Genomic DNA, 144,179 nt, shown 5'->3' with positions numbered 1-144,179 from the left:
TTTGAATGCCCACATTGCTAGACTAATCTCGTTAGAGATGATGCCCTACCGGTTAGTTGAAAGCGAAGCTTTCAGAGCCCTGATGGCCTACGCTGAACCACGCTATGACCTACCCAGTCGACAGTTCTTTGCGAGAAAAGCCATCCCAGCCCTCCACCAGCATGTAAAAGACCGCATTTTCCATGCACTCTGGCAATCTGTCAGTAGAAAGGTGCACCTCACAACAGATGCATGGACCAGTAGGCATGGCCAGGGACGTTACGTGTCCATCACGGCACACTGGGTTAATGTGGTGGATGCAGGGTCCATAGGGGACAGCCAGATTGGAACAGTTCTGCCTAGCCCACGGTGTAGGAAACAGTTGGCTGTAGGCGTTCGCCACCCCTCCTCCTCCTCGTCCTCCAGCAGAAGCGAGAGCTCATCCACAGACCGCAGTCACACGACATCTCCACCTGCAGCTGCCACTGTTGCCCCTGAGGTTTCCCATTATGGAACAGCTAGTGGCAAGTGTCAGAAGGCTGTGTTGGAAATGAAGTGTTTGGGCGACAACATACACACCGCGGAAGTTCTGTCCGAGTTCTTGCAGCAAGAAACTCAGTCATGGCTGGGCAGTGTACATCTTGAGGCAGGCAAGGTAGTCCGTGATAAAGGAAGGAATTTTATGGCTGCCATAGCCCTTTCACAACTGAAGCACATTCCTTGCCTGTCTCACACCTTGAACCTGGTGGTGCAGTGCTTCCTGAAAAGTTATCTGGGGTTACCCGACCTACTCCTGAAGGTGCGCAGACTTTGCTTGCACATCCGCCTTTCACCCGTACACTCCAGCCGTATGCAGAACCATCAGTGATCTTTGAAGCTTCCCCAGCACCGCCTAGTCATCGACGTTGCAACAAGGTGGAACTCCACACTGCACATGCTTCAGAGGCTGTGTGAACAGAGGCATGCAGTTATTTATTTGTGGGAGGATACACATACACGGGCAGGCAGTTGGATGGCAGATATGGAGTTGTCAGGTGTGCAGTGGTCGAAGCTACAAGACCTGTGTCAAGTCCTTCAGTGTTTTGAGGAATGCACACGCCTGGTTAGTGCAGACGACGCCATCATAAGCATGAGCATCCCCCTAGTGCGTCTGCTGATGCAAAGTTTGACGCACATAAAGGAGCAGGCGTCTGCAGCCGTGGACGAAGGAAGCCTTGATCACAATCAGCTATTGTCTGGTCAGGGAAGTCTACTGGACGAGGTGGCGTGCGAAGAGGAGGAGGACGAGGAGGATGATGGGGATGAATACTTTTTTGATGAGGAAGCTTCTCAGGGGGCAATAGAAACTGGTGGCGTTGCAAGGACAGGTTCAGGGTTTTTGAGGGAGACAAGTGACGTTGATTTGCCAGAACGTGCTCCTCAACCCAGCACAAGCAGTGAATTGACAACTGGAACATTGGCCCACATGGTGGATTATGCCTTGCGTATCCTAAAAAGGGACCCCCGCATTATAAAAATGATGACCGATTACTGGCTGGCCTGCCTCCTGGATCGACGCTATAAAGGGAAATTGCAAAATATCATGCCACATGAGAACCTTGAACAAATATTGGCAACCAAACAAGCAACTCTTGTAGACCGTTTGGTTCAGACATTCTCAGCACACAGTGGCGGTGATGGTTCTCACATGAGCTGCAGGGGGCAACATGGCAGAGGTGTTAGAGGTGCACAAATCAGAAGTGGCGTTGGACAGAGGGGTTTTCTGACCAGGTTGTGGAGTGATTTCGCAATGACCGCACACAGGACAGGTACTGCAGCATCAATTCAAAGTGACAGGAGACAACATTGTCCAGTATGGTTACAAACTATTTTTCCTCTCTTATCGATGTTCTCCCTCACCCATCATTCCCATTTGATTACTGGGCATCCAAAATAGATACCTGGCCTGAATTGGCAGAATATGCATTGCAGAAGCTTGCGTGCCCAGCAGCTAGTGTGCTATCAGAAAAAGTATTCAATAGGGTTGACCGACCTTGACTTTTTTAGAGTCGAGTCGGGTTTCGCGAAACCCGACTATCTCAAAAGTCGAGTCGAGTGGAATCGGCCGATTATCGCGAAAAGTCGGGGGTCGATCGAAACACGAAACCCAATGCAAGTCAATGGGGGAGCATAGTCGGCAGTGAGTGGAGGCCAGGAAAACATGTACAGAGCCCATTTTAATGGCAAAAACATCCATTCTTGTTACTGAAGCTTGTCAATCTTAATTTAGCTTATAATAATAGTAAGGCATTTGAAATTGGGGGTCATTTGGCTAAAGTTGTCGGGGGTAGGGCTGGTTCAAGTAATTAGTGGGCCCAGTAAATCTGGACCACGTCACGGCAGTGGAGCAGGGAGAGGTAAGTATTTCAACTTTGCAAGTGCTGTGATCCTGAGCAAGCAGGGGGGGCCCACTCGTTGGCATTGGCACTGGCACAGGGCCCCTCAAAGTACAGAGGTGTGTTTGCACGGCGGGGGCGCCTCCCACTGGCAGCAACACTTTTGCGTACTATGAGGGGCCCTGTGCCAGTGACGTCGCCAACGAGTATTCCTCCCCCCACCTGATGAAGGAACCTGCACCTTCATCTGCACCTTCCTCTTTGTCCCCGTGTAAGGTGGTATGGTATGCGGGAAGGGGAACCTGACTTTCAGCAGGGTCACAATCTTGCAGTGTAGCGTGCACGGGGAATGTTGCGTTATGGGTCAATGTACCAGCAGACTCATCTATCACTGGCTGGGCAATGGGCAGGATGAGGGGGAAACAGATATAGGCCCAAAGAATAAAGTGGGCTAAATGCAGTTCAAAATTGGTAACAGGACAAACCAGGGGTCATTGTTTTGTTCAGTGGAAGACAACTGGAATGAGAGGCTGACACAGAGAGTAGGCCCAAATCAGTAAGTAGTCTAAATGCAGTTCAAAATTGGCAAGAGTAGTAAACAGGCGGCACAGCTTTGTTCACTGTAGGAGAACAGCAAGGAGCGGCAGACACAGATAGAAGGCCCCAACCCAACTAGTAGGCCCACTGCAGTTTTAAAATTCCGATAGGCTGAAAACCAGATAATTGTAGGTAATTTTTTGTAAAGAGGACAGCTGTATTGAGTGGCGCAGCCAGACATTACAAGTAGACATTAAACCACAAAGTTGGCTCAACGCTGGTTTAAAAAAGGTTACATGGGTACACGGTCTGCATTGTTGTGCTCAGTGGAGGACAATTGGAAGGAGGGACTGCAGAAAGACTTTGTAGGCGTCAAATTACAAAATAGGCTCTATGCAGCTTCGATTATGTGGCAACCTGGAGAACACCTTGGAGTAGAAGACACCGTCTCTACACCCCAGACCCAACTTGTAGGCCGAATGCAGTGTTGTTTTCAACAACTACTAAACGAGAGCCAGAAGATCGAAGCAATGGAGAGGCAACCTGGAGAACACCTTGGAGCGGCAGACACCGTCTCTACACCCCAGACCCAACTTGTAGGCCTAATGCAGTGTTGTTTTCAACAACTACTAAACGAGAGCCAGAAGATCGAAGCAATGGAGAGGAAACCTGGGGAACACCTTGGAGTGGAAGACACCGTCTCTACACCCCAGACCCAACTTGTAGGCCTAATGCAGTGTTGTTTTCAACAACTACTAAACGAGAGCCAGAAGATCGAAGCAATGGAGAGGAAACCTGGGGAACACCTTGGAGTGGAAGACACCGTCTCTACAACCCAGACCCAACTTGTAGGCCTAATGCAGTGTTGTTTTCAACAATTACTAAACAAGAGCTTTAAGATTGAAGCTATGGAGAGGAAACCTGGAGTGGAAGACACCGTTAGTAGGCCCTAGCGAAGTAGTAGCCCCAATGCAGTTTTCAAATTCCTACAGGCTGAAAACCTGACTATTGACACTCAGCTTTTTTAAAAGGAGGACAGCTGTATTGAGTGGCGCAGACTGACACAGGTAGTAGGCCTTAAACAAAACATTTGGCTCAATGCAGTTTAAAAAAAGGTTACAGGGGTACAAGGGCAGCAGTGGTCTGGTCAGTGGAGGACTAGTGGAAGGAGGGACTGCAGACAGGCTTAGTAGGCCTAACATAACAAAAATCGGATGTAGGCACTTTAAAAATGGTTTCAGGGTTACACGGGCAGCAGTGGTCTGGTCAGTGGAGTAGTATTGGAAGGAGGGGCCGCAGACAGGCGTAGTAGGCCTAACATAACAAAATTAGGCTGTAGGCACTTTAAAATTGGTTCCAGGGGTACACGGGCAGCAGTGGTGTGGTCAGTGGAGGACTATTGGAAGGAGGGACCGCAGACAGGCTTAGTAGGCCTAACATAACAAAATTAGGCTGTAGGCACTTTAAAATAGCTTCCAGGGGTACACGGGCAGCAGTGGTGTGGTCAGTGGAGGACTATTGGAAGGAGGGACCGCAGACAGGCGTAGTAGGCCTAACATAACAAAAGTTGGCTGTAGGCATTTTAAAATAGTTTCCAGGGGTACACGGGCAGCAGTGGTGTGGTCAGTGGAGGACTATTGGAAGGAGGGACCGCAGACAGGCGTAGTAGGCATAAAATAACAAAATTAGGCTGTAGGCACTTTAAATTTGGTTCCAGGGGTACACAGGCAGCAGTGGTGTGGTCAGTGGAGGACTATTGGAAGGAGGGACCGCAGACAGGCGTAGTAGGCCTAACATAACAAAAGTTGGCTGTAGGCACTTTAAAATAGCTTCCAGGGGTACACGGGCAGCAGTGGTGTGGTCAGTGGAGGACTATTGGAAGGAGGGACCGCAGACAGGCTTAGTAGGCCTAACATAACAAAATTAGGCTGTAGGCACTTTAAAATTGGTTCCAGGGGTACACGGGCAGCAGTGGTGTGGTCAGTGGAGGACTATTGGAAGGAGGGACCGCAGACAGGCGTAGTAGGCCTAACATAACAAAAGTTGGCTGTAGGCATTTTAAAATAGCTTCCAGGGGTACACGGGCAGCAGTGGTGTGGTCAGTGGAGGACTATTGGAAGGAGGGACCGCAGACAGGCGTAGTAGGCCTAAAATAACAAAATTAGGCTGTAGGCACTTTAAAATTGGTTCCAGGGGTACAAGGGCAGCATTGGTGTGGTCAGTGGAGGACTATTGGAAGGAGGGACCGCAGACAGGTGTAGTAGGCCTAACATAACAAAAGTTGGCTGTAGGCACCTTAAAATAGCTTCCAGGGGTACACGGGCAGCAGTGGTGTGGTCAGTGGAGGACTATTGGAAGGAGGGACCGCAGACAGGCGTAGTAGGCCTAAAATAACAAAATTAGGCTGTAGGCACTTTAAAATTGGTTCCAGGGGTACAAGGGCAGCATTGGTGTGGTCAGTGGAGGACTATTGGAAGGAGGGACCGCAGACAGGCTTAGTAGGCCTGACATAACAAAATTAGGCTGTAGGCACTTTAAAATTGGTTCCAGGGGTACACGGGCAGCAGTGGTGTGGTCAGTGGAGGACTATTGGAAGGAGGGACTGCAGACAGGCGTAGTAGGCCTAACATAACAAAAGTGGGCTGGAGACACTTGGAATTCTCTTGCAGGGGTACACAGGCAGCATTGGTGTTGTCAGCGGAGGCCGATTTTAATGAGTGTCTGCCTGTTAGTACTCCCAAAAAATAAATAGATGTTAATGTCTCGCATTACACCAAAACCAAAACACAAAAGGGTGGAATACTTAGGTACAGGGGTGGGCTCCTCTGCTGAGTTTCAGACCTAGTAATTTGGTGCAAAGTATGTACTGGTGTAAATATAGGACACTGCCCCTGACTATGTTAAGTACTATCATACATGTCAACACAATGGTATTGTCAGTGCCAGGCATTGAAGGATGTCTGTTATGAAAGGTAATTCAGTACCACAATGGACATAGAGGTCAGCGCACATACAGTGACCTGGCAATAACCCAAAAAACAAGAACGAGCTCTGAGACGTGGGAACTCTGTTGACCGCAATCCCTAATCCTCTCCAACCACACTAAAGGCAGCCGTGGATTGCGCCTAACGCTCCCTATGCAACTCGGCACGGCCTGAGAAACTAGCTAGCCTGAAGATAGAAAATAAGCCTACCTTGCCTCAGAGAAATACCCCAAAGCAAAAGGCAGCCCCCACATATAATGACTGTGAGTTAAGATGAAAAGACAAACGTAGAGATGAAATAGATTTAGCAAAGTGAGGCCCAACTTTCTGAACAGAGCGAGGATAGGAAAGGTAACTTTGCGGTTAACACAAAACCCTACAAAAACCACGCAAAGGGGGCAAAAAGACCCTCCGTACCGAACTAACGGCACGGAGGTACACCCTCTGCGTCCCAGAGCTTCCAGCAAGCAGTAAAAAACAAATTGACAAGCTGGACAGAAAAAAACAGCAAACAAATAGCAAAGAGGAACTTAGCTATGCAGAGCAGCAGGCCACAGGAACGATCCAGGAGGAAACAGGTCCAATACTAGAACATTGACTGGAGGCCAGGATCAAAGCACCAGGTGGAGTTAAATAGAGCAGCACCCAACGACTTCACCACATCACCTGAGGAAGGAAACTCAGAAGCCGCAGTACCACTTTCCTCCACCAACGGAAGCTCACAGAGAGAACCAGCCGAAGTACCACTTGTGACCACAGGAGGGAGCTCTGCCACAGAATTCACAACAGTACCCCCCCTTGAGAAGGGGTCACCGAACCCTCACCAGAGCTCCCAGGACGACCAGGATGAGCCATATGAAAGGCACGAACAAGATCGGGAGCATGGACATCAGAGGCAAAGACCCAGGAATTATCTTCCTGAGCATAACCCTTCCACTTAACCAGATACTGGAGTTTCCGCCTTGAAACACGAGAATCCAAAATCTTCTCCACAATATAATCCAACTCCCCCTCCACCAAAACCGGGGCAGGAGGATCAACAGATGGAACCATAGGTGCCACGTATCTCCGCAACAACGACCTATGGAATACGCTATGTATGGAAAAAGAATCTGGAAGGGTCAGACAAAAAGACACAGGATTAAGAACCTCAGAAATCCTATACGGACCAATAAAACGAGGTTTAAACTTAGGAGAGGAAACCTTCATAGGAATATGACGAGAAGATAACCAAACCAAGTCCCCAACCCGAAGTCGGGGACCCACACAGCGTCTGCGATTAGCAAAACGTTGAGCCTTCTCCTGGGACAAAGTCAAATTGTGCACTACATGAGTCCAAATCTGCTGCAACCTGTCCACCACAGTATCCACACCAGGACAGTCCGAAGACTCAACCTGCCCTGAAGAGAAACGAGGATGGAACCCAGAGTTGCAGAAAAACGGTGAAACCAAGGTAGCCGAGCTGGCCCGATTATTAAGGGCGAACTCAGCCAAAGGCAAAAAGGACACCCAGTCATCCTGATCAGCAGAAACAAAGCATCTCAGATATGTTTCCAAGGTCTGATTGGTTCGTTCGGTCTGGCCATTAGTCTGAGGATGGAAAGCCGAGGAAAAAGACAAGTCAATGCCCATCCTACCACAAAAGGCTCGCCAAAACCTCGAAACAAACTGGGAACCTCTGTCAGAAACGATATTCTCTGGAATGCCATGTAAACGAACCACATGCTGGAAAAACAATGGCACCAAATCAGAGGAGGAAGGCATTTTAGACAAGGGTACCAAATGGACCATCTTAGAGAAGCGATCACAGACCACCCAAATGACTGACATCTTTTGAGAGACGGGAAGATCTGAAATAAAACCCATAGAGATATGTGTCCAAGGCCTCTTCGGGACCGGCAAGGGCAAAAGCAACCCACTGGCACGAGAACAGCAGGGCTTAGCCCGAGCACAAATCCCACAGGACTGCACAAAAGTACGCACATCCCGCGACAGAGATGGCCACCAAAAGAATCTAGCCACTAACTCTCTGGTACCAAAGATTCCAGGATGACCAGCCAACACCGAACAATGAACCTCAGAGATAACTTTATTCGTCCACCTATCAGGGACAAACAGTTTCTCCGCTGGGCAACAATCAGGTTTATTAGCCTGAAATTTTTGCAGCACCCGCCACAAATCAGGGGAGATGGCAGACACAATTACTCCCTCTTTAAGGATACCCGCCGGCTCAGATACACCCGGAGAGTCGGGTACAAAACTCCTAGACAGAGCATCCGCCTTCACATTTTTAGAGCCCGGAAGGTATGAAATCACAAAGTCAAAACGGGCAAAAAACAACGACCAACGAGCTTGTCTAGGATTCAACCGCTTGGCGGACTCGAGATAAGTCAAGTTCTTATGATCAGTCAAGACCACCACGCGATGCTTAGCTCCTTCAAGCCAATGACGCCACTCCTCGAATGCCCACTTCATGGCCAGCAACTCTCGATTGCCCACATCATAATTTCGCTCAGCAGGCGAAAACTTCCTGGAAAAGAAGGCGCATGGTTTCATCACCGAGCAATCAGAACTTCTCTGCGACAAAACAACCCCTGCTCCAATCTCAGAAGCATCAACCTCGACCTGGAACGGAAGCGAAACATCTGGTTGACACAACACAGGGGCAGAAGAAAAACAACGCTTCAACTCTTGAAAAGCTTCCACCGCAGCAGAAGACCAATTGACCAAATCAGCACCTTTCTTGGTCAAATCGGTCAATGGTTTAGCAATACTAGAAAAATTGCAGATGAAGCGACGATAAAAATTAGCAAAGCCCAGGAACTTTTGCAGACTTTTCAGAGATGTCGGCTGAGTCCAATTATGGATGGCTTGGACCTTAACAGGGTCCATCTCGATAGTAGAAGGGGAAAAGATGAACCCCAAAAATGAAACCTTCTGAACACCAAAGAGACACTTTGATCCCTTCACAAACAAAGAATTAGCACGCAGGACCTGAAACACCGTTCTGACCTGCTTCACATGAGACTCCCAATCATCCGAGAAGATCAAAATGTCATCTAAGTACACAATCAGGAATTTATCCAGGTACTCTCGGAAGATGTCATGCATAAAGGACTGAAACACTGATGGAGCATTGGCAAGTCCGAATGGCATTACTAGATACTCAAAATGGCCCTCGGGCGTATTAAATGCAGTTTTCCACTCATCGCCTCGCTTAATACGCACAAGATTATACGCACCACGAAGATCTATCTTGGTGAACCAACTAGCCCCCTTAATCCGAGCAAACAAATCAGATAACAATGGCAAGGGGTACTGAAGTTTAACCGTGATCTTATTTAGAAGGCGGTAATCTATACAAGGTCTCAGTGAACCATCCTTCTTGGCTACAAAAAAGAACCCTGCTCCTAATGGCGACGATGACGGGCGAATATGCCCCTTCTCCAAAGACTCCTTCACATAACTCCGCATAGCGGCGTGCTCAGGCACAGATAAATTAAACAGTCGACCTTTTGGGAATTTACTACCAGGAATCAAATCGATAGCACAATCACAATCCCTATGCGGAGGTAGGGTATCGGACTTGGGCTCATCAAATAAATCCCGGTAATCAGACAAGAACTCAGGAACCTCAGAAGGGGTGGATGACGAAATAGTCAGAAATGGGACATCACCATGTACCCCCTGACAACCCCAGATGGACACAGACATGGATTTCCAATCTAATACTGGATTATGGACTTGTAGCCATGGCAACCCCAACACGACCACATCATGCAGATTATGCAACACCAGAAAGCGAATAACCTCCTGATGTGCAGGAGCCATGCACATGGTCAGCTGGGTCCAGTACTGAGGCTTATTCTTGGCCAAAGGCGTAGCATCAATTCCTCTCAATGGAATAGGACACTGCAAGGGCTCCAAGAAAAACCCACAATGCCTAGCATACTCCAAGTCCATCAAATTCAGGGCAGCGCCTGAATCCACAAATGTCATGACAGAATACGATGACAAAGAGCAGATCAAGGTAACAGACAGAAGAAATTTTGACTGTACCGTACCAATGGTGGCAGACCTAGCGAACCGCTTAGTGCGCTTAGGACAATCAGAGATAGCATGAGTGGAATCACCACAGTAGAAACACAGCCCATTCAGACGTCTGTGTTCTTGCCGTTCAACTCTGGTCAAAGTCCTATCGCACTGCATAGGCTCAGGTTTAAGCTCAGGTAATACCACCAAATGGTGCACAGATTTACGTTCGCGCAAGCGTCGACCGATCTGAATGGCCAAAGACATAGACTCATTCAGACCAGCAGGCATAGGAAATCCCACCATGACATCCTTAAGGGCTTCAGAGAGACCTTTTCTGAAAATAGCTGCGAGCGCACCTTCATTCCACTGAATGAGTACGGACCACTTTCTAAATTTCTGAAAATATACCTCTATTTCCTCCTGACCCTGACACAGAGCCAGCAAATTCTTCTCTGCCTGATCCACAGAATTAGGCTCATCGTACAGCAATCCTAGCGCCAGGAAAAATGCATCGATATTACTTAATGCAGGATCTTCTGACGCAAGAGAAAATGCCCAGTCCTGAGGGTCGCCACGCAAAAAAGAAATAACGATCCTAACTTGTTGAACTGGGTCACCAGAGGAGCGAGGTTTCAAAGCCAGAAATAGTTTACAATTATTTTTGAAACTCAGAAATTTAGTTCTATCTCCAAAAAACAAATCAGGAATAGGAATTCTCGGTTCTAACATAGATTCTGAACCACAAAGTCTTGAATACTTTGTACTCTTGCCGTGAGGTGATCCACACATGAAGACAGACCGTTAATGTCCATTGCTACACCTGTGTCCTGAACCACCCAAATGTCTAGGGGAAAAAAAAGGCAAAACACAGTGCAAAGAAAAAAAAATGGTCTCAGAACTTCTTTTTTCCCTCTATTGGGAATAATTAGTACTTTGGCCTCCAGTACTGTTATGAAAGGTAATTCAGTACCACAATGGACATAGAGGTCAGCGCACATACAGTGACCTGGCAATAACCCAAAAAACAAGAACGAGCTCTGAGACGTGGGAACTCTGTTGACCGCAATCCCTAATCCTCTCCAACCACACTAAAGGCAGCCGTGGATTGCGCCTAACGCTCCCTATGCAACTCGGCACGGCCTGAGAAACTAGCTAGCCTGAAGATAGAAAATAAGCCTACCTTGCCTCAGAGAAATACCCCAAAGGAAAAGGCAGCCCCCACATATAATGACTGTGAGTTAAGATGAAAAGACAAACGTAGAGATGAAATAGATTTAGCAAAGTGAGGCCCAACTTTCTGAACAGAGCGAGGATAGGAAAGGTAACTTTGCGGTCAACACAAAACCCTACAAAAACCACGCAAAGGGGGCAAAAAGACCCTCCGTACCGAACTAACGGCACGGAGGTACACCCTCTGCGTCCCAGAGCTTCCAGCAAGCAGTAAAAAACAAATTGACAAGCTGGACAGAAAAAAACAGCAAACAAATAGCAAAGAGGAACTTAGCTATGCAGAGCAGCAGGCCACAGGAACGATCCAGGAGGAAACAGGTCCAATACTAGAACATTGACTGGAGGCCAGGATCAATGCACCAGGTGGAGTTAAATAGAGCAGCACCTAACGACTTCACCACATCACCTGAGGAAGGAAACTCAGAAGCCGCAGTACCACTTTCCTCCACCAACGGAAGCTCACAGAGAGAACCAGCCGAAGTACCACTTGTGACCACAGGAGGGAGCTCTGCCACAGAATTCACAACAGATGTCAGCGCATAGACTAAACATTGGTGGAACTGTGAGAGATAATTTTGCAAGTGGTAGAGCAATGTTTGAGCTGGGGGGGAACTCTCTTGTGGCCGGCGGTACAGGACCAGGGCCCCTCATGTTACAACAGTGTGTCTGACGTTGGGTGCGCACCACCACCGCCAGAGACACTTTATTGTACTATGAGGGACCCAGTGGCAGTGCCGTCGACCAAAAGTGGGCACACCCACCTCTTCAGACAAACGGCACTCTCACGGGTGCATGCGCCAAGTGGCGAGACCACGGCCCCGTGGCCATTTAGGGTGGTGTAAACATGTCGTATGCTGGAAAAACAGCTGCTGCAAATTATAAGATTGGAAAAGTCAGTCAGAGTAGTCCACAAGCAAGAACTTTTCATAGGAAAGTTAGGTGTCAGCTGGGCAAGGTGGGGCAAAAGAATTCGAAATCCAGTTGTGGTTCATTTTAATGAAGGTTAGATCATCAACATTTTGGGTAGCCAGACGAGTCCTTTTTTCGGTTAATATTGAACCTGCAGCACTGAATACTCTTTCTGATAGCACACTAGCTGCCGGGCAAGAAAGCTCCTGCAATGCATATTCTGCCAATTCTGGCCAGGTGTCTAATTTGGATGCCCAGTAATCAAATGGGAATGACGGTTGAGGGAGAACATCGATAAGGGATGAAAAATAGTTTGTAACCATACTGGACAAATGTTGTCTCCTGTCACTTTGAATTGATGCTGCAGTACCTGTCCTGTCTGCGGTCATAGCAAAATCACTCCACAACCTGGTCAGAAAACCCCTCTGTCCAATGCCACTTCTGATTTGTGCACCTCTAACACCTCTGGCCTGCTGACCCCTGCAGCTCGTGTGATAACGATCACCGGTGCTGTGTGCTGGGAATGCCTGAATCAAACGGTCCACAAGAGTTGATTGTTTGGTTGCTAATATTTGTTCCAGGTTCTCATGTGGCATATTTTGCAATTTGCCTTTATAACGAGGATCAAGGAGGCAGGCCAACGAGTAATCGTCATCGGCCATCATTTTACAAATGCGTGTCCCTTTTGAGGATACGTAAGGCATAATCCGCCATGTGGGCCAAAGTTCCAGTTATCAAATCTGCGGTTGTGCTGGGTTGAGGTGCAGTTTCAGGGACTTCTAAGTCACTTGTCTCCCTAAAAAAAAACGACCCCGGCCTTGCAACGCCACCAGTTGCTATTGGCCCCGTAGAAGCTTCCTCATTACAAAAATAATCATCCCCATCATCCTCCTCGTCCTCCTCCTCCTCCTGTTCGCCCGCTACCTCGTCCTGTACACTGCCCTGACCAGACAATGGCTGACTGTCATCAAGGCTTTCCTCTTCCTCTGCTGCAGACGCCTGCTCCTTTATGTGCGTCAAACTTTGCATCAGCAGATGCATAAGGGGGATGCTCATGCTTATTATGGCGTTGTCTGCACTAACCAACCGTGTGCATTCCTCAAAACACTGAAGGACTTGACACATGTCTTGTATCTTCGACCACTGCACACCTGACAACTCCATGTCTGCCATCCTACTGCCTGCCCGTGTATGTGTATCCTCCCACAAATACATAACAGCACGCCTCTGTTCGCACAGTCTCTGAAGCATGTGCAGTGTGGAGTTCCACCTTGTTGCAACGTCTATGATTAGGCGATGCTGGGGAAGGTTCAAAGACCGCTGATAGGTCTGCATACGGGTGGAGTGTACGGGCGAACGGCGGATATGCGAGCAAAGTCCGCGCACTTTGAGGAGCAGGTCGAATAACCCTGGATAACTTTTCAGGAAGCACTGCACCACCAGGTTTAAGGTGTGAGCCAGGCAAGGAATGTGTTTCAGTTGGGAAAGGGAGATGGCAGCCATGAAATTCCTTCCGTTATCACTCACTACCTTGCCTGCCTCAAGATCTACAGTGCCCAGCCACGACTGCGTTTCTTTCTGCAAGAACTCGGACAGAACTTCCGCGGTGTGTCTGTTGTCGCCCAAACACTTCATAGCCAATACAGCCTGCTGACGCTTGCCAGTAGCTGCCCCATAATGGGACACCTGGTGTGCAACAGTGGCAGCTGCGGATGGAGTGGTTGTGCGACTGCGGTCTGTGGACAAGCTCTCGCTTCTGCAGGAGGACGAGGAGGAGGGGGTGCAAAAGGCTACAGCCAACTGTTTCCTAGACCGTGGGCTAGGCAGAACTGTCCCAAAATTGCTGTCCCCTGTGGACCCTGCATCCACCACATTCACCCAGTGTGCCGTGATGGACACGTAACGTCCCTGGCCATGCCTACTGGTCCATGCATCTGTTGTCAGGTGCACCTTTGTACTCACAGATTGCCTGAGTGCATGGACAATGCGCTCTTTAACATGCTGGTGGAGGGCTGGAATGGCTTTTCTCGAAAAGAAGTGTCGACTGGGTAGCTCGTAGCGTGGTACAGCGTAGTCCATCAGGGCTTTGAAAGCTTCGCTTTCAACTAACCGGTAGGGCATCATCTCTAACGAGATTAGTCTAGCTATGTGGGCGTTCAAACCCTGTGTACGCGGATGCGAGGCTAAGTACTTCCTTTTTCTAACCAGAGTCTCATGTAGGGTGAGCTGGACTGGAGAGCTGGAGATCGTGGAACTAGCGGGGGTTCCGGTGGACATGGCAGACTGAGAGACGGTTGGAGACGGTATTGTTGCCGCCGGTGCCCTAGATGCAGTGTTTCCTACTACGAAACTGGTGATTCCCTGACACTGAGTGCTTTGGCCTGGCAACGAAACCTGCACAGATACTGCAGGTGGTGCGGAAAATGGTGGCCTTACAGTGACGGAAGGGATGATGTAGCGTTGCTGACTAGCTTCATTGGCCGAGGGTGCTACAACCTTAAGGGACGTTTGGTAGTTAGTCCAGGCTTGCAAATGCATGGTGGTTAAATGTCTATGCATGCAACTTGTATTTAGACTTTTCAGATTCTGACCTCTGCTTAAGGTAGTTGAACATTTTTGACAGATGACTTTGTGCTGATCAATTCGATGTTGTTTAAAAAAATGCCAGACTGCACTCTTTCTAGCATCGGATCCCTTTTCAGGCATTGCAGACTGAGCTTTAACCGGATGGCCACGCTGTCCTCCAACACGCCTTTTGGACCAGATACGGGCCCGGCCGATGGAACCTGTTGCAATGTTGATGCCTGCTGCGGCCCCTCCTCCTCCGTTTCAGAACTACTGCCGCCTGCACCCTGTTCCCCCAATGGCTGCCAATCGGGGTCAACAACTGGGTCATCTATAACCTCCTCTTCTATCTCGTGTGCAACTTCGTCTGTGTCACCGTGTAAGTCGGTGGTATAACGTTCGTGACGGGGCACCATAGTCTCATCAGGGTCTGATTCTGGATCAGTACCCTGCGAGGGCAATGTTGTGGTCTGAGTCAAAGGAACAGCATAGTAATCTGGCTGTGCATCTGTGCAATCCATGTCCGATTCAACTTGTAATGGGCATGGCCTGTTAACTGTTTCACTTTCTAAGCCAGGGACGGTATGTGTAAAGAGCTCCATGGAGTAACCCGTTGTGTCGCCTGCCGCATCCTTCTCTGTTGTTGTTTTTGCTGAAGAGGACATGGAAGCGACTTGTCCCTGACCGTGAACATCCACTAACGACGCGCTGCTTTTACATTTACCAGTTTCAAAAGAGGAGGCAAAAGAGCTAGAGGCTGAGTCTGCAAGGTAAGACAAAACTTGCTCTTGCTGCTCCGGCTTTAAAAGCGGTTTTCCTACTCCCAGAAAAGGGAGCGTTCGAGGCCTTGTGTAGCCAGACGACGAACCTGGCTCCACAGCTCGAGACTTAGGTGCTATATTGTTTTTCCCACGACCACCTGATGCTCCACCACCACTACCATCATTACCAGCTGGCAATGAACGCCCACGGCCACGACCTCTTCCACCAGACTTCCTCATTGTTTTAAAAATGTAACCAAAGTAACGGTATTTGTTACTGTAAAACAACTTACAAGGTGAACTCAAACTTCTGTGGGATTTAGATATCCCTTTATAGATGGGTGAGACTGCAAGGAAAATCAGGCACAATGTTACACACTCGGTTTTCTGTGGCACCAAATGAGAGAGATGCCACACACACAGGACTGTCACTCAAGCACAAATGCCAATATTAATCTCCCACTGTTTATTTTTTTTTCAGGGAGAATTTTAAAACCCAAAACATACACTAGGCTTTCTATGGCCCACTATTTGAGAGAGATGGCACACAGGACTGGCACACAAGCACAAAGGCCAATATTAATCTCCCACTGTTTATTTTTTTTTCAGGGAGAATTTAACCCCCCCCCCAAAAAAAATAAAAAAAATAAACAGACACTAGGCTTTCTGTGGCCCACTATTTGAGAGAGATGGCACACAGGACTGGCACACAAGCACAAAGGCCAATATTAATCTCCCACTGTTTATTTTTTTTTCAGGGAGAATTTAACCCCCCCAAAAAAAAAATAAAAAAATAAACAGACACTAGGCTTTCTGTGGCCCACTACTTGAGAGAGATGGCACACAGGACTGGCACTCTAGCAGAAATGCCAATCTTAATCTCCCACTACTTTTTTTTTTAGGGAGAATTAAAAAAACAAACAGGGACTGTCCTACAATTACTATCTCCCTGCAGTAATCTCTGCCAGGTATGGCAGGCAGCAATAACAAGGAGTGGACTGCTGCACAAATTAAATCAAAAGTGTGGACAAACAAAAAAGATAGCTGTGCAGAAAGGAAGGAACAACAGGATTTGTGCTTTGAAAAAGCAGTTGGTTTGCACAGCGGCGTACACACAGCAATGCAGCTATCAGGGAGCCTTCTAGGGCAGCCCAATGAGCTACAGCGCTGAGAAAAAAAAAAGTAGCTTCCACTGTCCCTGCAAACAAAAGGGGGTGTTGGACAGTGGAAATCGTTACAGCACAGGCGGTTTGGGGGTTAATGGACCCTGCCTAACGCTATCCCTGCTTCTGACGAAGCGGCAGCAACCTCTCCCTATGCTCAGATCAGCAGCAGTAAGATGGCAGTCGGCGGGAACGCCTCCTTATAGCTCCTGTGACGCCGCAGACACCAAGCCAATCTCTGCAATGCCCTTCTCTAAGATGGTGGGGACCAGGACCTATGTCATCACGCTGCCCAAACTCTGCGTCCACCTTCATTGGCTGAGAAATGGCGCTTTTCGCGTCATTGAAACGCGACTTTGGCGCGAAAGTCGCGTACCGCATGGCCGACCCCACACAGGGATCGGGTCAGGTTTCATGAAACCCGACTGTGGCAAAAGTCGGCGACTTTTGAAAATGAATGATCCGTTTCGCTCAACCCTAGTATTCAGTGCTGCTGGTTCAATACTGACCGAAAAAAGGACTCGTCTGGCTACCCAAAATGTTGATGATCTAACCTTCATTAAAATGAACCAGTCATGGATTTCTAATTATTTTGCCCCACCTTTCCCGGCTGACACCTAGCTTTCCTGTAAAAAGGTCTTGCTTTTGGACTGGTCTTACTGACTGTTCTAATTTCTCAATTTGCAGCTGCTGTGTGTCCAGCATACGACATTTTTAAACCTCCCTAAATGGGCCGACTCCCCGCACGGGGCCGTGGTCAGTCACCACTTGGAGCAAGCACCCGTGAGAGTGCCGTTTGTCTGAAGAGGTGGGTGTGCCCACTTTTGGGTGATGGCACTGGCACAGGGTCTCTAAAATGAAGTGTCTCTGGCGGTGGTGGTGCGCACCCAACGTCAGACACACCGTTGTAACATGAGGGGCCCTGGGCCAGTACCGCCGCCCACGAGAGCGTGTTCCCCCCCTAGCTCAAACAGTGCTCTACCACTTGCAAAATTATCTCTCACTGCTCCACCACTGTTTATTTTATGCGTTTAAATCCTTCAATGGCACTTCCAATAACAATTTGTTGACATGTATGATGCTAGTAAAAATATTCAGGGGCCCTTTCCTACATTTACACCAGTTAATATTTTGCACCAAATACCAATGCCTGCAAGTCAGCAGAGGAGCCCACTCCTGTACCTAGGTATGCCACCTGTTTATTTTTTTTTTTGGCGAGACATTAACATGTATTTATTATTTTGGAGTACTAACTGTGTCAGACACTCCTTCCAATTGTCCTCCGCTGACCACACCAATGCTGCCTGTGCACCCCTGCAACATAATTAAACCTGCATTGAGCCTATTTTTTTTATTTTAGGCCTACTAAGTCTGACTGCGGTCCCTCCTTCCAATTGTCCTCCGCTGACCACACCAATGCTGCCAGTGCACCCCTGCAACATAATTAAACCTGCTTTGAGCCTAATTTTTTTTATTTTAGGCCTACTAAGTCTGTCTGCAGTCCCTCCTGCCAATTGTTCTCCGCTGACCACACCAATGCTGCCCGTGTACCCATGTAACATTTTTTAAACCTGCATCGAGCCAACTTTGTGGTGTCTGTCTGCGCAACTCAATACAGCTGTCCTCCTCTTAAAAAAGCTGAGCTGCAATTGTCAGGTTTTCAGCCTATTGGAATTTGAAAACTGCATTGGGGCTACAAGTTTGGTTGTGTTCTACAAACGGTGTCTGCCTCTCCAAGGTGTTCTCCAGGTTTACTTTCCTGAGCTTCAATCTTCAGGCTCTCATTAAGTAGTTGTTAATATAACACTGCATTTGGCTTACTAGTTTGGTTGGGGCCTACTAAAGGTGTCTTCCGCTCCAAGGTGTTCTCCAGGTTTACTTGCCTTAGCTTTTATCTTCAGGCTTTCATTAAGTAGTTTTTAAATTACACTGCATTTGGCCTACTAGTTTTGTTTGCCCTACTAATGTTGTCTGCCGCTCCTTGCTGTTCTCCTCCACTGAACAAAGCAGTGCCACCTGTTTACTACTGTTACCAATTTTGAACTGCATTTAGCCCATTTTATTATTTGGGCCTATATCTGTGTTTCCTCCTCATCCTGCCCATTGCCCAGCCAGTGCTAGATGAGTCTGCTGGTACATTGACCTAGACCGCTACATTCCCCTTGCACGCTACACAGCCAGAATCTGACCCTGCTGAAAGTCAGGTTCCCCTTCCTGCATACTATACCACCTTACACGGGGACAAAGAGGAAGGTGCAGATGAAAGTGCAGTTTCCTTCATCAGGTGGGGGGTGCATACTCGTTGGCGACATCACTGGCACAAGGCCCCTCATAGTATGCAAAAGTGTCGCTGCCGGTGGGAGGCGCCCCGGCCGTGCAAACACACCGCCGTACTTTGAGGGGCCCTGTGCCAGTGCCAATGCGAACGAGTGGGCCCCCCCCGCTTGCTCAGGATCACAGCACTTGCAAAGTTGAAATACTTACCTCTCCCTTCTCCACTGCCGTGACGTGGTCCACGTTTCCTGGGCCCACTAAATACTTGAACCAGCCATACCCCCCACAACTTTAGCCAAATGACCCCCAATTTTCAATGCCTAACTATTATTATAAGGTAAATTAAGATTGACAAGCTTCAGTAACAAGAATGGATGTTTTTGCCATTAAAATGGGCACTGTAGGTGTTTTCCTGGCCTCCACTCACTGCCGACTATGCTTCCCCATTGACTTGCATTGGGTTCATGTTTCGGTCGATCCCGACTTTTCGCGATAATCGGCCGATTTCACTCGACTCGACTTTTGAGATAGTCCCTAAAAAAGTAAAAGTCGCTCAACTCTAATCCGCAATAATTACGAAATGCCTTGGTTTTTGGCTCCCGCTATGATCCTTACTTCTCGGCAGAGGCACAATGTGACTGCCGATCATGTGACCCGAAAAACAGGAAGGTCCTTCTGAATACTACTCAAGGATCATCCACGCGAGCGTCTGTCACCGGCCGGGATGGCGTGCACAGAAGAAATACAGGAACCGACAAACGAAGACTAGCACAATAGGTAACACTTTTTCATAACCATCACTTTGTAACCATTGCTTGGGATCCACGGACTTTCCCAATTTGTGCAGCTTAGTAGGTACAAAGAATTTACTTTTCCTCCATTAGTCCTGGAATCTGATTCGGCACTTGTAAATGTCCTTTTTTCAGGCACTTATCTAAGAGTAGTTCTATCTTTAAATAGAAGACCCTCTTTAGATGCACGAATAACACTTTTCTTAGTGTAAGGTGGCTTCATACACATGTTCATATTTAGATTCAGCATTTAAATACAGGCATAACAAATATCCTTCTCTCCTCTCACTACAGTTTGATGCTACACTACCCTCGATCTGACTTACTTCATCATTTAATTACTTTGGCACTTTTATCCACTTAACAGGTAATTAATATTAATAGTGATCATTCAATGTAATAGAGGATAATGCGCGGGTGTTTATACTTTTTGTAATTTTTGTGGGTTTTAGGAATTGGAATGGATTGTATAAAACAGACTTAATTCCTTAGTAACAGACCTAATTTGGTACTTAATGACCAAGCCAATTTTTACGATTCTGACCACTGTCACTTTATGAGATTACAGCCCTAGAACGCTTCAATGTATCCCACTGACTCTGAGACTCTTTTTTCGTGACATGTTGTACTTCATGTTAGTGGTAAAATTTCTTCAATATAACTTGCGTTTATAAAGGAAAAAACTAGAAATTTGGCACAAATTTTGAAAATTTTGCAATTTTCAAACTTTTAACCCCTTCATGACCCAGCCTATTTTGACCTTAAAGACCTTGCCGTTTTTTGCAATTCTGACCAGTGTCCCTTTATGAGGTAATAACTCAGGAACGCTTCAACGGATCCTAGCGGTTCTGAGATTGTTTTTTCGTGACATATTGGGCTTCATGTTAGTGGTAAATTTAGGTCAATAAATTCTGCGTTTATTTGTGATAAAAATGGAAATTTGGCGAAAATTTTGAAAATGTCACAATTTTCACATTTTGAATTTTTATTCTGTTAAACCAGAGTTATGTGGCACAAAATAGTTAATAAATAACATTTCCCACATGTATATTTAACATCAGCACAATTTTGGAAACAAAATTTTTTTTTGCTAGGAAGTTATAAGGGTTAAAATTTGACCAGCGATTTCTCATTTTTACAACGAAATTTACAAAACCATTTTTTTTAGGGACCACCTCACATTTGAAGTCAGTTTGAGGGGTCTATATGGCTGAAAATACCCAAAAGTAACACCAGTCTAAAAACTGCACCCCTCAAGGTACTCAAAACCACATTCAAGAAGTTTATTAACCCTTCAGGTGCTTCACAGCAGCAGAAGCAACATGGAAGGAAAAAATGAACATTTAACTTTTTAGTCACAAAAATTATCTTTTAGCAACAATTTTTTTATTTTCCCAATGGTAAAAGGAGAAAATGAACCACGAAAATTGTTGTCCAATTTGTTCTGAGTACGCTGATACCTCATATGTGGGGGTAAACCACTGTTTGGGCGCACGGCAGGGCTTGGAAGGGAAGGAGCACCATTTGACTTTTTGAATGAAAAATTGGCTCCACTCTTTAGCGGACATCATGTCACATTTGGAGAGCCCCCGTGTGCCTAAAAATTGGAGCTCCCCCACAAGTGACCCCATTTTGGAAACTAGACGCCCCAAGGAACTTATCTAGATGCATAGTGAGCACTTTGATCCCCCAGGTGCTTCACAAATCTATCCGTAAAATGAAGTACTTTTTTTTCACAAAAAAATTCTTTTAGCCTCAATTTTTTCATTTTCACATGGGCAACAGGATAAAATGGATCCTAAAATTTGTTGGTCAATTTCTCCTGAGTACACCAATACCTCACATGTGGGGGTAAACCACTGTTTGGGCACATGGTAAGGCTTGGAAGGGAAGGAGTGCCATTTGACTTTTTGAATGAAAAATTATCTCCATCGTTAGCGGACACCATGTCGCGTTTGGAGAGACCCTGTGTGCCTAAACATTGGCGCTCCCCCACAAGTGACCCCATTTTGGAAACTAGACCCCCCAAGGAACTTATCTAGATGCCTAGTGAGCACTTTAAATCCCCAGGTGCTTCACAGAAGTTTATAACGCAGAGCCATGAAAATAAAAAATAATTTTTCTTTCCTCAAAAATGATTTTTTAGCCTGGAATTTCCTATTTTGCCAAGGGTAATAGGAGAAATTGGACCCCAAATGTTGTTGTCCAGTTTGTCCTGAGTACGCTGATACCCCATATGTGTGGGTAAACCACTGTTTGGGCGCACGGCAGGGCTCGGAAGGGAAGGCATGCCATTTGGCTTTTTAAATGGAAAATTAGCTCCAATCATTAGCGGACACCATGTCACATTTGGAGAGCCCCTGTGTGCCTAAACATTGGAGATCCCCCAGAAATGACCTCATTTTGGAAACTAGACCCCCAAAGGAACTAATCTAGATGTGTGGTGAGGACTTTGAACCCCCAAGTGCTTCACAGAAGTTTATAACGCAGAGCCATGAAAATAAAAAAAAATATTATTTTCTCAAAAATGATCTTTTAGCCTGGAATTTTTTATTTTCCCAAGGGTAACAGGAGAAATTTGACCCCAAAAGTTGTTGTCCAGTTTCTCCTGAGTACGCTGATACCCCATATGTGGGGGTAAACCACTGTTTGGGCACATGCCGGGGCTCGGAAGTGAAGTAGTGACGTTTTGAAATGCAGACTTTGATGGAATGCTCTGTGCGCGTCACGTTGCGTTTGCAGAGCCCCTGATGTGGCTTAACAGTAGAAACCCCCCTCAAGTGACCCCATTTTGGAAACTAGACCCCGAAAGTAACTTATCTAGATGTGTGGTGAGCACTTTGAACCCCCAAGTGCTTCACAGAAGTTTATAATGCAGAGCCGTGAAAATAATAAATACGTTTTCTTTCCTCAAAAATAATTATTTAGCCCAGAATTTTTTAATTTTCCCAAGGGTAACAGGAGAAATTTGACCCCAATATTTGTTGTCCAGTTTCTCCTGAGTACGGTGATACCCCATGTGTGGGGGTAAACTACTGTTTGGGTACATGCCGGGGCTCGGAATTGAAGTAGTGACGTTTTGAAATGCAGACTTTGATGGAATGCTCTGCGGTCGTCACGTTGCGTTTGCAGAGCCCCTGATGTGGCTAAACAGTAGAAACCCCCCACAAGTGACCCCATTTTGATAACTAGACCCCGAAAGGAACTTATCTAGATGTGTGGTGAGCACTTTGAACCCCCAAGTGCTTCATAGAAGTTTATAATGCAGAACCGTGAAAATAATAAATACGTTTTCTTTCCTCAAAAATAATTATTTAGCCCAGAATTTTTTATTTTCCCAAGGGTTACAGGAGAAATTGGACCCCAAAAGTTGTTGTCCAGTTTGTCCTGAGTATGCTCATATCCCATGTGTGGAGGTAAACCACTGTTTGGGCACACGTCGGGGCTCAGAAGGGAAGTAGTGACATTTGAAATGCAGAATTTGATGGAATGGTCTGCGGGCGTCACGTTGCGTTTGCAGAGCCTCTGGTGTTCTTAAACAGTAGAAACCCCCCACAAGTGACCGCATTTTAGAAACTAGACCCCCCAAGGAACTTATCTAGATATGTGGTGAGCACTTTGAACCCCCAAGTGCTTCACAGACGTTTACAACGCAGAGCCGTGAAAATAAAAAAATCATTTTTCTTTCCTCAAAAATGATGTTTTAGCAAGCATTTTTTTATTTTCACAAGGGTAACAGGAAAAATTGGACCCCAGTAATTGTTGCGCAGTTTATCCTGAGTATGCTGGTACCCCATATGTGGGGGTAAACCACTGTTTGGGCATACGTTGGGGCTCGGAATTGAGGGAGCACCATTTGACTTTTTGAATACGAGATTGGCTGGAATCAATGGTGGCGCCATGTTGCGTTTGGAGACCCCTGATGTGCCTAAACAGTGGAAACCCCTCAATTCTACCTCCAACACTAACCCCAACACGCCCCTAACTCTAATCCCAACTGTAACCATAACCCTAATCACAACCCTAACCACAACCCTAACCCTAACCACAACCCTAATTCCAACCCTAACCCTAAGGCTATGTGCCCACGTTGCGGATTCGTGTGAGATTTTTCAGCATCATTTTTGAAAAATCCGCGGGTAAAAGGCACTGCGTTTTACCTGCGGATTTTCCGTGGATTTCCAGTGTTTTTTGTGCGGATTTCACCTGCGGATTCCTATTGAGGAACAAGTGTAAAACGCTGCGGAATCCGCACAAAGAATTGACATGCTGCGGAAAATACAACGCAGCGTTTCCGCGCGGTATTTTCTGCACCACGGGTACAGCGGATTTGGTTTGCCATAGGTTTACATGGAACTATAAACCTGATGGAACACTGCTGCGAATCCGCAGCGGCCAATCCGCTGCGGATCCACAGCCAAATCCGCACCGTGTTCACATAGCCTAATTCTAAAGGTATGTGCACACGCTGCGGAAAACGCTGCAGATCCGCAGCAATTTCCCATGAGTTTACAGTTCAATGCAAACCTATGGGAAACAAAAATCGCTGTACACATGCTGCGGAAAAACTGCACGGAAACGCAGCGGTTTACATTCCGCAGCATGTCACTTCTTTGTGCGGATTCCGCAGCGGTTTTACAACTGCTCAAATAGAAAATTGCAGTTGTAAAACCGCAGTGAAATGCGCAGAAAAAACGCGGTATATCCGCCATAAATCCGCAGCGGTTTAGCACTGCGGATTTATCAAATCCGCAGCGGAAAAATCCGCAGAGGACCAGAATACGTGTGCACATACCGAAACCCTAACCCTAACCCTACCCCTTTTCTAACATTAGTGGAAAAAAAAATTATTAATTTTTTTATTGTCTCTACCTATGGGGGTGACAAAGGGGGGGGGGGGTCATTTATTATTTTTTTATTTTGATCACTGAGATATAATCTATCTCAGTGATCAAAATGCACTTTGGAACGAATCTGCCGGCCGGCAGATTCGGCGGGCGCACTGCGCATGCGCCCGCCATTTTGGAAGATGGCGGCGCCCAGGGAGAAGACTAACGGACCCCGGCAATGATCGGTAAGTATGATGGGGTGGGGGAGAGCACGGGGGGGGGGGGGGGAATCGGAGCATGGGGGGTGGATCGGAGCGCGGGAGGGGTGGAACGGAGCACGGGGGGTGGAACGGAGCACGGGGGGTGGAACGGAGCACGGGGGGGTGGAACGGAGCACGGGGGGTGGATCGGAGTGCAGGGGGGGTGATTGGAGCACGGGGAGGGTGATTGGAGCACGGGGGGAGCAGACAAGAGCACGGGGGGAGCGGAGCACAGGACGGAGGGGAGCCGGAGCAGTGTACCGGACAGATCGGAGGGCTGGGGGGGCGATCGGTGGGGTGGGGGTACATTAGTGTTTCCAGCCATGGCCGATGATATTGCAGCATCAGCCATGGCTGGATTGTAATATTTCACCAATTATAATAGGTGAAATATTACAAATCGCTCTGATTTGCAGTTTCACTTTCAACAGCCAATCAGAGCGATCGTAGCCACGGGGGGGGGTGAAGCCACCCCCCCTGGGCTAAACTACCACTCCCCCTGTCCCTGCAGATTGGGTGAAATGGGAGTTAACCCTTTCACCCGATCTGCAGGGACGCGATCTTTCCATGACGCCACATAGGCGTCATGGGTCAGATTGGCACCGACTTTCATGACGCCTACGTGGCGTCATGGATCGGGAAGGGGTTAATTTTTGCACCCTTAAAGGGAAGATGCCAGAAAAAAAAAGATTTTTCCAGCGATTGAAAAAATGTAAAGAATTAATGTTTAAATTTTCTTAAAAAATATTATCATTTGTTTATAAATTTAGTAAAATATGAAAAATTATTTTAAAAGGTTTGGCATTTCCACTTTTAAACACTAGGGGGAGCAGCTAATGAAATTTGACAAAAACCTAGTGTACAACTAGCTCACATTACTGCACTGCAGTAATTATGGGCGGAGTCTGCTTACATGGGTGTGATGTCTCCTCTCCTCCCCTTCTGGGTGTTTACTAAGGGATAAGAGAGGATGATATTCAGGAACCCAGTGAGCAGCCATTTTGTTGGTGATTGCAAAGTTATACTGACAAGTAGACAGTCACAGAGGATGGCAGGCAGCAAGGATTCTGGGAGATATATGGTGGAGGTAGCAGGGTGACAGCAGCACAGAGTTTTTCAGGAGAGCAGTGTGCTGGTGTATGGAGGCACCATGTTAAGAGCACGGAGCAGCCAGGGATTTACATAGAGCGCTGTCTTTTATACACATGGATGGACCGACTACTCCACAGAAATCCAGGAAACATTTCTGCGGATTGATGGCCTGTTCTGATCCAGAATTTGCATGCAAAGACCCCATTCCCCTCCTCAGATCCAGTCTCCTCCATCCTGTCCTGGTGATGTGTGAAAGCGAGGCGACAGGCGCAGCACAGGGTGACGCTGGGAAGGAAATGTAGCCATATAGTAACGATAAAAATGAGACCCCTCTCTTCAGCTGCCTCACCAGCCTTCCCCTGACTGCACCTAAAGGGAGGTCATGCTGCCCCCTCTATTACCCCAGACCGGTGTTCAGGTGCTCAGCCAGAACCATCCTAGAATGGGTCCCCTTTCTGAAGATAATACTGCCATAGTGTTCTCACATAATACCGCCATATACTTCTCACATAATACCGCCATATAGATCACACATAATACCTCCATATAGATCACACATAATACCGCCATATATTTCACACATAATACCGCCATATACTTCATACATAATACCGCCATATACTTCACACATAACACCACCATATAGATCACACATAACACCGTCATATACTTCTCACATAATACCGCCAAATACTTCTCACATAATACCGCCATATACTTCTCACATAATACCGCCATATACTTCTCACATAATACCGCCATATAGATCACACATAATACCTCCATATAGATCACACATAATACCGCCATATACTTCACACATAATACCGCCATATACTTCATACATAATACCGCCATATACTTCACACATAACACCACCATATAGATCACACATAATACCGTCATATACTTCTCACATAATACCGCCAATTACTTCTCATATAATACCGCCATATACTTCTCACATAATACCGCCATATACTTCTCACATAATACCGCCATATAGATCACACATAACAGGGGGGAGAGGAGTGCATAGGAGAGGATTAGATACACGGCCCAGCAGTCAGTATCACAAAGGACAGTATTAGATACACAGCTCAGTCAGTATCACACAGGATAGGATCAGGTACACGGCTCAGCAGTATCACAAAGGATAGCATTAGATACACAGCTCAGCAGTCAGAATCACACAGGGGAAGATTAGATACACGGCTCAGCATACAGTAACACAGAGAATAGGATTAGATACATGGCTCAGCACACAGTATTCCACAGGAGAGGATTAGATACACGGCTCAGCACAGTATCACACAGGGTAGGATTAGATACACGGCTCAGCATACAGTAACACACAGAATAAGATTAGATACACGGCTCAGCACACAGTATCCCACAGGAGAGGATTAGATACATGTCTCAGCACAGTATCACACAGGGTAGGATTAGATACATGGCTCAGCAGTCAGTATCACAAAGGATAGCATTAGATACACAGCTCAGCAGTCAGGAACGCACAGGAGAGGATTAGATACACAGCTCATTCAGTATCACACAGGAGAGGATTAGAAACACGTCTCAGCACAGTAACACACATGGGAGGATATACACTGCTCAGAGTCAGCATCACAAAGGATAGGATTAGATACTTACTTCACTGCTGCCAGCGCTGCTTCTTTCTCCCTTCTGTGTCGTCCTTGGTCTCCTCCTCCTATAACCGCACGGCTCCTGCGATTATACTGGGAAACTGGAGCTCACAGACACACTGTGAGCTCCAAAAAGATGGCGCCAATCTCCTTCCTCTACTGTGGTGTGGACGGCTCAGGGGGCATGGCCAGATCACAGCAGGGAGCAGCTCAATGCTAGGTATAGGGTCAGCGTCCGACCGCAGTCTCCTATGCCCAGGGCTGCCATATTTGCAGAGTGTAAGTGTTGTGCAGCTACACTTACGCTCCTGCAAAGCAAAATGGCGGCGCCCAGTGGCTGAAAAAATAATTAATGATAAAAAAAATGTTAAAGATAAAAAATGTAAATTTGCATTAAAAATAATTGTTTTATATAAACAATAATTTTTAATACAAAAAAATGAAATGCGGAACCTTCCCTTTAAATCAGGGAGTGGTGTCACACAAACTAGTTAATAGATAACATTTCCAACATGCCTGCTTTTACATCAGAACAATTTTGGAAACATTTTTTTGCTAGAACGTTATAAAGGTTAAAAGTTGACCAGTGATTTCTAATTTTTCCAACAAAATTTACAAAACCATTTTTTTTAGTTTTTTTAGGTACACCTCACATTTGAAGTGAGTTTGTGGGGTCAATATAACAGAAAATACCCCCAAATGACGCCATTCTAAAAACTGCACCCCTCAAGGTGCGCAAAACCACATTCAAGAAATGTATTAACCCTTCAGGTTCTTCACAAGAACTAAAGCAACGCGGAAGCAACCTCTGGAATGTAATCAAGAGGATGATGGATAGTCACAAGCCATCAAAGAAGAACTGCTTACATTTTTGAGCCAGGAGCAGTGCGAAAGACTGGGGAAAGCATGCCAAGACGCATGAAAGGTGTGATTAAAAATCATGGTTATTCCACAAAATATTGATTTCTGAACTCTTCCTGAGTTAAAACATTAGTATTGTTGTTTCTAAATGATTTTGAACTTGCTTTCTTTGCATTATTTGAGGTCTGAAATCACTGTTTTTGTTTTTTTTTTGACCATTTTTCTTTGTCAGAAAAATCAAACAAAAATTAGTGCTTGGAAATTTGGAGACGTTGTCAGAAGTTTATAGAATTAATGAACAATTTGCATTTTACTCAAAAATATACCTATAAAGAGAAGAATCAGACAAACTGTGTGTGTATATATATATATATATACATATATATATATATATATATATATATATATATATATATATATGTATATATATATATATATACTGTATATATAGTAATTACAGATAGTAAACGGTCTTAAAGGGTTAACAGGTATTTCAAATATATTTGTGAAAATTGATAAAAAAAATATAACAGCAACATATAATTTCCATCCTTCCCTTACTCTATAACAGCAAGTTGAGTATCACAATGTGAGACGGATCATGATAATAATACAACAGGAATCCTCTTGAAGGCATTATGTAAGTGGAGCTTTCAGGTGTAATGAAAATATATACATGCTTGTAAATTTAAAAAAATTGTTGCGGTGTTGAATGTGACCATTATAAATAGGTGATAACGGTCCATTAATTTCTTGACTCATGCCTCCAGGCTCCAAAGTGAACACTCCCACAGCAGCTCAGCCTTGCAGACGAATGCTCCTACTGTCTTTAATAGATTTATCCTTACGTAATTCTTCGTCTCAATCATGATCCCCCGAGATATAAAGTATCTGCTAGTGCATATTTAACTCAAATATAGCCTCACACAGCACCATAGTGTGAACCTCTTTTGAAGGCCATAGCAAGTGAAGCATCATAAAGGTGCTAGCAGAATCTCAAATGAAATATTCTTTTTTTGACTCGTCTCCTGTCTCCTGTAAGGATGTGTCAGATTTCAGAGCAACATTAGCATTTTCAGCAAACTCTGTGTCTTTATCCTCATTGGTGGTATATGTCCCCTTGTGTCGAAATAGATAACGGAGAAGAACTATGACTAAAATCATAACCACAACAACTGTGGCAGCCACAACACCTAGGAACAAAATGCAAAGACTGGTATTAGTTTTTGGTCATTTGACCAAATTATAAATTACAAGGGACGATATACAGTACAAAAGTGTAAATTTATATTACGGTATAACAAAATGTAAGAAATAACATCATCAGTATAATATATAATGCCTTGAGAAAAGTATTCATATCCTGTGAACTTTTCCACATTTTTCCACATTACATCCACAAATGAAAATGTATTTTATTAAGAAAGTAAGTGATATACCTAGACAAAATAGCAAGTATTTGAGAAGTATAAAGGAAATGATACATCGCTTTCTAAATATTTTTAAAAATGAACTTGAAAATTGCGATGTTCATTTGAATTCCACCCCTGTATCAATACTTTCACTGCAATTACTGCTGCAAGTCTTTTGGGGTATGTCTCCACTAGCTTTGCACATCTAAAGACTGACATTTTTACCTATTCTCCTATGCAAACTAGCTGCAGCTCAGTGAGATTGGATGCAGAATATCTGTGAATGGCAATTTTCAAGTCTTGCCCCAGAATCTCAATAGGATTTAGGTCTGGACTGTGACTGGGACATTCAACCATTCAATTGTAGCTCTGGCAGCATGTTTAGGGTTGTTATCCTGCTGGAAGGTGAACCTATGTTCCAGTCTCAAGTGTTTTGCAGCCTCTAACAGGTTTTCCTCAATGATTGCAATGTATTTAGCTCCATCCATCTTCCCATGAACTCTGACCATCTCCTTTGTCCCTGCAGCCCCTCAGCATGATGCTATAACCACCTTGTTTTATTGTGAGTATGGTGTATTAAAGGTGATGTGCAGTGTTAGTTTTCAACCACACATAGCAAATTTAATTTAGTCCAAAAAGTTCTACTTTGGTCTCATCTGACCAGAACACCTTCTTCCACTTTTTAGTGTGGTGACCCCTACATGGCTTTTTGCAAGCTGCAAACAGGACTTCTCATAGCTTGTTTTCAAATATGACTTTCTTCTTTCCACTCTTCCATTAATGCCTGATTTGTGGAGTGTACGACTAAGGGCTCATACTCATCCACACTTGTGCTTAAAAGTTTCCAGAATTTTTGCTTTCTTGGCCTTTTTTCAGAGAATATGAATGATAACACCAAACCTTTTTCTCCACTCACGGTTAGTGGTTGGGTGAAGCTATTTATTGTCAAACTACTGTGTTTTCTCTTTTTAAATCATAATGACAACCCAAAACATCCAAATGACCCTGATCAAAAGTTCACATGCCCTGGGGATTTTGGCCTGATAACATGCACAGAAGTTGACACAAATGGGGTTGAATGGCTACTAAATGTAACATCCTCACCTGTGATCTGTTTGCTTGTAATCAGTGTGTGTGCATAAAAACTGAGTGAGTTTCTGGGATCTAGAGAGTCCAGACAGACTCTTGCATCTTTCATCCAGCCGCTGAAGTTTCTGGATTGTGAGTCATGTGGAAAGCAAAATAATTGTCAATGGATCTATGGGAAAAGTAAACAGGAAAGAGATATAAAAAGATATCCAAGGAATCCAAGGAATTGACAATGCCAGTCAGGTGCGTTCAAACTGTGATTAACAAATTGAAAATCAGGGGCTCAGTAAAAAGAAAACCACAGTTAGGTAGACCAACAAAAATGTCGTCCACAATTGCCAGGATAATTGTTTGGGATACAAAGAAAAACCCACAAATAACATCAGCTGAAATACAGGACTCTCTAAAAACTAATGGTGTGGCTGTTTCAAGATGCACAATAAGGAGGCCCTTGAAGAAAAATGGGCTGAATTGTCGAGTCACCAGAAGAAAGCCATTACTGCTCAATTGCCACAAAGTATCTCGTCTACAATATGGAAAACAGCACAGAAACAAACCTCAAAACTTCTGGAACAAGGTAATTTGGAGTGATGAGACCAAAATTGAACGTTTCATTTGGAGAGGGGTCAACAAGGTCTATGATGAAAGGAACACCATTCCTAATGTAAAGCACGAATGTGCATCACTGATGTTTTGGGGATGTGTGAGGTACAAAAGCACAGGAAACTGAATGCAGCATGCTATCAGAAAATACTGGAGGCAAATTTGCACTCATCAGCCCGGAAGCAGAGCATGGGACGTACTTGGATGTTCCAACAAGACAACGATCCAAAACACAAGGCCGAGTCGACCTGTCATTAGCTACAGCAGAACAAAGTGAAGGTTCTGGAGTGGCCATCTGTTGTGAATTCTGTGGCAGAGCTCCCTCCTGTGGTCACAAGTGGTACTTCGGCTGGTTCTCTCTGTGAGCTTCCGTTGGTGGAGGAGAGTGGAACTGCGGCTTCTGAGTTTCCTTCCTCAGGTTATGTGGTGAAGTCGTTAGGTGCTGCTCTATTTAACTCCACCTAGTGCTTTGATCCTGGCCTCCAGTCAATGTTCTAGTATTGGACCTGTTTCCTCCTGGATCGTTCCTGTGGCCTGCTGCTCTGCATAGCTAAGTTCTTCTTTGCTATTTGTTTGCTGTTTTTTTCTGTCCAGCTTGTCAATTTGTTTTTTTCTGCTCGCTGGAAGCTCTGGGACGCAGAGGGTGTAACTCCGTGCCGTTAGTTCGGTACGGAGGGTCTTTTTGCCCCCTTTGAGTGGTTTTTGCAGGTTTTTGTGTTGACCGCAAAGTTACCTTTCCTATCCTCGCTCTGTTCAGAAAGTTGAGCCTCACTTTGCTAAATCTATTTCATCTCTACGTTTGTCTTTTCATCTTAACTCACAGTCATTATATGTGGGGGCTGCCTTTTCCTTTGGGGTATTTCTCTGAGGCAAGGTAGGCTTATTTTCTATCTTCAGGCTAGCTAGTTTCTCAGGCTGTGCCGAGTTGCATAGGGAGCGTTAGGCGCAATCCACGGCTGCCTTTAGTGTGGTTGGAGAGGATTAGGGATTGCGGTCAACAGAGTTCCCACGTCTCAGAGCTCGTTCTTGTTTTTTGGGTTATTGCCAGGTCACTGTATGTGCGCTGACCTCTATGTCCATTGTGGTACTGAATTACCTTTCATAACAGTACTGGAGGCCAAAAGTACTAATGATTCCCAATAGAGGGAAAAAAGAAGTTCTGAGACCATTTTTTTTTCTTTGCACTGTGTTTTGCCTTTTTTTTCCCCTAGACATTTGGGTGGTTCAGGACACAGGTGTAGCAATGGACATTAAAGGTCTGTCTTCATGTGTGGATCAGCTCACGGCAAGAGTACAAAGTATTCAAGACTTTGTGGTTCAGAATTCTATGTTAGAACCGAGAATTCCTATTCCTGATTTGTTTTTTGGAGATAGAACTAAATTTCTGAGTTTCAAAAATAATTGTAAACTATTTTTGGCTTTGAAACCTCGCTCCTCTGGTGACCCAGTTCAACAAGTTAGGATCGTTATTTCTTTTTTGCGTGGCGACCCTCAGGACTGGGCATTTTCTCTTGCGTCAGGAGATCCTGCATTAAGTAATATCGATGCATTTTTCCTGGCGCTCGGATTGCTGTACGATGAGCCTAATTCTGTGGATCAGGCAGAGAAGAATTTGCTGGCTCTGTGTCAGGGTCAGGATGAAATAGAGGTATATTGTCAGAAATTTAGAAAGTGGTCCGTACTCACTCAGTGGAATGAAGGTGCGCTCGCAGCTATTTTCAGAAAAGGTCTCTCTGAAGCCCTTAAGGATGTCATGGTGGGATTTCCTATGCTTGCTGGTCTGAATGAGTCTATGTCTTTGGCCATTCAGATCGGTCGACGCTTGCGCGAGCGTAAATCTGTGCACCATTTGGCGGTATTACCTGAGCTTAAACCTGAGCCTATGCAGTGCGACTCTTTGACCAGAGTTGAACGGCAAGAACACAGACGTCTGAATGGGCTGTGTTTCTACTGTGGTGATTCCACTCATGCTATCTCTGATTGTCCTAAGCGCACTATGCGGTTCGCTAGGACTGCCACCATTGGTACGGTACAGTCAAAATTTCTTCTGTCTGTTACCTTGATCTGCTCTTTGTCATCGTATTCTGTCACGGCATTTGTGGACTCAGGCGCTGCTCTGAATTTGATGGACTTGGAGTATGCTAGGCATTGTGGGTTTTTCTTGGAGCCTTTGCAGTGTCCTATTCCATTGCGAGGAATTGATGCTACGCCTTTGGCCAAGAATAAGCCTCAGTACTGGACCCAGCTGACCATGTGCATGGCTCCTGCACATCAGGAGGTTATTCGCTTTCTGGTGTTGCATAATCTGCATGATGTGGTTGTGTTGGGGTTGCCATGGCTACAAGTCCATAATCCAGTATTAGATTGGAAATCCATGTCTGTGTCCAGCTGGGGTTGTCAGGGGGTACATGGTGATGTCCCATTTCTGACTATTTCGTCATCCACCCCTTCTGAGGTTCCTGAGTTCTTGTCTGATTACCGGGATTTATTTGATGAGCCCAAGTCCGATACACTACCTCCGCATAGGGATTGTGATTGTGCTATGTAGGAATTCGGACAGAAATCCGAGAGTGGACCCTCTGGGTCGTGACTCTAGAGCCCCCGGGGTCGAGCGGACCAGATGGAATCACCCCCTATACAGGGAGCGTTAGGAGCAGGACCTCGGGGGAATGGAGACACAACAGCTAGAGCCAAAGGGACGACCCAAGATAGATGGAGACTACAGAGCTATTAGAGTGGCGGGGCATAAAAGGAAAACAGGAATTAACTGAAGATGACAGGAACACAGACGATGTAGAACACGGCAGGACCACAGGACTTGGCAGGAGACGGCAGGAACACGGAACTGGGTAAGACACACAGCAGGAAGACGGAACTTGGCGGGAGACAGCAGGAACACGAAACTCGGCAGGGCACAGCAGGTACACGGAACTTGGCAGGACACAGCAGGAACACGGAACTAGGCAGGACACAGCAGGAACACGGAACTTGGCAGGACACAGCAGGAACACGGAACTTGGCAGGACACAGCAGGAACACGGAACTAGGCAGGACACAGCAGGAACACGGAACTTGGCAGGACACAGCAGGAACACGGAACTAGGCAGGACACAGCACTGAAACAAAGCGAACACTGAGCAGGGAAAAGATATCGGAATAGGGGAGCCTAGGACATAGGGACACTGACGGCAGACAGTGCACCTACAAAGCAAAGGCGTCTTACCTAGGAAGACGCCAGGAAGAAATACCCGATGGGCGCCGCCATGTTGGGGCGGAGCCACCGGGTCGCGACCTCCCAGAAGGCTCTGCGATGGAGGAGACGCGACCGCGCATGCGCAGTGAGACCGGACGCCGTGAGCCGGCGAAGGAGGAAGCAGAGCGGCGCGGGACAGGATCGCTAGTGCGCTGAGGGATGAGAGAAGCCGGGTAAGTATGTGCGGCGGTCGTAACAGTAACCCCCTCATTAGTCCCCCTCTTTTTAAGGCTGGAAAGGAATCTTTTCATGATAAGAGGAGCGTTGATGTTCTCTCGAGGCTCCCAGGACCTCTCCTCAGGACCAAATCCCTCCCAATCAATCAAAAAATAAGTCTTACCCCTAACTACCTTTTTAGCAGGAATATCTTTAACATTAAAGATTCCATCAGAAGTACAGAGCTGAGGAGAGGGAGAGGTAGCGGAGTGAAAATGATTAAAGACTGCGGGTTTGAGAAGAGACACATGGAAGGCATTGGGAATGCGCAAAGAGGCAGGTAGCTTCAACTTATAAGAGACATCATTAATGCGACTCAAGATAGGAAAAGGACCAATATAGCGAGGACCCAGTTTGCAAGAGGGAATTTTAAGCTTGATATAGCGAGAGGAGAGCCAAACTTTATCACCCGGAGAATATGGCGGAGCATCCAAACGCTTCTTGTCAGCAAACTTTTTCATATTAAGGCTAGCTCTCTCAAGAGCCACTTTGGTCTCATTCCAAATCGTAGAGAATTCCCGGGACAAGAAATCCGCTGCCGGTACCCCCGAGGAAAGAGAAACAGGAAGAGGAATGTTCGGATGTTGACCATAGACTACAAAAAAAGGAGTTTTGGAGGAAGACTCGCTGGGAAGATTATTATATGAGAATTCGGCCCAGGGGAGAAGAGAGACCCAGTCATCTTGCTGTGCATTGGAGAAATGTCGCAGATATGTAGTTAGAACTTGATTAACTCGCTCCACTTGTCCGTTGGACTGAGGGTGATAGGCGGAAGAGAAATCCAAGTTAACCTTTAATAGACTGCAGAGAGCTCTCCAAAAACGTGAGGTAAATTGTACTCCACGGTCTGAGACGATATGATGTGGAAAACCATGAAGACGGAAGACTTGGTGTAAAAAGATCTTTGCCAACTCTGGAGCGGAAGGCAGACCAGGCAATGCGATGAAGTGAGACATCTTAGAGAACCGATCTACAACAACCAAGATGACAGAGCAATTCGAGGAACACGGTAGATCAGTGATGAAGTCCATAGCTATATGACTCCAAGGGACGGAAGGCACAGGCAGAGGATGCAGGAGACCGGAAGGAAGCTGCCTAGGGACTTTATTCTTGGCACAAGAAGGACAAGAGGCGATGAATTTGGTGACGTCTTGTCGGAGAGATGGCCACCAGTAGTGCCGAGAGACAAGAGAAAGTGTCTTCTTGACTCCTACATGTCCTGCAATTTTGGAGGAGTGACCCCAACGTAAAACTCTCTCCTTGTCTTGATTAGCCACAAGAGTCTTGCCAGGAGGAGTTGAAATCACTCTAAGCGGAGCAAGAGTGACGATCTTCGCAGGATCAATGATGTGAGCCGGAGAATCCTCAATGTCCAGAGGCAGAAAGGATCTTGAAAGAGCATCTGCTTTGACATTCTTATTTCAAGGTCGGAAATGAAGTTCAAATTCAAATCGTTCGAAGAATAAAGACCATCTGGCTTGTCGTGGATTTAGTCTTTGGGCAGAGTGAATATAGGCCAGATTCTTGTGGTCTGTGTAAATGGTGAATGGATGAAGAGACCCCTCAAGAAGATAACGCCATTCTTCCAAGGCTAGCTTGATAGCCAATAGTTCTTTGTCCCCTATAGAGTAGTTACGCTCAGGGGCGGAAAAGGTTTTAGAAAAAAAACCACAGGTCACCAAACGTCCGGACGAAGATTTTTGCAGAAGTACAGCTCCAGCTCCAATAGAGGATATGTCGACCTCAAGGACAAACGGTCTATTAGCATCAGGACGATGAAGCACAGGGGCCGTGGCGAAACTTTGTTTGAGGGACAGAAAGGACTCTTCAGCCTCAGGGGTCCAAAGACTGGAGTTGACTCCCTTGCGAACTAGGGCAGAGATAGGCTTGGTCAAGGAAGAAAAATGAGGAATAAATTGTCTATAGTACTTGGCAAAGCCAAGAAAACGTTGGATGGCTTTTGTTCCAAGAGGACGAGGCCAATTCAGGACAGCAGAAACCTTCTCTGGATCCATCTCTAAGCCAGATCTTGAGACAATATATCCAAGGAAGGGAAGGGAAGATTGTTCAAAGACGCACTTCTCAATCTTAGCGAACAGATGATTCTCTCTTAGCCTTTGCAGAACACGACGGACATCTCGCCTGTGAGTGGAGAGATCCGGAGAAAAGATGAGAATGTCGTCAAGGTAAACTACGACTGAGGAGTAGAGAAGATCCCGAAATACATCGTTCACAAATTCCTGAAAAACCGCGGGGGCGTTGCAGAGACCAAACGGCATAACCAAGTATTCGTAGTGACCGTCACGAGTATTGAAGGCAGTCTTCCACTCATCGCCTGCACGAATACGAACCAAATTGTATGCGCCACGTAAATCTAATTTGGTAAAAATTTGCGCACCCCGAAGACGGTCGAAGAGTTCCGGAATGAGTGGCAGAGGATATTTGTTCTTCACCGTGATGTTGTTTAGGCCTCGATAATCAATGCAGGGACGGAGAGAACCGTCTTTCTTCTTCACGAAAAAAAACCCTGCTCCGGCCGGAGAAGAAGACTTGCGAATGAATCCCTTAGCAAGATTTTCTTGAATGTACTCAGACATAGCTTGAGTCTCAGCAGGAGAGAGAGGGTAGATTCTGCGGGTTAGTTCCAGGCACGAGATCTATGGGACAATCATAGGGACGGTGAGGCGGAAGACCCCCAGCCTCCTTCTTGTTGAAGACATCAGAAAAAGAGCTGTAGACACAGGGTAAGGCGGGAAGAGAAGAGGAAGGAGAAGAATTAGAGGAAAACCCCACAGGACACACCGGCAGCAGACAACGTTCCCGACAAAACTCACCCCAGCGCAAGATATTGCCATTGCGCCAATCTAAAGTGGGCTCGTGGTTCCGTAACCAAGGAAGACCTAAGAGCATAGGATGAGACAGGCCAGCTAAAACATAAAATGCAATTCTCTCCTTGTGCAGAGCCCCAACTTGAAGTTCCACCTCAAGTGTTACTTGAGTAATGGTCTCCTGTAAAGGTTTACCATCCACAGATGCAAGAATCACAGGAGCCTCTAAGGTTTTGACTGGAACGGAGAATTTCAAAACCTCTTCCAACCTGATAAAATTCCCTGCTGCGCCCGAATCCACATACGCATCCAAAGAAATGCCCTTGCCCGCAACATGCAAAAGAACGGACAAGGTAAGGGGTTGAGAGGGATCACACACACCTAGGGAGGCCTCTCTTACCTGACCTAGGCGGAGTTTTCCGGACGTTCAGGGCATGAGCGCAATAAATGAGCAGCACTCCCGCAGTAAAAACATAAACCCTGAATGCGCCTCTCTTTACGACGTTGTTCGGACATCTTAAGACGGTCCACCTGCATAGGTTCCGGTGCGGACGCCTGAGAAGAAATTCTAGGCTGTGGGCTGAGTGGCTTTCGGGTGGCAGGAGAAGGACGAAGAGATCTCCGCTCGCGGGTGCATTCTTGGAACCGAAGGTCAATACGGGTAGCTAAGGAAATTAATTCCTCCAAAACTGTAGGGGTGTCCCGACCAGCTAACTCATCTTTTATGCGCCCAGAGAGACCCCCCAGAAAGCACCCACCAACGCCTCATTGTTCCAGCCCAAATCAGAGGAGAGGGTGCGGAACTGAATAGCGTACTGGCCTACGGATAGCGATCCCTGATGGAGAGAAAATAGAGCTTCAGTAGTAGAGGCCAGACGTCCAGGTTCGTCAAAGACAAGACGGAAAGTCTCCAAAAATTCAGACAACCGGGAGACTAGAGGATCGTCTCGCTCCCAGAGTGGATTAACCCATGCCAAGGCGTCACCCTCCAGATGGGAAATCAAAAAAGCAACCTTGGACCGATCCGTTGGGTAATGCTGGGGCAGAAGCTCAAAGTGAAGACGGCATTGGTTTAAAAATCCACGGCAGGATTTAGGATCCCCATTGTACCGAGGCGGTTTAGCCAAGCGGGGTGGAGGGTGGGAAGCAGGAGCAGATGTAGAAGTGGCTGTCTGGATAGAAAGCAGCCGATCGTCTATTGAAGACAAATAGCTAAGAATATGGGCCTGAGTGTCACACTGCTGAGGTAACTCTTGCTGTACGCCAACGAGTACAGCAGCGTTGCCAGGATCAGAGGGCAGGAGCGAAGACAAGCGAGAATCCATAGATTTCAAAAAGGACATTATACGGGACTGTTTCTCCCGCAAAAAGAGTAGCTCTTTTTGAGCAGCAGTGGCCCCAGCGGGGTCCATGGCCTTTGCTACTGTAGGAATTCAGACAGAATTCCGAGAGTGGACCCTCTGGGTCGTGACTCTAGAGCCCCCGGGGTCGAGCGGACCAGATGGAATCACCCCCTATACAGGGAGCGTTAGGAGCAGGACCTCGGGGGAATGGAGACACAACAGCTAGAGCCAAAGGGACAACCCAAGATAGATGGAGACTACAGAGCTATTAGAGTGGCGGGGCATAAAAGGAAAACAGGACTTAACTGAAGATGACAGGAACACAGACGATGTAGAACACGGCAGAACCACAGGACTTGGCAGGAGATGGCAGGAACACGGAACTGGGTAGGACACACAGCAGGAAGACGGAACTTGGCGGGAGACAGCAGGAACACGAAACTCGGCAGGGCACAGCAGGTACACGGAACTTGGCAGGACACAGCAGGAACACGGAACTAGGCAGGACACAGCAGGAACACGGAACTTGGCAGGACACAGCAGGAACACGGAACTTGGCAGTACACAGCAGGAACACGGAACTAGGCAGGACACAGCAGGAACACGGAACTTGGCAGGACACAGCAGGAACACGGAACTAGGCATGACACAGCACTGAAACAAAGCGAACACTGAGCAGGGAAAAGATATCGGAATAGGGGAGCCTAGGACATAGGGACACTGACGGCAGACAGTGCACCTACAAAGCAAAGGCGTCTTACCTAGGAAGACGCCGGGAAGAAATACCCGATGGGCGCCGCCATGTTGGGGCGGAGCCACCGGGTCGCGACCTCCCAGAAGGCTCTGCGATGGAGGAGATGCGACCGCGCATGCACAGTGAGACCGGACGCCGTGAGCCGGCGAAGGAGGAAGCAGAGCGGCGTGGGACAGGATCGCTAGTGCGCCGAGGGATGAGAGAAGCCGGGTAAGTATGTGCGGCGGTCGTAACATGCTATCGATTTGATTCCTGGTAGTAAATTCCCAAAAGGTCGACTGTTTAATTTATCTGTGCCTGAGCACGCCGCTATGCGGAGTTATGTGAAGGAGTCTTTGGAGAAGGGGCATATTCGCCCGTCATCGTCGCCATTAGGAGCAGGGTTCTTTTTTGTAGCCAAGAAGGATGGTTCACTGAGACCTTGTATAGATTACCGCCTTCTAAATAAGATCACGGTTAAATTTCAGTACCCCTTGCCATTGTTATCTGATTTGTTTGCTCGGATTAAGGGGGCTAGTTGGTTCACCAAGATAGATCTTCGTGGTGCGTATAATCTTGTGCGTATTAAGCGAGGCGATGAGTGGAAAACTGCATTTAATACGCCCGAGGGCCATTTTGAGTATCTAGTAATGCCATTCGGACTTGCCAATGCTCCATCAGTGTTTCAGTCCTTTATGCATGACATCTTCCGAGAGTACCTGGATAAATTCCTGATTGTGTACTTAGATGACATTTTGATCTTCTCGGATGATTGGGAGTCTCATGTGAAGCAGGTCAGAACGGTGTTTCAGGTCCTGCATGCTAATTCTTTGTTTGTGAAGGGATCAAAGTGTCTCTTTGGTGTTCAGAAGGTTTCATTTTTGGGGTTCATCTTTTCCCCTTCTACTATCGAGATGGACCCTGTTAAGGTCCAAGCCATCCATAATTGGACTCAGCCGACATCTCTGAAAAGTCTGCAAAAGTTCCTGGGCTTTGCTAATTTTAATCGTCGCTTCATCTGCAATTTTTCTAGTATTGCTAAACCATTGACCGATTTGACCAAAAAAGGTGCTGATTTGGTCAATTGGTCTTCTGCTGCGGTGGAAGCTTTTCAAGAGTTGAAGCGTCGTTTTTCTTCTGCCCCTGTGTTGTGTCAACCAGATGTTTCGCTTCCGTTCCAGGTCGAGGTTGATGCTTCTGAGATTGGAGCAGGGGCTGTTTTGTCGCAGAGAAGTTCTGATTGCTCGGTGATGAAACCATGCGCCTTCTTTTCCAGGAAGTTTTCGCCTGCTGAGCGAAATTATGATGTGGGCAATCGAGAGTTGCTGGCCATGAAGTGGGCATTCGAGGAGTGGCGTCATTGGCTTGAAGGAGCTAAGCATCGCGTGGTGGTCTTAACTGATCATAAGAACTTGACTTATCTCGAGTCCGCCAAGCGGTTGAATGCTAGACAAGCTCGTTGGTCGTTGTTTTTTGCCTGTTTTGACGTTGTGATTTCGTACCTTCTGGGCTCTAAAAATGTGAAGGCGGATGCTCTGTCTAGGAGTTTTGTGCCCGACTCTCCGGGTGTATCTGAGCCGGCGGGTATCCTCAAAGAGGGAGTAATTGTGTCTGCCATCTCCCCTGATTTGCGGCGGGTGCTGCAAAAATTTCAGGCTAATAAACCTGATCGTTGCCCAGCGGAGAAACTGTTTGTCCCTGATAGGTGGACGAATAAAGTTGTCTCTGAGGTTCATTGTTCGGTGTTGGCTGGTCATCCTGGAATCTTTGGTACCAGAGAGTTAGTGGCTAGATCCTTTTGGTGGCCATCTCTGTCGCGGGATGTGCGTACTTTTGTGCAGTCCTGTGGGATTTGTGCTCGGGCTAAACCCTGCTGTTCTCGTGCCAGTGGGTTGCTTTTGCCCTTGCCGGTCCCGAAGAGGCCTTGGACACATATCTCTATGGATTTTATTTCAGATCTTCCCGTCTCTCAAAAGATGTCAGTCATTTGGGTGGTCTGTGATCGCTTTTCTAAGATGGTCCATTTGGTACCCTTGTCTAAATTGCCTTCCTCCTCTGATTTGGTGCCATTGTTTTTCCAGCATGTGGTTCGTTTACATGGCATTCCAGAGAATATCGTTTCTGACAGAGGTTCCCAGTTTGTTTCGAGGTTTTGGCGAGCCTTTTGTGGTAGGATGGGCATTGACTTGTCTTTTTCCTCGGCTTTCCATCCTCAGACTAATGGCCAGACCGAACGAACCAATCAGACCTTGGAAACATATCTGAGATGCTTTGTTTCTGCTGATCAGGATGACTGGCTGTCCTTTTTGCCTTTGGCTGAGTTCGCCCTTAATAATCGGGCCAGCTCGGCTACCTTGGTTTCACCGTTTTTCTGCAACTCTGGGTTCCATCCTCGTTTCTCTTCAGGGCAGGTTGAGTCTTCGGACTGTCCTGGTGTGGATACTGTGGTGGACAGGTTGCAGCAGATTTGGACTCATGTAGTGGACAATTTGACTTTGTCCCAGGAGAAGGCTCAACGTTTCGCTAATCGCAGACGCTGTGTGGGTCCCCGACTTTGGGTTGGGGACTTGGTTTGGTTATCTTCTCGTCATATTCCTATGAAGGTTTCCTCTCCTAAGTTTAAACCTCGTTTTATTGGTCCGTATAGGATTTCTGAGGTTCTTAATCCTGTGTCTTTTCGTCTGACCCTTCCAGATTCTTTTTCCATACATAACGTATTCCATAGGTCATTGTTGCGGAGATACGTGGCACCTATGGTTCCATCTGTTGATCCTCCTGCCCCGGTTTTGGTGGAGGGGGAGTTGGAGTATATTGTGGAGAAGATTTTGGATTCTCGTGTTTCGAGACGGAAACTCCAGTATCTGGTTAAGTGGAAGGGTTATGCTCAGGAAGATAATTCCTGGGTCTTTGCCTCTGATGTCCATGCTCCCGATCTTGTTCGTGCCTTTCATATGGCTCATCCTGGTCGTCCTGGGAGCTCTGGTGAGGGTTCGGTGACCCCTCCTCAAGGGGGGGTACTGTTGTGAATTCTGTGGCAGAGCTCCCTCCTGTGGTCACAAGTGGTACTTCGGCTGGTTCTCTCTGTGAGCTTCCGTTGGTGGAGGAGAGTGGTACTGCGGCTTCTGAGTTTCCTTCCTCAGGTGATGTGGTGATCTCGTTAGGTGCTGCTCTATTTAACTCCACCTAGTGCTTTGATCCTGGCCTCCAGTCAATGTTCTAGTATTGGACCTGTTTCCTCCTGGATCGTTCCTGTGGCCTGCTGCTCTGCATAGCTAAGTTCTTCTTTGCTATTTGTTTGCTGTTTTTTTCTGTCCAGCTTGTCAATTTGTTTTTTTCTGCTTGCTGGAAGCTCTGGGACGCAGAGGGTGTACCTCCGTGCCGTTAGTTCGGTACGGAGGGTCTTTTTGCCCCCTTTGCGTGGTTTTTGTAGGTTTTTGTGTTGACCGCAAAGTTACCTTTCCTATCCTCGTTCTGTTCAGAAAGTTGGGCCTCACTTTGCTAAATCTATTTAATCTCTACATTTGTCTTTTCATCTTAACTCACAGTCATTATATGTGGGGGCTGCCTTGTCCTTTGGGGTATTTCTCTGAGGCAAGGTAGGCTTATTTTCTATCTTCAGGCTAGCTAGTTTCTCAGGCTGTGCCGAGTTGCATAGGGAGCGTTAGGCGCAATCCACGGCTGCCTTTAGTGTGGTTGGAGAGGATTAGGGATTGCGGTCAACAGAGTTCCCACGTCTCAGAGCTCGTTCTTGTTTTTTGGGTTATTGCCAGGTCACTGTATGTGCGCTGACCTCTATGTCCATTGTGGTACTGAATTACCTTTCATAACAGCCATCTCAGTCTCCAGAGCTCTATATCATTGAGACACTCTGAGGAGATCTCAAGCTCACAGTTCATGCTAGTTAGCCCAGGAATTTACAGGAACTGGAGGCTTTTTTTTCAAGAAGCAGGAAACTTTACCATCTGAGAAAATAAAGAACCTCATCCACAGCTACCACAAAAGACTTCAAGGTGTCATTGATGTCAGAGGGGGCAATACATGATATTTAGAAATGGGGTAGGTAAACTTTTGATCAGGGTCATTTGGATGTTTTGGGTTGTCAATATGACTTTAAAATGAAAACACAGTAGTTTGACAATAAATGGCTTCACCGAACAACTAATCAAGAGTGGAGAAAAAGTTTTGGTGTACTCATTCATATTCTCTGAAAAAAGGCCAAGAAAGTAAAAATTCTGCCAGGGTGTGTAAACTTTTGAGCACAAGTGGACACGTTAAATCTGATAAAATATTGGATTGCACTCTGACTAAGCTCAGTCAAAGATTCTCTGTTCATCTGTGATATTTTTCTCAGCTCGGATCGGACTGAGATAAAATCGTAGCATGCTGTTAATGGCCACGTGTATCGGACAAGACTCGCCAATGCAAGTCAATGAAAAAAAAAAATAGCACTGAACATGAACCATGCAAGTGGCATCCAATTTTACACATTCTTCACCCAGCACTCAGAATAGGATAGAATAGATATATACAGTACATATAACAGATAGATAGAATTCAATTGAGCCTGAGTCAAAATGTACTCTTACTTTTTTTAAGCCAATATTAATAATCTTACAGTTGATATTGTATTCATTTTTCAGGTCTTAAGTGTGTTACCAGCCAATAATGTTTGTAACTTTCTGTGCATTTTTATGCACAGATCTATGGGCTTAAGATGGAGGCCCTTTTGCCTACTACCCAGGATGAGCTCTTGTGGTAATAAAAATGTTTATGTTTTTCTATTGTTTTTAAACAGTTTTCTTCGTTGTTTCCCTCCCTTTAACTTTCTATTTGGTAATTAACGAATAATTCATTTGTCAGATGCACAGTCTCGATTTTTTAATATATCTTTTCCTTATATTGTGCATTGACTGCTCCTCGGTCTGTACTCTGTGGTGCCCATTTGTTTGGTAGTTAACTGGAATCTAATAATTGGCTCCTGCACCTTATGGTTACATCCGCACATGCTTTAGATATTAGATTAGAAGCGCATTTCTTACTTCCAATGACGGCGGCATCTTTTCCACTGCTAGAGCTTTCTGCAGCTGTAAACACATCAGAAAAAAAGAGCATTATTTATTGTGAACTCCATGGTGAGGCCCCATTCTCATCCACATTCACCCTAGCAGGAATACACAGTATTACATAACTGGAAGAAAAACACATAAGGACAAATATAAATAATCTGCTGTGCAAACATTCCTGGGAACCTAGAATGTTACTTTCCAAAATGACTTATGCAGTGCATTGTGGGAACTCTCTTTTCTATTTTCGGCTGTTTTACATTATAAAAACCATAATCCACCACTATAAAGGAGATGCTGTGCATACATCAAACTGTTCAGAGCAGACACAAGAGTAGGATTAGGTGTTACCAATACAAAGTAATCAATCTCAATGATCTATTCCCAAATAAAGTACCAAACAGTAAACCAATCCACCACTTGTGCCAAAAAGGAAATAGTGAAACCACTACAAGAATGGAGAAAAGCATGAACCGAATATGGATCAAGCCAGAAAAGAAAAACGGATATCAGGGAGTACGTAGAATAAATCACTTTTATTTATGTTCCAAATGCAAAGAAAGGCAAGAAAAGGACTGCACTAGAGCAATGTGTACTCCTTTAGGACTAGAACTCACTGAGGGCGATCGTCACAAACAGCTTATGGGCAGACGGTGCTCTGGCAGCAAAAGCATGAAGCTGAATACATATCCAAGAACAAAGAAAACTGCGGCACTCACCCCGTTGTTGCTGTGTGAACGTGTTCTTTATTGAAACATGGCTTTATGGAAGATCATACATCCAGTTAGGCAGCAGGTTTTACAGGAGGGTGCGGTGATGGAGCGTGGAAGACGGCCGTTTCGCACTGAATTCACTGAAGTAGTAAGTAGTATTGGATCATATATTTACTAAGCATTTCCTCTCTCTTTGAAGGAAACCTTGCTGGGCATATGCTATAAACCATACTTGATGGTACCCCTGACAAAGGAACTTTTTGGGTCCGAAACGCGCGTTGGGGTGCACACAGTCCCTACTGGCGGTCCTGGATATATGTACCCTATCTGATTATAAGTAAGTAGTATTGGATCATATATTTACTAAGCATTTCCTCTCTCTTTGAAGGAGACCTTGCTGGGCACATACTATAAACCATACTTGATGGTACCCCTGACGAAGGAACTTTTTGGGTCCGAAACGCGCGTCGGGGTGCACACAGTCCCTACTGGCGGTCCTGGATATACAGTGGGGCAAAAAAGTATTTAGTCAGTCAGCAATAGTGCAAGTTCCACCACTTAAAAAGATGAGAGGTGTCTGTAATTTACATCATAGGTAGACCTCAACTATGGGAGACAAACTGAGAAAAAAAAATCCAGAAAATCACATTGTCTGTTTTTTTAACAATTTATTTGCATATTATGGTGGAAAATAAGTATTTGGTCAGAAACAAACAATCAAGATTTCTGGCTCTCACAGACCTGTAACTTCTTCTTTAAGAGTCTCCTCTTTCCTCCACTCATTACCTGTAGTAATGGCACCTGTTTAAACTTGTTATCAGTATAAAAAGACACCTGTGCACACCCTCAAACAGTCTGACTCCAAACTGTACTATGGTGAAGACCAAAGAGCTGTCAAAGGACACCAGAAACAAAATTGTAGCCCTGCACCAGGCTGGGAAGACTGAATCTGCAATAGCCAACCAGCTTGGAGTGAAGAAATCAACAGTGGGAGCAATAATTAGAAAATGGAAGACATACAAGACCACTGATAATCTCCCTCGATCTGGGGCTCCACGCAAAATCCCACCCCGTGGGGTCAGAATGATCACAAGAACGGTGAGCAAAAATCCCAGAACCATGCGGGGGGACCTAGTGAATGAACTGCAGAGAGCTGGGACCAATGTAACAAGGCCTACCATAAGTAACACACTACGCCACCATGGACTCAGATCCTGCAGTGCCAGACGTGTCCCACTGCTTAAGCCAGTACATGTCCGGGCCCGTCTGAAGTTTGCTAGAGAGCATTTTGATGATCCAGAGGAGTTTTGGGAGAATGTCCTATGGTCTGATGAAACCAAACTGGAACTGTTTGGTAGAAACACAACTTGTCGTGTTTGGAGGAAAAAGAATACTGAGTTGCATCCATCAAACACCATACCTACTGTAAAGCATGGTGGTGGAAACATCATGCTTTGGGGCTGTTTCTCTGCAAAGGGGCCAGGACGACTGATCCGGGTACATGAAAGAATGAATGGGGCCATGTATCGTGAGATTTTGAGTGCAAACCTCCTTCCATCAGCAAGGGCATTGAAGATGAAACGTGGCTGGTTCTTTCATCATGACAATGATCCAAAGCACACCGCCAGGGCAACGAAGGAGTGGCTTCGTAAGAAGCATTTCAAGGTCCTGGAGTGGCCTAGCCAGTCTTCAGATCTCAACCCTATAGAAAACCTTTGGAGGGAGTTGAAAGTCTGTGTTGCCAAGCAAAAAGCCAAAAACATCACTGCTCTAGAGGAGATCTGCATGAAGGAATGGGCCAACATACCAACAACAGTGTGTGGCAACCTTGTGAAGACTTACAGAAAACGTTTGACCTCTGTCATTGCCAACAAAGGATATATTACAAAGTACTGAGATGAAATTTTGTTTCTGACCAAATACTTATTTTCCACCATAATATGCAAATAAATTGTTAAAAAAACAGACAATGTGATTTTCTGGATTTTTTTTTCTCAGTTTGTCTCCCATAGTTGAGGTCTACCTATGATGTAAATTACAGACGCCTCTCATCTTTTTAAGTGGTGGAACTTGCACTATTGCTGACTGACTAAATACTTTTTTGCCCCACTGTATGTACCCTATCTGATTATAAGTAAGTAGTATTGGATCATATATTTACTAAGCATTTCCTCTCTCTTTGAAGGGGACCTTGCTGGGCACATACTATAAACCATACTTGATGGTTCTCCTGGCGAAGGAACTTTTTGGGTCCGAAACGCGCGTCGGGGTGCACACAGTCCCTACTGGCGGTCCTGGATATATGTACCCTATCTGATTATAAGTAAGTAGTATTGGATCATATATTTACTAAGCATTTCCTCTCTCTTTGAAGGAGACCTTGCTGGGCACATACTATAAACCATACTTGATGGTACCCCTGACGAAGGAACTTTTTGGGTCCGAAACGCGCGTTGGGGTGCACACAGTCCCTACTGGCGGTCCTGGATATATGTACCCTATCTGATTATAAGTAAGTAGTATTGGATCATATACAGGTCCTTCTCAAAAAATTAGCATATAGTGTTAAATTTCATTATTTACCATAATGTAATGATTACAATTAAACTTTCATATATTATAGATTCATTATCCACCAACTGAAATTTGTCAGGTCTTTTATTGTTTTAATACTGATGATTTTGGCATACAACTCCTGATAACCCAAAAAACCTGTCTCAATAAATTAGCATATCAAGAAAAGGTTCTCTAAACGACCCATTACCCTAATCTTCTGAATCAACTAATTAACTCTAAACACATGCAAAAGATACCTGAGGCTTTTATAAACTCCCTGCCTGGTTCATTACTCAAAACCCCCATCATGGGTAAGACTAGCGACCTGACAGATGTCAAGAAGGCCATCATTGACACCCTCAAGCAAGAGGGTAAGACCCAGAAAGAAATTTCTCAACAAATAGGCTGTTCCCAGAGTGCTGTATCAAGGCACCTCAATGGTAAGTCTGTTGGAAGGAAACAATGTGGCAGAAAACGCTGTACAACGAGAAGAGGAGACCGAACCCTGAGGAATATTGTGGAGAAGTGGAAACATCCAGAGCCACCGTGCACTGGCGTGTGCAGGAAATGGGCTACAGGTGCCGCATTCCCCAGGTAAAGCCACTTTTGAACCATAAACAGCGGCAGAGGCGCCTGACCTGGGCTACAGAGAAGCAGCACTGGACTGTTGCTAAGTGGTCCCAAGTACTTTTTTCTGATGAAAGCAAATTTTGCATGTCATTCGGAAATCAAGGTGCCAGAGTCTGGAGGAAGACTGGGGAGAAGGAAATGCCAAAATGCCTGAAGTCCAGTGTCAAGTACCCACAGTCAGTGATGGTGTTGGGTGCCATGTCAGCTGCTGGTGTTGGTCCACTGTGTTTCATCAAGGGCAGGGTCAATGCAGCTAGCTATCAGGAGATTTTGGAGCACTTCATGCTTCCATCGGCTGAAATGCTTTATGGAGCTGAAGATTTCATTTTTCAGCACGACTTGGCACCTGCTCACAGTGCCAAAACCACTGGTAAATGGTTTACTGACCATGGTATTACTGTGCTCAATTGGCCTGCCAACTCTCCTGACCTGAACCCCATAGAGAATCTGTGGGATATTGTGAAGAGAAAGTTGAGAGACGCAAGACCCAACACTCTGGATGAGCTTAAGGCCGCTATTGAAGCATCCTGGGCCTCCATAACATCTCAGCAGTGTCACAGGCTGATTGCCTCCATGCCACGCCGCATTGAAGCAGTCATTTCTGCCAAAGGATTCCCGACCAAGTATTGAGTGCATAACTGAACATTATTATTTGATGGTTTTTTTGTTTGTTATTAAAAAACACTTTTATTTGATTGGATGGGTGAAATATGCTAATTTATTGAGACAGGTTTTTTGGGTTATCAGGAGTTGTATGCCAAAATCATCAGTATTAAAACAATAAAAGACCTGACAAATTTCAGTTGGTGGATAATGAATCTATAATATATGAAAGTTTAATTGTAATCATTACATTATGGTAAATAATGAAATTTAACACTATATGCTAATTTTTTGAGAAGGACCTGTATTTACTAAGCATTTCCTCTCTCTTTGAAGGAGACCTTGCTGGACACATACTATAAACCATACTTGATGGTTCCCCTGACGAAGGAACTTTTTGGGTCCGAAACGCGCGTCGGGGTGCACACAGTCCCTACTGGCGGTCCTGGATGTATGTACCCTATCTGATTATAAGTAAGTAGTATTGGATCATATATTTACTAAGCATTTCCTCTCTCTTTGAAGGAGACCTTGCTGGGCACATACTATAAACCATACTTGATGGTACCCCTGACGAAGGAACTTTTTGGGTCTGAAACGCGCGTCGGGGTGCACACAGTCCCTACTGGCGGTCCTGGATATATGTACCCTATCTGATTATAAGTAAGTAGTAATGGATCATATATTTACTAAGCATTTCCTCTCTCTTTGAAGGAGACCTTGCTGGTCACATACTATAAACCATACTTGATGGTACCCCTGACGAAGGAACTTTTTGGGTCCGAAATGCGCATCGGGGTGCACACAGTCCCTACTGGCGGTCCTGGATATATGTACCCTATCTGATTATAAGTAAGTAGTATTGGATCATATATTTACTAAGCATTTCCTCTCTCTTTGAAGGAGACCTTGCTGGGCACATACTATAAACCATACTAGATATAAAATGGCACATTGCACTTTCTGACTTATACTTTGCATACCTTATATGCTTATATCACCTTATTATTAGCACACAGCACTTTTTGCAAATATCACAATATATGAATTATTTCACGGAATTTGTGAGGCTATATATACCTTTAATAATTTGTGATACACATATATTTTTTCTCTTTATTCTTTTTTATATTTTTTATACACTTTTTTACACCTCATTAGTTATTATATATTTTTTTACACTAGTGTTTTTTGTGCTCTCCTCTATATTTTTATAGGTTTTTAGACATACATATTTCTACAATTTTTATTTTTCACTTATGATCCGTATTATTACTATTTTCTCCTATATACGATCCTTATTTTTTATGCTTACTAATTCCTTTTGGGGTATCCAGTATATTTTATGTAATAATATATATTGTTTGATCTGCCTAGTACGAACTATTTGTTATATTTTTTTGACATGTGCACGTAAAAAAAGCGTATTTTAAAAGTATACATATACATTATTTTAACATATATAATAAATATATTTTTTGGTTACTGTCTGTTGCACATGAATAAAAGTGATTTATTCTACGTACTCCCTGATATCCGTTTTTCTTTTCTGGCTTGATCCATATTCGGTGCATACATCAAACTGGCAGAAAGAACCAAGGAAATGAAAAGTCACACAGACTGGAAACTACCAAGAAACTGTCAGAATTATGAATGCAGCTATGAATGTGACAATATTATAATATATGAATAATATAAAATTATTATCTGCTTGATTGACTGTTTGTCCATTGCCCCATGTTTTTACCTCATAGCTCATAAAACGTAGCTTTTTATGAAAGTCATTAATCCAGACGCTAATTCAATGATGAAAACAGTAGCTAGCTTCTCCCCATAATTAGCAACTCAGAAAAATCAGAAATGACCCAGAGACATAAACACTATAAAGTTTAGGTGGAAATTTCTGAAAAGTTTCTGTAATTAAAAAAGTGTTCCACTTTCAAACTTCAATTGTGCAAAGGCATGAGTATCAACAAGCATCATCATTACTTAACCACTGCAGCTCCCATGCCACCTCTCCACTGCTTTCCAACAGTCTTTCTTGTCATAGCTGAAGGTTGTGTTATCCCATTTATAGCATGTGACCCCTGCAGTTAGGCTAGGACAAGGTATCTTGATGCCTCAAGTAGATGAAGCCAATTGCACCCCCCATTAATGAACCCTCAGCCCCCAAGTAAAGGAATTGGTCAGAGGTTATAGTAGCAGGACCCCGACACCTCTCCCCAATGCGTTTAGTCACAAGTTCTGATGACCACATCCACTAGAATTGTTACCTTTTTCAGGCAAAAATACCGGCAAAAGTAAACATAGTGGTGTAGGGGTGAGGCTCAACAGAGAGCAATTTCAAAGTTATATATAAAATCATTCATTATTTGTGAACCATTTATACAATACCAAGGACAAATAATGATATTCATCCCTGACGTCTCACATATTAAATATTAGAACAAGGACAGTCATAGCAACTTATATAACTTAACTATAATAGGGGTTTGGTTTCAATTAAGGTGTCCAGTATTTTTTGGATATCCTCATGGAAAGTAAACAGACCCTATTATAGATAAAGGGATACGTATTATTGTATTTGCATCATCATGCGACAAATACAGTTTTCAACAAAACTAATGATGCCATATTCTTCTATGGATAGTGGTTCTGGAGGTGTATTCATGTACTGATGGTAGTTCTGGTGACATATTCAAGTACTGATAGCTGTTCTGGTGCTGTACTCATGTACTGATGATGGCTCTGGTGATGTATTCATATAGTAATGAAGGTTATGGTGCTGTATTCATTACCAGATCAATTATCAGTACAAGAATACAAAACCAAAATCATCATTAGAACATAAATAGAACACCAAAGCCATCAATCGTACATAAATACGGCACCAGAAAGATCGCCAGTAAAAGCTAGATCAATATAACCACCATCAGTACATGAATATGTCTCTAGAATAACCATCAGTACATGAATGCATCACCAGAATCTTAATCAGTGCATGAATACATCACGAGAAGCACAATTAGTAAATAAATACACAACACAAATACATCACCAGAACCACCATCAATACATTACCAAGTTTAGTACAGCAATCAATTGTAATGTCAAGTCAGCGAAGTGTACATCTATATCACATGAACCTACAAATCGAAATGTGTCCTTAACATTGGTAAATACCTGCTGGGAGTTGTTGTTATCAGTCATTATCAGACTGTGAACTATACAGGAACCACAGCACTGATGAAACAAACTCAGTATCAACAAATAAACATGTAAATCCAGGTACCTTATAGGTGATCTCCCTCTGATTGGATTTCTTTTTGTCTCAATCTTGCCAAGACTCCATTATGAATTTTCATATCCATAGCTCGTCTCTGCAGACTTCCCTCTACTCTTGTTTAGTACAGCACATCCAAACATGGTGCCCTTAAAAGTAAGAGTGTTATTAATATGCCTTCTGCATAAAAATATCTGTCCATACTATAGCCTAAATCAGCCTCCTATGGCATATGACCTCCACACTTTCTGCCCTTATGAGCTACACTCAACACACTGTCTGCTATTATCAGCTGCAACCATCACACCATCCGCCCTTGTGAACCATGTCATATTATGGCTGTCCCTTCTCCACTGTTTTCCCTATTAGACTCTCTATATCTCCACACTGTCCCTCCACCATGCTAACCTATCTCCCTACTGTGCCCCCATTTAACACTGCTCCTTCTCCATATAAATTCTGTGCCCCCTCTTCACACTATGCCATCCTACTTCCCATTACACTGCCTTCTCGAGACTTCACCTTTCCTCACAATGTCCCCCTACACAGTATGATGGTCACTAGGGTTGAGCGACTTTTGTTTTTATAGGATCGGGTCGGATTTCACGAAACCCGACTTTTTCAAAAGTCGGGTCGAGTGAAATCGGCCGATCCTATAGAAAAGTCGGGGTCGGGGTCGGCCGAAACACGAAACCCAAAGCAGTGCATTGGGTTTCTAATGGTTCCCAGGGTCTGAAGGAGAGGAAACTCTCCTTCAGGCCCTGTGATCCATATTAATGTGTAAAATAAAGAATAAAAATAAAAAATATTGCTATACTCACCCTCGGACGCGCCCTGGTTGTAACCGGGAGCCTTCCTTCCTAAGAATCAGCGCTTGTAGGACCTTTCGATGACGTCGCGGCTTGTGATTGGTCGCGTAGTGGTCACATGGGCGTCACGCGACCAATCAGAAGCCGTGACATCATCGAAAGGTCCTTCAAGCGCTGATTCTTAGGAAGGAAGGCTGCGGGTTACAACCAGGGCGCGTCTGAGGGTGAGTATATACCTATTAGGAATATACTCACCCTCGGACGCGCCCTGGTTGTAACCCGCAGCCTTCCTTCCTAAGAATCAGCGCTTGAAGGACCTTTCAATGACGTCACGGCTTCTGATTGGTCGCATGAGCGGTCGCATGGGCGTCACGCGACCAATCAAAAGCCGTGACGTCATCGAAAGGTCCTTCAAGCGCTGATTCTTAGGAAGGAAGGCTCCCGGTTACAACCAGGGCGCGTCCGAGGGTGAGTATAGCAATATTTTTTATTTTTATTCTTTATTTTACACTTAAATCTGAATTCCGATACCAATTCCCGATATCTTAAACATATCGGGAATCGGTATCGGAATTCCGATTCCAGATTCAGAAGATCGCCGACTTCATGGCCGACCCCACACAGGGGTCGGGTCGGGTTTCATGAAACCCGACTTTGCCAAAAGTCGGCGACTTCTGAAAATGGCCGACCCATTTCGCTCAACCCTAATGGTCACAACAGCTCCCCAATACACACTATGTTTACAACAGCCCCACAATCAGTAGGATTTCAACTACACCCCATCATTATATACATTATATAGTGTTGTCACCACCACAGCCCCCCATGTAAAGTATGATGACTCCCACAGGTGTAATGGCCCCCACAGCCTGTTATATACAGTATAATGTCCCCCATAGCACTCCACATAGTATGATATCCACCACAGCCCCCCCATATGCAGTGCGATTTCCACCACAGCCCCCTCAACAGAATAATGTCCCCCCACAGAGTCCTATACAGATTGATTACAACAGTCTTCAATACAGTATTGTCACCACAGACCACAGTATATCCCCTATGATCCCTATACAGTATGGTCATCACAGCCCCCTTTGCAGTATGATGTCCTCATAGCCCTCAGTATTATGTCCCCCACAGTCCCATATACAGTATGATGCTTTTCACAGCTTTCTGTATGGTATGATGTCCCCACAGCTCCCTATACAGTATGATGTCTTTACAGCAAGCCCCAGGTATAATTTCCCCCACAGCCAGCCTCAAGTGTCATAGTTCCGAACACCTAGCCCCCAGAATAATGTCCTTCACAGGCAGCCCCCAGTGTGATAGTCCCCAACAGTCAGCTGTGCCAGTGTCAGTCAGTCTCAAGTATAATGTTCCCCACAGCCATCCCCAATATAATGTTCCCCATAGGCATCCCCTAATTTCCTGCACAGGCAGCCCCCAGTGTGATACTCCCTCACATACAGCAGTCCCAAATAGCATGTCCCCCACAGCCAGCAGCCCTCAGTAGTATATCCCCTATAGCCAATGGTCCCAAGTAGTCAATACCCAGAACCAGCAGTCCCCAGTATTATAGTCACCCAGAGCCAGTAGTCTCACAATATTGTCCCTCATAACCAACAGCCCCCAATGGTATGTCCGCTATAGCCAATAGCCTCTAGTGTTATAGTACCCCAAAGCCAGCAGACCCTCAGTATTATAATCATCCACAGCCATCAGCCCCCAGTGGTATGTCTCCCACAGTCAGCAGTCTCCAGTATTTTTTTTGAAACATAAGCAGTCTCCAGTATTATAGCCCTCCACAGCCAACATCCCCCAGTTTTATAGTCTTTGAAAGCCAGCCTTCCTTTTGATGGCCCATATTCAGTTATTCAGGGGCAATACAATATAACAAAAATAGCTTATGCTAATCTAATCGTAAAAATAGCTTATACGCACATAAAAAAGCTCACACTTTCCTAATCCAATCTCCCCGTCCAGTGCAGACTCTGTTTCTTCTTGTAACGGGATGTCGGATGGCGCAATGCAGTGACATCATCACGCCATCCAGTGCCTGCTGCTGCAAAGGATACAAGCCGTGGGCTTGATGTCACATGACAATACAAAGGTGGCATCAACCCCACAAATATGAACCCCACTTGCCACCGCGCCAGGGCAAGTGGGAAGAGCTGGGCAAAACACCAGAATTGGCACATCTAATAGATGTGCCTTTTCTGGGCAGCTGTAGGCTACTGTTTTAGGCTGGGGGGTCAATATTCATGGCCCCTTACGAGCCTGAGAATACTAACCCCAGCTTTCTGCTTTAGCAAGGCTGGTTGTCAAAATTTGGGGGATCCCACGCAGCTTTTTTAAATTATATATTTAAAAAATACGATGTGGGTACCCCCTATTTTTGATAACCAGTCTTGCTGAAGCTGGCAGCTGAGGGTTGCAGTCCCAAGCTGTCAGTTTTTCCTGGCTAGTTATAGAAAATACAGGGAAAACCACGCCTTTTTTTTCATTTATTTATTTATTTATAGTGCAGGCTCAGTGTCTCTGCTGGATGACAGGCTGTCGCATCATGCAATCATGCAGCCTGCCATCTAGTTCTAGCACAGCGAGACCCGTCGTGGGACAAATGGCTTATTATCTTCTCTGCAGAAAGGAGAAGAATATTGTTTTTTTAATTTTAATTCTCTTGCAGGAGACAATGGCGTCACTGCAATGGGTGATGGAGCAAGTATGATTTAATTAAGAATTATTAAAGGACACTGTGTCATTCTTTCAATTAAAGGACTTTTCTGTGTTTTTGTGTTTTTTTATAAAATATGACTACGGGGTTAGTAATGGGGGTGTCCTATCAATACAAAGGTGACATCAACCGCGCCAACTATCATCCCACTTGCCACCTCTACAGGGCAAGTTATGTTTATAGCCTGGGTGCAGTATTCATCTCCCCTTCCAAGGCTGTTAACATCAGCTCACTGCTGTCTGCACTGCCTTTGTTGGTTATTAATTATATGGGGACCCTAAGTCACATTTTTTTGGGGGGTCTCCAATTTTAATAGCCAGTAAATGCTAAGTATACAGCTGTAAGCTGATATTAATAGCCTGGGAAGCTCTATGGGTATTACCCCATTCCCAGGCTATAAACATCTGCCCCCAGCTGTAGGCTTTACTTCTGCTGGTTAAAAAAATTATGTGGGAGCTCACATTTTTTTCAGAAAAATAATCTTTTCATAATTAAATACATGTACAGTAAGCTGCACACACATTGTACTAATTGTATATGTCACTGACATCTCTATATCTATCCATTCTATATGTCCATACTGAATGTATTCTATCTATTCTAACTGGTCAGGTCCCACTATGATTTTACTGTGCGCGTCTGCTGAATTTCTGGCTTTTTATCTTTCTTTCTTTCTTTCTTTCTTTCTTGATAGAAAACATGGAACAACACATAAAATTAAATGGGTGCACAGGCCTCCAAGCAACAAAACGCTGCACCATGCCAAGTGGGCCCAATAAAGTCCACTTATATTTTTTCTAAAACCTGGAGTGCTGCCTTCCATTTTTTAGTATCTATCTATCTATCTATCTATCTATCTATCTATCTATCTATCTTAAAATACTTTAGGGGCATCGCAATTATTTTCTGGCACTTTTACAGAATTTTACCGACTTTTTCCGATTTTAATAAAAAATCTCATGTTTCCGACCACGAATCTGAATGTGACACATTCGTGCCGAATTTATGTTTGGCTATCGTTTTACAAACATATTTGCTCATCTCTAGCCCTTACACATTTTAACATTTAACAACTTAGAACAAATAGAAGAATCATCAGCTATCTGTCACGGTTCCACCTCTCAGTGTGTCTGGGATGCAGTTACTGACAGCTTAGCCATCTAATCTGGTAAAGTGGATTACTGAAGCTGTCAGTACTTTGACTGACAGTTCTGTCATCCAGTCTGGTTATGGGGTGTGTTGTCAGTGTGCTGATTGACAGCTCAGCCATACAGCCTTAGAGAGGGATGCCCTGGCAGTCTCCAGGTATTCTCTGTCTTAGGTGGTTGCCAGGCTACCCAACTGGGCTGTTTCTCCCAGAACTCTGCCAGATGTACATTCAGCAACTGTGTGCTTTGTTCTGTTTGCAGATCTTTCATTGCTTAACCTTGGACCTCGTTCTGACCATCAGTTTGTTTAACTCCTTCTGCTCTGATCCACTGGTATTCTGACCTTGGAACATTACCTCACTACACCTTTGTTTCTTCCTTCAGTTGTTGACGTATCCTCTTGGCTTATGACCTTGGACTCCTTGACTATCCTGACTCATGGTTGGCCATGAGAAGTGATTCAGCATCACATTATCACTTACAGGTGAAGCATGTAATTGGTTAATAAAGGGACGCATAGGAAGGTACAAACCAAATGGGAATAGGATAATAATAATGTTCAGCAGCAACTACGAACTCCAACTCCAGCAAGCCGGAAGCAAAGCTTTCACAGGCAGGGTTCAGAAGGTGTGACCAGGTTTTATAGAGAGAGAAAACAGGTCAAGAACAAATGTGAGATGGAGCTGCATGTCTCTAACCAGCATACAAAGAGTCGTTAACCTCTTCAGCGTCAAAGGAAACAAAGTCCATTTAATATGAGGAACTAAATACACAGGCTAAATGGAAGACCTGTGATTCACAGTATGTAAAGATCGCCTAACACCAGATAGATCGCCTAACACCAGATCTCCCAGGAGTGCATGACACACTCGTGACACTATAAATATTACCTATTTTTTTCTGTAAAGAGAACGAGGTCAAAATGACCAGTTATTACTCTAATTTTATTCCCGCTACTCATCTGAGTCTCTAGTTGTTTATTTCATTTGTTATTTTAGATAAGCCACATAATTTCAGAGATATGGGTGATTTTACTTAGTGCAAATTTTTATGGTCTCCAATAAGGGGTGGAGCACTCGAGTAATAATGCAGATTAGATTAAAAAACATGGCTCCAGAGTGTACTGTGAGCAGTGTCCCTATGGTCAAAGCACAACAATTAACACTAAATGTTTCATTGCACAACAATGAAACATATGACAGTTTAAAAAGCAAAACAAACAAACGAATATACAGGAGCATCAGGAATAATTAAGAGAAAAAACTGGCCACTTTTGACATGGGTGAAAAGGTCTTCTTTAAGTAATAAACACTATAATCCAGGATATAAGAAAATAGTGAATATTTGTTAAATATTTTAGAGATGTTTTACCGGTTACATTTCATGATTGACTGAGACTCTCCATGATTAATAAGAGAAAAATCTGCTCTCCAAGTGTCACAACATGCTGGAAGCCAGAAGTGAGCCTGGGACTGCCAAAAAAAGCTGTGTGCCAAAAATATGACAAAATAGTATTTTCAAGACACCAAAAATAGCTTCGAGATAAATGACTTGTCTCTTGGGCTCTGACTGCACTGTGGGTGACATGTGATTGGCAGTAGGTGGCTGAGCTGGCAGCATGAATTTTTGTACTACAGATGGTTTCATCAAAATATTGTCATTCAGGAGGAAAAATGATTGTCCTATTTCTAATAATGAATTCACATTGCAGAGATGCTTTGTTTTTTGTTGAAAGAATCAAAGGCTGTCTCCTAAGTAAAAATGTGGAACATCCTAATGTTAAAAAAAATAATCCATTTACAATGAAGGAGCCTCATGTCGAGTAATTATCATCTCAAATCACAGAGGAAACTCTTACAAATGTAAAAATATGAGAACGACCCCATGCTCTAATTATCTGAACTGAAAAAATTCTACCCGATGAAAACCCCAGTAAATAAAATATTCTATCATCATTCTATCATATTCTATCTGACTGATATATCCGTATTATACTTGTCAACTGGAATCATCATTATAGAAGCACACTTTTTTATATGGGGGCAGCATTATAGTAGGTGTATTCCTGTGCATTTCAAATAATATTAAATTAACTAAATTCTTGTAAATAGGAGCAGTATTATGATAGCAGTTATATTCTTGTACAAAATACAGTGTTGGCTGTGTTCACACGTTCCGGTTTTTTCGCGTTTTTTTCACGGTTTTTCCCGATAAAAATGCTATAAAACCGCAAAAAAACCACATACAATAAGCATCCCATCATTTAGAATGAATTCCGCATGTTTTGTGCATATGATGCGTTTTTTTCCGCAAAAAAAACGCATCAGGCACAAAATCCGGACATGCTCTATCTTTTTGCGTTTTTTTTGCGGATTTCCCACTCCAAAATGCATTGGGAAGTGTCCGGAAAAAACCGCGGCAAAAACTCGTCAAAACTGCGGCAAAAACGCGTCAAAACCGCGGCAAAATCGCGGCAAAAACGCACGCGGTTTTCTTGCGGATTTCATGCAGAAAATGTCCGGAATTGTCAGGAATTTTCTGCATGAATTCCTGAACGTGTGCACATAGCCTTATAGTAATATTCCTATATATAGGGGGAAGTATTAGATACTGTATATTCTTGTATATAGGGGCAGAATTATAGTACTTACCGTATATTCTTTTTTATAGGAGCAGTATTATAGTAGTCATATTCTTGTACATAGGAGCAGTATTACAGTCGTTATATTCTTGTACATAAGAGCTGTATTACAGTAGTTATATTCTTGTACATAGGGCAGTATTATAGTAGTTATATTCTTGTACATAGGGGCAGTATTATAGTAGTTGTATTCTTTTATATAGGAGCAGTATTATAGTAGATATATTCTTCTACATAGAGACAGTATTACAGTAGTTATATTCTTGTACAAAGGAGCAGTATTATAGTAGTTAAATTCTTCTACATAGGAGACAGTACTATAGTAGTTCTATTCTTGTACGTAGGAGACAGTATTATAATAGTTATATTTTTCTACATAGGAGACAGTATAATAGTAGTTATATTCTTGTACGTAGGAGTCAGTATTATAATAGCAATATTCTTGTATATAGGGCAGTATTATAGTAGTTATATTCTTCAACATAGAAGCAGTATTATAATAGTTATATTCTTGTATATAGGGCAGTATTATAGTAGTTATATTCTTATACATAGAAGCAGTATTATAATAGTTATATTCTTGTATATAGGGCAGTATTATAGTAGTTATATTCTTATACATAGGAGTAGTATTACAGTAGTTATATTCTTGTACGTAGGAGACAGTATTATAATAGTTATATTCTTCTACATAGGAGACATTATAATAGTATTTATATTCTTGTACGTAGGAGACAGTATTATAATAGCAATATTCTTGTACATAGGAGCAGTATTACATTAGTTCTATTCCTGTATATAGAGGCAGTATTATAGTAGTTATATTCTTATACATAGGGCAGTATTCCAGTAGTTACATTCTCGTACATAGGACAGTACTATAGCAGTTATATTCTTGCACATAGAGGCAGTATTATAGTAGTTATATTTTTGCACATAGGAGCAGTTTTATAGTAGTTATATTCCTACACATAGTGCAGTATTATAGTAGTAATATTCTTGTACATAGGGGCAGTATTTTAGTAGTTGTATTGTTCTACATAGGAGCAGTATTATAGTAGTTATATTCTTCTACATAGGGGCAGTAATATAGTTGTTATATTCTTGTACATAGAACACAGTATTATAATAGTAATATTCCTGTACATAGGAGTAGTATTATATTAGTTATGTTCTTGTATATAGGGGGCAGCATTATAGTTGTTATATTCTTATACATAGGGCAGTATTCTAGTAGTTATATTCTTGTACATAGGACAAAATTATAGTAGTTATATTCCTGCACATAGTGGCAGTATTATGGTAGTTATATTTTTGTACAAAGGAGCAGTATTATAGTAGTTATATTCTTATACATAGGAGCAGTATTATAATAGTCATATTCTAGTACATAGCAGCAGTATTATAGTAGTTATACTCTTGTACATAGGTCAGTATTATAGTAGTTATATTCTTGAACATAGGGCAGTATTATAATAGTTATATTCTTCTACATAGGGCAATATTCTAGAAGTTATATTCTTGTATATAGGATAGTGCTATTGCAGTTATATTCTTTCACATAGAGGCTGTATTATAGTAGTTATATTCTTGCACAAAGGAGCAGCATTATAGTAGTTATATTCTTCTACATAGGAGACAGTAAAATAGTAGTTATATTCTTGTACGTAGGAGACAGTATTATAATAGTAATATTCTTGTACATAGGAGTAGTATTATATTAGTTACATTTTTGTATATAGGGGCAGTATTATAGTGGTTATATTCTTATACATAGGGCAGTATAATTGTAGTTATATTCTTGTACATAGGACATATATATAGTAGTTATATTCCGGCACATAAAGGCAGTATTTTGGTAGTTATATTTTTGTACAAAGGAGCAGTATTATAGTAGTTATATTCTTATACATAGGAGCAGTATTATAGTAGTTATATTCTTGTACATATGGGCAGTGTTATAGTAGTTATATTCTTGTACATAGGGGAAGTATTATAGTAGTTATATTATTGTATATAGGATCAATGTTATAGTAGTTATAGTCTTGTACATAGGAGCAGTATTATAGTAGTTATATTCTTGTACATAGGGGCAGTATTACATTAGTTATATTCTTGTTCAAAGGAGCAGTATTATAGTATTTATATTCTTGAACATAGAGGCAGTATTATAACAGTTATATTCTTAAAGCTAGGGGACAGTATCTGTAATAAATAGAATGAGTTATATAGATCAAAGGAAGGGGCATTAACAGGTAGCTGTCAATGTTAGATAACGATTTGGGCAAGTAGATGTGTCCCTCTATGACCCCACTGCTACAAAGGTACTGCGAGGTAACTGGTGCCTGTTTTCACCTTGTGTAGCCTTTGTGTCATGAACAGAAAAAGGTAAAACAACATTATTGTCATGATCCGTTCCAGGGTTTATTAGTGTCTGCCCTTTTTTGGATGGATCATATCAAGGGTTAACTTTGCTCTGCCTCATTCTGGGTTTGCTATTTAGCTCCCATGAATCTTGCTGGCATTGTCAGTTATAGTTCTGTCTTTGGCCTGTGAACCTGACTCTGGAAACCCTTGGTTTGTCCTGCTGTTAACCCTGACTTTTCCTGTGTCTGTAATCCCCCTCTGTCTGCCCTTTCCCTGCGTTTGTCTGTTCTGATTGATTCTCTGATGCTGATCTCCTGGCTTGGTTATTGACTCTGTCTTGATTTGTCCCTATTGTACCGTATTTTGCTCGCTCTGGTTTACTGATCTCCTGCTATGTCCTGACTATCCTTTCTGTTTAATTCTTTTTGTACCGACGTGTTATCTTGTGTCCTGACTCAGCTTTTTCTGACTACTCTCTTGCCACTAGGTGGCATCTGTTCAGCTGCTCAGTGTGTGCAGTCTCGCATGCCTAATAAACTCCCCCTGGTGTTAGTTGCACTGTATTGCACTGCAGCTGCATGACATTATAACTGACCACACATATAAAGGGGATTTTGTCATTTTTTATTTCTCTGGTCATGGATCCGCTTTTCAACCTGGCGGATCAAGTGTCCAGTCTGACACAGATGGTGCTGGATTTTTCTAGGAAACATCAGTCCCTTGACACGTCTTATGTTGTTAGCCTGCCTGGTGACTCAGTGGATGTCTCTTTGCACTCTCCTGAACCTACTGTCAAACTCCCAGATACCTTCTCTGGGGAGAGGGAGAGATTTAATACTTTTAAGGAGAGTTGCAAGCTTTTTTTTTCTCTTAGACCTCGATCTTCTGGAGATGAGAGTCAACGGGTGGGGTTAATTATTTCCTTACTGCGGGAGGGACCTCAGTCATGGGCCTTCTCTTTACCTGCTTCTGCCCCTGAACGTGTGTCTGTGGACAAATTCTTTGAGGCTTTGGGACTTATTTATGACGAATTGGTCAGGGTTGCAGAGGACATGATCATGAGTCTCTCCCAGAATGAACTCACTGCTGAACAGTATTGTTCTGAGTATAGGCGGTGGTCCGTTGAGGTGTCCTGGGATGACTCTGCTCTGAGATGCCTGTTTGAGAGAGGACTTCCTGATCATCTCAAGGACGCTCTGGCCCTTCATACGCCACCCAGTTCCCTGGTGGAGACCATGACTCAGGCCATTCGTATGGACTGGAGATTACGGGAGAGAAGAATTATCCAGCGTGAGATTCCTATTTTGCCTGTCAAGTCTGAGGAGACTATGGAAGTTGGTGTCATCAATTTCAAGGAGAAGGAGAGGAGACGGTGACGTGATGGGAAATTGTTTTTATTGTGGAAATCCAGGACATTGGAAGAAAGACTGCCCCTCTTGTCCATCGAGTAACAAGCTGCCGAGTCTGGGTGATGGTCTTGGAGGTCATCCAGACTCTCAGGTACCATTTTTGTCATGTCAAAATGTTTTGCTACAGGTGGAACTGTGTTATGGAGGTGTTTTTGCATCCACCTCAGTATTTGTGGACTGTGGATCTTCCATGAACTTCATTGACTATAGTCTGGTGTCCAAGTTAAAGTTAGGGACAGTTAGGCTAGAGACTCCCATCCATATCGTTGCCATTGATAAGACACCATTGGCTCAAAATGTTCTTAGATTTGTCTCTGAGCAGTTCCTCCTCAAGGTGGGTTCCTTACACCAGGAATGAATTTCATGTTTTGTTATGAATAATCTTCCTGCGGGACTGATGTTGGGGTTTCCCTGGTTGCAGAGGCATAATCCTGTTATAGACTGGGGATCTTGTGATATTGTTAAATGGGGTCCTAATTGTTCCAATGGATGTCTTTCTGCTGTGTGTGTGTCCGCCATTTGTCCAGAAGGCATTCCGGAGTACCTAAAGGACTTTGGTGATGTGTTATCCGAAAAAGAGGCTGAGGTCTTACCACCCCATCGTCCATATGATTGTACCATCAATCTTATTCCGGGTTCTAAATTGCCCAAAGCCCGTTTGTACAATCTTTCTGGCCCGGAACGTACTGCTATGAAAAACTATATCTCTGATAGTCTACGCAAAGGTCACATCCATCCCTCTGTTTCACCTGTGGCCGCGGGATTTTTTTTGTCAAGAAAAAAGATGGTGGTTTACACCCATGCCTCAATTTCCGAGAACTAAATAAAATTACGGTGAGAAATACCTACCCTCTCAAACTCATTCCTGATCTCTATAACCAATTGTCTGGGGCTAAGAGGTTTTCCAAACTCGATCTTAGGGGAGCATATAACCTTATCCACTTTCAGGAAGGGGATGAGTGGAAAACGGCATTTCTCACCTCCGAGGGCCTATTTGAAAATTTGGTCATGCCCTTTGGTCTCACGAACGCGCCCGCGGTGTTTCAGAACTTCATAAATGATGTCTTTTCTGATTTTATCGGGCGCTTTATGGTTGTATACCTGGATGATATCCTTGTGTTCTCGCCTGACAAAGAATCTCACATTGTTCATTTATGTGCTGTTCTTCACAGGTTATGGGGAAATTCTTTATTCGCTAAACCAGAGAAGTGTTTGTTTTGTGTCCAGGAGCTTTCTTTTCTGGGGATCATCCTTTCTGCGAATGGGTTTCGGATGGATCCCGGAAAGGTACAGGCCAGATACCTCAAGGGGTTGCAAGGGGTTGCAGCATTTTTTGGGTTTTGCCAATTATTACCAGAAATTCATCAAGGGGTTTTCTTAGGTAGTCAAGCCACTCACCAATCTCACTCGCAAGGGGGCTGATCTCAAAGTTTGGTCATCCTTGGCAGTTGATGCATTTATTACATTAAAAAAGTGTTTTATGTCTGCTCCTGTATTAGTTCAGCCTGATCCATCTAAACCATTTATTGTAGAGGTGGACGCATCAGAGGTGGGAGTAGGGGCGGTGTTATCTCAGGGACCTGTTACTTTGACCAACTTAAGACCATGTGCTTTTTTTTCCCGGAAGTTTTCTTCTGCTGAGAGGAACTATGATGTTGGGAACCGGGAGTTATTGGCTATAAATTTGGCTTTTGAAGAATGGAGGCATTTTTTGGAGGGGGCGGTTCACGGTGATTACTGATCACAAGAACTTGTCTTATATTGAAACTGCCAAATGGTTAACTCCTAGACAGGCTAGGTGGTCACTTTTTATCTCTCGTTTTCATTTTTCAATCACTTTTCGGCCTGGTTCCAAGAATGTCAAGACTGATGCCTTATCTCGCAGTTTTGATCCAATATCAACCCCCGAACCTCCTTCCTCCATTCTTCAGCATGGGGTGGTTGTTGCAGGGGTATCCTCTGAATTGGAGCAGGAGATTCGAGAGGCTCAGTCTCTTGCTCCTTCCTCTTTGCCTGACAATAAGCTTTTTGTCCCAGTTCAGTTCAGATTGAGGATTCTCCGTGAGTTCCATGATTCTGCTCTTAGTGGTCACCCGGGGATCTCTGCCACCCGGAAAGCTATTGCTAGGCTGTTTTGGTGGCCCTCCATGAACTCTGATATCATTGTGTTTGTGTCTGCTTGTGATACCTGTGCCCGTGCTAAGAGCTCCCATAACCGGCTGGCCGGGGAATTGGTGCCATTGCCAATTCCGGATAGACCTTGGACTCATTTGTCCATGGATTTTATCACTGATCTTCCTCCCTCTAATGGCAAAACTGTAATCTGGGTAGTGGTTGACAGATTCAGTAAGCAAGCGCATTTTGTACCTCTGGCAGGATTGCCTAATGCTGAGACACTATCTAGATTGTTTGTTGAGCACGTTGTACGGCTGCATGGCGTGCCTTTGAGTGTGGTTTCTGATAGAGGGGTACAATTTGTGTCCAAATTTTGGAGGGCATTTTGTAAATTGGGTATTTGTTTGACCTTTTCCTCTGCTTACCATCCTGAGACCAATGGGCAGACGGAGAGGACCAATCAGTCACTTGAACAGATTTTGAGGTGTCTTGCTACGTCTCAGCAGGATGATTGGTGTTCTTCATTACCCGTGTGTTGTGAATTCTGTGGCTGAATTCACTCCTGTGGTCACAAGTGGTACTGCAGCTTCTGAGCTTCCTCCCTCAGGTGTTCTGGTGAGCTCGTTGGCTGCTTTGTTATTTAACTCCACCTGATTCTGTCTTCCTTGCTCCTTGTCAATGTTCCAGTGTTGGATCTGAGCTTCTGGATCTTTCCTGTGGCCTGCTGCTCTGCTTAGATTAGTGCTTTTTTGCTTTTGTTGCTGTTTTTTCTGTCCAGCTTGTCTATTTGTTTTTGCTGGAAGCTCTGAGACGCAACCCTTCTTGGTCAAATCGGTCAATGGTTTACTGTTATGAAGGCAATCCAGTGACACAGTGTGCCAGCAATCAGAGCACATACAGTGATCTGACAATAACCCAAAAACAATAGAACGAGCTCTGAGACGTGGAATCTCTGTAGACCGCAATACCTGAACCTATCCTAAACACAACTAAAGGCAGCTGTGGATTGCGCCTGACACTACCTATGCAACTCGGCACAGCCTGAGGAACTGACTAGCCTGAAGATAGAAATACAAGCCTGACTTGCCTCAGAGAAATACCCCAAAGGAAAAGGCAGCCCCCCACATATAATGACTGTTAGCAAGATGAAAAGACAAAACGTAGGGATGAAATAGATTCAGCAAAGTGAGGCCCGATATTCTAGATAGAGCGAGGATAGCAAAGAGAGCTTTGCAGTCTACAAAAAACCCTAAAGCAAAAAACCACGCAAAGGGTGTACCGCCGTGCCGTTAGTTCGGCACGGTGGGTCTTTTTGCCCCCTTTGCGTGGTTTTTTGCTTTAGGGTTTTTTGTAGACTGCAAAGCTCTCTTTGCTATCCTCGCTCTATCTAGAATATCGGACCTCATTTTGCTGAATCTATTTCATCCCTACGTTTTGTCTTTTCATCTTGCTAACAGTCATTATATGTGGGGGGCTGCCTTTTCCTTTGGGGTATTTCTCTGTGGCAAGTCAGGCTTGTATTTCTATCTTCAGGCTAGTCAGTTCCTCAGGCTGTGCCGAGTTGCATAGGTAGTGTCAGGCGCAATCCACAGCTGCCTTTAGTTGTGTTTAGGATAGGTTCAGGTATTGCGGTCTACAGAGATTCCACGTCTCAGAGCTCGTTCTATTGTTTTTGGGTTATTGTCAGATCACTGTATGTGCTCTGATTGCTGGCACACTGTGTCACTGGATTGCCTTCATAACACCCGTGGCTGAATTTGCATTTAATAATCGGATTAACCAGTCCACGGGCACCTCTCCATTCTTCTGTAACTACGGTTTTCACCCTCATTTTGGTGAATTTTCTAGGCTGGATTCAGGATGTCCAGGGGCTGATACAGCAGTGCAACGGTTGGGCGAGGTATGGAGGGAGGTCCAGAAGAACACTGGGAAGGCTCAGGGCAAACATAAACTTTTTGCTGATAAGAGACGGTCTGTAGGACCTATATTTCTGGTAGGAGATAAAGTGTGGTTGTCTACCAAGAACATTTGTCTAAAGATTCCTTCTGCTAAGCTTGGTCCTAGGTTTATCGGTCCTTACGAGATCACTGAGGTGGTCAATCCAGTTGCCTTTCGTTTACGCCTTCCTCAGTCACTTCGGATCCCCAATGTTTTCCATAAATCCCTTTTTAAAGGGACTCTGTCACCTGAATTTGGAGGGAGCAATTTTCAGCCATAGAGGTGGGGTTTCCGGGTGTTTGATTCACCCTTTCCTTACCCGCTGGCCGCATGCTGGCTGCAATATTGAATTGAAGTTCATTCTCTGTCCTCCATAGTACACGCCTGCTGATGCTGATCTCCTGGCTTGGTTACTGACTGTCTTGATTTGTCCCTATTGTACCGTATTTTGCTCGCTCTGGTTTACTGATCTCCTGCTATGTCCTGACTATCCTTTCTGTTTAATCCTTTTTGTACGACATGTTATCTTGTGTCCTGACACGGCTTTTTCTGACTACTCTCTTGCCACTAGGTGGCATCTGTTCAGCTGCTCAGTGTGGGCATTCTCGCATCCCTATTAAACTCCCCCAGGTGTTAGTTGCACTGTATTGCACTGCAGCTGCATGACAATTATAAGGCTTTTTCAATTATAATTCTATTTTTACAAAATCCATGGACATATCTATGATTGCAGAGCCACAGGAGCTAAATATCTTATTGAATTCTGGACATATCATATTCTTGTGTGGTATCTATAAAATGCTTGAAGGATGTTCAGCAAGAGGACAGCCATATTGTTTCTCTATCGACACCGAAAAATATGCTCGTATAATGATCTAACTATTTACGTAGCACTTTATTATTACTGCTTGAATAAATGGATGTCACAATAATGGTTCCAGAATGAAAGAAGAGAACCATGAATAGATCCAATATAAAATGTTCATTTATTGATCCAATAAAAAAATATTAAAAATGTAAACAAGGATACCCCATAAAGGTACACAATGCAAATTGGAAGTAATCATAATAATAATAGGCCTAAACAGCGTAGTAAAATGGAAAAAGAGGCAGTTTCTTCCTGACACACCTAGCTTCTTCCAGATGTGTGTTTCACCCCTGGAAGAAGCTGGCCGAAACGTGCGTCGGGGTGTAGGGAGACAGTGCTGGCCACATCATATGGCAGCACTCTTATTTGAGGTACAGTAATCTTTTAATATTACTGATGTGAGCTGTATTATAGTTATAGGGCTAAATGTACAGCAGGTTTCAATTTATATAGGGAAAAAGTGGACTATATAGCTTAATAGTATTTCCACTTTTGCCTGTATTACTACAATGTTTAGGCCCATTATTATGGTTATGTCCAACTTTCATTACACCCCTTTATGAGATATCCATGCTTAATTTTGCAATATATTTTAACCCCTTAACATCCAATGACGGATAAATCCGACATTGGACGCCTCCCCCCTGTTTGGTGTGGGAGTCTGCACCTTTTCTAGCACATAACAGTTGATCTAATCAGCTGTCATGTGCCCCTAACAGAGGCGTGTGGAATCGCGATCTACCCGCGGCTGTTAACATGTTAAATGCCGCTGTCAAACTCTGCACGTGTCACATGAGCGTGGGTCGCCGATGGGTTGACATGACAACCCGGGGTCTACAGGAGACCTCTGTGGTTGCCATAGCAAGTAAGCATTTCTGCTACATAGAGCAGTGCTGCAGGAACGATTGGATGATAGCAGCTTCTAGTCACACATGGAGACTATTGAAACACGTAAAAAGTAAAAAAAATGTTTTTAAAAATATCAAAAAAATAAAATATAAAAGTTCAAATCACCCTCCATTCGCCCCATTCAAAATAAAACAATAAAAAAATCAAGTATACACATATTTGGCATCGCCGTGTTTAGAATCGCCCGCTCTATCAATATGTAGAAAGAATTAATCCAATTGGTAAACTGGGTAGATATAATAATATCGAATCGCTAGAATTACTTTTTTTTGGTTGCTGCAACATTGGATTAGAATGCAATAACGGGCGATCAAAAAGCAGTTTACACACCAAACAGGTGTCAATAAAAACGACAGATCAGCGTGCAAAAAATAAGCCCTCGCCCAACCCAAGATCACGAAAAATGGTGACGTTACCGGTTTCGGAAAATGGCAAAAAAAATTTTTTAAATACAAAGTTTGGATTTTTTTTCACCACTTAAATACAAAAGAACCAAGACATGTTTGCTGTCTGTGAACTTGTAATCACCTGGATAATCATATTTGCAGGTCAATTTTTGAATTTACTGAACATAGTGAAAAAAAATCCAAAAAACAATTGTGGAATGCACTTTTTTTGCAATTTCACCGCAGTTGGAATTTTTTTCCCAATTTCCAGTACATGATATGGTAAAACAAATGGTACCATTCAAAAGTACAACTCGTCCCGCAAAAAAATAAGCCATCACATGGTCATATTGACTGAAAAATAAAAAAAGTTATGGCTGTGGGAAGAAGGGGAGCAAAAAATGGAAACGCAAAAACTGAAATACCCCTGGTCCTTAAGGGGTTAATTATTTTCACTAGATTAATAAATAAAAACATTTTCTATGCTATTTATTCATAGTCCTTGTCTTTCATTCTGGGACCATTATTGGCATCAAGATGGTGCTGTGATATTTTTCTCCAGTGGGTTTCTGGAGGACATATGACCCAGAGCAGAAATGAGGCCTAAAATGGGATTAGAATTGAATCTAATTAACCTTGTCTTACCTCGGTGGAGGGAGGAGTGAGGGGTCTGGTGAGACTCTTTACAAGGCCGGTGTCAGACTCACGAGTGCAATGCGAGAAACTCGGACGAGTCTCGCACCTCAATACCCGGCACTGCCGCCGGCACTCGGGATCGGAATGTGCGGCTGCATGTATTTCTATGCAGCAGAACGCTCCGGTCCCGAGTGCCAGCGTCAGTTTTGGGTATTGATGCGTGAGTTTCTCGCATTGCACTCGCGAGGGTGACACCGACATAACATTCCATGTAAGGAGTAGCCGATCAGACCCCAGTAGAAGCAACGAGTATTGCAGATCTATCTATATTTCCTGCAGCAGCGTTCTCCTCAACTAGAATGTCTCCACAGATCCAATTCATAAGATGTATCTGTATTTTATCCCTTTTTTACTATTTTTGCCAGTATGTATGTCTTTTTGTTATTTCACTTTTTTGTAGCCTTTTCTAAGCATTGTACATTTTTTTGTATATTACCGTAACTCCTTAATGTCAAGGGGTATTTCAGTTTTAGAAAATCAGTTTTTTGCTCCCCTTCCTCCCAGAGCCATATCTTTTAAAATTTTGGTCAACAAGGTCATGTGAGGGCTTGTTTTTTTGTAAAATAAGTTGTACTTTGAACGACACCATTGGTTTTATCATATAACGTCCTAGAAAATAGGAAAAAAATTCTAAGGGTATGTGCACACGTTGCGGATTTCCTGCGGATACACAGCATTTTTAATATAGGGGCCATTCTTATAGTAATTATATCCTTATACATAGTAGCGGTATTATAGTAGTTATATTCTTGAATATAGGAGCAGTATTATAGTAGTTGCATTCTTGTACATAGAGACAGTATTACATTACTTATATTCCTGAGCATAGGAGATAGTATTATAATAGTTATCATGTTGTACATAGGGAACTATATTATAATATAGTCTTGTACATAGGTGTCAGTATTTTAATAGTTATATTCTTATACATAAGGGACAGTGTTATAATAGTTATATTCTTCTACATAGGAGACAATGTTATAATAGATACAGTGGGGCAAAAAAGTATTTAGTCAGTCAGCAATAGTGCAAGTTCCACCACTTAAAAAGATGAGAGGCGTCTGTAATTTACATCATAGGTAGACCTCAACTATGGGAGACAAACTGAGAAAAAAAAAATCCAGAAAATCACATTGTCTGTTTTTTTAACATTTTATTTGCATATTATGGTGGAAAATAAGTATTTGGTCAGAAACAAAATTTAATCTCAATACTTTGTAATATATCCTTTGTTGGTAATGACAGAGGTCAAACGTTTTCTGTAAGTCTTCACAAGGTCACCACACACTGTTGTTGGTATGTTGGCCCATTCCTCCATGCAGATCTCCTCTAGAGCAGTGATGTTTTTGCCTTTTCGCTTGGCAACACGGACTTTCAACTCCCTCCAAAGGTTTTCTATAGGGTTGAGATCTGGAGACTGGCTAGGCCACTCCAGGACCTTGAAATGCTTCTTAGAAGCCACTCCTTCGTTGCCCTGGCGGTGTGCTTTGGATCATTGTCATGTTGAAAGACCCAGCCACGTTTCATCTTCAATGCCCTTGCTGATGGAAGGAGGTTTGCACTCAAAATCTCACGATACATGGCCCCATTCATTCTTTCATGTACCCGGATCAGTCGTCCTGGCCCCTTTGCAGAGAAACAGCCCCAAAGCATGATGTTTCCACCACCATGCTTTACAGTAGGTATGGTGTTTGATGGATGCAACTCAGTATTCTTTTTCCTCCAAACACGACAAGTTGTGTTTCTACCAAACAGTTCCAGTTTGGTTTCATCAGACCATAGGACATTCTCCCAAAACTCCTCTGGATCATCCAAATGCTCTCTAGCAAACTTCAGACGGGCCCGGACATGTACTGGCTTAAGCAGTGGGACACGTCTGGCACTGTAGGATCTGAGTCCATGGTGGCGTAGTGTGTTACCTATGGTAGGCCTTGTTACATTGGTCCCAGCTCTCTGCAGTTCATTCACTAGGTCCCCCCGCGTGGTTCTGGGATTTTTGCTCACCGTTCTTGTGATCATTCTGACCCCACGGGGTGGGATTTTGCGTGGAGCCCCAGATCGAGAGAGATTATCAGTGGTCTTGTATGTCTTCCATTTTCTAATTATTGCTCCCACTGTTGATTTCTTCACTCCAAGCTGGTTGGCTATTGCAGATTCAGTCTTCCCAGCCTGGTGCAGGGCTACAATTTTGTTTCTGGTGTCCTTTGACAGCTCTTTTGTCTTCACCATAGTGGAGTTTGGAGTCAGACTGTTTGAGGGTGTGCACAGGTGTCTTTTTATACTGATAACAAATTTAAACAGGTGCCATTACTACAGGTAATGAGTGGAGGAAAGAGGAGACTCTTAAAGAAGAAGTTACAGGTCTGTGAGAGCCAGAAATCTTGATTGTTTGTTTCTGACCAAATACTTATTTTCCACCATAATATGCAAAAAAAATGATAAAAAAACAGACAGTGTGATTTTCTGGATTTTTTTTTCTCAGTTTGTCTCCCATAGTTGAGGTCTACCTATGATGTAAATTACAGACGCCTCTCATCTTTTTAAGTGGTGGAACTTGCACTATTGCTGACTGACTAAATACTTTTTTGCCCCACTGTATATTCTTGGACATGGGGAACAGTATTATAATAGTTTTATTCCTCCACGTAGAAGACAGTATTATAATAGTTATAGTATTGTACATGAGAGACAGTATTATAGCAGTTATATTCTTGTACATAGGGCAGTATTATAGTAGCTATATTCTTGTACATAGGAGATAGTATTATAGTAGTTATATTCTTGTACGTAGGGGACAGTATTATAATAGTAATATTCTTGTACATAGGGACAGTATTATATTAGTTATATTCTTGTACATTGGAGTAGTATTATAGAAGCTGTATTTTTATATATAGGGGCAGTATTATAGTAGTTATATTCATGTACATAGGAGACAGTATTATAGTAGAATAATTAAATTTCCATCTCCAAAAAGCTTGTTAGGAGAGGAAAGCATGAAGTGCTCTAAAATTTCCTGGTGGATGACTGCACTGGCTTTTGTTTTGATAAAACACAGTGGACCTACACCAGCAGATGACATGGCTCCCCAATTGTGGAACTTCACATTAGACCTCAAGCAGCTTGGTTTATGTGCCTCTTCACTCTTCCTTCATATTCTAGGACCTTGATTTCCAAATGAAATACAGAATTTACTTTCCTTGTGGATTGTGTCAATGACTGCTTTCTGGTCTTCTCCAAGTCAGCAGTCTTCCCCATGATTTTGGAGCCTACTTAAACAGACTAAGGGATCTTTTTAAATGCTTAGGAAGCCTTTGCAGGTATTTTTTGTTAATTATTCTAACTTACTGAGAAAATGACTACTGGGTTTTCATTGGCTCTAAGCCATAATCATCAACATTAACATAAATAAATGCTTGAAATAGATCACTCTGTAGTGACTCTATATAATATATGAGTTTTACTTTTTGCATTGAAGAACTGAAATAAATTAACTTTTTAATGATATTCCTATCTTGTGAGATGCACCTGTACATTCAGAATGAAATGAAGACTATTTGTTAAACACATCAAGATACTAATGAGATTGAATGAAGTTACCCAGATAGAGTTTTGTGAACAACAGATGTTCTCTGTTCCCTGGAGAAGCATAAGGTTGTCATATGAGCCCCAGTCATGCACTGCTCATGTGTCCATCTATCCCTTTTCCCTATAGCACACATAATATTGAATCCAAATGTACATTGCACAATTTATGACAATATTATGCAGCATAGTCCTTGTCTGTCCATTAGCAAGCTGAGGAAGCTCCACATCAGAAACCTATGCTCATTATAGGCGGTATATAGGATGGCCTAAAACCCACCATAGTATTCAATGCACAGTATCTAACATAACAGTGCATCTAGTGGCCAAAAGAGAGTTTTTAGAGTCAAATTTACCAGCACCAAAAGCAGCTAAAAAGAGAAATCAAGCAGAGCGATCTTTACACTGAGACACAGACTGGGCCTGGTTCAGAGTTTTAACAGTTCGGACATACGGCGTACAGGTTTAGGCAATGGCCACAGATAGACCAGGGGAGCGGATTCAGGCGTTTTTCACACACAGACCAGGGGATGGGGTTTAGGCAATGACTATTCTCGGATCTGGGAAGCGGCTTAAAGAACTGGCCACACATGGACTAGGGAAGCAGGTTCAGGCGCTGGCCTCACACGGACCAGGGGATGAGGTTCAGGCACTGGCCACACATGAACCAAGGGAGAGTATTAAAGCCTGGCCACAATCAGACAAGGGGATGAAGATCAGGCACTGGCAACACATGGAAAAGGGGGTGGATTCAGGCACTGTTCACACAAGAACCCGGGACCAGGGGTTTGGGTTCAGAACCTAGCCACACAAGGACCAGGGGACATAACAATTCACTAGTAGCACACTTCACTCACTAATGATGCAATGTTGCTTTGGCATCTCTCTATTGGGGAGGGTGACTTTTATACAAGATGCCTCCCAGCTATTGGCTAGGGTCAACTTAGCAAGTGCACATGATGCCACTTTAAGAACAGGGGAGCATGCTGGTGCACTAGGCACTCCGCCATGATACAGACGCAGAAAGCAAGAAGCATGCTGGGGGACCTGCCGTGTGGCCAGGGCAGTAAGTATGTCGGCATCCCTGCATGGAAGTTTAAGGGAAATCTTGCAGGGGTGCTGACATAGATGTTACAGAATCCTCCTAACTCCTAAGCTCTATGTAGACACGGGAGGTATTTTTTCCCAACATGATTCATCATTAGAAATGCAACTATACATCACTGCAAAGTCCCTGGCTGCACAGCTCCACCCCTTCTTCAACTCCTAACCTATCTGTACCACTCATCTCCCATGCCAGGAACTTTGTAGCGATGTATAGAGAGGAGCGGTGTTCGAGTCGAACTGTTCGCCAATCTCAAATTCGAGCTGTTTTGGGCGGTGTTCGAGTCGTTCAACGAACCCGAACAATTTGCTTCAAATTCAGCTGTTCAAGTTTCTGTTCGATAACTGTTTGTTCAGCAAAGCCTCGCTTGATTTGCACATTAAAACTGTTTATCATTGTTAATAGACTGTTTCAGTGTATAGTGGGCGGGGGGCGGGGGAAATATCTGTGCTGAAATAACGCCGATCTCCATTTTTTTTTTCTTTCCCGCATTTAAGTGGGGCGGTGCAGTCTCTCAGCCTATCAGCAGTGCGCACACACACAGCAATGTGCATGTGATGCACACAAGCAAGGGCATGTGTCACTGGATGTGTATGTCACATGTCCTTGCCCTATAAGAACCAGTCATTTGCCCCATCGCCACCATTTCCTCACTGCTGCAGCTTAGTGTTAGACGGCACTGCTGCTGCTGTGGGCGCTATACAGTGTTTTTTTGGAACGAATTGTCAGAGAAATAGGTTTAGGGAGTCGGGAGGAGTCGGGACTAGTTGTAATATCAGCCCTTTTCAGGGTAGGTTACAGCAGTTCATAGCACTGATTGCCAGGCAGGTCTGTGCCAGTGCTGTGCAAGTGTTTGCCACAGCATTTGGTGTAATCTAGCTCAGCCAATCCTTTTGGGCAAGTAGCATTGTCTGATAGTCATGTGAGTAGGTCACCTGTGAAGCTAGCTACACCACCTGTGTATCTCAATTTTCACTGCATCTAATCCAGTTGATAGTTTAGGGCCTAGGAGCAGTGTCTGCACGTCAGCAGAGTAGCCCGCCTGTGAAACAAACTATAACGCCTGTGTATCTCAATTTTCACTGCATCTAATCCAGTTCATAGTTTAGGGCCTAGGAGCAGTGTCTGCACGTCAGCAGAGTAGCCCGCCTGTGAAACAAACTATACCGCCTGTGTATCTCAATTTTCACTGCATCTAATCCAGTCAATAGGTTTGGGCCTAGGAGCAGTGTCTGCACGTCAGCAGAGTAGCCCGCCTGTGAAACAAACTATACCGCCTGTGTATCTCAATTTTCACTGCATCTAATCCAGTAATTAGTTTTGGGCCAAGAACCACAGTTTGGCCACTCAGTTCTGCTCGGTTTTCATCCATCGTTTGTTGTGCCAACAACTACAGATACAGAGTTACCAATTAGTTAAGCAACTAAAATGAGTTGCAGAAGGCCTGCTGCTGGTGGAAAGTGGAATAGGCGTGTTGGAAAGGGAAAAAAAGGTTGTGTCCGTGGGGTAGGTGGTAAAGCAACAGTAACATCTGCAGAAGAAAGACCATCTTCCAGCCAAAGTAAGATGTCTTCTTCTTTTCGTGGACAATCTGATATATCCCTTTCTTACGACCATCGCTACAAGCATCACCAAAAATTCCAGACGAGGCACAAAAACAGCAGGTGCTTGAACGGATATCAAGTGCTCATTGAAGTGGGCTCTCCTCCATGTCAACTTCAACATCACAACTACTCCAGTCCTCAGAGTTGTCACCCCAATCGCACTTGCTTCCTCACAGCTCCCAAGTCTCCAGCTGCCCGTCTGAGCATGGGTAACACACATGGTTGAGTCTGTAGAGCTGTTTACGCATACTATAGCCTGGGAGTCAGAGGTCTGCTCCATAGCTTCTGTGAATCCAGACGAGGAAATGATCTGGACTGATGCCCAGAATCTTTGTGAGTTGTATCCAGGCCCAGATGAAGAAGGTTCTGAGCATAATGTAGACCCTCGTTCCCAAACTGTAACTCCTGTTGGTGGAGACAATGAGGAAAATGATGATGAGACTGAGATACCTGATTGGAATGAAAACTTAACTTTTCGGTCGGGGCAGGAAGAGGTTGGCTCTGAGGACGAGGGGCGTGAGAACACACAGGATGATGATGACGAGTTTGCAGACCCCACTTACTGTCAACCCCCAGTCCGCCAGTCCATGAGGTCAGCAGAGGAGGTGGAGGAGGATGCTAGTGACGAGTCTGATGACGAGGTAACGGTGCGCCTTCCTGGACAGAGACGGAGTACTGTAAGCACGTCAACAACTGCATCCTCAACCCCAACTGTGCCTCAGACCAGAAGTCGTGGTGGCTCTTCAGATCGTACGGGCTCTAAGCCTTGCATAGCCCGAGCATTTTTTGACATCGCAAAGGATGACCCAACTCATGTTGTCTGTAAGATTTGCCAACAAAATCTCAGTAGAGGCCAAAAAATCACTAGCTTGAGTACTTCATGCATGAACCGTCACATGGACATGAGGCATAAGTTGCAGTGGGAAGCTCACTGTGCTACAATGCGGCCTAGTGGGCCGGGTCAACCATCGTCTGCCCCATCAAGTGCATCCGCGTCCTCTTCATCCTCTGTGACTGTGGCGACAGCAGTCGCACATGGTTTTGAATGCAGACCTTCCACCTCTTTACCCGCAACAGCCAGTGTGATTGGCAGGTCATCAGGACATTTGCATGTGGAAACATCAGCTGGTGTTGAGTGCTTTCCGACATCGACACCACATTTTGATCAAGGCAACATAACATCTCCGTCTGTACCTTCCTCACAGACCAGCAGTTTGCCGGGGAAACCCTACTCAACTCCGTCTAAGCACGGCAGCCAGCCCCCAGTCGCTCAGATGTGGACAAGTAAAAGACCATTTCCTCCTAGCCATGACAAAGCTAAGAGGTTGAATTTCTCCATCTGCAAGCTGTTGGCTACATAAATGCTGCCTTTCCGCCTGGTGGACACAGAGGATTTTCGAGACCTTATGTCCATCGCAGTGCCCCAGTACCAGATGCCCAGTCGCCATTACTTCTCAAAGAAAGCTGTGCCAGCGCTACAACAGCATGTCACACACAACATCACCGCTTCCTTGAGAAACTCTGTGTGGCAGGGTGTATTTCACCACAGACACTTGGACGAGTAGACATGGACAGGGGCGTTACATGTCGGTGACTGGGCACTGGGTAACTACGGTGTCATCAGGAGAAGGGGCTGCTGTCCGAGTCTTGCCGTCCCCACGAGTTGCTCGTCGATCCTCCACTGCTTCTGCCTCCTCAACCTCCAACCAGTGCTCCACCTGCACCCAAAGCCTGTCTGGTAATGCCACCCATGCTGTAACTGGGCAGAAGGAATCCTGCACACGTCCTCACTATGCTGTCACCAGGGCTCAACGGCATCAGGCGGTGTTTACATTGAAATGTCTGGGAAATGAGAGTCACAGCTGAGGAGTTGTGGTCAGCTCTGGAGACCGAGTTCCATCAATGGTTGTCTCCACTCAACCTGCAGCCAGGGAAGGCTGTGTGCAACAATGCTGCAAACCTGGGTGCAGCCCTTCGCCGGGGCAATGTCACACACGTGCCTTGTATGGCTCATGTTTTGAACCTGGTTGTCCAGCAATTTTTATCCCACTATCCCGGACTAGATGGGCTTCTGCAGAGGGCATGGTCGCTGTGTGCTCACTTCCACCGTTCACATCCCGCAGCTCGACGACTTGCATCTATACAGAAGTCGTTGGGCCTGCCAGTTCACCGGCTGAAATGCGATGTGTCCACACGGTGGAATTCAACTCTGCACATGTTGCAGCGACTGTGGCAGCACCAACAAGCCCTGGTGCAATACGTTATGATGTATAGCCTGGGCCAACGAGATCAAGAGGTGGGGAAAATCACGCTGCAGGCGTGGTCTCAGATCAGGGACCTATGCACCCTTCTGCACAGTTTTGAAATAGCAATGAAGATGTTTAGTGCTGACGATGCCATTATTAGCATGACCATTCTGGTGATTTACATGGTGGAGCACACCTTACACAGTGTTCGGAGTCAGGTGGTGGAACAAGAGGAGGAGGAGGAGGAACAGGAGGAGTTGTATGCGAAACGGAGCATATCTCCAAGGTCAAGAAGGTTGGCAGCACCAAGGCGGCTGACATTGGAGGCTGGGGGAGAGGGATTACCGAGGGCGCATGGTAGCAGCCAAACTGTTGAGGAAGGGGCAGGAGGCGAGGAAGAAGTAGAGGACGAACTGGCGCTGGGCACGGAAGACTCATCAGATGAGGGAGACCTTGATCAATTTTCTGTTGTGTGAGGTTGGGGAAGAGGGCAGACGAAGGAAGCATGATCCTCCCCTAGCCACCACCAAGACAACAAGGACTTGGTCCTCCTGGATGCGCAAGACACATGAGTGCCTTCTTGCTGCACTACCTGCAACATGACCCTCGGATTGTCAGAATCCAAAGTAATGCCGAGTACTGGGTTCCCACACTCTTAGATCCCCGGTACAAAAGCAAATTTGGCAAAATAATTCCTGCCATGGAAAGGGATTCATGCATGCAGGAGTATCAGCAGAGAGTGTTACAGCATCTAACATCTGCTTTTCCACAAAACACCAGTGGTGCACGAAGTGAATCTCTGAGTTCTAACTTGCCAACCGTGGGACTATCGAGTCATCACTCAAACCGTAACAGTAACATCGTATCTGGTGGTAACAGCAATTTTTTCCAATCATTTCAAGATATTTTTAGACCATCTTTTGCAAGGCCACAGGAAACAAGAAGTCTGACGCACAGCCAACGCCTAGAGAGGATGGCACAAGAGTATCTCCAAGTTAACATCGATGCCATGACTGTGGAACTGGACCCTTGCTCATTTTGGGCTTCCAATCTTGAAAAATGGCCTGAGCTCGCCACTCACACCTTGGAGATTTTGTTGTGCCCCGCAGCCAGCATTCTCTCTGAACGAGTGTTCAGCGCTGCTGGTGGTGTGCTGACTAGTGTTGAGCATTCCGATACCGTAAGTATCGGGTATCGGCCGATACTTGCGGTATCGGAATTCCGATACCGAATTCCGATACTTCCCGCGTATCGGATACCGGAATCGGAAGTTCCCATAATTCAAACTGAACGCAGCAGCCAATGAGGAATGAATGGAAGTGTGGGCACATCCTGTTTAGCATGGTGGGCATGTAAGTACTGGCAAGGCTGTGATTGGCTGCTGAAATGATGTCACTCTGCACTATAAAAAACGCTGCCGCCATTTTGCGCTCACTCTGCTGTGATTTCAGTTAGGGACAGGACGCTGTGTTCTAACTGAGGGCCAGTTGAGATAGCTAATTGCTTTATTTTGCTTTTCCAAGGCTAATTTAGCAAACGCTGTGTTCACTGTTCAGTTCACCTTGCTCTTGCCTTGCAGCGCTGTTTTAACAGCGTTCTGCAAGGTCTCAGTGTGTGTGTGTGTGTGCAGCTCACTCTGTAGTCTGTGTGCAGCCATATACCAGGTTGTATTCAGCTCAGGGGGGGTTCACACTGCCTCACACAGTTCTATCCATTGTCCTTTTTTGCTCATAGTGCAGCCTGCTGCACATTTTTTCTAAAATTTCCTATTAGTGTCTTTCCACCCGTCTCCAGCCAAATAGTGGAAAAACACTAGATAGGATAACCTAGAGGGGGTTTTTTGGGCCTTGCAGCGCCGTTTACGGCTGTCTGCACGGTCTCCGTGTGAGCGCAGCTCGCCCTGTAGTCTGTGTGCAGCCACAGCCGGTTGTATTCAGCTCAGGGTTTGTCACTGCCGCATACTGTAAAATAACTTGTCCTTTTTTCAAATAGTGCAGCCTGTTGAAAAATTTTTAAAAAATTTCCTATTAGTGTCTTTCCACCCGTCTCCAGCAAAATAGTGGAAAAACACTAGATAGGATAACCTAGAGGAGGGTTTTTGGGCCTTGCAGCGCCGTTTACGGCTGTCTGCACGGTCTCCGTGTGAGCGCAGCTCGCCCTGTAGTCTGTGTGCAGCCACAGCCCGTTGTATTCAGCTCAGGGTTTGTCACTGCCTCATACTGTTAAATACTTTTCCTTTTTTTTCAACTAGTGCAGCCTGTTGAAAATTTTGTAAACAATTTCCTATTAGTGTCTTTCCACCCGTCTCCAGCTAAATTGTGGAAAAACACTACATAGGATAACCTGGAGGAGTGTTTTTGGGCCTTGCAGCGCCGTTTACGGCTGTCTGCACGGTCTCCGTGTGAGTTAAACTCGCTCTGTAGCCCGATCTGCCCCCCCAAAAAAAGTAAAGTTCACCAAACACCACTTAACACTTGTGTAGGCCACATTTTATCAATAATAAAGTCTAGTCCACACTTTACAACATTAGTGTTTCTTACACCTGTTAGGAGGAGCATTTCAAGAATAAGCACACTAAGGCCTTAGTACTTTTCTGCTTATCTTTATCTGTCAACCAAGATGAAGAGGGCAGGGAGTAAGGGTCGTGGGCGTGGGCGTGGCGCAGGGAGAGGAGCAGGGAGAGGACGTGGTGATTCTGTGCCTGCTGCGGGCACCGGTGACTCACCATCACCCAGTTTCAGCAGGGAACAGTCCTTCATGCGCAGCTTTGTCGGAGAGCGCCGTGCACCGCTGCTGCGTGAAGATCAAATAGAAGCCATTGTCGGATGGATGGCAGCTAACGCATCAACTTCAATTAGTGCCACATCCTCTCAGGCACAGACCACTGGAGAGAGCCCAGGACAGGAGCCGTCTCTACTTCTGTTCTCTGAATCTCTTGGCTTGGAAACAGGGGGCCAGCCAAGCAGTATTGGAGAAATGGAAGAAGAGGCAGTGTGCAGTGATGCCCAACAGCTTTGTCTCTCTGACTCTGAAGAGGCGGGTTGGTCAGTGCCTGCGGTGACCACAGCGCAGTACGCATCTGATGATGAAACTCAGGTGCCGCTTTCTGGTGCGTACTGTGCTGCCGAGACTACCCAGGAGGAGCAGTTGGTGGCAGAGGGTAGTGGAGATGATGAGGTCCTTGACCCATCGTGGCGTGAGGAACAGGAAGGTGGTGGGAGCAGCTCAGAGGAAGAGATTCCCCTAATGGGCCAAAGAGGGAGAGGGAGGGGGAAGACTGCGGAGCCTGTAGCCTTTACTTTGGCACCCGTTAGGAGCCTGTCTCTTTCAAAAGCCAAAAAGGGCGCTCCCAAGACTTGCAGTGCCTGGTCCTTTTTTGACACAGTTGCAGATGACATTTGTTTTGTCAAATGCAAGCTGTGTCATCAGAAAGTAAAAAGAGGTAAAAGTGTCAGCAACCTCAATACCACAAATATGTGGAAACATGTGCGGACCAGGCACGCGGTGGAGTTCCAAAAACACACTGAAGACCTAGGCCAACCAACAGCGGCAGCTACCACCTCTTCAGCTCGTGTTGCTTCTTCCTCCAGCTCACGCACAGCTGGTTCGGCTTCCTCCTTGGATCGCCATGGAAGAACCTCTGGCACTGTTATCCAGAGACCTAGTGTAATTCCACCCACAGCACCACGTTCCCAGTCATCCTCACACTCCCAGCCTAGTCTACAGCCATCGGTAGTAGAGGCATGGGAGAAAAGGCGGGCATTCTCGGCAAACCACCCCCGAGCACAGGCTCTGAATGCAGGCATTGCCAAACTTCTGTCACTGGAAATGCTCTCATTCAGGCTGGTGGAGACTGACAGCTTCCGTGACTTGATGGCATTGGCAGTCCCACAGTACAAGGTGCCCAGCCGCTTTTACTTCAGCAGGCAAGCTGTCCCTGCCCTGCACAAGCATGTGGAGGGACAAATAAAACATGCGCTACTGAACGCCGTCAGTAGCAAGGTCCACCTCACCACCGATGCGTGGACCAGTCAACATGGACAGGGGCGATACCTTTCTGTCACTGCCCATTGGGTTAATGTTGTTGAGTCGGGTACAGACCGTGCGAGTGGCGCAGGACGTGTCCTGCCCACTCCAAGGATTGCAGGAATCCAGTCTGTACGCATTGACTCCTCCTCTTACACCAGTTCCTCAGATTCATCGCTGCAGGATCCGTCACAGTCCACCTCCACATGGACCCGTGAACGTTTACCTGTTACGACTGACATGAGCACAGCCGTGGCCAAACGTCAGCAGGCCGTCTTGAAATTAGTTTCTTTGGGGAATCGAAGCCACACAGCGCAGGAGCTCTGGAATTCCCTAAAGCAGGAGAGCGATGTGTGGTTTGTGCCAGCGAAACTCCAGCCAGGCATGGTAGTGTGCGACAATGGCCGAAATCTGGTGGCAGCTTTAGGCCTTGGCAACCTCACTCACATCCCATGTCTGGCACATGTGCTCAATTTGGTTGTGCAGAGTTTTCTGAGGGACTATCCGGATCTTGATGCACTTCTGCACAAGGCCCGCCTAGAGTGTGCTCACTTGCGGCGTTCCAGCTTGGCAAGATCCCGCATTGCTGCTCTGCAGCGTCGGTTTCGCCTTCCTGAATATCGCATCATATGTGACCTACCTACCAGGTGGAATTCCACGTTACATATGTTGGAGCGGTTGTGTGAGCAGCAGCAAGCAGTAATGGAGTACCAGCTGCATCAGGCGCAAAAAAGTCGCAGTCAGCGCCGCTCAGACTTCACAACCAGAGAGTGGGCCACTATGAAGGACGTCTGCCAGGTTTTGCGTCCTTTCGATTATTCCACGCGGATGGCAAGTGCAGATGATGCACTAGTCAGCATGACTGTCCCCCTTATCTGCTTGCTTCAAGAAACCCTGCAAGGGATAAGGGATGATGTGGAAGAGGTGGAGGATGAGGAGTCACCTTTTCCATCAGCTTCTGGACAGTCAGCGCCACGTGGTTCCTCACAAAGGGGTCGGCAGGGGACCCTTTGTGAGGAGGATGAGGAGGAGTCAATGGACGAGGAAGAGCTACGTCCAGAGGAGGGAGTTACACCATTGTCCAGTGGTCAGTGTGTACAGCGAGGGTGGGGTGATGAAGAGCGGGCAGAGATCATGTCTCAAGCAGGGGACAGCGTTTCTGGGCCAGTTGGCAGTCTGCAGCACATGGTTGAGGTCATGTTGCAGTGCCTGAGAGACGACCGCCGCATCGACCACATTCTCAACGTGCCTGATTATTGGGTGTACGCCCTCCTCGATCCTCGCTACCGTGACAATGTCCAAAACCTCATCCCGGCATTGACACGGGAGCGTAAAATGCGGGAGTACCACGACACACTGGTGAATTCCATCATCTTCTCCAGTCCAACTGAGAGGAGTGCTGCTAGTGCTTTACAAAGCAGCTCAGTGCGTCGAGGCAGTGGAGGAGGAGGCTCTGCACAAAGAGGGAGCAGAAGCAGTGCCTCTGCCCAAGGCAAACCAAGTATGGCACAACTGTGGAAAACTTTTGTGTGCCCGCCCCAAATGTCTACACCATCACCCGCGGCTCCAGTCAGCAGGAGGCAACGGTTCCGTCAGATGGTGACAGACTACATGGCTTGCCCTCTTAGTGTACTCCCAGACGGCTCTTCCCCGTTCAAGTTTTGGGTCTCTAAGCTGGATACATGGCCAGAGCTAAGCCAGTATGCATTGGAGGTGCTGGCTTGCCCTGCGGCTAGTGTCTTATTGGAACGTGTCTTTAGTGCCGCAGGTGGTGTACTAACAGACCGTCGCATGCGACTATCCTCCGATAATGTTGACCGGCTTACTTTCCTGAAAATGAACCAGGCCTGGATCTCGCAGGAATTTGCCACTCCTCTGCCTGATTAAGTAATTGGGTGTCATAAAGGTCTCCTGATGTGTTCATCTTTCTACCACCTGAACTGCTATTCCTGGGCTCCAACACCGCCAGTTGCGGCTCAGAAGTGCAGGCTGCACAGTCTAAACATACGACCCAGTGTTATTGGGTTTCAGTAACGTCAGCTGATCCCCAGCTGTGTAGCCGGCAATGTGTCCTGCGACCGCCACGCTGGCACAACAACCTAAATGTAAGTGAACCTGTCCCCCCCCCCCCTCGGCGTTTGCTACTGAAAGAGCCATCTTGTGCAGCAGTAATGTTGCACAAAGAAAAGGTAGCTCTTTTATTTTGGCTCCTTGCACACGCAGAACTTAACACTTATAAAATGTGTTCACTGATACCGTTATACCGTCCCGGAGCTGGGACTTTCCTTCATAATGTGACGCAGCACAGCCGTCATTCCTACCCCCTTGGTGCCATGCGCTGCCTCCTCAGCGTTGTTTTAAGCTGTCACGGAGCCTGCGCTGTTCTGTTATCCCTTGACAAGGCCAGTTTGCGCTGCCTGTCTTCTGACATAATTTGGTGTCAGGATGGCTGTGCCTGTGCGCCCGCGCTGCCCGAGAACCCGCCTCGCAGTGTCTTCTGATTGAATCACACTGCGATCCTGGGATCCATGGGCATGCGCAGTGCATATCTTCACCTCGGGCTCTCGCCCATCTACCTCCGCCTTCTTTAGACTGTGCGCCGTCAGCTGATCCCTAATAGCATGCCACGGCCGTGACGCCGCACAGTCTGAAGAAGAGGGAAGGAGGGGAGTGAGAGTCGAGGATATGCACTGTGCATGTCCATGGATCCAAGGCCCACAGTGGGATTACAATAGACGACACTGCGAGGTGAGATCTGGAGCAGCGTGGACGCACAGGCACTGACAGCCTGACACCAAATTATGTCAGAAGACAGGCAGCGCTAATTGGGCATGGCCAAGGGATAACAGAACAGCGCAGGCTCCGTGACAGCTTAAAACAACGCTGAGGAGGCAGCGCACGGCACCAAGGGGATAGGAATGACAGCTGTGCTGCGTCCCATACGAAGGAAATTCCCACCTCCGGGACGGTTTTACGGTATAAGGGGACACATTTTTAGTGTTTACTTCTGTGTTTGCAAGGAGCATAATTAAAAGAGCAACCTTTTCCTTTTGCATCCTTAGTGCTGCACAAGATGGCTCTTTCAGCTACAAACGTCTTGGGGGGGGGTTAAAGGTTCCCTTTCAACTTGCTCCAATCAGGCTTCGGCCTACACTCTGTTCCTCTGCTCCTCCTGCTGTCCCTGGGCTCTAACACCGCCAGTTGTTGCCTGGAAGTGCTGTCTGCACAGTCAACAGTCGCTCCTCTGTTATTGGGGTTCAGTAACGTCAGCTGATCCCCAGCTGTGTGTGCGGCAATACCTCCAATCTGCTCCTCCTGCTGTCCCTGGGCTCTAACACCGCCAGTTGTTGCCTGGAAGTGCTGTGTGCACAGTCAACAGTCGCTCCTCTGTTATTGGGGTTCAGTAACGTCAGCTGATCCCCAGCTGTGTATCCGGCAACGTGTCATGCGACTGCCACGCTGGCACAACTAAAATGTAAGGGGACCTGTTTCCCCCCCCCAGGCGTTTGTTACTGAAAGAGGCACCTTGTGCAGCACTAATACTGCACAAGGAAAAGGTCGCTCTTGAAATTATGCTCCTTGCAAACGCTGAACTACACACTCATGTAATGTTTCCCCTCAAACCGTCCCGGAGGTGGGACTTTCCTTTGTAATGTGACGCAGCACAGCCGTCATTGCTACCCCCTTGGCACCGTGCGCTGCCTCCTTAGCGTTGTTTGATTCCGTCATGGACCATGCGCTGTTATGTTATCCCTTGGCCATGCACAGTTTGCACTGCCCGCCCTCTGACATCATTTGTTGTCGTCCTGGCTGCGCCTGTGCGTCCACGCTGCCCGAAATGCCACCTCGCAGTGTCGTCTAATGTGATCCCACAGTGGGCCTGGTATCCATGGCCATGCGCAGTGCATATACTAGCCTCTCACTCCCCTTCTTCACGCTTCTTCAGACTAGGCGGCGTCAGCTGATCCCTAATAGCATGCCACGGCCGTGACGCCGCACAGTCTGAAGAAGCAGGAAGGAGGTGAGCGAGAGGCGATGATATGCACTGCGCATGCCCATGGATCCCTGGCCCACAGTGGGATTACATTAGATGACACTGCGAGGTTGGATCTCGGGCACCTTGGACGCACAGGCACTGCCAGCCTGACACCTAAATGATGTCAGAAGATGGGCACCGCTAACTGTGCATGGCCAAGGGATAACATTACAGCGCGGGCTCCGTGACAGAACCAAACAACGTTGAGGAGGTGGCGCACGGCACCTAGGGGGTTGGAATGACGGCTGTGCTGTGTCACATTACAAAGGAAAGTCCCACTTCCGGGACGGTTTGACGGTGTGAGGGGACACATTATATGAGTGTGTACTTCAGCATTTGCAAGGAGCATAATTTTAGGAGCCACCATTTTCCATGTGCAGTATTACTGCTGTAAAAGATGGCTCTTTCAGCAACAAATGCCTGGGGGGGGGGTTAAAGGTTCCCTTTCAACTTGCTCCACTGCAGGCTTCGGCCTACACTCTGCTCCTCTTTGATAACCTGGGTTTCAACACTGTCAGTTGCCACCTGGAAGTGTTCTCTACACAGAAAAAACACTAGCTGATGTGTCAGTGGGGTTCAGCACCGCCAGCTGTTCCCCTGCTGTGTAGCCGGCATCGTGTCCAGCACAAGCCACGCTGGCACAACTGACCAAAAGCTGCCACCAGTGCAGGCTTCGGCCTACACTCTGCTCCTCTCCTCCTCCTGCTGCCCCTGGGCTCAAACACCGCTAGTTTTTGCCCGGAAGTGCTAGCTGCACAGAGAAAAACACCAGCCAATGTGTTAGTGGGGTTCAGCACCGCCAGCTGTTCCACTGCTGTGTAGCCGGCATCGTGTCCAGCACAAGCCACGCTGGCACAACTGACCAAAAGCTGCCACCAGTGCAGGCTTCGGCCTACACTCTGCTCCTCTCCTCCTCCTGCTGCCCCTGGGCTCAAACACCGCTAGTTTTTGCCCGGAAGTGCTAGCTGCACAGAGAAAAACACCAGCCAATGTGTTAGTGGGGTTCAGCACCGCCAGCTGTTCCCCTGCTGTGTAGCCGGCATCGTGTCCAGCACAAGCCACGCTGGCACAACTGACCAAAAGCTGCCACCAGTGCAGGCTTCGGCCTACACTCTGCTCCTCTCCTCCTCCTGCTGCCCCTGGGCTCAAACACCGCTAGTTTTTGCCCGGAAGTGCTAGCTGCACAGAGAAAAACACCCGCCATTGTGTCAGTGGGGTTCAGCAACGCCAGCTGTTCCCCCACTGTGTAGCCGGCAAAGTGACCTGCAAATGCAATGCAGACACAAAGCTGCCTCCAGTGCAGGCTTCGGCCTACACTCTGCTCCCCCTGCTTACCCTTTGCTCCAACACCGCTAGTTGGGGCTCCAGGAAGTCAATCTTTAATAGGCAACGCATCCGTGTTCCAGCAACGTCAGCTGGTTCTCGGCAGTGTCTTTGTCACGGGTACTCCCTCCTGCCCAGCCTGGTTCCAGCACCGTCAGCTGGTTCCGGGTACTGTCAAACTCACTGAGACACCTATCCGTTGTCCCGTCGTGTTGCGGTCGAGTTAGCCAACTCCAGGGTGCCTCCAGTTTAGGAGCTTCCTATGTGGGCTGTGTGAATTGGTAGTCAAGGCTGGTTCTGTAGTGCTAGTAGGCCAAGCTCCCCCTGTAGGACTGTTGGGGTTCGGTAACTGCGGCTGCCTCGCGGCCTAGCTGTTCTCTCCTCTCCTGTGGACCTTGTGGTCCACCACCTGGTTCCAGCACCGTCAGCTGGTTCCGGGCCGAGCCTTTGGCTTAGGTGCCTCCTCCTGGGTATCCGAGTTCCGCCAACGTCAGGCGGTCCTTGGTAGTGCTTTTAGGCGCGGGCACCTACAGCTTAGTAACCGGGTTCCAGCACCGTCAGCTGGTCCTCGGTCGCGCCATTGGCTCTTGCACACTGGGGCAACGCATCCGGGTTCCAGCACCGCCAGCTGGTTCTCGGCAGTGTTTTTGTCACGGGTACTCCCTCGTGCCCAGCCTGGTGCCAGCACCGTCAGCTGTTTCCGGGTACTGTCAAACTCACTGAGACACCTATGCGTTGTCCCGTCGTGTTGCGGTCGAGTTAGCCAACTCCAGGGTGCCTCCAGTTTAGGAGCTTCCTATGTGGACTGCGTGAATTGGTAGTCAAGGCTGGTTCTGTAGTGCCAGTAGGCCAAGCTCCCCCTGTAGGACTGTTGGGGTTCGGTAACTGCGGCTGCCTCGCGGCCTAGCTGTTCTCTCCTCTCCTGTGGACCTTGTGGTCCACCACCTGGTTCCAGCACCGTCAGCTGGTTCCGGGCCGAGCCTTTGGCTTAGGTACCTCCTCCTGGGTATCCGAGTTCCGCCAACGTTAGGCGGTCCTTGGTAGTGCTTTTAAGCGTGGGCACCTACAGCTTAGTAACCGGGTTCCAGCACCGTCAGCTGGTCCTCGGTCGTGCCATTGGCTCTTGCACACTGGGGCGACGCATCCGGGTTCCAGCACCGCCAGCTGGTTCTCGGCAGTGTTTTTGTCACGTGTACTCCCTCGTGCCCAGCCTGGTTGCAGCACCGTCAGCTGTTTCCGGGTACTGTCAAACTCACTGAGACACCTATGCGTTGCCCCGTCGTGTTGCGGTCGAGTTAGCCAACTCCAGGGTGCCTCCAGTTTAGGAGCTTCCTATGTGGGCTGCGTGAATTGGTAGTCAAGGCTGGTTCTGTAGTGCCAGTAGGCCAAGCTCCCCCTGTAGGACTGTTGGGGTTCGGTAACTGCGGCTGCCTCGCGGCCTAGCTGTTCTCTCCTCTCCTGTGGACCTTGTGGTCCACCACCTGGTTACAGCACCGTCAGCTGGTTTTGGGCCAAGCCTTTGGCTTAGGTGCCTCCTCCTGGATATTCGAGTTCCGCCAACGTCAGGCGGTCCTTGGTAGTGCTTTTAAGCGCGGGCACCTACAGCTTAGTAACCGGGTTCCAGCACCGTCAGCTGGTCCTCGGTCGTGCCATTGGCTCTTGCACACTGGGGCAACGCATCCGGGTTCCAGCACCGCCAGCTGGTTCTCGGCAGTGTTTTTGTCACGGGTACTCCCTCGTGCCCAGCCTGGTTCCAGCACCGTCAGCTGTTTCCGGGTAGTGTCAAGCTCACTGAGATGCCTATGCTTGCCCCGTCATGTTGCGGTCGGGTTAGCCAACTCCAGGGTGCCTCCAGTTTAGGAGCTTCCAATGTGGGCTGCGTGAATTGTTAGTCCAGGCTGGTTCTGTAGTGCCAGTAGGCCAAGCTCCCCCTGTAGGACTGTTGGGGTTCGGTAACTGCGGCTGCCTCGCGGCCTAGCTGTTCACTCCTCTCCTGTTGACCTTCTGGTCCACCACCTGGTTCCAGCACCGTCAGCTGGTTTTCGGCAGTGTCTTTTGCTCTTGTACCTTCTGCTCCCCATCCTGGTTCCAGTACCGTCAGCTGGTTCCGGGCAGAGCCTTTGGCTTAGGTGCCTCCTTCTGGGTATCCAAGTTCCACCAACGTCAGGTGGTCCTTGGTAGTGCTTTCAGGCACGGGTACCTCCTGCTTAGTAACCGGGTTCCAGTAACGTCAGCTGGTCCTCGGTAGTTCCATTGGCTCTTGGACCTTCGGCTACCCATCCGGGTTCCAGTACCGTCAGCTGGTTCTCGGCAGTGTCTTTTGCTCTTGTACCTTCTGCTCCCCATCCTGGTTCCAGTAACGTCAGCTGGTTCTGGGCAGAGCCTTTGGCTTAGGTGCCTCCTTCTGGGTATCCGAGTTCCGCCAACGTCAGGCGGTCCTTGGTAGTGCTTTTTAGCACGGGTACCTCCTGCTTAGTAACCGGGTTCCAGTAACGTCAGCTGGTCCTCGGTAGTTCCATAGGCTCTTGAACCTTCAGGTAGCCATCCGAGTTCCAGTTCCATCAGCTGGTTCTTGGCATTTTCTCAGCCTTCTTGTACCTTCTGCTACATTTCCAAGTTGAAGACCCTAAAGTCGACGACCCGGAAGACCACCCCGATGACGACGACGACGACGGCGGAGACGACGACGGCGTAGACGACGACCCTGGAGACGACGACCCTGGAGACGACGACATGGAAGACCGAGAAGCAGAAGAAAAAGAGGCTGCAGAACAAAGAGCAGAAGAACATTAAGCATGACACTTAATATCAGAGCAAAAGATATTATCTAAATTATATGCAGAAGAAGACTAAGCAGTGTATGGGGGTGAGTCCGTTCCTCCTCGTGGTGCCCCTGGATAAAGCCTGATGCTACAGGCCAAACTGAACGCGGACAAATGTAACTTTTGTGACTGGCAGAATGGAAGGTGTAATCTTCAAACTTTTATAGATAACAACTACGGGAATGCCTGTCACAAATGAGAATATGATGAAGAAGTAGAATAGGAAGAATAATAATAGTTGAATAAAATGAATATTTAGAATAGGAAGAATAATAATAGTTGAATAAAATGAATATGAAGAATGTAATAAAAAAAAAAATAGGTAGAAGATGAAGAAGAAGATGAATAAGGTGAAGAAGAAGTTGATGTCAAAGATGCTGATGATGATGAAGATGAAAGTGTGGGAAAAGTAAAAAAAAAAAAAAAGGGGAGGGGCGTGGAATAGTGAAACATCAAGATCTGGCAAAATAAAAAAAAAATTACATAGTCAATATCTTTGTCACTCCGAACGTCTTTAAAAAAAAAAAAATAAGGCTATTCTATTTGATTGGGCTAAACCTCTATGACTTTAATGTCTCCGCCACCTCCCCAAATACATCCTGCATTATTCTTAGTTGTTTTCCTTCATGTAGAATGAACCTACAAGGAAAGAAAGGGTTTATTTTAATTCTGATATTTTGGTCCCATTGACTTGCATTGGGATCGGGTATCGGTATCGGCGATATCCGATATTTTTTGAATATCGGCCGATCCAATCCGATACTTTCCGATATCGGAAGGTATCGCTCAACACTAGTGCTGACAGATAAGCGCACGCGGCTGTCCAGTGACAATGTAGACAGACTAACGTTCATCAAGATGAACAAATCTTGGATCCGCAAGGACTGTTCTACCCCTGTGTCATCTTGGGGAGACTAAAAGCTTGATGATTTTTGAAAATCACCTCACCAACGGTTTTAAAAACCTCTGGCGAAATTGATGCCACTTAAGTGGTGTCTGTGGCCGATTTTTTGGAAAAAATGGAGACTCTATATTTAGTCCCCTTGCTGAGTTTTACATAACATTGCCATTGTCAATTCCAGGTGGGTGGGGTCGTCTGCAGAGTTGTTTACTCATACTATGGCCTGGGATTCAGAGGTCTGTTCCAAAGCTTCAGTGTCTGCTAGTCAGCAGAGTAGCCCAGCCACCCACCGCCTGTTTACCTAAGTACTATTTTTAACGGATATGGCCCAGGAAATCCTTTTGGGCCTAGTAGAATTTAGTGCTACTCAGCAGCGTACCCCACCCATGAAGCAAGCTACACCGCCTGTTTACCTAAGTACTATTTTGTAACGGCACCTAGCCCAGGAAATCCTTTTGGGCCTTGTAGAATTGTAGAATTTGGTGCTACTCAGCAGCATACCCCACCCATGAAGCAAGCTACACCGCCTGTTTACCTAAGTACTATTTTGTTATGGCATCTAGCCCAGGAAATCCTTTTGGGCCTTGTAGAATTTGGTGCACCTCAGCAGCGTACCCCACCCATGAAGCAAGCTACGCCACCTGTTTACCTAATTACTATTTTTTAACAGCATCTAGCACAGGAAATCCTTTTGGTCCTAGTAGAATTTAGTGCTACTCAGCAGTGTACCCCACCCATGAAGCAAGCTACGCCGCCTTCTTTCTTTCTCAATCTAACCCCTCGGCTCTGGGGTGTCTACTCTCCCTCCAGCTCTCTCCTACTCACAGGTGGACTATCGCGTGTTTTCACAACGTGACAAATCTTTTGGGCCCAGGCATAAAAAGTCGTCGAGGTAATGGATAATATGAGCCGCCTTTCAAACGTCCATGACACAGACAGCAGACTAGAGCACTCTGAGGCAGAAGGACGGGTGAGGGACCATACAGCCTGAGGTGCTGTAGCTCCTAGATAGCGAGATACAGAAGGAAGAACAGCTTTTAGCTAACGTGCGGGGAGAGCGAAGCACAGGAGAGTGACAACAAGGCAGAATAGCAGCGACTGGGCTACCTCCATGAGAGCGCGCAGATACCGATAACCGGAAGAACGAGGTTGTGTCATACTCTTGGAGGCACAGCAGAAACTGGTAGGACAGCTAGACATGTAACTTGTCCACCCTAATACCCAGGAGACACAGTGACACATAGAGCCTGGCCCAATTCAGTAGAATACATGATCCATCTTGGTAATAATCCCATTAAATCAAATCTATCATAACCACCAAGATGGACCTAGACCATAAATGGACAACTGCATGTAGATATACCACACAAACAAGCACCAAAGAATGCAGTCCAAAAAGTCCGATTATGCAAATATAGAAAAAACTTTATTGATAAAAAGACACAGGTACACAATATGGCAGGCTAAAACAATCCCCCACACAAGCCCACACATACACATCTAATCAAAAGGGACAGGACTGAGGTGCATTGGTATTTCCATGGACAAAGTCCATATGAAAAATGAATTTGCTAACAGCATATAGAAACATCATCAGTGTCTATGACCCTACAGATGTAAAAAAGATGTATAATATACATACCACAGTGGTAGGTCACAATGCACGTGCACAGCAGTCCCGCCCTCCCCAACGCGCGTTTCGGCAATCAGCCTTCCTCAGGGGGGTGCCAAAACACATGGGGGCACTTATTAAATACCTTGTAACCCGGAAATAGCGGCGTCCGCGCTCCCCATCGCCTCGCATCATCCCATATCCGGTCTCCACAGCCTGCGGGGCCGGAAACACACAGGCCTCATGTGATCCGCCCCACAAGGCACTGCAGAAGCCGAGGACGGAGACGACACAACAGCGCATGCGCGGACGACCGCCGCGGCCATCTTGGAAAGGGGCATACATATGGGCACATAAGGGAGCGCCGTAGCAGCTCACCAATAAAACGCATATCCCACTAACCATAGTGTGCAATACAAAACGCAGTGAACGGACATAAACAAACAGATATAAACAACATTAATAACCCGTTACAGAGACCCACATATCGGTATAACACAGATCACAAATGCAGGACAAAAAAGTTATTACTGGATACAAAAAGCAGGTATACGTACAACGGGCGCGATCACACAGTAGGCATATCCCACACCGGTATCCTAACTACGCATACATAGGTTCTCAGATACACATAGAGCCTGGGTAGTGATAGAGACCCTGTATAAAGGTTCGTGTCACCTGTCTTACGGGTTTGAGTCCTACCTAAAGGGGGACAGAGAGAACTGAGGGGACCTTGCCAGAAGCCTTAGGCAGTAAGGGAATACAATAACACCGTGCTAAAAGGAAGGCTTTCAACTCCACCTGGTTAAAGGGGACACTGAACTCGCTTCCAAGCAGGCTGGACCCTGCCTGTACCTGTGATCTGGAGCCCTGGACTGGGTCTGCCTGCTACCATCAGTAAACCAGGTAAAGACACTGCAAACCTGTGTCCTCCATGCTTCATTGCACCACTCACCATCTTCATCTACTACACAGGGAGCCCTGGGGACCCAGCTTCACCTGTTGGGAAGCTAAACCATCCCTGCTGCCATAACATCACACCAGTGGACCCCTTAAGGCAGCGTCGGTCATCCCTAACCAAATACCATAGGTGGCGTCATGAACTCTTATTATCTCACAAATCCCTTTAAAGATCATCCCCTTAACATGGGCGCCCAGGGCCACGGACAGGGTCGCCGCTGCCGTGACACAACCCTTTAAGAACTGGACCTGGTACCGAGAACCCCACAGCCCTGATGGGCGACTCATTTTGACACATAACCCTGGTGCCCAATCAGCACTGGCATCAATGTCTCCACCTTCGTATAAACTAAACATGAAATGGAAGCCAGGACTGCAGTTCATCCCAGACTGCCTCTTCATGTACAGTTTGTCCGAAGGTGGACACAGTGACGCCTGTGCTGATTGGGCATCACATGTCATTCCACCATATCACAACTTCGGGACCAAGAGTGCCGACACCAATGAAACGGAGCCAGCATGGAGGAGAGTATAAGCTTTAGGCCGGAGTCACACTGGCGTATTGCATCCAATGCGAGAGCATCGGATGCGATATGCTAATGATCCTCGGCTCCTGGTCTGCTGCTAGCAGGAGCTGAGTGTCATGCGTCTGTGTTCCGGGCCTCTTGCACAGAGCGGATTGGAGCACAGCTGCTGAGGAGGTGGAAAAATGAATTTCTCCATCTCCTCCATTGCCGGGGTCAGCGTATATCGCACCGCACTCGGATGATATCCGAGTGAAGTGCGTTGCTTCACTCGCACCCATAGACTTATATGGGTGTGAGTGAGCCAAGACTCGGTCGAGTGTTGTTGATAATCGCAGCATGCTGCGATTTCACTTCCACGTATAATACGGCCAAGCAAAAAAACGGTGATGTGAGCTGCCCCATACATGAATCGGTCTGAGTGCTATGCGATGTTTTATCGCATAACTCTTGTCCGTATTCAACGGTAGTGTGTCCCCGGCCTTATTATTGTATCAGAGCCGAACATTGAGTTTATGATAGGGTTGTTCTAGTTGTGGAAACCCATTTAAAGGGATTTTCCCATGAACAAAAGTTCATTTAATCAATAAATTTTGGAATAATAATAATAATAAGGTCCACAATTGGATGTGTTTAAATAAAATGTATCTGTGGTGAGATAATCTTATAAATGTGTACTGTGTAATGGCTGTGTCTGACTGTACAGGAACATGGTCTGATCATACCACAGATCCTGGGCAGGGGGGAGAGGGAAAGAGTATACAGACATTACAGCAGGGGATTGCAAATTATTTCTTTGAAGTAAAACATTGTTTAAAAACAGGCAGGGGAATGTTTTACCTCACAAAAAGAATCAGCTGTGATCCCCGTGCTGTAATGTCTGTATACTCTTTTTCTTTCCCTCCTGCCCAGAAGATGTGGTATGATCAGACCATGTCCCTGGACGGTGAGACACAGTCATTACACAGAACAGGAGAACAGTTGTAAGATTATTTCCGCAAAGGAACATTTTTTTAAACACATCCAGTTGTGAACATCATTATTATTCCATGATCTATTGATTAAAATGAACTTTTGTTCATATGAAAACCCCTTTAAGAGACTAATCCAACCTTCCTATTTCTCTACCCCTGTCCTTTGGGCATTCTGTCCTCACCTCCACTCCTGCCCTCCCTTTTTCCTGCTTCCTCTTCATCCCTGTCCCACCATCTAAAACTCTGCTACAGCCTCTCCATTCCTGCATTTCTGCCCTTCTTCATCCCTATCCCACCTTCTTGACTCCGCTACAACCTCTCCTTTCCTGCTTCCTCCTGACTTCCACCTTACGATGCCACTTTTGCTCATATTTCCTTCCTGAGTCTTTCTCTTCACCCCAGCCTTCACACCTCACCCCCAAAGCCTTCCTCGCCTCCTCTGCTGCTTTCCTTCTCTCCATTTCTGATTTACCATCTCTCCCGTCTCCCTGTGCTCCTGCCTTTACTTTCTCATGAGTCCTTTTTTTGTTCTTTCCCCATGTCCACTCTTGCTTCCTCATCTCCTTTGCCTTCCCTTAGCTCCTGGCTGCTCTCTGACCCTACACACGGCTGATAAACAGCTCAGCTCCTCCTCTGGAATTTTCATAAGCTTCTGGATATACATCCAGGCAACAAAGATAAGAGACATAGCCTATGTACCCTACTTAATATTTCTCTTGCACTGTACACTCATGGTAGGAGGCCATGTCATTAGGAAGAAGTGCTCATTAGGTGAGGAAGGAAGCTGAAACTTCAATTTTAACCCCATGAGTTATAGAACAGATGTTGATGTAACTATGCTGCATGGCAGTGAGGCTGAAGAAAGCTTGGGAACTAAAAGGCATCTCTGTAGATGTGAGATGAATGGGCCATATAGTCACAGTATACTTAATGGTCATCTTAGCAGATGCAGTGACAGTCCAATGTAGAGCGTATATATCAATACAGCCAGGGTATGAAAAGCAGCTCCGAAGCACCAACATTTGCTCCTGCAATTTAGGTATCGAGCAGTGTATAACCAGATGATTAATGAGCACAGGGCAGTTTGGGCCACAGTATAATCAGTTACTACAAATTACCATTACCAACACGTGTACCGTCAAGTTTCCTGATGTCTCTTTCCTAGTCTCACTTTCTTCCTATAATAAACTCAAATAGTAAGCAGAATATTACAAAGACAGAGCCAGAAAATCAGTGGGGAAACTGGCTTTATGAAGGCTGGGGATGGAATGTTAGATTGTCTTGTCTTTTTCTTGCCCTCCTCTTCTGGGCATGGTGTCCTCCAGGTCTCAGCCAGCTTTAATTGAATTTAGACTATTAATTTTATGAACTAATGGAAAAAAGACCCCTGGGATGTTTTATGGATTTAGCACAAGTTGTTCAAAAGAATTCAAATTGAGCTTTTTCTAAGTAAGCAGTGGTTATTGGGAGCACCTGACAGTATCCAGCAGCTGACCAGGCAATGCCAAGAGAAATGATATTACCAGGCAGCTTTTGTGGCCATGATTATATATGGATCCCTGTATTCTTAACATTTCACGTTATGTTTTGTTACTAATTGAACAGCTAATCATTATCAGAACGTCTTGAAACATATTAGAAAAATATTTAGAATTGAGAGTCCTCAGTGGTTGATACCTTTTTAATGGCTAACTGAAAAGATGGTAATAAATTGCAAGCTTCCGAGACAACACAGGTCTATTCATCAGGCAGAGACTAAAACAAATTTTGAAGAATCACATATTTATGTGAGGAGAGCCTTGGTAAAAAAAAAGAGAACCTGAAGATCACTGTGGCTGAGCTCCAGAGATGCAGTAGGGAGATGGGAGAAAGTTCCACAAAGTCAACTATCACTGCAGCCCTCCAGCAGTCGGGCCTTTGTGGCAGAGTGGCCCAACGGAAGCCCCTCCTCAGTGCAAGACACATGAAAGCCTGTATAGAGTTTGCTAAAAAAAAAAAAAAAAAAACATGAAGGACTCCCAGACTATGAGAAATAAAATTCTCTGGTCTAATGAGATGAAGATAGACCTTTTTGGTAATAATTCAAAGTGGTATGTGTAGAGAAAACCAGGCACTGCGCATCACCTGCCCAATACAATCCCAACAGTGAAACATGGTGGTGGCAGCATCATGCTATGGGGGGTGTTTTTCAGCTGCAGGGACAGGATGACTGATATTGAAGGAAACATGAATGTGACCAAGTACAGAGATATCCTGGATAAAAACCTCTTCCAGAGTACTGTGGACCTCAGACTTGGCCGAAGGTTCACTTTCCAACAAGACAATGACCCGAAGCACAGAGCTAAAATAACAAAGGAGTGGCTTCGGAACAACTCTGTGACCATTCTTGAGTGGCCCAGCCAGATCCCTGACCTGAACCCAATTCACCATCTCTGGAGAGACCTGAAAATGGCTGTCCACCAACGTTCACCATCCAACCTGACAGAAATGGAGAGGATCTGCAAGGAAGAATGGCAGAGGGTCCCCAAATAAAGGTTTGAAAAAACTTGATGCATCATTCCCAAGAAGACTCATGGCTGTACTAACTCAAAATGGTGCTTCTACTCAATACTGAGTAAAGGGTCTGAATACATATGACGTGATATTTCAGTTTTTCTTTTTTAATACATTTTCAAAAATTACCACATTTCTGTTTTTTCAGTCAAGATCATGTGCAGAGTGTACATTAATGAGAAAAAAATGAACTTTTATGAATTTACCAAATGGCTGCAATGAAACAAATGAAAAACTTAAAGGGGTCTGAATACTTTCAATACCCACTGTACATACATCTGCTTACAAGCACATAACTACTGTAATGACTGCACCATATGTACAATAGCTACTATAAAACTGCCCCTTTGAACAAGAATATAACTGCTACAATATATGCAACTGGTATGCGCAAAAGTCTAAATTATATAACACTGGCCCTATGTACAAGAAAATAACTACTGTTTAACGGCTCTTGAGTAACAAGAATATAATTACTATAATACTGTCCCATATGTATAATAGCTACCATAATATTGCACCTATGTATAAAAACAATAAACAATATAACTAATACAATACTACTCCTATGTACAAGAATATTGCTATTATAATACTGTCTCCTACGTACAAGAATATAACTACTATAGTACTGTCTCGTATTAAGGCACCTATGTACAAGAATATAACTACGATAATACTGGAAAGAAAAAGCAACGAAGATCAGCTCACCTCCTCTCAGGCCCAGCGCACGGATCATGCAGTGCAGCAAGTAGTTTGAAGAAAAAGCAGAAGTCCAGCGCGGGTGATGTCCATAAAAAATACCTTTTATTCCATATTCGTTAAAAGCACATAAATCCAAAGTCCATCTTCATATCCATAGACACAAAAACGGGTGATTCCTACCAGTGACAGTCACAAGCTTAAAGTGCATTAAAATCATACGCGTTTCAATGAGTAAGGCGGCACGACCGTTGAAACGCGTATGATTTTAATGCACTTTAAGCCTGTGACTGTCACTGGTAGGAATCACCCGTTTTTGTGTCTATGGATATGAAGATGGACTTTGGATTTATGTGCTTTTAACGAATATGGAATAAAAGGTATTTTTTATGGACATCACCCGCGCTGGACTTCTGCTTTTTCTACGATAATACTGCTCCTATGTACAACAATATAACTACCATAATACTGTCCTATGTACAACAATATAACTACTACAATACTGTCCTATGTACAACAATATAACTACTATAATACTGTTCTATGTACAAGAATATAACTACTATAATACTGCCCTATGTACAAGAATATTACTACTATAATGATCTTTTTATTTAAAAAACTCACAACCATATATTACCGAATATTTACATTCAAATCACAAAATAATAAAGTAAATAAATATTGCTTTCTTACATCCCATAAACAATAACATTAGAAAACATTGCCAAATCCCAACAGTTTCCTCTGCTTTTTCCTGATCTATGGAACATACCGTAAATGTTTTTCTCTCTATAATGGATGGAGTGCATTATAAAGTCCAGCATCAGACAGTGGCCAGACAAATCTCCGTGACTCTGTCCACCTGGACATCAATAGTATTACACAGAATCCCCACACCGTCATTTCTCTCCAGCCCGAAGGACCAGAATGATGGACCCAGTCTCTCGTCTCTCTTGGCTGCAGTCACATGGGCATTGGCCTTCAAAACGTCTCACTGTTCACATTAATGGAGCTTATGCTCAGCCACATCCTGATCAGTCAGACTTTCTGGTGGTCTTCCTCCTTCCACTGCTGTCACCTGCAGTGCCCCATCTCTTCGTGGACACGGGAGGGTCAGGATCCATCCCATCAGAGACATCTTCTATGGTGTATGAAGGACCTTGCTCCATCAATGCCGCCTCTTGGTCTTCTCCCAGTACATTGTAGTGTCCGGGACTTGTCTCCAGCAATGGAGGCTCAGAGGTTTTCTGTGCTGCTGTGACTTTTCTGGAGGAGTCCACAAAGGCTTTTTATCTTCTTACAGTCACAATACCCTTCCACATCCACTCTGGACACTGTGGTAAGCTTAAAAGCTTCTACAGATGTACTGGGCTGCTGCTCGGACAGTTTGGAGACAAATTCTCTGGACACCTTAGGTCTCTCTTTAGTTACTGGTATTTTAGGCCCTACTTTAGTGGCTGACCATTGTTTAGATCTTAGTTTCATGGCCAGTGATGGTAGTTTATGTCTTTCCTTAGTGGCTGAATGTACTTTATATGGTTCTTCAGTGGCTGGTAGTAATTTAGGCATTTCTTCAGTGGCTCGTAGTCCTAGTAGTGCAGCATCCGTTAGTAGTATCTCAGTCTCTGGAGCATGTTGACTGCTACTATGGCTTGTCACCTCATCAGTGCCGGCTTCTTGGACATCTACACCTCTGGTGACTTCTTTCATAATTTAGAAGGAGGTCTGGCCATTATATTTATTATGTTCTGCATGAGGGCAATCACGGAATGTATGCCTGGGTCCTGAGCACAGGTTACAGATGACGAGTCCTGTGCATTTGTCCTTTGTATGCCCGAACTATCCACACAATGAGCACATGATACGAGAGCAGTTCATGGCGAGGTGCCTGCCCCCACATCTATGGCACAGACGTGGCTGACCGGGGTAATAGCATATCCCCCTGTCTGAGCCCAGGTAGAAGGAATGCGGCAGATGTCTGATTACACCATTCTCTTGTAGAAGCTGGATTTTCACAGAATATCCTCCATTCCATATTTGCTCCTCATCATAGATCTTCTCAGGATGATTTCTCACCATGCACTGCCAGCTCAGCCAGTGCTGCAGATCTTCCAGCGCCACCACTTCAGACTGGAACGGAACAGTGACCATTATTTCCTGCGGCTTAGACAGCTGGATACAATGGAGATGATCCCAGATCTCATCTCCTCTAGTGTCATTATAGATGTTCCAGAACAGATCCAGATCACACTGGAGCTTAAAGCTGATCTCATAGATCCTGCTGGATGGGACATGGATCAGAGCGTAGACCTCAGACGCCTTAAACTTCATAAACTCTTTCAGAAGAACTTTTCCAATATAGATTCTAGATGGGATCTTCTCCTCTGGTCCTGTGTACTTTATGCTGACTGCATTTCTCCTCAGAGGTGGAGGCTTCACTAGTCTTGAAACATTGGAGAACAGTCTCCTGAACTGATATTGGTCAGCAGAAGGGTCAGTGCTGGAGCTTTCCCCAGCCGCAGGTGGATCAGTGCTGGAGCTATCCCCAGCCACAGATGGATCAGTGCTGGAGCTTTCCCCAGCTGCAGGTGGATCAGTGCTGGAGCTTTCCCCAGCTGCAGGTGGATCAGTGCTGGAGCTTTCTCCAGCTGCAGGTGGATCAGTGCTTGAGCTTTCCCCAGCTGCAGGTGGATCAGTGCTGGAGCTTTCCCCAGCTGCAGGTGGATCAGTGCTGAAACTTTCCCCAGCTGCAGGTGGATCAGTGCTGAAACTTTCCCCAGCTGCAGGTGGATCAGTGCTGGAGGTTTCCCCAGCTGCAGGTGGATCAGTTCTGGAGCTTTCTCCAGCTGCAGGTGGATCAGTGCTGGAGCTTTCTCCAGCTGCAGGTGGATCAGTGCTGGAGCTTTCTCCAGCTGCAGGTGGATCAGTGCTGGAGCTTTCCCCAGCTGCAGGTGGATCAGTGCTTGAGCTTTCCCCAGCTACAGGAGGAGCAGTGCTGGAGCTTTCCACAGCTGCAGGTGGATCAGTGCTGGAGCCTTCCACAGCTGCAGGTGGATCACTGCTGGAGTCTTCCCGAGCCCCATGATTAGTGACACCTGTTTGTGCAGCAAAAACACCCAGATCCACTATTAATTGTTGCACAATGCAGTCTCCATTCACTGACATGGAGGGTTCAGAGTCCATTATTACTGCAGTGTGGTCTTCATTCACTGACATGAATGACATAGACTCCATGATTACACCATTGTCTCCATTCACTGACATGGAGGGTTCAAACTCCATTATAATGTTTGTATTATCTGTTACAGACAGGCAATCGCTAGCACCAGTGAGCGGGGTCTCACACACAAAGTCAGTACAGTGGGCACTTTCTTTATCACTCTCAGTCACTGTGCTCACAGCATTCAAAGGTCACTGCAGTTAACCCCTCGTTTGCTGACACACTTTCCTCTGTAGCATTGTCTGCTGCTTCAGACCCCTCACATTGTGCAGCTGAAATAAGTGCTGCATTTCTTACCGGACTTCCTTGCTCCACACTGTGCACAATTTTATATTTAATGTCCTTTTTACCAATAAAGCGTTTTAAACTCGCCTTCTGGGCCCTGGATCCTCTCTTTTTTTCCATAGCCCTGGTTTCTAGAGTTGAGCGACCTTGACCTTTTTAGAGTCGAGCCGGGTTTCGCGAAACCCGACTATCTCAAAAGTCGGGTCGAGTGAAATCGGCCGATTATGACGTAAAGTCGGGATCGACCGAAACACGAAACCCAATGCAAGTCAATGGGGCAGCATAGTCGGCAGTGAGTGGGGGCCAGGAAAACACCTAGAGTGCCCATTTTAATGTCAAAACCATCCATTCTTCTTAATGAAGCTTGTCAAGCGTAATTTACCTTATAATAATTGGAAGGCATTTGAAATTGGGGGTCATTTGGCTAAAGTTGTGGTGGGTAGGGCTGGTTCAAGTAATTAGTGGGCCCAGGAAATCTGGACCACGTCACGGCAGTGGAGCAGGGAGAGGTAAGTATTTCAACTTTGCAAGTGCTGTGAACCTGAGCAAGCAGGGGGGGCCCACTCGTTGGCATTGGCACTGGCACAGGGCCCCTCAAAGTACAGCGGTGTGTTTGCACGGCGGGGGCGCCTCCCACCGGCAGCAACACTTTTGCGTACTATGAGAGGCCCTGTGCCAGTAACGTCGCCAACTAGTATTCCTCCCCCCACCTGATGAAGGAACCTGCACTTTCATCTGCACCTTCCTCTTTGTCCCCGTGTAAGGTGGTATGGTATGCGGGAAGAGCAACCTGACTTTCAGCAGGGTCACAATGTTGTTGTGTAGCGTGCACGGGGAATGTTGCGTTATGGGTCAATGTACCAGCAGACTCATCTATCACTGGCTGGGCAATGGGCAGGATGAGGAGGAAACACAGATATAGGCCCAAAGAATAAAGTTGGCTAAATGCAGTTCAAAATTGGTAACACAGGAATAACCAGGGGGCATTGCAGTGGAGGACAACTGGAATGAGAGGCTGACACAGAGAGTAGGCCCAAATCAGTAAGTAGTCGAAATGCAGTTCAAAATTGGCAACCGTAGTAAACAGGCGGCACAGCTTTGTTCAGTGGAGGAGAACAGCAAGGAGTGGCAGACACCGATAGTAGGCCCCAACCCAACTAGTAGGCCAAATGCAGTCTAACATTAACAACTACTTAACGAGCGCCTGAAAACGGAATTTCAGGACAGGAAACCAGGAGAACAGCAAGGAGCGGCAGACACTGTTAGTAGGCCCCAAACCAACTAGTACGCCAAATGCAGTTGTTCCATTTAACAACAATTTATCGAGAGCCTGAAGATAGAAGCTCAGGAAAGGCAACCTGGAGAACACCGTGGAGTGTAACACACCATCTCTCTCCACCCCATAGCCAATTTGGAGGCCTAATGCAGTGTAGTTTCCAACAACTACTAAACGAGAGCATTAAGATCGAAGCTCTGGAAAGGCAACCTGGAGAACACCTTGGAGTGGAACAAACCATCTCTCTCCACCCTATACCCATGTTGTAGGCCTAATGCAGTGTAGTTTTCTACAACTACTAAACGAGAGTCGGAAGACCGAAGCAATGGCAAGGAAACCTGGGGAACACCTTGGAGTGTAACACACCATCTCTCTCCACCCGATACCCATTTTGTAGGCCTAATGCAGTGTAGTTTTCTACAACTACTAAACGAGAGTCTGAAGATCGAAGCAATGGCGAGGAAACCTGGAGAACACCGTGGAGTGTAACACACCATCTCTCTCCACCCCATAGCCAATTTGGAGGCCTAATGCAGTGTAGTTTCCAACAACTACTAAACGAGAGCATTAAGATCGAAGCTCTGGAAAGGCAACCTGGAGAACACCTTGGAGTGGAACACACCATCTCTCTCCACCCTATACCCATGTTGTAGGCCTAATGCAGTGTAGTTTTCTACAACTACTAAACGAGAGTCGGAAGACCGAAGCAATGGCAAGGAAACCTGGGGAACACCTTGGAGTGTAACACACCGTCTCTCTCCACCCGATACCCATTTTGTAGGCCTAATGCAGTGTAGTTTTCTACAACTACTAAACGAGAGTCGGAAGACCGAAGCAATGGCGAGGAAACCTGGAGAACACCTTGGAGTGTAACACACCATCTCTCTCCACCCCATAGTCAATTTGGAGGCCTAATGCAGTGTAGTTTCCAACAACTACTAAACGAGAGCATTAAGATCGAAGCTCTGGAAAGGCAACCTGGAGAACACCTTGGAGTGGAACACACCATCTCTCTCCACCCTATACCCATTTTGTAGGCCTAATGCAGTGTAGTTTTCTACAACTACTAAACGAGAGTCGGAAGACCGAAGCAATGGCAAGGAAACCTGAGGAACACCTTGGAGTGTAACACACCATCTCTCTCCACCCCATAGCCAATTTGGAGGCCTAATGCAGTGTAGTTTCCAACAACTACTAAACGAGAGCATTAAGATCGAAGCTCTGGAAAGGCAACCTGGAGAACACCTTGGAGTGGAACACACCATCTCTCTCCACCCTATACCCATGTTGTAGGCCTAATGCAGTGTAGTTTTCTACAACTACTAAACGAGAGTCGGAAGACCGAAGCAATGGCAAGGAAACCTGGAGAACACCTTGGAGTGTAACACACCATCTCTCTCCACCCCATAGTCAATTTGGAGGCCTAATGCAGTGTAGTTTCCAACAACTACTAAACGAGAGCATTAAGATCGAAGCTCTGGAAAGGCAACCTGGAGAACACCTTGGAGTGGAACACACCATCTCTCTCCACCCTATACCCATTTTGTAGGCCTAATGCAGTGTAGTTTTCTACAACTACTAAACGAGAGTCGGAAGACCGAAGCAATGGCAAGGAAACCTGAGGAACACCTTGGAGTGTAACACACCATCTCTCTCCACCCCATAGCCAATTTGGAGGCCTAATGCAGTGTAGTTTCCAACAACTACTAAACGAGAGCATTAAGATCGAAGCTCTGGAAAGGCAACCTGGAGAACACCTTGGAGTGGAACACACCATCTCTCTCCACCCTATACCCATGTTGTAGGCCTAATGTAGTGTAGTTTTCTACAACTACTAAACGAGAGTCGGAAGACCGAAGCAATGGCGAGGAAACCTGGAGAACACCTTGGAGTGTAACACACCATCTCTCTCCACCCCATAGCCAATTTGGAGGCCTAATGCAGCCTACTTTCCGACAACTACTAAACGAGAGCATGAAGATCGAAGCTCAGGAAAGGCAACCTGGGGAACACCTTGGAGTGTAACACACCCTCTCTCTACACCACGGAAGGGCTGATTCTTAGGAAGGAAGGCTGTCGGAAAGAAGTAGGGCGCGTCCGAGGGTGATTATATTCTTATTAGGTATATACTCACCCTCGGACGCGCCCTGCTTCTTTATTTGTAATGAATGTTTATTTGCAATGTGGTTTTGACTTAATCTATTTTTTTGGTAAATAATGATTTTATTATTTTCATTGTTTTGCATCTTCTTGGCAATAATATAAAGAAGACGCGACAGGACAACACTCGGTGGATGCCATATCTGTGTTTTAAATTGAAAAAAACTTTCAGTTAACTACTTGCAGGAGAAAGTTATTGTAGCTGGTGGCCATTTTTAGTACTGTACCAGATTTTTGTTGTATGTGTTTGTTTTTAATGTTAAAATGTCTGCATTTGATATCTCTCCAGTATTTTCTTTTTTATAAGCAAAATACTTATTTTTATATTTTCTGATGTTGGTTCCAGGGGAACACGGGCAGCAGTAGACAGGTCAGTGGAGGCCTAGTGGAAGGAGGGACCGCAGACAGGCTTCGAAGCCCTAACATAATAAATTGGGCTGGCTGTAGGCAATTTAAAATTGGTTCCAGGGGAACACGGGCAGCAGTAGACAGGTCAGTGGAGGCCTAGTGGAAGGAGGGACCGCAGACAGGCTTCGAAGCCCTAACATAATAAATTGGGCTGGCTGTAGGCAATTTAAAATTGGTTCCAGGGGAACATGGGCAGCAGTAGAAAGGTCATTGGAGGCCTAGTGGAAGGAGGGACCGCAGACAGGCTTCGAAGCCCTAACATAATAAATTGGGCTGGCTGTAGGCAATTTAAAATTGGTTCCAGGGGAACACGGGCAGCAGTAGACAGGTCAGTGGAGGCCTAGTGGAAGGAGGGACCGCAGACAGGCTTCGAAGCCCTAACATAATAAATTGGGCTGGCTGTAGGCAATTTAAAATTGGTTCCAGGGGAACACGGGCAGCAGTAGACAGGTCAGTGGAGGCCTAGTGGAAGGAGGGACCGCAGACAGGCTTCGAAGCCCTAACATAAATTGGGCTGGCTGTAGGCAATTTAAAATTGGTTCCAGGGGAACACGGGCAGCAGTAGACAGGTCAGTGGAGGCCTAGTGGAAGGAGGGACCGCAGACAGGCTTCGAAGCCCTAACATAATAAATTGGGCTGGCTGTAGGCAATTTAAAATTGGTTCCAGGGGAACACGGGCAGCAGTAGACAGGTCAGTGGAGGCCTAGTGGAAGGAGGGACCGCAGACAGGCTTCGAAGGCCTAACATAAGAAAAATGTCAATACAATGGTATTGACAGTGCCAGGCATTGAAGGATGTCAGCGCATAGACTAAACATTGGTGGAGCTGTGAGAGAAAATTTTGCAAGTGGTAGAGCACTGTTTGAGCTGGGGGGGGGGACTGTCTTGTGGCCGGCGGTACAGGCCCAGGGCCCCTCATATTACAACGGTGTGTCTGACGTTGGGTGCGCACCACCACCGCCAGACACTTTATTGTACTATGAGGGACCTAGTGGCAGTGCCGTCGACCAAAAGCGGGCACACCCACCTCTTCAGACAAACAGTACTCTCACGGGTGCTGGCGCCAAGTGGCGATACCACGGCCCCGTGTGGGGACTTTGGCCATTTAGGGAGGTGTTAACATGTCGGATGCTGGACAATCAGGTGCTGCAAATTACGAGATTGGAAAAGTCGTTCAGAATAGTCCACAGGCAAGACCTTTACATACGAAAGCTAGGTGTCAGCCGGGCAAGGTGGGGCAAAAGATTTCGAAATCCAGTTGAGGTTCATTTTAATGAAGGTTAGATCATCTACATTTTGGGTAGCCAGACGAGTCCTTTTTTCTGTTAGTATTGAACCTGCAGCACTGAATACTCTTTCTGATAGGACACTAGCTGCCGGGCAAGCAAGCTCCTGCAATGCATATTCTGACAATTCTGGCCAGGTGTCTAATTTTGATGCCCAGTAATCAAATGGGAATGACGGTTGAGGGAGAACGTCGATAAGGGATGAAAAATAGTTAGTAACCATACTGGACAAATGTTGTCTCCTGTCACTTTGAATTGATGCTGCAGTACCTGTCCTGTCTGCGGTCATAGCAAAATCACTCCACAACCTGGTCAGAAAACCCCTCTGGCCAACGCCACTTCTGATTTCTGCCCCTCTAACACCTCTGGTCTGCTGGCCCCTGCAGCTCGTGTTAGAACGATCACGGGCGCTGTGTGCAGGGAATGCCAGAAGCAAACGGTCAATAAGAGTTGATTGTTTGGTTGCTAATATTAGTTCCAAGTTCTCATGTGGCATTATATTTTGCAATTTGCCTTTATAGCGAGGATCAAGGAGGCAGGCCAACCAGTAATCGTCATCGTTCATCATTTTTGTTATGCGTGTGTCCCTTTTGAGGATACGTAAGGCATAATCCGCCATGTGGCCCAAAGTTCCAGTTCTCAAATCTGTGGTTGTGCTTGGTTGAGGGGCAGTTTCAGGCAAATCCACGTCACTTGTGTCCCTCCAAAAACCAGAACCCGGCCTTGCCGCGCCAACAATTTCCACTGGCCCCGGAAAAGCTTCCTCATTAAAAATATAATCATCCCCATCATCCTCCTCGTCCTCCTCCTCCTCTTCGCCCGCTACCTCGTCCTGTACACTGCCCTGGCCAGACAATGGCTGACTGTCATCAAGGCTTTCCTCTTCCTCAGCTGCAGACGCCTGATCCTTTATGTGCGTCAAACTTTGCATCAGCAGACGCATTAGGGGGATGCTCATGCTTATTATGGCGTTGTCTGCACTAACCAGCCGTGTGCATTCCTCAAAACACTGAAGGACTTGACACATGTCTTGAATCTTCGACCACTGCACACCTGACAACTCCATGTCTGCCATCCTACTGCCTGCCCGTGTATGTGTATCCTCCCACAAAAACATAACAGCCCGCCTCTGTTCACACAGTCTCTGAAGCATGTGCAGTGTTGAGTTCCACCTTGTTGCAACGTCTATGATTAGGCGATGCTGGGGAAGGTTCAAAGAACGCTGATAGGTCTGCATACGGCTGGAGTGTACGGGCGAACGGCGGATATGTGAGCAAAGTCCACGCACTTTGAGGAGCAGGTCGGATAACCCCGGATAACTTTTCAGGAAGCACTGCACCACCAGGTTTAAGGTGTGAGCCAGGCAAGGAATGTGTTTCAGTTGGGAAAGGGAGATGGCAGCCATGAAATTCCTTCCGTTATCACTCACTACCTTGCCTGCCTCAAGATCTACAGTGCCCAGCCACGACTGCGTTTCTTTCTGCAAGAACTCGGACAGAACTTCAGCGGTGTGTCTGTTGTCGCCCAAACATTTCATAGCCAATACAGCCTGCTGACGTTTGCCAGTAGCTGCCCCATAATGGGAGACCTGGTGTGCAACAGTGGCAGCTGCGGATGGAGTGGTTGTGCGACTGCGGTCTGTGGACGAGGTCTCTCTTCTGCAGGAGGACGAGGAGGAGGAGGAGGGGGTGCGAACGGCTACAGCCAACTGTTTCCTAGACCGTGGGCTAGGCAGAACTGTCCCAAACTTGCTGTCCCCTGTGGACCCTGCATCCACCACATTCACCCAGTGTGCCGTGATGGACACGTAACGTCCCTGGCCATGCCTACTGGTCCATGCATCTGTTGTCAGGTGCACCTTTGTGCTCACAGATTGCCTGAGTGCATGGACGATGCGCTCTTTAACATGCTGGTGGAGGGCTGGGATGGCTTTTCTGGAAAAAAAGTGTCGACTGGGTAGCTCGTAGCGTGGTACAGCGTAGTCCATCAGGGCTTTGAAAGCTTCGCTTTCAACTAACCGGTAGGGCATCATCTCTAACGAGATTAGTCTAGCTATGTGGGCGTTCAAACCCTGTGTACGCGGATGCGAGGCTAAGTACTTCCTTTTTCTAACCATAGTCTCATGTAGGGTGAGCTGGACTGGAGAGCTGGAGATCGTGGAACTAGCGGGGGTGCCGGTGGACATGGCAGACTGAGAGACGGTGGGAGATGGTATTGTTGCCGCCGGTGCCCTAGATGCAGTGTTTCCTACTACGAAACTGGTGATTCCCTGACCCTGACTGCTTTGGCCTGGCAAAGAAACCTGCACAGATACTGCAGGTGGTGCAGAAAATGGTGGCCCTACACTGCTGGAAGGGATGTTGCGTTGATGACTAGCTTCATTGGCCGAGGGTGCTACAACCTTAAGGGACGTTTGGTAGTTAGTCCAAGCTTGCAAATGCATGGTGGTTAAATGTCTATGCATGCAACTTGTATTGAGACTTTTCAGATTCTGCCCTCTGCTTAAGGTAGTTGAACATTTTTGACAGATGACTTTGCGCTGATCAATTGGATGTTGTTTAAAAAAATGCCAGACTGCACTCTTTCTAGCATCGGATTCCTTTTCAGGCATTGCAGACTGAGCTTTAACCGGATGGCCACGCTGTCCTCCAACAGGTTTTGACTTTGCCACGCGTTTTGGGCAAGATACGGGCCCGGCAGATGGAACCTGTTGCGATGTTGATGCCTGCTGCGGCCCCTCCTCCTCCGCTTCAGAACTGCTGCCGCCTGCACCCTGTTCCCCCAATGGCTGCCAATCGGGGTCAAGAACTGGGTCATCTATTACCTCTTCTTGTAGCTCGTGTGCAACTTCGTCTGTGTCACCGTGTCGGTCGGTGGTATAGCGTTCGTGATGGGGCAACATAGTCTCATCAGGGTCTGATTCTTGATCAGCACCCTGCGAGGGCAATGTTGTGGTCTGAGTCAAAGGACCAGCATAGTAGTCTGGCTGTGGCTGTGCATCAGTGCACTCCATGTCAGATTCAACTTGTAATGGGCATGGACTGTTAACTGCTTCACTTTCTAAGCCAGGGACGGTATGTGTAAAGAGCTCCATGGAGTAACCCGTTGTGTCGCCTGCTGCATTCTTCTCTGTTGTTGTTTTTGCTGAAGAGGACAAGGAAGCGACTTGTCCCTGACCGTGAACATCCACTAACGACGCGCTGCTTTTACTTTTACCAGTTTCACGAGAGGAGGCAAAAGAGCTAGAGGCTGAGTCAGCAAGATAAGCCAAAACTTGCTCTTGCTGCTCCGGCTTTAAAAGCGGTTTGCCTACTCCCAGAAAAGGGAGCGTTCGAGGCCTTGTGTAGCCAGACGACGAACCTGGCTCCACAGCTCCAGACTTAGGTGCAATATTTTTTTTCCCACGACCACCTGATGCTCCACCACTACCACTACCCTCATTACCAGCTGACAATGAACGCCCCCGGCCACGACCTCTTCCACCAGACTTCCTCATTGTTTTAAAAACGTTACCAAACTAACGGTATTTGTTGCTGTCACACAACTTACACGGTGAGCTATAACTTCAGTATGATTTAGCTACCCCTTTACAGGTGGGTGAGACCACAACGAAAATCAGGCACAATGTTACACACTCTGTTGTTGGTGGCAACAAATGAGAGAGATGCCACACACGCAGGACTGTCACTGAAGCGCAAATGTAAATATTAATCTCCCACTGATTTGTTGTTTTTTTTTTAAAAGGGAGACTTTAGAAAAAAAAAATAATAAAAAAAAATGATTTTTTTAAGGAAGAATTTATAAACCAAATAAAATGAAATGATTGTTTCAGGGAGAATTTAGAAAACAAATAAAAAAAAAAATAGGCTTTCTATGGCCCACTGAGTGAGAGAGGACGCACACAGGAGTCAGGAGTTGCACACAAGCCCAGAGGCCAATATTTATCTCCCACTGATTGATTTAGTGATTTTTTCAGGTAGATTTTGGAACCCAAATCAAGCCAAAAAATTAATAGGCTTTCTATGGCCCACAATTGGAGAGAGAGAGATGGCACACCCAGGAGTCAAGACTGGCACACAAGCAGAAAGGGCAATATTAATCTCCCACTGATTTGATTATTTTTTTTTTTTTTCAGGGAGACTTTAGAAAAAAAAAAAATACAAAAAAATGAATTTTTCAGGAAGAATTTAGAAACCAAATAAAATAAAATGATTGTTTCAGGGAGAATTTAGAAAACAAATAAAAAAAAAAAATAGGCTTTGTAGGGCCCACTGAGTGAGAGAGGACACACACAGGAGTCAGGAGTGGCACACAAGCCCAGAGGCCAATATTTATCTCCCACTGATTGATTTATTGATTTTTTCAGGTAGAATTTAGAACCCAAATCAACCAAAAAAATAAATAGGCTTTCTATGGCCCACTATTTGTGAGAGAGATGGCACGCTCAGGACTGGCACACAAGCCCAGAGGCCAATATTAATCTCCCACTTTTTTTTTTTTTCCAGGGAAAATTTATAAACCCAATAAAAAAAATAATAAATAGGCTTTCTATGGCCCACTATCTGAGAGAGAGAGATGGCACGCTTAGGACTGGCACACAAGCCCAAAGGCCAATATTAATCTCCCACTGATTGATTTATTGATTTTTTTCAGGTAGAATTTAGAACCCAAATCAACCAAAAAAATAAATAGGCTTTCTATGGCCCACTGAGTGAGAGATGGCACACACAGGAGTCAGGAGTGGCACACAAGCCCTGAGGCCAATATTTTTCTCCCACTGATTGATGTTGTGATTTTTTCAGGTAGATTTTGGAACCCAAATCAAGCAAAAAAATAAATAGGCTTTCTATGGCCCACTGAGTGAGAGATGGCACACACAGGAGTAAGGAGTGGCACACAAGCCCTGAGGCCAATATTTTTCTCCCACTGATTGATGTAGTGATTTTTTCAGGTAGATTTTAGAACCCAAATCAAGCAAAAAAATAAATAGGCTTTCTATGGCCCACTGAGTGAGAGATGACACAGACAGGGATGGCACTCTAGCAGAAATGCCAATCTTAATCTCCCACAAAAAAAAAAAAAAAAGGAACTGTCCTTCAATTACTATCTCCCTGCAGTAATCTCAGCCAGGTATGGCAGGCAGCAATAAGGAGTGGACTGATGCACAAATTAAATAAAAAGTGTGGACAAACAAACAAGATAGCTGTGCAGAAAGGAAGGAACAAGAGGATTTGTGCTTTGAAAAAAGCAGTTGGTTTGCACAGCGGCGTACACACAGCAATGCAGCTATCAGGGAGCCTTCTAGGGCAGCCCAATGAGCTACAGCGCTGAGGGGAAAAAAAAAAAAATGTAGCTTCCACTGTCCCTGCACACCGAAGGTGGTGTTGGGCAGTGGAAATCGCTACAGCACAAGCGGTTTGGTGGTTAATGGACCCTGCCTAACGCTATCCCTGCTTCTGACGAAGCGGCAGCAACCTCTCCCTAAGCTCAGATCAGCAGCAGTAACATGGCGGTCGGCGGGAACGCCCCTTTATAGCCCCTGTGACGCCGCGGACAGCAAGCAAATCACTGCAATGCCCTTCTCTAAGATGGTGGGGACCAGGAACTATGTCATCACGCTGCCCACACTCTGCGTTTACCTTCATTGGCTGAGAAATGGCGCTTTTCGCGTCATTGAAACGCGACTTTGGCGCGAAAGTCGCGTACCGCATGGCCGACCCCGCACAGGGGTCGGATCGGGTTTCATGAAACCCGACTTTGTCAAAAGTCGGCGACTTTTGAAAATGTTTGACCCGTTTCGCTCAACCCTACTGGTTTCCTTTCTGGGCATAGAGTTTACATCTTTGTCTAGGTTTTTTTTTCCGAATGGCCAGCTCTCGTCTGCTCTCCAGACTCTCACATTTCATCAGTTTTATCTTTGGATCAGTCTCTTTCTTAATTTCATCTTTTAATTTGCTGATTTGCAATTCCAGCTTAAAAATACTTTGCCTTGTAACTTTAGCACTCAATCCAGCAAGCAGGTTTAGAAGACTCACCAGTCACCATTTCCAGGTTTCCAGTGGCGTAACTACAAAGTTATGGGCCCCGGTGCAAACTTTCAAAATGGGGCCCCCCACCATGCCAAAATATTTTCCACCCAAATTCACATTTTCCGTATTAATATTGCACACTATAGCTTTATTGCAAAGTTGTATAGTGTGACCTCAGTTGCATAACTATCCAGTGCCCCATCCTGGCATATATTTGTCCCCCGTACTGCCATTGTTATGTAATGTATAAAAGAAAATAAACCATTATACTCATCAGGGGCTAACATAGAAGTCATGGGGATCCATATGAGAAGTATAATGCACCCCCATAGTACTCCTTATAGTATAATACACTCCCCATAGTCGCCCATATAGTATTGTACACTCCTCAGTCCTCCATATAGTATAATACACTCCTCCGTATATTAAAATACACTCCTCATAGTCCTCCATATAGCATAATACACTCTTCGTAGTGCTCCATATAGTATAATACACTGCTCAGTCCTCCATATAGTATAATACACTGCTCATAGTGCTCCATATAGTATAATGCACCCCTCATAGTCCTCCATATAGTATAATACACTCCTCAGTCCTCCATTTAGTATTATACACTCCACATAGTCCTCCATATATTAAAATACACTGCTCAGTCCTCCATATAGTATAATACACTCCTCATAGTTCTCCATATAGTATAATGCACCGCCATCGTCATCCATGTTGTAAAATTCACTTCCCATAGTATGATGGACCATAGTTCTTCATATAGTATAATATATTCCCCATAGTCCTCGATTCAGTATAATGCACCCCACAGAGTATACTGCAGCCCTGCCATACAATACAATGTAACCCCCATAGAATATAATGCAGCCCCCCTCACAGTATAATGCAGCCCCTCCATACAGGGGCAGTGAGAAAGACATGAGCAAATGGTGACTAGGGGGCAGGGGACAAGGACACAAGGGGAGACAGGCACAATGGTAACATAGGGGGGCTAGGGAGCAAGGAAGACAGGCACAAGGGGACACATGGGGGCTAGGAGGCAGGGGAGAAGGTTACAAGGGGACTAGTGGGCAAGGGAGACTGACACAAGGGGACAAGGGAGACTGGCACAAGGGGACACACAGGGACTAATGGGCAAGGAAGACTGGCACACGGGGACAAGGGACACAAGCATAAGGGGACAAGGGAGACAGACGCAAGGAGACACACAGGGACTAGTGGGCAAGGGACACTGACAAGGCTACACACGGGGACAAGGGATAGAAGCACAAGGGGACTCATAGGGACTAAGAGGAAGGGGAGAAGGGCACAATGGGACACACGGGGACTAGGGTGCAATGGAGACAGGCACAAGAGGACACAAGGGGACTCCGAGGGCAGAGTAGATAGGGGACAGAGGAAGATGGGGGGGGGGGGGGGGAGACTTGGGAGGAGGGAAGAAGGGGGCACAGGGATTACAAGGACAGGGTAGATGGAGAACACACGGTGAGAAAGGGGACAGGGGAGACTTGAGAGCAGGGCAGACGAGTCACACGGGGACAAGGGGCAGGGAATGCATGGGGGGTGCAGGAGGACTCAGGGCATGGGAGATGAGGAGCATTGGGAGACCAGGGGAGGAGGAACAAGGTGTGTACGGGGAGCCCAGAGGAGCACCATGACCTGAACCTGGGGACCTACTAGGACATGGGGCACGGGACAGCAGGGAGGAAACGGGGCTGGTGTCACAGGGGGCCAGGGACGCTGGGGGCCGAGACGGCGACACACGGGCAGCAGACACACCTCACTTCCGCCGGTCCTGTACACCTCGATGTTCATCCCCGGATCCTCCATATGGCTGAGCCGCTGCGGCATCCCCCTCCTGGGCGGCTTGGTCCACGTGCCCCCCACTAGCTCCGGAACCACCTGTTCCCGGTCCCAGCAGCCGCCACAGGCTTTGCCAATATGGCGGCCACCATCACCTGTGCAGATGCTGCACTGTCTGGGCCCCACACACAGCGGGTGCGCGATGAAGTGATGTCATCACTCACCCGCAGTGTCAGAGGGGAATGATGGGAGAGGGAGCCTCAGCTGACGCTCTCTCCTCCATCATTGCTTTGAACTGTACCGGCATCATAAACGCCGGTATAGTTCACTGCGGCGGCTGTGACGGGGGGAGTCGGGTGCCTCTGACCTATCGGGCCCCCTGACTTGCCAGTCTGTCGTAGTTACGCCCCTGCCTCACACACACTACAGATATCACACACACTTCAGATATCACACACACACACACTACAGATATCACACACACTACAGATGTCATACACACACTACATATATAACACACGCACTACAGATATCACACACACACTACAGATGACACACACACACACTACAGATATCACACACACACTACAGATATCACACACTATAGATATCACACACACCAGCTCATACACACATCTCACACTCCTCTCTGGTAAAGGGGAGGCTGATATTAACCTGCAGCTCCTCAGCTTCTCCTGCTTGCACACCACTGTCATGTCCTGCCCCTCCCCTGCTCTCCCCTTCAGTCCCGGGGCTCAGAGCAGGAGACGCTGTCACAGTCTCACAGTGCTGACTGGAGCTGCTTCCAAGTTCCTCTCCCATACCCCGGCTGCCCCCTCCCCCTAGATACGCCTGGGACTGTTGCCGTGCGGAGGGATCTCCTCCTGCACTGCAACATGGTGTCCGCCGGTGCCTCTGATCTGCCGGGTGGAGGGCCCCTGACCAGCCGGGCCCCGTCGCAATGGCGACCGCTGCGACCGCGGTAGTTACGCCACTGCAGGTTTCCATTACCATCAGGTCAATGCTGCAGGCCACACTCCAGGCTTGGAGCTTCCCGAGGTTCATCAGCCCAGCTTCCCTGCCCTCCACCTGGGTCAGAAGCGATGCCTCCGCCCTGCTGGGAGCTCACAAACACATGTCTATCCTCTCCTATGTACAAGAGTAGAACTACTATAATACTGTCCTATTTACAACAATATAACAACTATAATACTGTCCTATGTACAAGAATTTAACTACTATAATACTGCCCCTATGTACATGAATATAACTACTATAATACTTTCCCCTATGTACAAGAATATAACTACTATAATACTTTCCCCTATGTACAAGAATATAACTACTATAATAACTTCCCATATGTACAAGAATATAACTAGTATAATACTGCCTCTATATGCAAGAATATAACTACTATAATACTGCTCCTATGTACAAGAATATAACTACTAGAATACTGTCCTATGTACAAGAATATAACTACTATAATACTGTCCTATGTACAAGAATATAACTGCTATAATACTGCCCTATGTACAAGAATATAACTACTATAATACTGCTCCTATGTACAAGAATATAACTACTAGACTACTGTCCTATGTACAACAATATAACTACTAGAATACTGTCCTATGTACAACAATATAACTACTAGAATACTGTCCTATGTACAACAATATAACTACTATAATACTGTCTCATGTACAAGAATATAACTACTATAATACTGTCCTATGTACAAGAATATAACTACTATAATACTGCTCCTATGTACAAGAATATAACTACTAGAATACTGCTCCTATGTACAACAATATAACTACTAGAATACTGTCCTATGTACAACAATATAACTACTAGAATACTGTCCTATGTAAAACAATATAACTACTATAATACTGTCCTATGTACACGAATTTAACTGCTATAATACTGCCCTATGTACAAAAATATAACTACTATAATACTGCTCCTATGTACAAGAATATAACTACTATAATACTGCTCCTATGTACAAGAATATAACTACTAGAATACTGCTCCTATGTACAACAATATAACTACTAGAATACTGTCCTATGTACAAGAATATAACTGCTATAATACTGCCCTATGTACAAGAATATAACTACTATAATACTGCCCCCTATGTACAAGAATATAACTACTAGAATACTGCTCCTATGTACAACAATATAACTACTAGAATACTGTCCTATGTACAAGAATATAACTGCTATAATGCTGCTCCTATGTATAACAATATAAAAGCTATAATACTGCTCCTATGTTCAAGAACATGCATGAACTACAATAATTCTGCCCACTATGTAACTACTAAAATACCACTTCCTGTGCACAAAAATATAACTACTATAATATTGCCTTCTATATAAAATAATATACCATTATAATACTGCCTCTATGTACAAGTAATAAAAGTAATACAATACTCCCCGTATACATAAGTTTAAGATGCAACTATTTCCCCTCTCCTTCTGCTGTGTTAGTGATGCTGATGAGTGAAGGCCGGCTCCTCCCTGTCAGTGTTTCGGTGCCTGTTCCAGCCTCCGGCGTCTCAGAGAATACAGCACAGAGTAAACAGAGTTAATTATGAATCAGGTAACCTGACAGGACAGTGGCGGCAGCTGTTGAGTGACATTCTGTGTGAGCAGAAGGCTTGCGCCAGTAACACAGAACCTGCTAGAACTGGGACTTCTGGATTAAAGAGAAATTATCAACATTTCCTGTTATGTTAATAAAAAATGTATGAGGGTAGAATATGTCCTGAAGTCCCTGAACGTGGACACGCTAAGTCTATGGCTTCACACACCTGTCCTAATCGTTACAGCCCCAAAAGCTTGAGGTTGAATTGGATAATTGTCTCAGTTTAAGGGCCCCTTTCCACTTGTGAGAAAAACGGACGAGTGCAATCCGATAAAAAAAATCGGATTGCACTCGGACCAATGTATTTCAATAGGTGACATTCCATTTGCGATTTTTTTCCCAGCCGAAATCGGACTGAGAAAAATCTGTGTCGGCTGAGAAAAAAATCGCAGCATGCTGCGTATTGCTGAGATTCTCGGACGAGACTCGCCAATGCAAGTCAATGGGTGCGAGAAAAAAAACGCATGGAATACGGACCATCCGTATTCCATCCGTTTTTTACGGATACCTTACCATTCTGTGGCACAGAACACTGTAAATAGTCCTGTAAATGACTGTATAAAAATAGTTGCAGAGAAAAAAAACGGATTGCATACGGATGTAAAAACGGATGATGCGATTAAAAAAATCGCATTACACTCGCATGACACTCGCATGACAATCGTACACGTTACATCCGTTTTTTCGGTCCGTTAATTGGACCGTTTTTTTCTCACACAAGTGGAAAGGGGCCCTAAAAGTAACTAACACTGTGCAATTGGCTGCGAAGAGCAGATGGACGGACTGAAGAGACCAGGAGAGCTGCCTGCCATAGCGTGCATATGTAGCAGAGCTGAATATGTCAGTTCATGGCTATGATATTTTATATGATCCAGTTAATTGTAACTGTAATGAAGGCGTGTTCTCAAGTTTGGACGTAATTTTCTATCCAAATGATAGGATATAACATCTCGATCATGGGGTCCCACCGATACTGTGAACCGGGGCTCTGCATAGTCCTGTGTGAATGGAACAGTGGTCTGTACATTCATGATTTATGGAGATTGCTCAGCCCTGCACTGAGCTGCTGTTCAGCACTCCAATAAGAGTGAATGGAGTGACAGTGCTCATGATTAAACACTGCTCCATTCACACAGGGGTCTGCAGATCATGTCCTCGGAAGTGATGGCAGGTCCAGTGGCTGTACACTCAGTGATTGGAAATTATCTCCTGTCCCCCTGATAAGGGGTCATTTCCGCATTTGAGAATACCTCATTAATGCCCCTATTGCTCCTATGCTCTGAGTCACTGTATTAGCAGGGAGATTGACCTCTCAGGATTGTAAGAAGCTGTGAGACATCACATTTTGTGCCACATCTTAGAATTGAAAAAAGCAAATCTGCTTATAAACCCAGGAAAAATCCCTAGCTCTTGTATCAGTGACGCGACAACAACCATGGTTGCAGTAGTTGTCACCCAGCTTTCCTAGAGAGAGATAAATAGGGATAGAAATAGACTGAAAATTGCCGGTATTTATGGGAAATGTCTTTATATTGTTATCGCCCAGATCAGCTTACTGAACAAGATGCAGGAACATCCTGTTAGTATTAGGGGTAGATTGACAGCACCGCTATTACAGGACAGATGGGAACTAATTGAGTGTAATAATACAATGTGTGGATCTGTGTATTCAGAGCCCCAGGACTCTGTACAAGGGAGGACAAGGAAAACTGAACATACGGCGGTAAGAGGTGCGTAGCATCAATCACTGCACACTGCGGCTGCTCCCAGCTCATTTCTCTCCTGCTTATAAGACCAACTAGATGGTGGCCCGATTCTAACGCATCGGGTATTCTAGAATATATATGTAATTTATTTATGAAGATTTTAGAATACATTGAATAACCAGGATTCGGCCGGCCGCGACCAATTAGCGAAGCGTGGTTCAAATCCCGGACTGCGCCTGCCGCTGATTGTTCATGGCCAGCCACGTAGTATATAACAGCCCACGGAGTATATAGCACAGCCAAGTAGTATATAGCACAGCCCATGGAATATATAGCACTGCCACGTAGTATATAGCAATATAGCACAGCCCACGGAGTGTATAACAGCCCACATAGCATATAACACAGCCACATAGTAAATAACAGCCCACGCACACAGGCCACGTAGTGTATAACACAGCCCACATAGTGTATAACACAGCCCACGTAGTGTATAACACAGCCCATAGTGTATAACACAGCCCACGTAGTGTATAACACAGCCCACGTAGTGTATAACACAGCCCACGTAGTGTATAGCACAGCCCACGTAATGTATAGCACAGCCACGTAGTATATTGCCCAGCCCACGTAGTATATTGCACAGCCCACGTAGTATATTGCACAGCCCACGTAGTATATTGCACAGCCCACGTAGTATATTGCACAGCCCACATAGTACATTGCCCAGCCCATGTAGTATATTGCACAGCCACGTAGTATATTGCACAGCCCACATAGTATATTGCTCAGCCCACACAGTATATTGCACAGACATGTAGTATATTGCACACCCCACATAGTATATTGCCCAGCCCACGTAGTATATTGCACAGCCCACGTAGAATATTGCACAGCCACGTAGTATATTGCACAGCCCATGTAGAATATTGCACAGCCACGTAGTATATTGCACAGCCCATGTAGTATATTACACAGCCCACGTAGTATATAGCAATGTGGGCATCATATCCCTGTTAAAAAAAGAATGAAAGTAAAAAATAGTTATATACTCACCTTCCATTGGCCCCCAGATCGCGCTTTCCGGTCTGAAGAGTGCATTGCGGTCTCGCGAGATGATGATATAGCGTTCTTGTGAGACCGCTACGTCAGCATCTCGTGAGATTGCAATGCATGGAGCGGTCACCTGCGCGTCGCGAGGAGCGGGAAAGGCCTGTTCTGGTTCCAAGGGTCCGATGGACGGTGAGTATATAACGATTTTTTTTTTATTATTATTTTTAACATTAGATCTTTTTACTATTGAGGCTGCATAGGCAGCCTCAATAGTAAAAAGTTGGTCACACAGGGTTAATAGCAGCGTTAATAAAGTGCGTTACACCGCGGCATAACGCGGTCCATTAGCGCTGGGGAGTACGGAGCGGGCACTGACTGCGGGGAGTAAGGAGCGGCCATTTTGCCGCCGGACTGTGCCCGTCGCTGATTGGTCGTGGCTGTTTTGCCACGACCAATCAATGACTTGGATTTCCATGACAGACAGAGGCCGTGACCAATGAATATCTGTGACAGACAGACAGACAGAAAGACGGAAGTGACCCTTAGATAATTATATAGTAGATAATTCCAAACATGACTGCTGTTCTATATATAACAGGATGATGGCAGCATATATATATAAGTATTACAAGAAAATCAAGAGAGCCGTAGTAGAGACAGGCAACAATGTGGAAGATGTGGCACATTTCAGGCATGAAAGGTGACAAGTATTACTTTACAATACTACATGAGAATTTACTATGAGTTGTGATATTCCAGATGAAGAACAATAGAACAGTAAAGTTCAGGGTCTGTATCGTACACCTACCGTCCGGGCACAGACCCCGGACTTGGGAATTTACAGGAAGTCTGTGTTACTGTTCAAGTTCGACACAAGAAACATCAATGGAATCTGCGATATGTGAGTAGTATTGTGGGTTATTATTTTCTATATTTTACATGGGACAAGGGCTTCAATGGAATGGGCGTAAGGCGAGTATAACTTTTACTTTTTAGTTTAAAAATTAAAAACAGTGTGTATTTTTATTTCAAATAAAGGACTTTATTCTGGCTGTGCGTTTATTTATAATATGACTATGGGGTTAGCAATGGATATCCATCTTATAGATGCATCTCCATTACTAATCCGTGGGATTGATGACATCTGACAATCCAAAGGTGACATTAACCCCACAAATATGATCCCCACTTGTCACCGCTACAGAGCAAGTGGGAAGAGCTGGGCAAAGATGCACTTTTTCTGGGGTGGCTGCAGGCTGATGTTTTTAACCTGGGGGAGGCAATATCTATGGTCCCTTACCAGCCTCAGAATACCAGCCCCAGTTGTCTTCTTTAGCTTGGCTGGTTGTCAGAACTTGGGGAGACCCCATGTCATTTTTTTTTAAATAAATTTAAATAATTTAAAAATTGCATGAGGACCCCTATATTCTTGATAATCAGCCATAATAAAGCTGACAGCTTAGGGTTGCATCCCATAGCTGTCAGTTTTGCCATGCTGGTTATCAAAACTAGAGGGGGACCCACTCCATTTTTTATTTATTTATAGCGCCAACTGATAAATACTCCCATCAGCTGCCACCTATTCTCGCTGTTATAATAGACAGCAGGGGCATAGACTGATGGGAGTAGTTCTCCAATCAGCCAATACCTGTGACCGGAGGAAAACTTTTCACCTCAAGTCACAGCTGCTGGCTCCCACTGTCATCTGACATCATGGGAGCGTCAGTTTTCTGACTGGAAGTAATAATTTAGAGGCAGTGTTTGCCGCGATGTCATGATGTTCGGGCCCCCCATTCAACTGAATAGGGTAAGGATACTGTTCTGGTACTGAATAAAACATTTTTTAACTGTTTGGCCAATCCCGCACAACCAGGGATTTTCCCATCACTTCAAATTACACAACTGAGTGATCTAGGGGGTCAGAATAAGTTACCCCCTCTGTTATCTAAAGACCATCTCACAATGCATTATGTGGTGCATTACATAATTCCTTATCTATTTTTAAGATCCATTACTTTTTTATTTTTCTATTTAGAAAGTGATATGAAGGCTTGTTTTTTGCTGTGACCAGTTGTTGTTTTCAATGTCACTCTTCATTTTAGCATACAATATGCTGAAAAATGTGAACAAATTCAAGTGGGATAGTAAAAAACGAAAGAAAATATTTAGAAAAAAAATGTTGGTTTCTATCATCAAGTCTGGAAACCCATAATGTTTTTTTTCTGCTGATAGAGCCATATTAAGGCTTGATTTTTGTGTGCCGAGTAGTTTTGAGCATTCCGATACCGCAAGTATCGGAATTCCGATACCGAGTTCCGATACTTTTGTGGTATCGGGAATCGGTATCGGATCCATATTAATGTGTAAAATAAAGAATTAAAATAAAAAATATTGATATGCTCACCTCTCCGGAGGCCCCTGGACATCACCGCTGGTAACCGGCAGCCTTCTTTGTTTAAAATGAGCGCGTTTAGGGACTTCCATGACGTCGCGGCTTCTGATTGGTCGCGTGCCGTTCATGTGACCGCCACGCGACCAATCAGAAGCCGCGATGTCATTCTCAGGTCCTAAACTCCTCATTCTAGGAATTTAAGACCTGAGAATGACGTCGCGGCTTCTGATTGGTCGCGTGGCGGTCACATGAGCGGCACGCGACCAATCAGAAGCCGCGACGTCATTCTCAGGTCCTAAACGCGCTCATTTGAAGCAAAGAAGGCTGCCGGTTACCAGCGGTGATGTCCAGGGGCCTCCGGAGAGGTAATTATATCAATATTTTTTATTTTAATTCTTTATTTTACACATTAATATGGATCCCAGGGCCTGAAGGAGAGTTTCCTCTCCTTCAGACCCTGGGAACCATCAGAATACCTTCCGATACTTGGTGTCCCATTGACTTGTATTGGTATCGGGTATCGGTATCGGCGATATCCGATACTTTTCGGGTATCGGCCGATACTATCCGATACTTTCAAGTATCGGACGGTATCGCTCAACACTAGTGCCAAGTTCACTATTTTATTGATACCAGTTTGAGGTGAATATGATATTGGCTTTTTATTCTACTTTTAAGGAGCTGTGGTGACCAAATAACCCCACAAATTTAGCATTTAAAGTTCTTCTTTTCTTTTTACAGCGTTTACCATAAATGTTAATTTTATAGTTTGATAGTCTGGGTTTTTATGGACTTGGCAAATTTGTTATTTTTTTCATTTTCTTATTTTTAATGGAGAAAAGTGGCATTCAAGTTGTTATATCTTTTTAATAACTTTTATTTTATACTTTAGTTTTTAGTTCTCTCAGGAGACATGAACCTACAATATTTTTAATGCTTGTTCTATGTATAGCAAAACCAAAATATTGCAGCATATAGTGTAAATCATGGTTTCCTATGAAGCCCAGCCTATCACTAGGACAGAAGTATCAACATGGCAGCCATGGGGGTTTTCAGCAGGCCCCTGGCTGCCATGCTAACCCATTGGTATCCCACAATAGCAACATGGATGGCCAACGGAATTCAGTGCATTCACATATCTATGGCGGCTCAATTTAAATGTCACTGATAGAGAACCTAGTAGATAATGAAATAGCAGAGAACAAAACAGCCTGCACTCATTATTAGAGATGAATGACAAATTTGTAATAACACAGCTGGCATCTGCCACATGTAGAACGGGTTCAGCTCCTGAGTCCCCTACACACTTGTGGACCCAACAGTAAAGTCTATAAACACTAAGGCTACGTTCACATTAGCGTTTCGCTAATGTGCGTCGCTGTTGCGTCGGCGACGCAGCGGCGACGCGCCCCTATGTTTAACATGGGGGACGCGTGCGTTTTTTTTGTAGCGTTTTCCGACATGTGCTTCGTTTTCGACGCTAGCGTCGGACGCAAGAAAATGCAACAAGTTGCATTTTTCGTGCGTCCGATTTTCGTCTAAAAACGACGCACGCGTCGCAAAACGCAGCGTTTTTGCGCGCGTTTTTGGTGCGTCGTGCGTTGCGTCGCCGACGCACCGGCGCGCAACGCTAATGTGAACGTAGCCTAAGAGGTAAAGGGAGTATACATCCCAATGAGTCTCTGAAATGGACTATTAAAAGGGAACTGTACTTTCAACAAAAGATGCATAAATCAATAGGACATGCCAATACAACAAACTTTGTAATATATTTTATTAGAAAAGGCCTACTTTTTTCTAAACTTATGTGCTTCTTCTTCTATCCACTCCCTCCTGAACTTATCATCCAATCGTATACAGCAGCTCAACTCCATCAGAACAGTTTAGTATCAGTTTAAACTTTGTGTTATATCCTATGAAGGGGGAAGAGAATAAGAAAACATGCAAAGAGAGACAAAGAAAAATCATAATGAGCTTTCCAGCAAGTCTTTTTTCTCAGCCCAGAACTGGATTCACACCAGCACTGCTCAGAACTGCTGTTCAGTTATCTCAATGAAGCTGCTGTTTCTCTCTCTGTGTGCTAATTTAGTGAAGAGCAGGAATCCTTTTGTTTGCTGAGCTGTGTATGGGAGACATCACAACATCTAGTTTGCTTGTAACAGCTCAAGGTACCGTCACACTAAGCGACGCTGCAGCGATACCGACATCGATGTCGATCGCTGCAGCGTCGCTGTTTGGTCACACAGACAGCTCTCCAGCGACCAACGATGTCGAGGTCCCCGGTAACCAGGGCCACGCTTAGTAACCTGATGTTTACCCTGGTTACCAGCGTAAAAGTAAAAAAAAACAAAAAACAGTACATACTTACCTACCGCTGTCTGTCCCCGGCGCTGTGCTTCTCTGCACTCCTCTGCACTGTGACGTCACCGCTCTGCTTTCCGGCCGCTGTGCTCACAGCCAGTGCAGGAGGAGTGCAGAGAAGCACAGCGCCGGGGACAGACAGCGGTAGGTAAGTATGTACTGTTTATTTTTTTTTACTTTTACGCTGGTAACCAGGGTAAACATCGGGTTACTAAGTGCGGCCCTGCGCTTAGTTACCCGATGTTTACCCTGGTTACCAGTGAAGACATCGCTGGATCGGTGTCACACACGCCGATCCAGCGATGTCAGCGGGAGATCCAGCGACGAAATAAAGTTCTGGACTTTCTTCAGCGACCAACGATCTCTCAGCAGGGGTCTGATCGTTGGTCGCTGTCACACAGAACGATTTCCTTAACGATATCGTTGCTGCGTCACAAAAAGCAACAATATCGTTAACGATATCGTTATGTGTGACGGTACCTTCAGAGTCAATTGCAAATTAGGAGATAGATACTGATAAAACTGATAAAAACTTCAGTGAACAAGACATGAAATCCCAAATAGTGTTAACCCTGATGAGCTTATACAGTTGAGGCCAAATTATTAACACCCCTGCAATTCTGTCAGATAGTGCTCAGTTTCTTCCTGAAAATGATTGCAAACACAAATTCTTTGGTATTATTATCTTCATTTAATTTGTCTTAAAAAAGACAAAAGAGAATGAAGCAAAAAGCAAAACATTGATCATTTCACACAAAATTCCAAAAATGGGCCAGACAAAAGTATTGGCACCCTCAGCCTAATACTTGGTTGCACAACCTTTAGCCAAAATAACTGCGACCAACCGCTTCCGGTAACCATCAATGAGTTTCTTAAAATGCTCTGCTGGAATTGTAGACCATTCTTCATTGGCAAACTGCTCCAGGTCCCTGATATTTGAAGGGTGCCTTCTCCAAACTGCCATTTTTAGATCTCTCCACAGGTGTTCTATGGGATTCAGGTCTGGACTCTTTGCTGGCCACCTTAGAAGTCTCCAGTGCTTTCTCTCAAACCATTTTCTAGTGCTTTTTGAAGTGTGTTTTGGGTCATTGTCCTGCTGGAAGACCCATGTCCTCTGAGGGAGACCCAGCTTTCTCACACTGGGCCCTACATTATGCTGCAAAATTTGTTGGTAGTCTTCAGACTTCATTAAGCCATGCACACGGTCAAGCAGTCCAGTGCCAGAGGCAGCAAAGCAACCCCAAAACATCAGGGAACCTCCGCCATGTTTTGAATGCCTCTTTTTTTCTTCTGTAAACTCTATGTTGATGCCTTTGCCCAAAAAGCTCTACTTTTGTCTCATCTGACCAAAGGACATTCTTCCAAATCGTTTTAGGCTTTTTCAGGTAAGTTTTGGCAAACTCTAGCCTGGCTTTTTTACGTCTCCGGGTAAGAAGTGGGGTCTTCCTGGGTCTCCTACCATACAGTCCCTTTTCATTCAGATGCCGACGGATAGTACGGGTTGACACTGTTGTACCCTCGGACTGCAGGACAGCTTGAACTTGTTTGGATGTTAGTCGAGATTCTTTATCCAACATCCGCACAATCTTGCGTTGAAATCTCTTGCCAATTTTTCTTTTCCGTCCACATCTAGGGAGGTTAGCCACATTACCATGGACTTTAAACTTCTCGATGACACTGCACACGGTAGACACAGGAACATTCAGGTCTTTGGAGATGGACTTGCAGCCTTGAGATTGCTCATGCTTCCTCACAATTTGGTTTCTCAAGTCCCCAGACAGTTCTTTGGTCTTCTTTCTTTTCTCCATGCTCAATGTGGTACACACAAAGACACAGGACAGAGGTTGAGTCAACTTTAATCCATCTCAACTGGCTGCAAGTGTGATTTAGTTATTGCCAACACCTGTTATGTGCCACAGGTAAGTTACAGGTGCTGTTAATTACACAAATTAGAGAAGCATCACATGATTTTTCGAACAGTGCCAATACTTTTGTCCGCCCCCTTTTTTATGTTTGGTGTGGAATCATATCCTATTTGGCTTTAGGACAATTCATTTTGTGTTTTTTCATTTAAGGCAAATTAAATGAAGATAATAATAACAAAGAATTTGTGTTTGCAATCATTTTCAGGAAGAAACTGAGTATTATCTGACATAATTGCAGGGGTGTCAATACTTTTGGCCACAACTGTATACAGGACAGTTTATTCTTAAAAGATCCTTGAAACTACAGTTACCCTTTAAAGTGGGCCCATGAAAACAGTTAATAATTAGGTTAAATTTGTGACATCACTGATGCATGAGACTCTCAGTGCTTCAGCAAATGTATTTCACTAATCAAAGGAGTTATTCTGTCCTAATTTTTTTTAAACTATTTAGAATACAGTAAAAAAAATACTTTTCCAATCTCCCTTCTCTCATGTTCTAGCACCACTCTGCTTCTCCATTAGCCAGTGATTGGCTGCAGTTCTCATCCTGACTGCACAGGAAGCACAAAGAGGTGGAGAACTGGAACAGCTCTGGAACATCCGCAGTGGGGGATTGCTATGATAAAACATTCTGTCATGCAACTTCTAATAACCCAGATATTTAAAGCCTTATGATTAACAGCTGCTGTATTCTTGGAAAATCTGTAGATGAAGTCTTGGCGAATGGCGGGCTGCCATGAGGCGAATGTAAGAATACAACTGGAGTGTGACAGCACTGGCATGTGTCTCGAGTTTCGCACACAGCCTGGTAATTCTACACACAGATAAACCATGTCGCACTAAGACCCAGCAGTCCCCTCAGTCTCTTCTTCTCTGTATCTCACAATATTTTTAGGACTTGCACAGAGGCGTAGCTAGGGTTTTGGTCCAGGGGGGGCGAAGCTTCTGAGTGGGCCCCTTACCAGGTAACCTTGATTACAACTCGATGACACCCCCTAATAGTGGAGAACCTCAGCAGATGACCGCGCTGTTACTGAAGATAATCTCTATACAACGACCAACATGGATATTACTGACATATGCTCAGTGGTAAATACCAGCCCTACAGAGCATATAAGAGATCACAGCACAGTTACAGATAAGGACTTACCATTGACGTTCTTTATGATGGAATCGTCACTTTTCCCGTCTTTTCCATCTAGTCCAGACAGACATGACAACTTCTTCCAGCTACAACTTGTCTGCAGAGAAAACAACAAAGACACGTTTCACTTCTCACATTCCAGCCATCACCATCTATTCTCAACCTGCACAAACCCCTAATCCTGCTGATACCCCAATACTGAGCCCCTGCTGCCGTATGTATCCCTATTACTACACCTGATACCCCAATACTGAGCCGCTGCTGCCCTATTTGTCCCTATTACTGCCCGATACCCCAATACTGAGCCGCTGCTGCCGTATGTGTCACTATTACTGCACCTGATACCCCAATACTGAGCCGCTGCTGCCGTATGTGTCCCTATTACTGCACCTGATACCCCAATACTGAGCTGCTGCTGCCGTATGTGTCCATATTACTGCACCTGATACCCCAATACTGAGCCGCTGCTGCCGTATGTGTCCCTATTACTGCTCCTGATACCCCAATACTGAACCTCTGCTGCCGTATGTGTCCCTATTACTGCACCTGATACCCCAATACTGAGCCGCTGCTGCCATATGTGTCCCTATTACTGCACCTGATACCCCAATACTGAGCCGCTGCTGCCGTATGTGTCCCTATTACTGCACCTTATACCCCAATACTGAGCCGCTGCTGCCGTATGTGTCCATATTACTGCACCTGATACCCCAATACTGAGCCGCTGCTGCCGTATGTGTCCCTATTACTGCTCCTGATACCCCAATTGTTGTGAATTCTGTTGTCGGGCTCCCTCCTGTGGTCATGAATGGTACTTCGGCTGGTTCTGTCCATGGACTTCCTCTGGTGGGTGTTTCTGAGTTTCCTTCTACAGGTGACGAGGTTAATTCGTTAGCTGGCTGCTCTATTTAACTCCACTTAGATCTTTGCTCCATGCCACCTGTCAATGTTCCAGTATTGGTCTAGTTCACTCCTGGATCGTTCTTGTGACCTGTCTTCCCAGCAGAAGCTAAGTTCCAGCTTGTATTTCTTTGGTTTGCTATTTTTCTGTCCAGCTTGCTATTTTTATTGTTGTCTTGCTTGCTGGAAGCTCTGGGATGCAGAGGGAGCGCCTCCGCACCATGAGTCGGTGCGGAGGGTCTTTTTGCGTCCTCTGCGTGGTCTTTTGTAGGTTTTTGTGCTGACCGCAAAGTAACCTTTCCTATCCTCGGTCTGTTCAGTAAGTCGGGCCTCACTTTGCTAAATCTATTTCATCTCTGTGTTTGTATTTTCATCTTTACTCACAGTCATTATATGTGGGGGGCTGCCTTTTCCTTTGGGGAATTTCTCGGAGGCAAGGTAGGCTTTATTTTTCTGTCTTCAGGGCTAGCTAGTTCCTTAGGCTGTGCCGAGTTGCATAGGGAGCGTTAGGCGCAATCCACGGCTATTTCTAGTGTGTTTGATAGGATTAGGGATTGTGGTCAGCAGAGTTCCCACGTCCCAGAGCTCGTCCTTATTATCAGTAACTATCAGGTCATTCCGTGTGCTATTAACCACCAGGTCCATTATTGTCCTGACCACCAGGTCATAACACCCAATACTGAACCTCTGCTGCTGTATGTGTCCCTATTACTGCACCTGACACCCCAATACTGAGCCGCTGCTGCCATATGTGTCCCTATTACTGCACCTGATACCCCAATACTGATCCGCTGCTGCCGTATGTGTCCCTATTACTGCACCTGATACCCCAATACTGAGCCGCTGCTGGCGTACAGTATGTGTCCCTATTACTCCACCTGATACCCCAATACTGAGCCGCAGCTGCCGTATGTGTCCCTATTACTGCACCTGATACCCCAATACTGAGCCGCTGCTGCCGTATGTGTCCCTATTACTGCACCTGATACCCCAATACTGAGCCGCTGCTGCCGTATGTAACCCTATTACTGCACCAACTCTGTGGTTCTCTGTACCCTCTAAATTCTAAAGCACCCCTCTATAATATAGTAATGCCGGGTGCAAGTGCCCTAGAAAACAGAGCCCACATTTTGCCCCCTAGAAAGTAATAATGCCCTCTGTGTGCCCCTTTGATAGTCACAGTAACCTGAGTTCCCCTATTTCAATAAGTGCCCACTTTACATTTAATAATGTCCCGAGTCTCCCCCCCGTACAGCTCCCCTATACACAGTATAATGCCCCCTAACTGTATAGTACCACCCACACAGTATACTGACGCCTTAGTAGCCTTCAAACTGTTTGATGGTTCCAACACTGTAATCCCCATACTGTATGATGGCCCCATAGATAAACGCCATATAGTATAATGTGCCAGATAGTCCTCAATATAGCACAAAGCAGCACCCCTATAGGCAGACCCTGTAGTTTAAAGCACTCCCCATAGGCAGACCCTGTAGTATAAGGCAGCATCCCCCCATAGGCAGATCCTTTAGAATAAGGCAGCACTCCCCCCATAGGCAGATCCTGCAGAATAAGGCAGCACTCCCCCATAGGCAGATCCTGTATAATAAGGCAGCACTCCCCCCATAGGCAGATCCTGTATATAAGGCAGCACTCCCCCCATAGGCAGATCCTGTAGAATAAGGCAGTACTCCCGCCTATAGGCAGATCCTGTAGAATAAGGCAGCACTCCCCCCTCTAGGCAGATCCTGTATATAAGGCAGCACTCCCCCCATAAGCAGATCCTGTAGAATAAGGCAGCACCCCCGCTATAGGCAGATCCTGTATATAAGGCAGAATCCCCAATAGGCAGATACTGTATATAAGGCAGCACCCCCCATACGCAGATCCCGTATATAAGGCAGCACCCCCATAGGCAGATCCCGTATATAAGGCAGAACCCCCCCAATAGGCAGATCCTGTATATAAGGAAGCACCCCCCAATAGGCAAATCCTGTATATAAGGCAGCACCCCCCCAATAGGCCGATCCTGTATATAAGGCAGCACTCCCAATAGGCAGATCCTGTATATAAGGCAGCACCCCCCAATAGGCAGATCCTGTATATAAAGCAGCACCCCCCAATAGGCAAATCCTGTATATAAGGCAGCACCCCCCAATAGACAGATCCTGCAGAATAAGGCAGCACTCTCCCATAGGCAGATCCTGTATAATAAGGCAGCACTCCCCCTATAGGCAGATCCTGTATATAAGGCAGCACTCCCCCCATAGGCAGATCCTGTAGAATAAGGCAGTACTCCCGCCTATAGGCAGATCCTGTAGAATAAGGCAGCACTCCCCCCTCTAGGCAGATCCTGTATAATAAGGCAGCACTCCCCCTATAGGCAGATCCTGTATATAAGGCAGCACTCCCCCCATAAGCAGATCCTGTAGAATAAGGCAGCACCCCCCGCTATAGGCAGATCCTGTATATAAGGCAGAATCCCCCATAGGCAGATACTGTATATAAGGCAGAATCCCCCATAGGCAGATACTGTATATAAGGCAGCACCCCCCATACGCAGATCCCGTATATAAGGCAGCACCCCCATAGGCAGATCCCGTATATAAGGCAGAACCCACCCAATAGGCAGATCCTGTATATAAGGAAGCACCCCCCAATAGGCAAATCCTGTATATAAGGCAGCACCCCCCCAATAGGCAGATCCTGTATATAAGGCAGCACCCCCCAATAGGCAGATCCTGTATATAAAGCAGCACCCCCCAATAGGCAAATCCTGTATATAAGGCAGCACCCCCCAATAGACAGATCATGTAAATAAGGCAGCACACCCCCCCCCCCCCCCAATAGACAGATCCTGTAAATAAGGCAGCAACCCCCAATAGGCAGATCCTGTAAATAAGGCAGCACACACCCCCAATAGACAGATCCTGTAAATAAGGCAGCACACCCCCCCAATAGACAGATCCTATAAATAAGGCAGCACCCCCACAATAGGCAGATCCTATAAAAAAGGCAGCACACCCCCCCAATAGACAGATCCTATAAATAAGGCAGCACCCCCCCAATAGACAGATCCTCTAAATAAGGCAGCACCCCCCCCCAATAGACAGATCCCATAATTAAGGCAGCACCCCCCAATAGACAGATCCTATAAATAAGGCAGCACCCCCCCCCCCCAATAGACATATCCTATAAATAAGGCAGCTCACACCCCCAATAGACAGATCCTATAAATAAGGCACCCCCCCAATAGACAGATCCTATAAATAAGGCAGCACCCCCCCCAATAGACAGATCCTATAAATAAGACAGCACCCCCCCAATAGACAGATCCTATAAATAAGGCAGCACCCCCCCCAATAGACAGATCCTATAAATAAGGCAGCACCCCCCCCAATAGACAGATCCTATAAATAAGGCAGCACCCCCCAATAGGCAGATCCTATAAATAAGGCAGCACCCCCCCAATAGACAGATCCTATAAATAAGGCAGCACCCCCCCAATAGACAGATCCTATAAATAAGGCAGCCCCCCCAATAGGCAGATCCTATAAATAAGGCAGCACCCCCCAATAGACAGATACTATAAATAAGGCAGCACCCCCCCCCAATAGACAGATCCTATAAATAAGGCAACACCCCCCCCCAATAGACAGATCCTATAAATAAGGCAGCACCCCCCAATAGACAGATCCTATAAATAAGGCAGCACCCCCCCAATAGACAGATCCTATAAATAAGGCAGCACCCCCCCCCCAATAGACAGATCCTATAAATAAGGCAGCACCCCCAATAGACAGATCGTATAAATAAGGCAGCACACACCCCCGATAGACAGATCCTATAAATAAGGCAGCACCCCCCCCAATAGACAGATCCTATAAATAAGGCAGCACCCCCCAATAGACAGATCCTATAAATAAGGCAGCACCCCCCCAATAGGCAGATCCTATAAATAAGGCAGCACCCCCCCCAATAGACAGATCCTATAAATAAGGCAGCACCCCCCCAATAGACAGATACTATAAATAAGGCAGCACCCCCCCCCCCCAATAGACAGATCCTATAAACAAATACTCACCTCTCTTCCTCCTTGTTCTTCCAGTGGCGCTCCCTGCTCCCGCTCATCTACACTGACAGCGGGCGCCGGACAGTGACGTCATCGCGCCCGCTGTCAGTGTGGGGGATGATGGGAGAAGGAGCGCAGCGCTCCTTCCCTCATCACTGCGGTGAGCTGTATCGGCTAGATGCCGATACAGCTCACATTGCGATAGTGGGCGGGGGCCCACTGCTGGCACCGGGCCCCCCCCGCCTGCTCAGGGGCCCTATAGCGGCAGAGCAGGGAGATCGATTCTCCCTGCCCTGTCGCAGAATGTATCTGCATCGGCGCGCACGATGCAGTTACAGTAGCGTAGCTCCGGGTGGGCCCCCTCAGAGCGCGGGGCCCGGGGCGATGGCCCCCTCTGCCCCCCCGGTAGCTACGCTACTGGACTTGCAGAAAGAAGCCTTTTCTGTGCCACACTGCTGCCAATCTGTATCTGCACCTGTGCAGAGACTAGTGTACCAAATAACTGCTGTACATGTCTGTACTGCCAGCTGTTCCTCTACGGGAATCCCACCCCTCCAAAGTTGTGCAGCCTGTGCATATCTTACATGTGAGGCAGTTGCAATTGTCACCTGCACTCTGTGTCCCACTGTGAACTTCATCATTCATGGTTATTAGCATCATGTCGTGTGGCCGTATACCATTTATATCTAACACTAGCTGAAGAGCCCGGCGTTGCCTGGGCATAGTAAATATCTGTGGTTAGTTATAGCACCTCACTTCTCTTATTTTCCCATCACGCCTCTCATTTTCCCAATCACATCTTTCATTTTCCCCCTCACATCTCTCATTTTTTCCCTCACTCCTCTCATTCCCCCCTAACACTTGTCATTTCAACCTCACATCTGTCATTTTCTGATCACTCCATTATTTTTCCTCACTCCTCTCATTTTGCACTCACACCTTTTCATTCTCACCTCACACCTCTCATTTTCACCTCATCACCTCAGTATATACATGTTTGTCATCTCCCTTATATATAGTATACATCTGTATGTCATCTCCTGTATATAGTATATACCTGTATGTCATCTCCCCTGTATATATTATATACCTGCTGTGTGTCATCTCCCCTATATATAGTATATACCTGAATGTCATCTCCTTCTATATATTGTATATACTTGTATGTCATCTCCTCCTGTATATAGTATATACCTGTGTGTCATCTCCCCTGTATATAGTATATATCTGTGTGTCATCTCCTCCTGTATATAGTATATACCTGCATGTCATCTTCTATATAAAGCATATACCTGTATGTCATCTCCTCCTGTATATAGTATATACCTGTAGGTCATCTGCTCCTGTATATAGTATATACCTGTGTGTCATCTCCTCCTGTATATAGTATATACCTGTATGTCATCTCCTCCTGTATATATATGTACCTGTATGTCATCTCCTCCTCTATATAGTATATACCTGTGTGTCATCTCTCCTGTATATAGTATATATCTGTGTGTCATCTCCCCTGTATATAGTATATACCTGTGTGTCATCTCCTTCTGTATTAGACCTCGTTCACACGTTATTTGCTCAGTATTTTTACCTCAGTATTTGTAAGCTAAATTGGCAGCCTGATAAATCCCCAGCCAACAGGAAGCCCTCCCCCTGGCAGTATATATTAGCTCACACATACACATAATAGACAGGTCATGTGACTGACAGCTGCCGTATTTCCTATATGGTACATTTGTTGTAGTTTGTCTGCTTATTAATCAGATTTTTATTTTTGAAGGATAAGACCAGACTTGTGTGTGTTTTAGGGCGAGTTTCGTTTGTCAAGTTGTGTGTGTTGAGTTGCGTGTGGCGACATGCATGTAGCGACTTTTGTGAGATGAGTTTTGTGTGGCAACATGCGTGTAGCAACTTTTTGTGTGTCGAGTTGCATGTGACAGGTTAGTGTAGCAACTTGTGTGCAGCAAGTTTTGCGCGTGGCGAGTTTTGCGCGTGGCGAGTTTTGTGTGGTGCCTTTTGAGTATGTGCAAGTTTTGTGTGAGGCAAATTTTGCATGTGTTGCAACTTTTGTGCATGTGGCAATTTTTCCGCGTGTGCAAGTTTTGCGTGTGGCGAGTTTTCCATGAGGTGAGTTTTGCACTTGTGGCGAGTTTTGCAAGAGCCTAGTTTTTGCATGTGGCGAGTTCTGCGCGTGGCGAGTTTTGAGCGGCGACTTTTGTGTTTCGACTTTTATGTGGCGAGGTTGGAGAATGTGTGGTGAATTGTGTGCTGAGGGTGATATGTGTTCAAGCACGTGGTAGTGTGTGGCGCATTTTGTGTGTGTGTTCATATCCCCGTGTGTGGTGACTATCCCATGTCGGGGCCCCACCTTAGCAACTGTACGGTATATACTCTTTGGCGCCATCGCTCTCACTCTTTACGTCCCCCTTGTTCACATCTGGCAGCTGTCAATTAGCCTCCAACACTTTTCCTTTCATTTTTTCCCATTATGTAGATAGGGGCAAAATTGTTTGGTGAATTGGAAAGCACGGGGTTAAAATTTCACCTCACAACATAGCCTATGACGCTCTCAGGGTCCGGACGTGTGACTGTGCAAAATTTTGTGGCTGTAGCTGCGACGCCTCCAACACTTTTACTTTCACTTTTTTCCCCATTATGTAGATAGGGGCAAAATTGTTTGGTGAATTGGAATGCGCGGGGTTAAAATTTCACCTCACAATATAGCCTATGACGCTCTCGGGGTCCAGACGTGTGACTGTGCAAAATTTTGTGGCTGTAGCTGCGACGGTGCAGATGCCAATCCCGGACATACATACACACATACACACATACACACATTCAGCTTTATATATTAGATGGCTAGGACTGGTCACCAAAGCTGACCCTGTGGGTCTGAGTAGGCACATGCATATTGGTCAGTAGACTCTGCTATTCCATCGCTGCGTGGGGGAAGCTTAAATGTTGTATCTTTCTCTCCTATTTTTGTGGCTTTATCAAGGATCCGGACAAGGGATGGGTAGTGTAGGAGGTGGTTTACCTCACCATCCTGGGGATGTTTATTTATTTAAGCTATTCCTTCCTATATACAACTATGTATAAAAATTAGCAAAGCTAAGCCAAAAGTGCAAGTTATGGGATGTGTATGGGTTATATGTGAGTCTGCTGTCTTGACCACTGAGAATAATGGCCGACTCCTGGCTGCAGCACTGCTATTAAATGCTTATATTCTGATAACTTGGTTGGGGTCCTGAAACTGACCACATGACTTAGGGTTGTCCGTTTGTGGTGTATGTGTTCTATCCATGTTTGTCACATATAGCACTCATACCTTTTAGGCTGCCGTCACACTAGCAGTATTTGGTCAGTATTTTACCTCAGTATCTGTAAGCCAAAACCAGGAGTGGGTGATAAATACAGAAGTGGTGCATATGTTTCTATTATACTTTTCCTCTATTTGTTCCACTCCTGGTTTTGGCTTACAAATACTGATGTAAAATACTGACCAAATACTGACAGTGTGACGGCAGCCTTATAGTCTATGCCAGTGTTCCTCTACTCTGGTCCTCACGACCCCCTAGCAGATCATTTTACTCAGGATTTCCTTAGTATTGCACAGATGTTGGAATTGTCACCTGAGTAATACTAAGGAAATCCTGACTACATGATAGAGTAGATAGAGGAACACTGGTCTATGAGATAGTTCATGTCTTATTGTTTCCTCAGACCAAGAGGTACATGAAAGCACAGAGAGCCATCCAACAATGATCCAAGTGTTGGATCAAAATCTCCAAAACAAGTCTGTGGGTTGGAGAAAACTGATGAAGCTCAGATCACACTCTGATGACACTCAGACCAAAAACACTGATGAAACTAGAAAATAAGTGACGTCTGGATAAGTCCTTAGTGTTGCTAGATTGCATGCATCCTATCGCCATGCAGGCTGAAAGGATAACTGTGCCTCTGGTAATGAAGAGGTTAACCGTGAATGTGTAAGCTCATACTCACAGCTAGGAGTGGGAATACCCTCATGGGATGTAGACATGGTCACAGGTCACCAGTGGGCTGCAGAAGGCTTCAGGCACAGGACCCTGTTGCGTAGTCAGTTCCCTCACCCTGTAGAGGGAAACATGTGTCAGTGGGTTGTGGATCACACATGAGGGGTGGGGCGCACAAGTTTACAGATAACAGGAACTGCTTTTAGGCAGGGGCTGCACTTCTGCTGATAACACAACACTTCAAGAGAGACTCCCAAAGAGAAGCAGGAAAAAAAAAAACAGAAAAATAAATACATATTCTTAGCTCACTGAAATATATTCCAAATCACATTCTTTATTAAATATTGGTTACAAACACAAAGACATACCCATATCTGAAATTCATAAGGAAAAGTAAAATAAAATATGTGTAATAATAAAAATCAAATGTCACATTTATAGAGAATAACATGTAACTGGTACAGTCCTTATGGATACATAGCCACAGAATAACCTTTGGGACACAGGGTAAACAATAGCATGTACTTACCTACCAACTTTTGAAGAGCAGAAAGAGGGAACACGTCATGCGGCTAAGGCTGGTTTCACACTTACGTTTGGCTGGTCTGCGTATGGCTGCGTACATCCTCCGTTAAGCTCCGCCTACGCTCCACCTACTTCCGCATACATCTTGCGTCATCCTGCGTACCAATCTTTAACATTGGGTACACAGGGACAAAAGTTGCGTTAACGGAGGATGTACGCAGCCCAGTGGCGTAGGAAGGGGGATCCGGGGGGGGGCGGTCCGCCCCGGGCGGCACAATGCTGGGGGCGGCCGGCGCTGCAGGAGAAGAAGATAAAAAATAAAAAAAATAAAAAAAAAAAAGACGCCCCTTTAAATCTTCGGGCGGCGCCGTCCGCCGCCACGACCAGGGCCAGCTCCCCCCACCCCCGGGTCCCGCCCCCGCCCCTGCCCCCCGCTCTAATACTCACCTCTCCTGGTTCCTGCGGCTTCAGCGTCCTCTGACTCTGCGACGTCTTAGAGCAGAGGGCGCGATGACGTCACTACTGTGCGCGCCGCTCTGCCTCTCTGTCCTGAGCGTCGCAGAGCCGGAGAGACGCTGACTGCACCGGACCTGCGCTGGGAACGGGAGAGGTGAGGATTTTACTTTTTTTTTTTTTTTCTTTATTTCTGACTGTCTGGGGCTGGGGCAATGCTGGAGACCATGGGGCAGAATGCTGGACACACTGGGGCAATACATGAGACCATGGGGCAGATTGCTGGACACACTGGGGCAATACAGGAGACTATGGGGCAGATTGCTGGACACACTGGGGCAATACAGGAGACTATGGGGCAGATTGCTGGACACACTGGGGCAATACAGGAGACCATGGGGCAGATTGCTGGACACACTGGGGCAATACAGGAGACCATGGGGCAGATTGCTGGACACACTGGGGCAATACAGGAGACTATGGGGCAGATTGCTGGACACACTGGGGCAATACTGGAGACCATGGGGCAGAATGCTGGACACACTGGGGCAATACTGGAGACCATGGGGCAGAATGCTGGACACACTGGGGCAATACTGGAGACCATGGGGCAGAATGCTGGACACACTGGGGCAATACTGGAGACCATGGGGCAGAATGCTGGACACACTGGGGCAGTACAGGAGACTATGGGGCAGAATGCTGGACACACTGAATACTGGAGACCATGGGGCAGATCTCAGGACACATTGAGGCAATGCTGGAGACCCTGGGGCAGACTTCTGGACATACTGGGGCAATACTGGAGACCATGGGGCAGATTGCTGGACACACCGGGGCAATACTGGAGACCATGGGGCAGAATGCTGGACACACTGGGGCAATACAGGAGACCATGGGGCAGATTGCTGGACACACTAGGGCAATACTGGAGACCATGGGGCAGAATGCTGGACACACTGGGGCAGTACAGGAGACTATGGGGCAGAATGCTGGACACACTGGGGCAATACTGGAGACCCTGGGGCAGATTGCTGGACACACTGGGGCAATACAGGAGACTATGGGGCAGATTGCTGGACACACTGGGGCAATACAGGAGACCATGGGGCAGATTGCTGGACACACTGGGGCAATACAGGAGACCATGGGGCAGATTGCTGGACACACTGGGGCAATACAGGAGACTATGGGGCAGATTGCTGGACACACTGGGGCAATACTGGAGACCATGGGGCAGAATGCTGGACACACTGGGGCAATACTGGAGACCATGGGGCAGAATGCTGGACACACTGGGGCAATACTGGAGACCATGGGGCAGAATGCTGGACACACTGGGGCAATACTGGAGACCATGGGGCAGAATGCTGGACACACTGGGGCAGTACAGGAGACTATGGGGCAGAATGCTGGACACACTGAATACTGGAGACCATGGGGCAGATCTCAGGACACATTGAGGCAATGCTGGAGACCCTGGGGCAGACTTCTGGACATACTGGGGCAATACTGGAGACCATGGGGCAGATTGCTGGACACACCGGGGCAATACTGGAGACCATGGGGCAGAATGCTGGACACACTGGGGCAATACAGGAGACCATGGGGCAGATTGCTGGACACACTGGGGCAATACTGGAGACCATGGGGCAGAATGCTGGACACACTGGGGCAGTACAGGAGACTATGGGGCAGAATGCTGGACACACTGGGGCAATACTGGAGACCCTGGGGCAGATTGCTGGACACACTGGGGCAATACTGGAGACCCTGGGGCAGATTTCTGGACACATTGAGGCAATGCTGGAGACCCTGGGGCAGACTTCTGGACACACTGGGGCAATGCTGGACACTGGGGCAGATTGCTGGACACACTGGGGGTAATATACTGGACACACTGGGGCAATGCTGGACACTGGGGGTAATATGCTGGACACACTGGGGCAGACTGCTGGACACACTGGGGAAAGGCTGGACACTGGGGCAGATTGCTGGACACACTGAGGGCAGATTGCTGGACACACTGGGGGTAATATGCTGGACATACTGGGGGTAATATGCTGGACACACTGGGGCAGATTGCTGGACAACATGGGGGTAATATGCTGGACACACTGGGGCAGATTGCTGGACAACATGGGGGTAATATGCTGGACACACTGGGGGCAGGACTTGAGGCATGGGCAGAATGTAGATACGGGGCATGATTGGAGACACGGGGCAGGATTGGATCATGGGGCAGGACGGATACGATGGAGGCTGGTGGGGCAGGATGGGGAGATCATATGGGGTAGAATGGATACTCATGAGGGCAGGATACGACAACATATGGCTGGAGCCAGGAATGAGATAAACGGGGCCAGGGTGGGGAATATTATTACCATAGGGGATAATTAAGGGATATTGTTACTGCAGTGATGTATTTATGTTATTTTTTGAGTATACTGTTTTAAATGGGGGGGCGGTCCTGTTACTGTGCAGAGTGACACTATATCACCTTTTTTTCTTCATGTGGTGTAATGTAGAAGTTGTGAAAAATTAAGTAATGTGTTCTGCAAGCGGAGCTCGAGATAACTGTGTTATTTCCTGCAGAAACGAGTCCTGGCTGGAAGGAATGATGGCGGTCTGTGCTGGATGAAAGATGAAGGACTTCACCTAGAGACGTCACTGGTGAGTCAGTGTTACCTATACACTGACACTATACACTGTATACTATATAGAGGTCCTGTGTATAATGTCACCAGTGATCTCTGTATTACCTCTACACAGACACTGCATACTAAGTACAGATCTCCTGTGAATACTGGCACTTATGGTGATAGTATTGTGGTTTTTTTTTTATTACTGATCAGTATTGTAGTATTCAGTCACTATGTGGTGGTAATATGTGGTCTGGAAATGGTGCGGTGGTATTTGTCCCTTGTATGTAGTATTATTCGGTCACTATGTGGCCTGGACTATGGGGCAGATTGCTGGACACACTGGGGCAATACAGGAGACCATGGGGCAGATTGCTGGACACACTGGGGCAATACAGGAGACCATGGGGCAGATTGCTGGACACACTGGGGCAATACAGGAGACTATGAGGCAGATTGCTGGACACACTGGGGCAATACTGGAGACCATGGGGCAGAATGCTGGACACACTGGGGCAATACTGGAGACCATGGGGCAGAATGCTGGACACACTGGGGCAATACTGGAGACCATGGGGCAGAATGCTGGACACACTGGGGCAATACTGGAGACCATGGGGCAGAATGCTGGACACACTGGGGCAGTACAGGAGACTATGGGGCAGAATGCTGGACACACTGAATACTGGAGACCATGGGGCAGATCTCAGGACACATTGAGGCAATGCTGGAGACCCTGGGGCAGACTTCTGGACATACTGGGGCAATACTGGAGACCATGGGGCAGATTGCTGGACACACCGGGGAAATACTGGAGACCATGGGGCAGAATGCTGGACACACTGGGGCAATACAGGAGACCATGGGGCAGATTGCTGGACACACTGGGGCAATACTGGAGACCATGGGGCAGAATGCTGGACACACTGGGGCAGTACAGGAGACTATGGGGCAGAATGCTGGACACACTGGGGCAATACTGGAGACCCTGGGGCAGATTGCTGGACACACTGGGGCAATACTGGAGACCCTGGGGCAGATTTCTGGACACATTGAGGCAATGCTGGAGACCCTGGGGCAGACTTCTGGACACACTGGGGCAATGCTGGACACTGGGGCAGATTGCTGGACACACTGGGGGTAATATACTGGACACACTGGGGCAATGCTGGACACTGGGGGTAATATGCTGGACACACTGGGGCAGACTGCTGGACACACTGGGGAAAGGCTGGACACTGGGGCAGATTGCTGGACACACTGAGGGCAGATTGCTGGACACACTGGGGGTAATATGCTGGACATACTGGGGCAGATTGCTGGACACACTGGGGGTAATATGCTGGACACACTGGGGCAGATTGCTGGACAACATGGGGGTAATATGCTGGACACACTGGGGCAGATTGCTGGACAACATGGGGGTAATATGCTGGACACACTGGGGGCAGGACTTGAGGCATGGGCAGAATGTAGATACGGGGCATGATTGGAGACACGGGGCAGGATTGGATCATGGGGCAGGACGGATACGATGGAGGCTGGTGGGGCAGGATGGGGAGATCATATGGGGTAGAATGGATACTCATGAGGGCAGGATACGACAACATATGGCTGGAGCCAGGAATGAGATAAACGGGGCCAGGGTGGGGAATATTATTACCATAGGGGATAATTAAGGGATATTGTTACTGCAGTGATGTATTTATGTTATTTTTTGAGTATACTGTTTTAAATGGGGGGGCGGTCCTGTTACTGTGCAGAGTGACACTATATCACCTTTTTTTCTTCATGTGGTGTAATGTAGAAGTTGTGAAAAATTAAGTAATGTGTTCTGCAAGCGGAGCTCGAGATAACTGTGTTATTTCCTGCAGAAACGAGTCCTGGCTGGAAGGAATGATGGCGGTCTGTGCTGGATGAAAGATGAAGGACTTCACCTAGAGACGTCACTGGTGAGTCAGTGTTACCTATACACTGACACTATACACTGTATACTATATAGAGGTCCTGTGTATAATGTCACCAGTGATCTCTGTATTACCTCTACACAGACACTGCATACTAAGTACAGATCTCCTGTGAATACTGGCACTTATGGTGATAGTATTGTGGTTTTTTTTTTATTACTGATCAGTATTGTAGTATTCAGTCACTATGTGGTGGTAATATGTGGTCTGGAAATGGTGCGGTGGTATTTGTCCCTTGTATGTAGTATTATTCGGTCACTATGTGGCCTGGTCATGGTGTGG

The 144,179-nt window shown here is 45.8% G+C and overlaps 1 protein-coding gene across 1 annotated transcript; it reads right to left on the bottom strand.

Moving 5' to 3' along the window:
* Positions 1–28,553: 28,553 nt before the first annotated feature.
* Positions 28,554–138,869, bottom strand: LOC138669772 (glycophorin-C-like). The gene is made up of 5 exons (XM_069756500.1): positions 138,840–138,869; positions 138,321–138,428; positions 129,353–129,443; positions 44,808–44,852; positions 28,554–29,484 (listed from the first exon to the last, which is right to left on the bottom strand). Exons 2-5 carry the CDS (start codon positions 138,342–138,344, stop codon positions 29,288–29,290), a joined length of 357 nt encoding a protein of 118 aa, XP_069612601.1. The 5' UTR covers positions 138,345–138,428; positions 138,840–138,869; the 3' UTR covers positions 28,554–29,287.
* Between the last annotated feature and the right edge of the window lie 5,310 nt (positions 138,870–144,179).

The sequence above is a fragment of the Ranitomeya imitator genome, chromosome 3, assembly GCF_032444005.1.
Source record: "Ranitomeya imitator isolate aRanImi1 chromosome 3, aRanImi1.pri, whole genome shotgun sequence".
NCBI lineage: Eukaryota > Metazoa > Chordata > Amphibia > Anura > Dendrobatidae > Ranitomeya > Ranitomeya imitator.
This window is presented reverse-complemented; position numbering and strand designations above follow the sequence as displayed.

Bases quoted from the DNA above. Each gene is read 5' to 3' on its own strand.
- LOC138669772 (XM_069756500.1), bottom strand. From the start codon at position 138,344: ATGAGGGTATTCCCACTCCTAGCT. The intron at 129,444-138,320 runs GTGAGTATGAGC...TTTTCTCTGCAG, and splicing joins GGGTATTCCCACTCCTAGCT to ACAAGTTGTAGCTGGAAGAA. The intron at 44,853-129,352 runs GTAAGTCCTTAT...ATGTGTTTACAG, and splicing joins CATCATAAAGAACGTCAATG to CTGCAGAAAGCTCTAGCAGT.